The sequence below is a fragment of the Anomaloglossus baeobatrachus genome, chromosome 2 (assembly GCF_048569485.1).
Source record: "Anomaloglossus baeobatrachus isolate aAnoBae1 chromosome 2, aAnoBae1.hap1, whole genome shotgun sequence".
Taxonomy (NCBI): Eukaryota; Metazoa; Chordata; class Amphibia; order Anura; family Aromobatidae; genus Anomaloglossus; species Anomaloglossus baeobatrachus.
The window spans coordinates 218,884,359-219,020,160 of NC_134354.1; the positions used below are offsets into that span (position 1 = coordinate 218,884,359).

The 135,802-nt window shown below is 47.7% G+C and overlaps 1 protein-coding gene across 5 annotated transcripts; it reads right to left on the minus strand.

Moving 5' to 3' along the window:
• Window positions 1-1,730: 1,730 nt before the first annotated feature.
• On the minus strand, window positions 1,731-91,250 carry CSDE1 (cold shock domain containing E1). Of its 5 annotated transcripts, none has more exons than XM_075335618.1 (22): window positions 91,162-91,250; window positions 76,589-76,970; window positions 54,693-54,821; window positions 54,008-54,203; window positions 53,075-53,184; window positions 52,702-52,794; window positions 52,176-52,273; window positions 39,945-40,029; window positions 39,730-39,858; window positions 39,462-39,587; window positions 39,124-39,336; window positions 37,502-37,642; window positions 37,106-37,270; window positions 34,960-35,067; window positions 28,471-28,646; window positions 28,268-28,380; window positions 27,990-28,109; window positions 27,182-27,268; window positions 12,468-12,646; window positions 11,143-11,306; window positions 9,325-9,457; window positions 1,731-3,155 (listed from the first exon to the last, which is right to left on the minus strand). In XM_075335618.1, the coding sequence occupies exons 3-22, from the start codon at window positions 54,813-54,815 to the stop codon at window positions 3,108-3,110; spliced, it is 2,607 nt and encodes an 868-aa protein (XP_075191733.1). In that variant the 5' UTR covers window positions 54,816-54,821; window positions 76,589-76,970; window positions 91,162-91,250; the 3' UTR covers window positions 1,731-3,107. The 5 variants fall into 5 exon arrangements, with proteins under 5 accessions (XP_075191733.1, XP_075191734.1, XP_075191732.1 ...); XM_075335619.1 differs by lacking the exon at window positions 54,693-54,821 and adding an exon at window positions 62,616-62,775 and having other exon boundaries at window positions 27,182-27,265; XM_075335617.1 differs by lacking the exon at window positions 54,693-54,821 and adding an exon at window positions 62,616-62,775.
• Between the last annotated feature and the right edge of the window lie 44,552 nt (window positions 91,251-135,802).

Genomic DNA, 135,802 nt, shown 5'->3' on the forward strand with positions numbered 1-135,802 from the left:
AGAAAATATAATTAAGTTTACGTTCTTCTGACGTGTGTGACAAAGCAGTACATGAAATGGTTCAACTATTACTCTTTAACCCCTTCACTCCCAGCTGATTCTCAGGTTTTTTGCTCCCCTTCTGAGAGCTGTAACTAACTTTTTCTGTTAATCTTGCCATATAAGGGGTTGTTTTTGTGGGACGAGTTAAACTTTTAAATTAAACCAGGAGAGCAGGAGATCGTCACAGCAGGTAATGATCTCTTCTAACCTCCTGAAAGCAGCGCTAGTCATCCCCTGCAGTGACCTGGGCTGACCCATTGATGTTAGTTCAGGTCACTGCACTGCTCTCCCAGCCAATGGGAAACATTTTGTTCTTCATTGACTGGGACAGTGACTTTAGTATGGATCGTCGTGAGACCCCCTTATTGGATTACGCCGGACCCGGATTTGATTGTTCTTTTCAATAAATTGGTGGAGAGGGAATGTTTTTTCAAATAAAAAACTTTTTTTGTCTTTTTTTTTATTTACTGACTGGGTTTGTGATGTCAGGTATCTGATAGACGCATGACATCACTAACCCCAGGGCTTCATGCCAGGTGACATTACACATCTGGCATCAACCCCATATATTACCTCGTTTGCCACCGCACCAGGGCAATGGGATGAGTTAGGGCAAAGCGCCTGGATTGGCACGTCTAATGGATGCGCCACTTCTGGGGCGGCTGTGGCCTGCTATTTTTAGGCTGGGGAGTGTCCAATAACAGTGGACCTCTTTAGTCTGAATACCAGACCACAGCTGTCCGCTTTCCCTTAGCTGGTGATCCAATTTGGGGGGGACCCCACGATTTTTGTTTTAAATTATTTATTTAATGTAAAATAATAGCGTGGGGTGCCCTCTGTTTTGGATTACCATCCAAGGTAAAGCTGCCAGCTGGGGTTTGCAGGCTGCAGCAGTCTGCTTTACCCTAGCTGGCTACAAAAGCTAGGGGAAACCTCACGTCGTTTTTTTTTTTTTATTTATTTATTTTTTGGCTAAATACAAGGCTAAGCACCCTTTAGTGCCACATGAAAGTCACTAAAGTGTGCCAGCTTAGACTATACAGGGAGGTGGGATATTATATAGGTCTTTCTCATCGATTTATTCATCTTTCCCTCTATCCATTATCTGTCAGTCAATCTATCGATCTATCTATATTATTTATTGCAGTTACAGCATAAAAAAACGCAGGGACCAATCTGCGGAAAAACCGGCAAAAACGCACCAAAACCGCATGAGTTTTTCCCACGTTTTTTTACCGCAGATGCGGTAATCTTCAACTCCCAGAAGTTTCTCAAGAAATTTTCTTGAGAAAAATCACTTTTCTAGTGCGCACATAGCCTAAAGATTTACCGCGATCAACATTTAAAATGGTGTTGTCACATTTTGACAACGCCATTTAAAGGCTTTAAACATGTGCGCGGATCCTCACCGGCTGCCGGCAGGGATTGCACTATGGCCACTTAGGACGTAACTTTACTGCCGAAGTCGTTAAGGAATTAAGTCAGGTTTGACCTAAGATTTTTTTTTTTTTTTTTTTAAAATGTGGAATTTAGATCGGAGAAAAAAAAATACATTCAGCTTTATATATAAATTGTTGCATTCATCTGGCTGCACTTATACTATATAAATGGATAAACAGATAAGTTTTAAATTGAAAATTAGGTCAAGTCTCATTCTATTTTACCAAAAAGATGACATTACTTCAAAATTAATTGGTAAAACTTTATTCTATTTCATTTTTTTGCCATTAAACAGAAAAAAAAAAAATATCAGAGCCAAGTTTTGTTTTTACAAATGTAAGAAGTCTTCAACATAAGTTATCAGAAATCAAAAAGGGGGAACAAAAAAAAACAAAAACAAAAAACACAAAAGAAAAAAAGGTGTGGGAACAAAATGCCAATAAACTTCCATTAAGCCAGAAGAAAAGTTCTTGATCTTCCTGGTTAACACTTGGGAAATAAATTACCTAAACAGTAAGGTGAGGAGAAGAAAAAAAAAAAAAAAAAAAAAAAGGAAGAAGAAGAAGGACAGAAACAGACTACCCATTGTTGAATGAGCAGCCTTTTTCAGGTAGTGGCAAGTTTTAAAAAAAAAAAAAAAAAAAAAAAGAAGAGAAAAAAAGAAAATATCAAGTTTTTATTTACCTTGATGCATACAACAATGCAGTTAATAACCGTACGATGAACAGTTCCTGTAATCTCGTAGGAACAAAAAAAAAAAGAAAAAAAAAGAATAAACCACACAGTTCAGGCACATTTTATTCCTTTTGAATTTATACATTTCAAAGCTGCTATATCTTAGCAGCATGAAAAGGAAAAAAAAAAACTGCGTTTTCAAATCTTTTTTAAACTTCACACTGATGGCACATGTCACCTTTGTGGATATTTGCATTTCCAAAGTCACTTGCTTACGAAAAAAAAAGCAAATAAAATACTTTCAGATTCTAACAGCTTTCGTTCGTACATTTGAATTAAAATATTCAAATAGAGATATAAAAAAGAACAAACAAAAAAAACAACAAAAAAACGCAAGAGAGACATTTGGCTGTCATTAGATGAAGAAAAAGGAGTGGCTGAATAGAATATATTCCACCATTACTATGTGGTCCTCTGACAGATTGGAGGGGGGAAATAAAATCAAATGAAGTTTGAAACTATCGGAGGTAGAATATAAACTAAACAGTATCAAGTACAGAGTTTGGAAGGGTAAATGATTGGGGGCGGTGAAAAAAAAAATGATAATTTAAGATGCAAAACTCAAATCAAGCGTCTTAAAAAAGAAAAATCTAAGAACAAAAAAAAACAAAAAAAAAACAAACCACAAAAACAAAAAGGCTCCAACTTTACTCCTCACTTGCAAATGTGCAGAATTTAAAAAGGATTTGTTCAGGATTTCCCTGACGAGTGCAAGATGTTTTTTTTTTTTTTCTTCTTTTTAAAACTGATGTAACTCTTATAGAATACACTTTCTTGGGGATGCAAAGATTTTGCGCTTCAAAAATATCCCTCGATTTGATCATACTTGATTAGGTAATGTGCTTTACCAGATGGAAAAAAAAAAATCAAAGTAAAAAAAAACCAAAACTTTAGTCGATGACACCAGCTTGACGGATCTTTCGCTCTATGCCGAATCCCTGTGAAAGCAAAGAGAAAAAGCAATTGACTTAATGGGGGAAATAAAATAAATAAATAAAAAATAAATATATAAATATATAAGAATAAAAAAAAAAAAAAAAAAAAAAAACAAGATACAATATAAACCTTCATATTGTGTGAATAGTTTAGCTTCTCATATCAATAAATTACCATTTCGATATTTTTGCTGCTTTAAATGAGATCTCTTTGAAAATTGGCAAAGAAAAGAGAATTTTGTTTACTTACCGTAAATTCTTTTTCTTATAGTTCCGTATTGGGAGACCCAGACATTGGGTGTATAGCTTCTGCCTCCGGAGGACACACAAAGTACTACACTAAAAAGTGTAGCTCCTCCCTCTGAGCCTATACACCCCCTGGAGAACCAGATCTAGCCAGTTTAGTGCAAAAGCTGAAGGAGAATAGCCACCCACAAGTAAAAACAGAGCAAGAACCGGAACCACCGGAGACTCTGTCCACGACAACAGCCGGTGATAACACGCGGAACAAGAAACTGCCAACAGGCAACAGGGAGGGTGCTGGGTCTCCCAATACAGAACTATAAAAAAAAGAATTTACGGTAAGTAAACAAAATTCTCTTTTTCTTTATCGTTCCTATGGGAGACCCAGACATTGGGACGTCTCAAAGCAGTCCATGGGTGGGAATAAACAGAAAATCTAAGAAGTAGGCAGAACCTAACTTCACAAATGGGCGACAGCCGCCTGAAGGATGCGTCTGCCCAAGCTCGCATCTGCCGAAGCAGGAGCATGCACTTGGTAGTGCTTTGAAAAGGTATGCAGGCTAGTCCAAGTGGCAGCCTGACAGACTTGCTGAGCCGTAGCCTGGTGCCTGAAAGCCCAAGAGGCACCGACAGCTCTGGTCGAGCGTGCCTTGATCCCCGGCGGGGGAGGCACCTGAGAACACTGGTAGGCATCCGAAATGGTCGACCTAATCCAACGGGCTAAGGTCGGCTTAGAAGCAGAGAGGCCCTTACGCCGACCTGTGGTTAGCACAAAAAGAGAGGTGCACCGCCTAAGAGCAGCGGTGCGAGACACATAGATCCGGAGCGCCCGCACCAGATCCAGAGTATGCAACGCTTTTTCAAAGCGATGAACAGGAGCCGGACAAAAGGAAGGCAGGGTAATGTCCTGGTTAAGATGGAAAGGAGAAACCACCTTAGGGAGAAAGTCCGGAGTCGGACGGAGAACCACCTTGTCTTGATGAATAACCAAAAAAGGTGACTCCGAAGAGAGCACAGCCAAATCAGAGACTCTCCTGAGGGAAGTTATGGCCACTAGAAAGACCACTTTCTGTGAAAGACGAAACAAAGAAACCTCCCTAAGAGGCTCAAAGGGGGGTTTCTGCAAGGCCGTGAGGACCAAATTGAGGTCCCAGGGATCCAAGGGCCGCCGGTAAGGCGGAATGATGTGAGACGCGCCCTGCATGAAGGTGCGGACCTGAGCCAACCGGGCGATACGCCGCTGGAACAGCACTGACAGAGCCGAGACTTGTCCCTTGAGAGAATTGAGGGACAGTCCTAGCTGCAGACCGGACTGTAGAAAGGACAGAAGGGTCGGCAAGGAAAAAGGCCAAGGAGCATGGCCGGAAGAACGACACCAGGACAGGAACATTTTCCAAGTCCTGTGATAGATTTTGGCCGAGGAAGACTTCCGGGCCAGAGTCAGTGGAAATGACTTCAGGAGGAATACCAGAAGCCGTCAAGATCCAGGACTCAAGAGCCACGCCGTCAATCTGAGAGCCGCAGAATTCTGGCGGAAAAACGGACCTTGTGAGAGAAGGTCTGGACGGTCCGGAAGATGCCACGGCACCTCTACGGACAGATTGAGCAGGTCTGGGTACCAAGCTCGCCTGGGCCAGTCCGGAGCAATGAGGATGATCCGACGGCCCTCCATTCTGATCTTGCGCAGGACTCTGGGCAAGAGAGCTAGAGGGGGAAACACGTAGGACAGACGAAACTGGGACCAGTCTTGAACCAGAGCGTGCGCTGCGAAGGCCTGAGGATCGTGGGAGCGAGCCACGTAAATCGGAACCTTGTTGTTGTGACGTGATGCCATTAGGTCCACGTCCGGAGTGCCCCACTTGCGGCAGATTGACTGAAACACTGCCGAATGCAGGGACCACTCGCCACTGTCCACGGTTTGACGGCTGAGATAATCTGCCTCCCAGTTTTCCACGCCTGGGATGTGGACTGCGGATATGGTGGACTTGGAGTCCTCCGTCCATTGAAGGATACGTTGTACCTCCAACATTGTCAGGCGGCTGCGTGTCCCGCCTTGGTGATTGATGTATGTAGGCAACCGCAGTCGCGTTGTCTGACTGGACTCTGATGTGCTTGCCCGCCAATAGGTGGTGAAAAGCTAGGAGAGCCAGGAGCACGGCTCTGGTTTCCAGCACATTGATCGAAAGGGCTGACTCGGACGGAGTCCAAGTGCCCTGTGCTCGGTGGTGGAGACATACTGCTCCCTAGCCGGATAGACTGGCATCTGTGGTGAGGACCACCCAGGACGGAGCCAGGAAGGAGCGTCCCTGAGACAGAGAGAGGGGCCGAAGCCACCACTGAAGAGAGCTCCTGGTCTGTGGCGACAGAGCCACTAACCTGTGCAAGGAGGAAGGCCGCTTGTCCCAACAGCGGAGAATGTCCAGCTGCAGAGGACGCAGATGGAACTGGGCAAAGGGAACAGCCTCCATTGACGCCACCATCTGACCCAGCACCTGCATCAGGTGCCTGATGGAATAACGGCGGGGCCTCAGCAGAGAGCGCACCGCCAGTTGGAGGGACTGCTGTTTGCTCAAGGGCAACTTCACAAGTGCCGGCAGAGTCTCGAACTGCATCCCTAGGTACGTGAGCCTCTGGGTCGGAGCCAGAGTGGATTTGGGCAGATTGACCAGCCACCCGAATTGGGCTAGAGTGGCGAGAGTGAGCGAGACACTCCGCTGACAGTCTGCGCTGGATGAAGCCTTGACTAGAAGGTCGTCCAGGTAAGGAATCACTGCCAACCCCTGGAGGTGCAGAACCGCAATCACTGCTGCCATGACCTTGGTGAATACCCGAGGGGCCGTGGCTAACCCGAAGGGGAGAGCCACGAATTGGAAATGTTCCTCTCCGATTGCAAAACGTAGCCAACGCTGGTGAGAAACTGCAATTGGCACATGCAGATAGGCATCTCTGATGTCGATGGATGCCAGGAAATCCCCTTGGGTCATTGAGGCAATGACTGACCGCAGAAATTCCATGCGAAAATGCCGCACCTGAACAGGCTTGTTGAGAAGCTTGAGATTCAGGATGGGCCGGAAGGAACCATCCTTTTTGGGGACTAGGAAGAGATTTGAGTAGAAACCTCTGAACCGTTCCCGGGCGGTAACCGGTACAATTACTCCGTTGGCCTGCAAGGATGCCACAGCCTGAGAGAAGGCGGCGGCCTTGGAACAGGGGGGAGTTGACAAAAAAAATCTGTTTGGCGGGCTGGAAGAGAATTCTATCCTGTAGCCGTGGGAAATGACATCCCGCACCCACTGATCGGAGACGTGTTGAAACCACGCGTCGCCAAAGTGGGAGAGCCTGCCACCGACTAAGGACGGTGCTGGCGCGGACAGATAGTCAAGAGGAGGCTGCCTTAGTGGCAGCAGCTCCTGCGGTCTTCTGTGGACGCGCCTTTGTGCGCCAGTTGGATTTTTGGGCCTTGGCTGAGTTAGTGGACGAGGCCGAGGGCTTAGAGGACGACCAGTTGGACGAACGAAAGGAACGAAACCTCGACTGGTTCCTACCCTGGACAGGTTTCCTGGTTTTGGTTTGTGGCATGGAAGTACTCTTCCCGCCAGTAGCTTCCTTAATAATTTCATCCAGTTGTTCACCGAATAGCCTGGACCCAGCAAAAGGGAGCCCAGCAAGGTACTTCTTTGAAGAAGCATCTGCCTTCCACTCTCGAAGCCACAAGATCCTGCGGATAGCGAGGGAATTAGCCGAAGCCACCGCAGTGCGGTGAGAAGCCTCCAGCATGGCAGACATGGCATAGGATGAAAAAGCGGAAGCTTGGGAAGTTAAGGCAACCATTTCGGGCATAGATTCCCTGGCGAGGGAATGCATCTCCTCTAGAGAAGCAGAGATGGCTTTGAGAGCCCACACTGCTGCAAAAGATGGGGAGAACGAGGCCCCTGCCGCCTCATATACAGATTTGGCCAGAAGGTCGACCTGGCGGTCAGTGGAATCCTTAAGGGAGGTGCCATCAGCCACCGACAACGGTCCGGGCTGAGAATCTAGACACCGGGGGGTCTACCTTTGGTGAATGAGCCCACTCCTTGACCACCTCAGGTGGAAATGGAAACCGGTCATCAGAACTACGCTTTGGGAAGAGTTTGTCAGGACAGGCCCTAGGCTTGGTCACAGCGGCCTGAAAACTAGAGTGGTTAAAGAACACACTCTTTGTCCTCTTAGGAGAGGTAAACTGGTGCTTTTCTGCCAGAGAGGGTTGCTCCTCTGATACTGGCGGATTGAGGTCCAGTACGGATTTAATGGACGCAATCAAATCACTAACATCTGAGTCACTTTCGGACAGATCAATGGGGCACATGGAGGTAGCTTCCGAGCCCCCTGTAAAGGCATCCTCCTCGTCCCGCGAGTCAGCTTCTGAAACAGAGCCGCGGGACGAGGAAGGGGAGGGAGCCCTACGTCTCCTCTTAGGAGGACGGGGTCTGGGACCAGATGAAGAATCCTCTGTGAGCTCTGCTGAGAGAGCCCTAGCAGCAGAGGCACCCTGTGAAGGGGGCTGATGCATGTTCAGCAAAGTCCGGGACAGCTGTCCCATGGAGTCGGCAAAGGACTGGGTGATTGACCTAGATAGGGATTCTACCCAAGCCGGGGGTTCAGCCACAGGAGCCGGAGCAGCCGGAGAGACCACTGTGGGTGCGATTCCAGGCTGAGGCATTGTCAGGTTAGAGCAGGCATCACAATGTGGATATGTGCTCGGCTCAGGCAGTATGAGCTTACATGCAGTGCATACTGACTATAGCTTTGGAGCCTTGCTCCTCGTGTGAGACATGCTGCTGAAGGGGGGGCTCTGCCAGAGTGACCCCCAGAGAGTATATACAGAGGCCCACAACCAGAGGTTGTGGCTTACCAGACCGCTGGAGCGGTGTTGTGTGCCCTCCAGATCCCAAAGCCCGGACCCCCAAGCACCTCAGCAGGGATGCTGCAGCCAGTGCTGATCGCAGAGAAAACGCTGATAAAATGGCGCCGGAGCGAGGAGAGGGGGCGGGACCAACTCTGAGAGCGGGATCTGGAGGGCCAAAAAGACTTACAGGGGAGGAGACATGTACCCAGTGAGGAGTGTCTCTCCCCTGTGTAGAACGGCCGCTGGGCGGAGCCGCACTGTCCCTCTGCATGAATGACATGCGAGGGCAGTGAAACCGAAAGTAGGCCTCCGGCGAAGCCGGGGCCTAAATTTGAGCGGTGCGGCCGGCGCGCAGGCACCATCGGCGCGGTTCTCAGGCGACAGCCAGAGAACCGGCCGGAAATGTCAGAAAACTCACTCAGCACACTCTCCCACCATAATAAAGTACAGGGACCCCCAGAATATAAACGGCTCAGGTACTTAGCTTGCTGAGACGCAGGGTTCCAAGTCCCTGGGGATGAGTGCTCCGTCCAGCAGGATCCTGAAGGGCTGCGGATGGAGACCGGTCTCCTGCAAAGCATGGAGAACCGTGCTGGCTCCCACTTCAAGCCAGAGCCCGAGGGATGGTGAAGGAGCGCGGCATGTAAGGCTCCAGCCTTGGAATCAACCTTAACAGCACCGCCGACACAGTGGGGTGAGAAGGGACATGCCGGGGGTCCAGACTTGGACCCGCTTTTCTTCAAACTCTTTCCAAAAATTAAAAATCAGATGAGAATGCATGTGTGGATGTATGCCTCGAACACAAAGCAATGAACTGGCTAGATCTGGTTCTCCAGGGGGTGTATAGGCTCAGAAGGAGGAGCTACACTTTTTAGTGTAGTACTTTGTGTGTCCTCCGGAGGCAGAAGCTATACACCCAATGTCTGAGTCTCCCATAGGAACGATAAAGAAATTAAAAAGTTTAAATAGGTCTTTCAGATCTTAATTCATGAAAAACAAACAAAAATAAACCAAACAAGCAAAAAACCCTCTAGAACTTGCCTTTGTGTTATCTGGGCCTCTTGGCTGACGCACGACCATGAGACGGGGTGCACTGGCATCATCTAATGTTATGCTCTTCAGACGACTCACTAATCTATCTGGGCGAGGAGCTGCCACCAGTTCCGGGCCTTTACTGCAAGAGGATGACAAAATATTCAGGGGTTTAATTATGCGACTAGAGACCAAAAGTTTTAAAGTGACTGTCAAGCTGCGCGCACATCAGCGGTATTCTGCCGCAATGCCGGATCCGTAAGAAATGTGGTACAGTTGAATACAGTGGAATCGCGGCTGCCACATGTGACCTTCTCTTGCCGCGATTCCAGTGTATTGAACTGTACCGCAATTCTGACGGATCCGCCATTGCGGCAGAATACCACTGATGTGAAACCCGCCTTAGCAGGTTTTTGCTATGTAATCCAACAGCAACATGATGTAGGGTGAGAGACCTCTACTCCAGCAATACAATACTTTATTTACTGAGTGCAGCAGTGGGGAGACGCTCACTTTTCTTTGCTGCAGATTTAGTAGAGCTCAGAATGCTGAGCCCTGTAACCTCGCTGACCCCACCGATTGGCAGCTTTAGGCTATGCGCGCACGCTGCGGATTTACTGCAGAAAATATTAAACATTTTCTGCAGTCATTCACCAGCAAAACCTATGGGTATATATAAAAAAAAACAAAAAAAAAAACAAAAAAAAAACTGTGCGCACAATGCGTTTTTTTTATACCTGCGCATTTTCCGCTGCAGAATTAATGTGCATTTCACTTCTTTTCCGCAGGTACCTGTGCTTTTTGCCATAGATAATACCCGCAGGGATCAACCTGCGTAAAAAACGCGACAAATCCGCTTGTGGATTTCGTTGCGTTTTTTTACCGCAGGTGCGGGATTCTTTCAGAGGGTCCAGTTTTTGTTTAAGAAAAAGGTCAATTTCTAGTGCACATATGGCCTTAATGTGTACAATGTATTGTGACAGAGTTGCTAATCAGTGCTGGTGGTGTGGCTGGACCATGAGGCCAATTGTCATCTAATGATAACCTCCTGGTCATAAAACAACTGATTTTATTTAATCATCAAAACACAGCCCAGAAGGTAAAAGCAAAAACCTGCTGACATTGCCTATAAACCGTTAATGACACCCAAGCATACACTGAGAAATTCTAAAATTGCATGTAACTTTGTCCTTGCCATTTCATCCAGTGAACGCTAATATTGCTTCCACCAACTGTAAGATGTATACAGAAGACCCCCTGGATGACTTGTAGGTTAAAAGATCACCTTAAGGGGGTTACACTGGGCTGTAATGTCAGACCTTACACATGGGTTCCCAGGTCTAAAGAGGTAGTACTCGAGGATAATCATGAACGCCTTTCAGGATTATCTTGCCATGTAAACAGGCTGCCAATCACCCTATAATACAGAAAGACGCTTGTTCAGTGGATGAAGTGATCTTTTGTGCAGCATAGATAATAGTTCTTGGCAACGCATCATCCTGTGTAAACCGGACTCACACTACCGAGAATTATGGCAGTCCATGTGCACCGAGCGATCTAGTATCGATCATCCAGTGCACACCATTTACTTTGGTACAACTGTTCACACAGGCATAAGGCTAGGTTCGCACACTGCGTCTTTTTGACGCTGCGTTTGTGCGTTTTTGGCAGCTAAAAACGCACAAAAACGCACCTACGTCAAAAAAACGCATCAAAAAACGCACTGTGCGCACATAGCCTTACTGCTCAGCCGTCGTACTGCGCCGCCGGTCAGCTCATGGAATGGCCCTTTTCTTTAATAATCCTGTAGGACTTCTGAGAATTTACCTGATTAGTGTAACATTACAACCACTGCACTTCCCAGTCCTCTGATTTAGTATAACGGAGAACTCCACCTCGTCCCCCGCCTGCAGCTCCACTCCATCCTGGATCTCTTTTACATGGAAGAAGAGTTTCTTGCTGTCACCAATTTCATAATTAATGAACCCAAACTGGAAAAAAAGAAAAAAAAAAAAAAACGTCAAAACTGCATTAATGCCTCATTCCGGCGTTCAATAACATAGTTTATTGCTAGCATTTCTGTTCTCCTTCCTTTGTAAGCTACGGCTATGCGGGCAGGGTCCTCTGTCACTGATGTGTTTATACTGATTTTACATTATTGTTGGCCATAGTTCTGCATTATAAACACAGTATTCACATGTGCCCTGGTATTAAGGGCAGTATAAAATAATGATTCCAGAAAGCTCTATGTTAGGCCCTCTTCACATGTCTGTGATTCCAGTACATAGGACATCCATTTTCATACATACCGGAGACACGGACATACACAAACCCATTAAAATCAATGGGTCTGCGCATACATCAGTGTTTTTTCACAGACGTGTCTGTGTGGTGCACACGCGTGTCCGTGTGTTCTACATGTAGACAAGTCCGTTTTTTTGTTTTGTTTTTTTTTATACCGGCAGCACTGATGTCACACGGATCACATCAGTATGTGGTCAGTGTGACACGAACCGGACAAAACACATCTTTTTGAAATAAAAAGGATTTTCTATACTCGCCTGTCTCCAGCGCTGCTGTCACTTATGTCCAGGCCGCTCATTATGCTCATGAATATTCACTGCATCGCGGATCCAGAAGCAGCAGAGCCGGAGACATCAGCACAGAGGATTGCAGTGCCAGGGACAGGCGAGTAAAAAGTTCCTGATCTCCATGTGCCATCATGTATAGCACACAAAGAACACGTGTGCCAAAATCAGGACACATGGATGGCCATTCGCATCTTCAACACTGACCGTGAAGAACGTGTGTTTTTACTACGAATGTGTGAAGAAGGCCTTATGTCCCATATAACCAACATCAAAAACTCACAAACGCCTCCAAGCCATCAATCTGCAAAGCACTAAAAAGAGCCTTTGTGCTGTGGAACAGCAAGTGACAGCTGAAGGCAACTAATTAAACAGGCAAAGAGCCATGGCTACTAAATGGTAGATAATTCTTTATAACCCAGGAGTAAAATACAGTTCCTGTCCGTCTAAACAGCGAGTTTAACTAGTTAGTTAAAAACCCATTAATGTTATACACTACTGCAACTACATAGACTAAAAAGACTGGTGCCTAATGAGATTCTGGATGGAGAGAAAAGTCTTCACCTGATCTTTAACACACTCGACAGTGCCGCGGCGGAGTGGCTCGATGTTGCAGGCCATGGTCTGCCCATTCTGGCTTAGAACATAAAACTGGAACTTGACAGTTTCTCCTTTCTGCAGACAATCGGCTTTATTTACCATTCCCACGATGCCAAAGGGAAAAAGGCGTCCTTTCATGCTACCTGAGGCCAGAAGAAAAAGATGTGTGAAATCGGTAGAATAGTTTAGTAGGCAGCAAACCGCTGTTAAGACAACATTACAGTTCTGCTAAAAAGGAGCTTATCTCATGAGATGACCAGTCATTTTTTTGCTTCATTGATAGAAGAAATGTGTAATGGGCCTCGCAGGGGGCATGTCTGGAAATACAGTACAAGTAGGCCGATTTTTCTCCCCACAATGTTTTAACCCCTCTCCAGACAAGGAGAATTTCCATTTACGTTTTTTTCCTCTTCTTCCAAGGGCCATAAGTTCACATTTTCAGTAAACAGACATGTGGGTTTTTTTTTTTTTTTTTAAGAGTTTTTCAAAAAGGACATTACCACACAGCGTAATGGGGGAAAACATAAAAAATGCAAGTGTGGTAAAATTGGGGGGGGTACAGGAGAATATTTAATAAGTTGCCATTTTCTGAGACCCATATTTTTTTTTGTCAGGGTGAGCAAACATTTTTATTGATATTTTATTTTGGGATAAAATATGGCATTTTAATCACTTAAAAAAATTAATTGTAGCCATGATTTTTTTTGTTAAAGGGGTTATTTTTATATAATGAAAGATCAGACTCTTAAGGGCTCAGAGATATATAGATATACACACACACACACACACACACACACACACACACACACACACACACACACACATACATACATACATACATACATACATACACTAGAAAAAGAGAATTTTGTTTACTTACCGTAAATTCTTTTTCTTATAGTTCCGTCATGGGAGACCCAGACCATGGGTGTATAGCTACTGCCTCCGGAGGACACACAAAGTTACTACACTCAAAACGTGTAGCTCCTCCCTCCTAGCATATACACCCCCTGCTAGCCAGTCCTAGCCAGTTTAGTGCAAAAGCTGAAGGAGGACATCCACCCACAAGTAGAGATAGAGTAAAACCCGGAATAACCGGAGCCTCTGTCTACAACAACAGCCGGTGAAGACACACGGAACAAGAAACTTGCCAACAGGCAATAGGGAGGGTGCTGGGTCTCCCATGACGGAACTATAAGAAAAAGAATTTACGGTAAGTAAACAAAATTCTCTTTTTCTTTATCGTTCCTATGGGAGACCCAGACCATGGGACGTCCCAAAGCAGTCCATGGGTGGGAATAAACAGACAACTGAGAAGCAGGAAAACCCAACTTCACAAATGGGCGACAGACACCTGAAAGATGCGTCTGCCGAAGCCCGCGTCTGCCAAAGCAAGAGCATGCCTTGGATAGAGCTTCGAAAAAGTATGCAGACTAATTCGAGCTGCCGTCTGACAGACCTACTGAGCCGTAGCCTGAAAGCCGAAAAGGCACCGACAGGTCTGATCAAATGTGCTCTGATCCCCAGCGGGGAAGGCACTTGAGTACACTTTTAGGCCTCGGAAATGGCCGACCTAAGCTAACGAACAAGGGTCGGCTTAGATGCAGAGAGACCGCTATGCTGACTAGCAGTCAGTACTAGAGAGAGGTGCACCGCCTAATAACGGCGGTGCGAGACACCTAGATCCGGGGCGCCCGCACCAGATCCAGGATATGCAACGCTTTCTCAAGCGATGAAGAGGAGCCGGACAAAAGGAAGGCAGGAAAATTGCCCCGGATAAGGTGGAAGCAGTAACCACCTTAGGGAAAAAAGTCCAGAGTCGGACGGAGACCACCTTGTCTTGATGCAAAAGACCAAAAAAGGGGGTGACTCAGAGAGAGTGCAGCCAGAACTCCCTGGCAGGAAATTATAGCCACTAGAAAGACTACTTTCTGTGAAAGATGAAACAAAGAAACCTCCCTAAGAAGCGCAAAGGGGGGGTTCCGGGAACCAGGAGGACCGGATTAAGGTCCCAGGGCTCCATAGACCGCCGGAAAGGCGGAATGATGTGAGACGCGCCCTTAAAGGAGCGCACCGGAGCCAGCCGGACGATACGCCGCTGGCACATACAGACAGAACGGAGACCTGTCCCTTAATGAGGGATAGTCCTAGCTGTAGACCGGACTGTGGAAGGGACAGGAGGGTCGGCAAGGCTAAAAAGGTCCAAGGACACCTTGGAGCTCGAGTCATAGCGGAGATGACTTCAGGAAGGATACCAGAAGTCGCCAAGATCCAGGACTCAATAGCTACGCCGTCAATCCGAGAATCCAGAATTCTGACGGAAAAAAACGGACCTTCTGAGAAAAGGTCTGGACGGACAGGAAGATGCCATGGCAATCCAACGGACAGAAAGAGCAGGTCAGGATACGAAGCCTGCCTGGGTCAGTCTGTAAGAGAATGACCCGACGGCCCCCTTCCCTGATCTTGTGCAGGGCTCTGGGCAAGAGGTAGAGACGAAGCTGGGATCAAACATGAACCAGTGTGTCTACCGCAAAACCTGAGGATTGTGGACCACGGTTGGACAGCTGAAATAATCTGCCCGCAGTTTTGACATCTAGGATGTGGGCTGCGGATACGGTGGACTAGGAGTCCCTTGTCCAGTGAAGAATGTTGAGGCGCCAAGATTGCCAGGCGGCTGAGTGTCCCGATCTGGAAATTGATGTAGGAAAACGCTGTAACGTTATCCGACTGAACTCGAATGTGCCTAGCCGCCAACAAATGGTGAAGGCTTAGAGAGCTAGAATACAGCTCTGATTTCTAGCCCATTGATCTAGAGGGCTGATTCGGACAGAGTCCAAGCGCCCTGCGCTCCGCGGTGGAGATATAATGCTCCCAAGGCGGAAAGACCAGCACCCTGGTGAGAATCACCTGGGACGGGGCCAGGAAGGAGCGTCCCTGAGACAGAGTGGTCGAAACCACCCCTGAAAACGAGCCCCAGGTCAGTGGCAAAGCCACCACCCCGTGGAAGGAGGGAGTTCGCGTGTACAGCGGACAACATCCAGTCTCAGAGGGCACAGGAGAAACTGGGCAAGGAATCGCTTCCATTGACGCCGTCTGACCAGCACCTGTATTTGGTGTCTGATAGAACGACGTCGACCGCCAGCGGAGGGACTACTTATCGACTAAGAGCGGCTTCACAAGAGCCGACAGTCTCGAATTGCGTCCTTGAGAGCCTCTGGTTCGAAGTCAGAGTGGACTTGAACAGAATGACAAGCCACCCGAATAGGTTAGAGTGGCGAGAGTAAGCGAAATACTCTGCTAAGAGTCTGCACTGGATGAAGGCCTGAGAAGAAGGCCGTCTAGGGCAAACGATCACTGTCAATCCCTAGGGGTGCAGGACCCTAATCACAGCAGCCGCAATGAGAATACTCGAGGGGCCGTGGCCAACCCCAAGGGAAGAGCCACGAATTGGACCGCTCTGATGGCAAAACGCAGTCAACGCTGGTGTGAAACTGCGATTGACCGTTGCAGAAAAGCATCTCTGATGCCGAAGGCTGCGAGGGAATCTCCCTTGGGTTCTTGATTGATCCGGTGAAAAAAAAAACACACGGAACAAGACCGAGACTCCATGTGAAAACGCCACACCTGACCATGCTTGAAAAGCTAAAGATCCAGGTCGGAAGGCACCGCCCTCTTCGGGGACCAGAAATAGATTTAAACAAAAATCTCAGAACCGTTCCCAGTCGGGATTCGGTACAATTACTCCATTGGCCTGCAAGAAATGCCACGGCTTATGAGAAGGCGGCGGCCTTGGAGCCGGGAGGAGGTAACAGAAAAAAATCTGTTTGGCGGGTGGACAGAACTCCATCCTGTAGCCATGGGAGATATAATCCCGCCCCCACTGAACGGAGACGTGTTAGAACCATACGTCGCCAAGTGGAGAGAGCCTGCCATTGACTAGGAGGAGGTTGGCGTGGCTAGATAGCTCGGAGGAAGCTGACTAAGTGGCAGCATCTCCTGCGGTCTTCTGAAGACGCAGCTTCAAGCCAATTGGTTCTATGAACCTAGGCCGAGCTAGAGGACGATCAGATGGAGGAACGGAAACCACCGAAACCTCAACTGATTCCTGCCCTGGACAGGTTCCCTGGTTTACGTTTGTGGCAAGGAAGAACTCTCCCCGCCAAGAGCTTCCTAAATTTCATCCAGTCGGTTCCGAAGAGACTGGTCCCACCAAAGAGGAGCCCAGCAAGGAACCTCTATAGAGGCATCTGCCCTCCATTTCCGAAGCCACAGGAGCCTGCGGACAGCGAGGAAAGTAGCCAAGACCACCGCCGTGCGGTGTCCAGCATGGCAGACCTAGGCAGAGGATGAAAAGACTGAAGTCTGGAAGTTCAGGCAACCGTTTTGGGCATAGGGTCCCTGTGAGGGAATGCATCTCCTCTGAGGAGCCATCAGCCACTGACATAATGGTCCGGGCAGAGCCACCTGAGGTGAATGAGCCCACTTCTTGACCACTATTGGTGGACAGGGGAAACACAGTCCTCAGAATCACGCTTCATGGGAAGCGACTGTCAGAGCGGACCCTGGGCTGGTCACAGGGACCTGAAAACCGGAGTGGTTAAGGAACACACGTTGTGTTCACCTAGATAAGGTAACTCCGGCGGATTGAGGTCCAGTACAAAATTAATGTACCGTGGGATCCTTATAGAGGTGCCGTCAGCCACTGATACAACTATCCGGGCTGAAAGTCTAGACACCGGAGTGGCCACCCTTGGCGAATGAGTACACTCCTTGACCACCTCTGATGGGAGGGGGAGACAGGCAGCAGAACCCCGTTGTGGGATCTGCAGGACAGGCTGTGGGCTTGGACGCCTGAAAACTGGAGTGGTTAAGGAACACACTCCTCGTCTTGTTAAAGGTATACTGATGCCTTACTGCCAGCGGGGAATACTCCCCTGATACAGGCGGATGGAGGTCCAATACAAGTATAATGGACGCAATCCAATCAGTCGCATCCGCGTCACCTACGGACGGATCAAAGTACCTAAAGTAGCGTCCGTGACATCCTCCTCGTCCAATGAGTCAGCTCGTAATCGGAGCTGCGGGACGGGGAGGACAGGGGACCCTGCGTCTCCCTGTCAGGAGGACGGGGTCTGAGAGCTTTGCTGAGCGAGCAGAAAACGCCCTGAGAAGGGGGCTGCATGCTCAGCAGATGCCGGGACAGGCCGACCCCTGGAAAAAAGATTCCCCCAGGGGTCAGCCATCGACCGGAGCAGCTGGAGGGACCCTGAATGAGCCTCCAAGCTGAGGGGCCACAGTGGTTATGAGCTCGGTACAGCCGTACGAGACTACCAGCAGTGGATACCAAAAACAGCCTGCAGCCTCGCTCTGTGAGACATGCTGCAGAGGTGGGGGGCTATTTCTAGAATGTCTAGAATACCCAAGACAGGGGTCAGCCTGGGGAGACTCCAGGCAGAGGCACCACATAAGGACCATTACAGTGTGGGTCCGTGCCGGTTCAGGCAATATGAGTTTACATGCAGAACATGTAGTATACAGCCTTGGAGCTTTGCTCCTAGTGTGAGACATGCTGCTGAGGAGGTTCTATAATAAAGAATTAACTCCCTCAGAATGCCGTGATCGTGTATAAAAGTGCACAGCCAGAGGTTGTGACTTATCAGGCCGCTATTGTGAGTGCCCCCTCAGGTTCCAAGCCTGGACCCCCAGCCATATATCCACTCCCTCTGCTGCAGAGCAGCCAGCGCCGATCAGCGTACTAAGAACGCTGAGAAAATGGCGCCAGAGTGAGGGGGGGTGGGGGGGGGGGGCGGGGGTTAACCTAGGAGCGGGAATCGGAGGGCTAAGGCATGTACAGGGGAGGGAATCATCTCCTAAAACGGAGTGTCGTCCCCTGTGCAGAGCGGCCGGCGGGCAGCGCTGCAGTGTCCCCTTGCATGAGTAACATGCAGGGGAACAAAACGAAACTAGGCCGCGGCTGAAGCCGGGGCCTAGAGTTATACATGCGGCCGAAAATCAGGCATCATCGGCGCGGTACTCAGTAAAAACTGAGAAACCGGCCGGAAAAACTGTAAAAAGCAGCATTATCAACATAAATCACTGTCCCCTCAATAAATCCACATTGTAGAAGGACCCTTGAACAACGTCTCTATACTTAGCTTTGAGACGCAGGGTCCAATCCCTGGTGGGGTGGGGGTCCAGTGCTCCGTCCAGCAGGGTCCTGCCAAAGGGCTGCGGATGGAGGCCGGTCTCCTGCAAGGCAGTGAGAACCGTGTTGGCTCTAACTTCAAGCCAGAGCCCATAAGGGATGGTGAAGGAGCGAGGCATGAAGGGATTTCTGCCCTGAAGTCAACCTTAACAGCACTGCCGCCAGGGGAGTGTGAAGGGACATGCCGGGGGTCCAGTGGACCCGCTTTTCTTCCAAATCTTTAGAAAAGAAGGGAATTTTGTTACTTACCGTAAATTCCTTTTCTTCTAGCTCCTATTGGGAGACCCAGACGATTGGGTGTATAGCACTGCCTCCGGAGGCCACACAAAGCAATTACACTAAAAAGTGTAAGGCCCCTCCCCTTCTGGCTATACACCCCCAGTGGGATCACTGGCTCACCAGTTTTAGTGCAAAAGCAAGAAGGAGGAAAGCCAATAACTGGTTTAAACAAATTCACTCCGAAGTAACGTCGGAGAACTGAAAACCATTCAACATGAACAACAGGTGTACCCGAAAAACAACCAAAAATCCCGAAGGACAACAGGGCGGGTGCTGGGTCTCCCAATAGGAGCTAGAAGAAAAGGAATTTACGGTAAGTAACAAAATTCCCTTCTTCTTCGGCGCTCCATTGGGAGACCCAGACGATTGGGACGTCCAAAAGCTGTCCCTGGGTGGGTACAGAATACCTCATGTTAGAGCTGCGAAGACAGCCCTCCCCTACGGGGAGGCAACTGCCGCCTGCAGTACTCTTCTACCTAGGCTGGCGTCCGCCGAAGCATAGGTATGCACCTGATAATGTTTGGTGAAAGTGTGCAGACTCGACCAGGTAGCTGCCTGGCACACCTGTTGAGCCGTAGCCTGGTGTCGTAATGCCCAGGACGCACCCACGGCTCTGGTAGAATGGGCCTTCAGCCCTGATGGAAACGGAAGCCCAGCAGAACGGTAGGCTTCAAGAATTGGTTCTTTGATCCATCGAGCCAGGGTGGCCTTGGAAGCCTGCGACCCTTTGCGCTTACCAGCGACAAGGACAAAGAGTGCATCCGAACGGCGCAGGGGCGCCGTGCGGGAAATGTAGATTCTGAGTGCTCTCACCAGATCTAACAAATGTAAATCCTTCTCATACCGATGAACTGCATGAGGACAAAAAGGCAAAGAGATATCCTGATTAAGATGAAAAGAGGATACCACCTTCGGGAGAAACTCCTGAATGGGTCGCAGCACTACCTTGTCCTGGTGGAAGACCAGGAAGGGAGCCTTGGATGACAGCGCTGCTAGCTCAGACACTCTCCGAAGAGATGTGATCGCTACCAGAAAAGCCACTTTCTGTGATAGTCTAGAAAGTGAAACCTCCCTCAGAGGCTCGAAGGGCGGCTTCTGGAGGGCAACTAGTACCCTGTTCAGATCCCATGGATCTAACGGCCGCTTGTACGGGGGTACGATATGACAAACCCCCTGCAGGAACGTGCGTACCTTAGAAAGTCGTGCTAGACGCTTCTGAAAAAAGACGGATAGCGCCGAGACTTGCCCTTTAAGGGAGCCGAGCGACAAACCTTTTTCTAACCCAGATTGCAGGAAAGAAAGAAATGTAGGCAATGCAAATGGCCAGGGAGACACTCCCTGAGCAGAGCACCAGGATAAGAATATCCTCCACGTTCTGTGGTAGATCTTAGCGGACGTGGGCTTCCTAGCCTGTCTCATGGTGGCAACGACCCCTTGGGATAATCCTGAAGACGCTAGGATCCAGGACTCAATGGCCACACAGTCAGGTTCAGGGCCGCAGAATTCCGATGGAAAAACGGCCCTTGGGACAGCAAGTCTGGTCGGTCTGGTAGTGCCCACGGTTGGCCGACCGTGAGATGCCACAGATCCGGATACCACGCCCTCCTTGGCCAGTCTGGGGCGACGAGTATGACGCGGCTGCAGTCGGATCTGATCTTGCGTAGCACTCTGGGCAAGAGTGCCAGAGGTGGAAACACATAAGGGAGCCGGAACTGCGACCAATCTTGCACTAAGGCGTCTGCCGCCAGAGCTCTGTGATCGCGAGACCGTGCCATGAAGGTTGGGACCTTGTTGTTGTGCCGGGACGCCATTAGGTCGACGTCCGGCCTTCCCCAGCGGCGACAGATTTCCTGAAACACGTCCGGGTGAAGGGACCATTCCCCTGCGTCCATGCCCTGGCGACTGAGGAAGTCTGCTTCCCAGTTTTCTACGCCGGGGATGTGAACTGCGGATATGGTGGAGGCCGTGGCTTCCACCCACATCAGAATCCGCCGGACTTCCTGGAAGGCTTGCCGACTGCGTGTCCCACCTTGGTGGTTGATGTATGCCACCGTTGTGGAGTTGTCCGACTGAATTCGGATCTGCCTTCCTTCCAGCCACTGCTGGAAGGCTAGTAGGGCAAGATACACTGCTCTGATTTCCAGAACATTGATCTGAAGGGTGGACTCCTGCTGGGTCCACGTACCCTGAGCCCTGTGGTGGAGAAAAACTGCTCCCCACCCTGACAGACTCGCGTCTGTCGTGACCACCGCCCAGGACGGTGGTAGGAAGGATCTTCCCTGTGATAATGAGGTGGGAAGAAGCCACCACTGCAGAGAGTCCTTGGCCGTCTGGGAAAGGGAGACTTTCCTGTCCAGGGATGTTGACTTCCCGTCCCATTGGCGGAGAATGTCCCATTGAAGAGGGCGCAGATGAAACTGCGCAAACGGAACCGCCTCCATTGCCGCCACCATCTTCCCGAGGAAGTGCATGAGGCGTCTTAAGGAGTGCGACTGACTTTGAAGGAGAGCCTGCACCCCAGTCTGTAGTGACCGCTGCTTGTCCAGCGGAAGCTTCACTATCGCTGAGAGAGTATGAAACTCCATGCCAAGATACGTCAGTGATTGGGTCGGTAACAGAGTTGACTTTGAGAAGTTGATGATCCACCCGAACGTCTGGAGAGTCTCCAGTGCAACATCCAGGCTGAGTTGGCATGCCTCCTGAGAGGGTGCCTTGACAAGTAGATCGTCCAAGTAAGGGATCACAGAGTGTCCCTGAGAGTGCAAGACTGCTACCACTGCCGCCATGACCTTGGTGAACACCCGTGGGGCTGTCGCCAGACCAAATGGCAGAGCTACGAACTGAAGATGGTCGTCTCCTATCACGAAGCGTAGAAAGCGTTGGTGCTCTGTAGCAATCGGCACGTGGAGATAAGCATCTTTGATGTCTATTGATGCTAGGAAATCTCCTTGAGACATTGAGGCAATGACTGAGCGGAGGGATTCCATCCGGAACCGCCTGGCGTTCACATGCTTGTTGAGCAGTTTTAGGTCCAGAACAGGACGGAATGAGCCGTCCTTTTTTGGCACCACAAAGAGATTGGAGTAAAAACCTTGTCCTCGTTCCCGAAGAGGAACAGGGACCACCACTCCTTCTGCTCTTAGAGAATGCACCGCCTGCAGAAGGGCATCTGCTCGGTCGGGGTGTGGGGAAGTTCTGAAGAACCGAGGCGGAGGCCGAGAACTGAACTCTATCCTGTACCCGTGAGACAAAATGTCTGTTACCCACCGGTCTTTGACCTGTGGCAGCCAAATGTCGCAAAAGCGGGAGAGCCTGCCACCGACCGAGGATGCGGAGGGAGGCGGCCGAAAGTCATGAGGTAGCCGCCTTGGAAGCGGTACCTCCGGTTGCTTTCTTGGGGCGTGAGTGAGTCCGCCAGGAATCAGAGCTCCTTTGCTCTTTCTGAGTCCCTTTGGACGAGGAGAATTGGGGCTTGCCCGAGCCTCGAAAGGACCGAAACTTTGACTGCCACTTCCTCTGTTGAGGTTTGTTTGATCTGGGCTGGGGTAAGGAAGAGTCCTTACCTTTGGACTGTTTAATGATTTCCGCCAATTGCTCACCAAACAGTCTGTCTCCAGATAATGGCAAGCTGGTTAAACATTTTTTAGAAGCAGAATCTGCTTTCCATTCTTTTAACCACAAGGCTCTGCGCAAAACTACAGAGTTGGCGGATGCCATTGAGGTACGGCTTGTAGAGTCTAGTACCGCATTGATAGCGTAGGTCGCAAACGCAGTCATTTGCGTAGTTAAGGACGCCACTTGCGGCACTGCTGGACTTAAGAAAGAGTCCACCTGTGCCAGACCAGCTGAAATAGCTTGGAGCGCCCACACGGCCGCGAATGCTGGAGCAAATGACGCGCCAATAGCTTCATAGACAGATTTCAACCAAAGGTCCATCTGTCTGTCATTGGCATCTTTAAGTGAAGCCCCATCCTCCACTGCAACTATGGATCTGGCTGCAAGCCTGGATATTGGAGGGTCCACTTTCGGACACTGGGTCCAGCGCTTGACCACGTCAGGGGGAAAGGGATAACGTGTATCCTTCAGACGTTTGGAAAAACGCTTGTCCGGATAAGCATGGTGTTTCTGGATTGATTCTCTGAAGTCAGAGTGGTCCAGAAAAGTACTCATTTACGCTTGGGATACAGAAAATGGAATTTCTCCTGCTGGGCAGCTGCCTCCTCTGCTGAAGGGGCTGGGGGAGAAATATCCAACAGCCTATTGATGGCCGCTATAAGGTCATTTACCATGGCGTCACCATCTGGCGTATCCAAATTGAGTGCGGTGTCAGGACCAGACTCCTGATCACCCACCTCTGTCTCATCATATAGAGACCCTTCTCGCTGAGACCCTGACCCGCGTGATGACGTGGAGGGTCTCTCCCAGCGAGTTCGCTTAGGCGGCCTGGGACTGTCGTCAGAGTCAGAGCCCTCAGCCTGTGATGCCTGGGACCCCCTTGAAGTACGGATTAGTTCCAACTGAGGGGGACCGGGGAACATAGACACAGCAGTGTCCATGGTCTGAGCAACTGGCCTGGACTGCAAGGTCTCCAGGATTTTTGTCATGGTCACAGACATTTTTGTCAGCAAAGACTGCAAATTCTGTCCCCGTCACCGGGGCAGGGTTCACAGGCGTCTCTGCCTGGGCTACCACCACCATAGACGCTGGCTGCCGAAGTGCCACTGGGACTGAACATTGCACACAATGAGAGTCGTTGGAGCCTGCTGGTAGATTAGCCCCACATGCTGTACAAGCAGTGTATACAGCCCGTGCCTTGGCACCCTTGCGTTTTGTGGATGACATGTTGCTGTCTCCTCAGAGCAATATAGGGGTATACAGCCAAGAAGCGACCGTACAGTGCAGTATATATATATATATATATATATATATATATATATATATATATATATATATATATATATATATATATATATATATATATATATATATATATATATATATATATATATATATATCTGGTACAGGAAAAAGTACACCAATACAACACTGTGGCACTAGTGGGGCCAGCACTAATGTGCTGCTTACCGCCCGCTAAACGCGGGTGTGTGGTCGCCAGAAATCCCTAGTCTGGGTCTCCCAGAGCCTGTGTCCGTCCTCCAGCCAGACTGCATGCAGGAATGGCTGCCGGCGTCCTGTGGAGGGGGGGGCGGGCCCTGGGCGTGCTCAGACCAAAAGCGGGAAACATGCGTCCCACTGTGCCTAGTGAGAGGGCTGGAGCATGTAAATAAGGCTCCAGCCCTCGGCGCTGACGATTGCACAGCGTCTGTGCCATTCCCTGAGTGACAGGGAGGGGGCGGGAACGAAGCGGAGCTAGGCCGCAAAAGCCGGGGACTAAATTTATAAGCGCCGCCGCCGTAAAAGCGCGGTCGGCGCTAAGTCCCCGGCGCACTACAAGTCCCAGCCGCGCCGCCGCTCCGAGAGTGGCCGGCGCGGTAGTTCCCAGCACATGAAGTCACACAGCTAAGCTGCTGTGACTTAAACCCCAGCGTGCAGCGCTACTGTCCCCGGCGCACTAACACACCCAGCAAGTCTGGCGTGTGCGTGCCTGTCTGTACGGGGACACAGAGTACCTGAAAGTTGCAGGGCCTTGTCCCTGAACGGTACCCAGCTCCGTATCCAGCAGGTTCACTGGGTCTGTGGATGGAGCCCGGCCTCAGGGCTTGGGGGCCGGTAAGATCCCACTTCCTCAGAGCCCCTCAGGGGGATGGGGAAGGAAAACAGCATGTGGGCTCCAGCCTCTGTACCCGCAATGGGTACCTCAACCTTACAAACCACAAGTGGGGTAAGAAGGGAGCATGCTGGGGGCCCCATATGGGCCCTCTTTTCTTCCATCCGACATAGTCAGCAGCTACTGCTGACTAAACAGTGGAGCTATGCGTGGATGTCTGACCTCCTTCGCACAAAGCAGAAAACTGGTGAGCCAGTGATCCCACTGGGGGTGTATAGCCAGAAGGGGAGGGGCCTTACACTTTTTAGTGTAATTGCTTTGTGTGGCCTCCGGAGGCAGTGCTATACACCCAATCGTCTGGGTCTCCCAATGGAGCGCCGAAGAAAATGAAAAATCAAAAAAGGATGCATGTGTGTGTGTGATCCTCCTGACACAAAGCTTGAAAACTGGCTAGGACTGGCTAGCAGGGGGTGTATATGCTAGGAGGGAGGAGCTACACGTTTTGAGTGTAGTAACTGTGTGTCCTCCGGAGGCAGTAGCTATACACCCATGGTCTGGGTCTCCCATAGGAACGATAAAGAAATAGGCCTAATGCTATTGCATCAGGAGTGTGATGAAATGAACATCTGTCTATGCTTAGTGGTGCTGACAGGAGCAGTGTATGTGTCATTGTTTGCGCTTTCCAATATATCTGTTGTATGTCATCTCTCTGCATTTGTGTATTGAATGTGTTGCATCATTTGACCTATTTCACCCCTGTGCACTGTCTCTCTCTTGTTGTGTGCTGTATATTGGTATCTGGTGTTGTGTTTCTTCAGCTGTGTTCCCTATGTGGTGTGCCTCCTGTGTGTTTGCACTATATGGTCTCTTGTAAGCTGTTGTGACTATAAGGGCTAAGCCACACGGCGAGAAAATCGGTGCGAGTGGAGTGCGATAAAACATCGCATTCCCCTCGGACCAATTCTAGCCTGTGTGTCAGCACACATGGGCGATTATTTTCTCAGCCCTAATCGGACTGAGAAAACAATCGCAGCATGCTGCGATTGTAATCCGAGACTCTTTCTCTCGCACCCATTCAAGTGAATGGGGCGAGAGAAAAATCGCACTGCACTCGCGGTACACCGGTGTACTGCCAGTGCAATGCGAGAATGGCTATAGCTGACTACGCAGGAGAGAGGGAGAGAAATCCCTCCCTCCCCTCCTGAGTGCCGGCCCGCCCCCAGCAGCTGAGGTCTGCTCGCACGAACGGACCTCAGTTGCAAGGACACAAGCATGAGACTCGGCTCTGCTGTACTGCCAGCACGAGCCGAGTCTCATGCAAGGGGATCGCAGTAGTGCCCGTGTGGCCCCAGCCTTATTGGAGGTGGTACAGCATGTATCTTTTTTCTCTCTCGTCTGTGCCGCCATGTCGCGTTGCTCGCCGCAACATCACTCAAGGCATGGCGGAATACCAGTCCGTGCCTCCTTACTTCTCCGTGACATCGCAAATGTGTAATTTAAAACACCAACACCTCATTATACCTGGATGTAGTATGGGTAGCACAATGTTAGACTCGGAACAGAATTGTGCTTACTCAGCCCACAATTTGGGTTCCACCTGCACTGTTGTCCCTGGTTACCATGGCTATGATGTGGGTGCAAACTGCGGCTGTGCAACTGACAGTGCCGCAGTGCATTGTGGGATATGGTTACACCTGCAACGGGCAATTATGTACATACATACACATCTCTATCTCTATCTCTATCTCTATCTCTATCTCTATCTATATATATATATATATATATATAACATACACACACTTTACAGTATTTGTTGACTTGTCCCTGCAATAAACTGGACTTCAACAACGCTACATGATGCCAGACACTGGGGTTCTTTAAAAGATTCATAGCAACTCCGAGCCCTGCAATAATGCCATTATGCACACAGAATGTGATGCCCCAATGCTGGTACACTGTTAAAGATTTAAATTGGCATTTAGAAAGGTTTACAGTTGTGAGTAGAGCTCTGCTCCTCCAGGGGCTGGTGGATCCAGACTCTGACTCCGTGCTATTATCTGCTGGGTATGAGGCTGCTGCCGCCTGTGAGCTCACTCTACACCTGCTCCATCGCTGTGCATATATGTACAGTGGATGTCAGAAAGGGGTGAATGAAACCCATCTACACTCCCTATACTTGCTGAATGTTTCTCCAGCAAACATATGCTGGGTTTAGCAGCTACAAATCGCCAAAAAGAATTTAAAAAGATGCTGTCCCAGAGAACAATGTGTTCTCATTTACTTGAGTGGTACCGTTCATCCCAAAAACTCACCAGGGGTCAGTTTACTGTAACTTTCAGGCCAACCCCACTTTTCACGTGTGAAGCCTGAGGCTGGGTTCCCTTTGCCAGCAGGCTTATAGGGGAGCATTTTTATTATCCACTGCTGAGGCAGAAGAATGGCAAAAGTGGCATAAACGAGACTGACCTTGCTTTTCGGTTTCAGTGCTGGCTTCAGCCTCTGCATCCTCAGTTTGTTCTGGAGTCTCTTCTGCTATCTTTTGGTTGTCATCTACTATAATGAACAGAAATAAATAAATAGCTGAACCGGAATAACCAGAAACACTATGTAACCTTTATATTTTACTTCCAAACACTGAAAAATGAGACTTCATTCAGACTTTACTAATGAGCGAGGGAGTTATATATGGACATGAAATACTGATTTATTCTTTGTGCTGTGGAGTTCTCATGTGAATTTTTTTTTTTTCTGGGTTTTTAAGGCATGTTTGTGAAAAAAAGTCTTCATAAAGGGGCATTTGAAAGAGCTTGCCGCATACAATTTTATGCATTTCGAAAGACTACTCTACAGAAACAAGTATGAGAATAGTTAACAAAGGAAACTAATACGTTGCCTTTGTATTCAGGGCCAAGTAAATACAACTAAATCATCAGTATACAAGTGTGAAGGCCTCACTAAAAGTTTATTTTTATAGCGCCAACATATTCCGCAGCACTTCACAATCAAGGGGGCTTATACAGACAAAAATAAAAAACAGTCACATAGTTCAGTAGCTACAGCAGGAATGAGGGCCCTGCTGCAAGCTTACAGTCTATGCGGAAATAGGGGGGCACAAAAGGTAAAGAGTGCTTGTAATGTCTCGTCGGCCATTATGATAAGTTATTGAATTTGTATAAAGTTGCATGATCCAGATAGGAAACATATACACAAAAAACCCCCGCCAAAAAACAACCCAGGTAATCTCATACAAAGTGGAGCTGTAAAGGACACTTACCCTCTTCTAGAAGCTCTATCATACCCTGATATTCAGTCTGTGTTGGATCTACACTTCGTAAGGGTCGGATTACTTTACCCCAGTATACTGTTGGATTAACGTCATCATTTGACCCGTTAACTAGTGGTTAAAAAAAGAAGGCAAATATTAGTCAGACCACTTCTGGAGCACGTGAAAGCAAAGCTTTGTAGAATTTGTCATATCTATAGAACTATACAGGCATTTATACAGAATGGCAAATAGGAAGAGCAGCATGAAGAATCCAGATCCCGTCCTACCTTGGTGGACCTTTGTGACCCTCTCCGCACTGATCTTGTTTCCTTTCCCTTTGGACAAGCAGTACTCCACCCTATCTCCTAGCTCAAGTTTATCCACATCTCCAGAATACTCACTACAAAGAAGAAAAATAACAAAAAAAACTTAAGCTTCCTAATGTTCAGGTGGCCACATCAGAAGTGCAAGCCTTTAGGGTAAACAGTACCTGTAGTGAAAGAAAATCTCTTTGTCATGATTTGCAGTTTCAATGAATCCAAAGTTATCCTTTAGTGTGGCCACGTAACCATGAAACCTTTTACTGTTGGCGTTTCGGCCGAGAACTTTCATGGTAACCGCGCTCTGCTGACCAGTTCTTTTAGTTTCACAAATGCTGAACTCTACCTAAAGAAAGAAACACCAATGTGAAAAAAAACTAGTCCAGACGTTTCATACAACTTACACCCAATTTATGCGCACTTATATGGAGCCATAATATCTCATTGCTGTACACAGGGGCAAAGAAGGGAATTTTGTTTACTTACCGTAAATTCCTTTTCTTCTAGCTCCTATTGGGAGACCCAGACAATTGGGGTGTATAGCTTCTGCCTCCGGAGGCCACACAAAGTATTACACTTTAAAAAGTGTAACCCCTCCCCTCTGCCTATACACCCTCCCGTGGATCACGGGCTCCTCAGTTTTGGTGCAAAAGCAGGAAGGAGAAAACTTATAAATTGGTCTAGGGTAAATTCAATCCGAAGGATGTTCGGAGAACTGAAAACCATGAACCAAAAGAACAATTCAACATGAACAACATGTGTACACAAAAGAACAACCAGCCCGAAGGGAACAGGGGCGGGTGCTGGGTCTCCCAATAGGAGCTAGAAGAAAAGGAATTTACGGTAAGTAAACAAAATTCCCTTCTTCTTTGTTGCTCCATTGGGAGACCCAGACAATTGGGACGTCCAAAAGCAGTCCCTGGGTGGGTAAAAGAATACCTGAATAAAAAGAGCCGAAACGGCCCCCTCTTACAGGTGGGCAACCGCCGCCTGAAGGACTCGCCTACCTAGACTGGCGTCTGCCGAAGCATAGGTATGCACTTGATAGTGTTTCGTGAAAGTGTGCAGACTAGACCACGTAGCTACCTGACACACCTGCTGAGCCGTAGCCCGGTGCCGCAATGCCCAGGACGCACCCACGGCTCTGGTAGAATGGGCTTTCAGCCCTGAAGGAAGCGGAAGCCCAGAAGAACGGTAGGCTTCGAGAATCGGTTCCTTGATCCACCGAGCCAAGGTTGACTTGGAAGCCTGCGAACCCTTACGCTGGCCAGCGACAAGGACAAAGAGCGCATCTGAACGACGCAGGGGCGCCGTGCGAGACACGTAGAGCCGGAGTGCTCTCACCAGATCCAAAGAGTGCAAATCCTTTTCACATTGGTGAATTGGATTAGGGCAAAATGAAGGCAAGGAGATATCCTGATTGAGATGAAAAGGAGATACCACCTTAGGGAGAAATTCCGGGACCGGACGCAGAACCACCTTATCCTGGTGGAACACCAGGAAGGGGGCTTTGCATGACAGCGCTGCAAGCTCAGACACTCTCCGGAGTGATGTAACTGCCACTAGAAAGGCCACCTTCTGCGAAAGACGTGCTAAAGAGACATCCCGCAGCGGCTCGAAAGGTGGTTTCTGAAGAGCCGTTAGCACCCTGTTAAGATCCCAGGGTTCCAGCGGACGCTTGTAAGGTGGGACTATGTGGCAAACTCCCTGCAGGAACGTGCGGACCTGCGGAAGTCTGGCTAGACGCTTTTGAAAAAATACGGAGAGCGCCAATACTTGGCCCTTGAGAGAGCCAAGTGACAAACCCTTGTCCATTCCGGATTGAAGGAATGAAAGAAAAGTGGGTAAGGCAAACGGCCATGGAGGAAAACCATTATCAGAGCACCAGGATAAGAAGATTTGCCAAGACCTGTAATAGATCTTGGCGGACGTTGGCTTCCTGGCCTGTCTCATGGTGGCAATGACATCCTGAGATAACCCTGAAGACGCTAGGAGCCAGGACTCAATGGCCACACAGTCAGGTTGAGGGCCACAGAATTCAGATGGAAAAATGGGCCTTGTGACAGCAAGTCTGGGCGGTCTGGAAGTGCCCACGGTTGACCCACCGTGAGATGCCACAGATCCGGATACCACGACCGCCTCGGCCAGTCTGGAGCGATGAGAATGGCGCGACGGCAGTCGGACCTGATCTTGCGTAACACTCTGGGCAGCATCGCCAGAGGAGGAAACACATAAGGCAGTCGAAACTGCGACCAATCCTGAACTAACGCGTCCGCCGCCAGAGCTCTGTGATCCTGAGACCGTGCCATGAATGCCGGGACTTTGTTGTTGTGCCGTGACGCCATGAGATCAACGTCCGGCGTTCCCCAGCGGCGACAGATCTCTCGAAACACTTCTGGGTGCAGAGACCATTCCCCCGCATCCATGCCCTGACGACTGAGAAAATCTGCTTCCCAGTTTTCTACGCCCGGGATGTACACTGCGGAGATGGTGGAGGCTGTGGCTTCCACCCACTGCAGAATCCGCCGGACTTCCTGGAAGGCTTGACGACTGCGAGTGCCGCCTTGGTGGTTGATGTATGCGACGGCAGTGGCGTTGTCCGACTGGATACGGATCTGCCTGCCCTCCAGCCACCGATGGAAAGCCAATAGGGCTAGATACACTGCCCTTATCTCCAGAACATTGATCTGAAGGGAAGACTATCGGAGTCCAGGTTCCCTGAGCCCTGTGGTAGAGAAAAACCGCTCCCCACCCTGACAGGCTCGCGTCCGTGGTGACCACAGCCCAGGTTGGGGGTAGGAAGGATTTTCCCTGCGATAGAGAATTGGGAAGGAGCCACCACTGAAGTGACGTCTTGGTTGCAAGGGAAAGAGAGACGTTCCTGTCGAGGGAAGTCGACCTTCTGTCCCATTTGCGGAGAATGTCCCATTGGAGTGGCCGTAGATGTGAAGGGGAACGGGGGTCACAACTACTTCTGTCTTCAGAGCGTCCACTGCCTGAAAAAGTGCGTCGGCCTGAGCGGGGGGCGGAGAGGTTCTGAAGAAATGAGCCGCAGGACGAGAGCTGAACTCTATCCTGTAACCGTGAGACCGAATGTCTCTCACCCATCGGTCTTGAACATGTGGCCACCAGGCATCGCCAAATCGGGAGAGCCTGCCACCGACCGAGGATGCGGCTAGGGGATGCCGAGAGTCATGAGGAGGCCGCCTTGGAGGCAGTGCCTCCTGCGGCCTTTTGGGGGGCGTGACTTGGACCGCCACGCATAGGAGTTCCTCTGGCCTTTCTCCGGCCTGCTGGACGAAGAGGATTGGGGCTTGGCGGAGGGACGAAAGGACCGAAACCTCGATTGTATTTTCCGTTGCTGAGGTCTCTTAGGTTTGGACTGGGGTAAGGAGGAGTCCTTTCCCTTGGATTCCTTAATAATCTCATCCAATCGTTCGCCAAACAATCGTTCGCCAGAAAACGGCAAACCGGTTAAGAACCTCTTGGAGGCAGAGTCTGCCTTCCATTCGCGCAGCCACATGGCCCTGCGGACAGCCACAGAGTTAGCGGATGCCACAGCTGTACGGCTAGCAGAGTCTAGGACTGCGTTCATGGCGTAGGAAGAAAAAGCTGACGCTTGAGAAGTCAAAGACGCAACTTGCGGAGCAGAATTACGTGTGACAGCATTAATCTCAGCCAGACAAGCTGAGATAGCTTGGAGTGCCCACACGGCTGCAAAAGCCGGGGCAAAAGACGCGCCCGTGGCCTCATAGATGGACTTCACCAGGAGCTCTATCTGCCTGTCAGTGGCATCCTTTAGCGATGAGCCATCTGCAACCGATACCACAGATCTAGCCGCCAATCTAGAGACTGGAGGATCCACCTTGGGACATTGAGCCCAACCCTTAACGACTTCAGAGGGGAAGGGGTAACGCGTGTCAATGAGGCGCTTAGTAAAGCGCTTGTCCGGAACCGCTCTGGGCTTCTGGACAGCGTCTCTGAAGTTAGAGTGATCGAAAAACGCACTACGTGTACGTTTGGGGAACCGAAACTGGTGTTTCTCCTGCTGAGACGCCGACTCCTCTACAGTAGGAGGCGGGGGAGAGAGATCCAACACCTGGTTGATGGACGAGATAAGATCATTCACTAAGGCGTCCCCTTCAGGTGTATCAAGGTTAAGGGCGACGTCAGGGTCAGAGCCCTGAGCTGCAACGTCCGCCTCGTCCTCCAGAGAGTCCTCAAGCTGGGAACCCGAGCAGCGTGAAGAAGTCGGGGAAGATTCCCAGCGAGCCCGCTTAGCCGGTCTAGGACTGTGGTCCGGGCAGGAGTCCTCCACGTGGGACCTAGGGCCCGACCTGGGAGTGCACTGCGGCGCGGACCGAGAGGGGCCTGGAGGCGACGATCCAACAGGGGCCGGGGCCTGTGCAAGGACCGGTCTGGACTGCAAAGCTTCTAGCAGCTTGGCAGACCATTTGTCCATAGACTGAGCCATGGATTGTGAAAGTGACTCAGTTTCTCAGCAAAAGAGGCGAACTCTGTCCCTGCCGCCTGGACAGGCGGAGCAGGGGGGTCTACATGAGCCGAGGGGCCCACTAGTGACCGAGGCTCCGGCTGAGCAAGCGAAACAGGGGTCGAGCATTGCTCACAGTGAGGGTAGGTGGAACCCGCAGGTAACGTAGCCCCACAAGAGGTACAGGCCGCAAAAAAAACCCTGTGCCTTAACAGCTTTGCTCCTTGTGGACGACATGCTGTTGTCTCCTAGGAGAATGATCACTGAGGGTATATGGGCAAAAAAAGGGTATACAGCCCGACCGAACAGAAATATATATATATATATATATATATATAAATACGTATCTATTCCGGCACCCTAGGGGGGACCAGCACCGGGTGACCGGTGTGGCTTACCGACCGCTAACAAGCGGTGTGTGTGTCCTCCAGATTCCCTGCCTTAGGTCCCCCGGAGCTGCAGAGCTGTTCCTGAGAATCCTCCACCGGCAGAATGCCCAAAAAATGGCTGCCGGAGCTCTCAGGGGAGGAGTGGAGCCGTGGGCGGCGCCAGAAAAGTGCGGGAATCTGGGGTCCCCACAGTGATCAGTGAGGGGGGAGGAAACATGCAGGATGCTCCAGCCCTCACAGCCGACGTCAGGTCGGCAGTCCCGCCCTTACCCCTGACAGGCAGGCCCGGGGGCGGGATTTTTGCGACTAGGCCGCGATGAAGCCGGGGACTAAATTTGAGACCGCGCCCGACAAGCAGGCACGGTCGGCGCGGAAGTCCGCCGGCCTTCTCAATTCAGCAGCTGCCGCAGCGTCCGGGAAGAAGGTGCGCTCCTGCACAGACCCCAATGGGGACACAGAGTACCTTAGAGTTGCAGGGCCCGGTCCCTGAGGTTGAATAGACTCCGGTCCGGCAGATTCCCACAGGGGCTGCGGAGGGAGCACGGTCCCAGTAAATGGATGACCGCTCAGGATCCCACTTCTCCCAGAGCCACTAAGGGATGGTGAAGGAGACGGCATGAGGCTCCGGCCTTTGTACCCGCAATGGGTACCTCAACCTTAACAACACCGCCGACGTAGTGGGGTGAGAAGGGAACATGCCGGGGGCCCCGTGGGGGCCCTCTTTTCTTCCACCGATATAACTAATATGAGAATGCATGAGTGGTTGTGTGCCTCCTTCCACACAAAGCATAAAACTGAGGAGCCCGTGATCCACGGGAGGGTGTATAGGCAGAGGGGAGGGGTTACACTTTTTAAAGTGTAATACTTTGTGTGGCCTCCGGAGGCAGAAGCTATACACCCCAATTGTCTGGGTCTCCCAATGGAGCGACAAAGAAATCTAAAATTACCTATTGCCATGTCTCAAGTGTGGGAGGAAACCTTTGACATTTCAAGTACTGTTTGGGTTTAGTCAGATGGCTGTATAAAACTGAGGAGTTCTACTTTATAGATCCATTTTGATCCTGCTGTTGACTATAGCATTTAACGAATTTTAATGTCCAAAAGGGGTTTTCTTTACAATATGCGTGTCTGTGCCATCCTCTTGTAAGAGAAAGCCATAATAACTGTTACATTGATAAGGCCGCAGTCAAACGGCCGTATAAATTGCATCAAGATTGGAAGGCAAAGCCCAGACTGGCTACTGGCCCTCTTGACCACGGCGTGACAGCTGCATGAAGCCATCACGCCCAGGGTGGGAGAGCTGCAGGCCAGTCCATGCATTGCGTTCTGATCTTGGTCCAATTTATAGGACCATCTAGACTGCATCCTTATTAAAACTTTTTTTTGTTAGGATGTGGCGCAGACCCACATTGTAAAGCAACCCTCATCTTTCCACATTTAAGCATTAAATGACAAGATCAACAGCAACATTTAAAAGGGTCTACAGAGTTGAACTCCATACCGTTTTGGCATCTCTGCTGACTGAACTTTCTAAAGCAATCAGCACCTTAGGATCAGTTTACTTGCGAAAATCACTGTCACAAGAGCCAAAACTAGTGTTTAGGGGGTAAATTCATACGTCATGCATGATCGGTCATTCTTCCACCTGCACGATGAGATCCATTACTTTTCCAGAAAAGGTCACAGGCTTTGCCTCATTATGAAGAAGCATGGGGAGCTTTGCACGCCACTATTAAACAGCTGTATGATGCAACAAGAAAATGCTTTAAGAAACTTACCTTGTCTCCAACTTGTGGAGCAGGGGACCCTTCCAGATCTTTCAGGTGGTAAGACACAGTAAGTCTTATACCACAATCTTCATACGAGATGATCCCTTCTTCACCTTCCTATGGAAATAGTTTTTCAAGATATACTATGAATTGAGTTTCACAAAAAGTAAAAAAAAAAACAAACAAAAAAAAACAACAAACTTTATATTTCCCATAAGGGCAGATTCAGAGAGCCATATTTTCAGTCTGACATCAGATAGGGCTCAGACCAACGTTAACCTATGGGGCTATGCATGGCAGAGTTTTGTCTGACAGTGTCCGAGGGAAGAAAAAAAAAAAAAAGATAATCTCTCTATAGCTGTGTCAGTTTGATCCGATATTTGGATCACATTCAGCCATGCAAATAAAAAACGACTAAAGAATGACAAGTCTGCAGTTACTCTATTGACTGTAGAATTGTGAATCCTCAATGCACAGACTGCGAGCTGTGAGGCTTCTCTGGTGTCAGTTGGGAATGGTGGTGGGGGGTTCGGGCGTCACATGACGATAGGCGACAAGCATATTCCAGGCAAGAATCTGACTAAAGGGGCACTACCTCGCTCAATACACTTTCATAGAGCAAGGTCAAACCCATCTAGTCTGATTCAGGCTGGCAGTATGCAAACCACATCCTTGTGGCGGCATGACCACCATTCACGGCTCTGACACCAGATAAGCCACACTGCACAGTGTGTGTACAGTGTGAGCATTCACAAGTATACCGTCATTTTAGACCGGACAACCCCTTTAATGGAAAGGAGCATGCCAACCCATAGCTTTTAATGACAGACTTCAAAAGGTGAAGTGGTTAAGCAGCTCAGTGGGGGAAGGGCCAGATCTTGAGACCTCCACCTATTACTGACAGCTTACATGACAAGAGCAATGAAGCGTATGCTTCCTATTGAATTCTATGTGTATCCAAAGCTGTGCACCTCCGAGGGGAAATCAGAGTGATCATAGGGAGTCTCCAAATCTAGACCCTCACGATAGGGAAAAAAAAAAAAAAAAAAAAAAAAAAAAAAGCGGGCCAAGTATTTCTTGACCTTCAGGCATTCCAGACTATTTGCAGTACTGACAGTCATCTGTGAACAGGTCGGTACGGTGCAGACTGGTCAAAGGGGTGGCTCTGTTCTCAGAGTGCGGCACCTCCTTTTTCGGTCATGCACACGAGCTGGCATTGAGGTCCTGTGTAGGCGCACTTTGATCTGCCCTGAGCAAGGCAGATCAAAGAATTGTAGTGCGCCTGCACAGAACCTCAATGCCAGCACGTGTGCATGACGTAGGACACATCATGCACCCAGGCTTCAGAAGGAGGACAAAGATGGCCAAAAGAGGCGGCGCCGACACCAGAGAACGGAGACGCCCATATGACCCAACTCCACCGCAGCGACCGTTTAAGTATTATAAAAGTGATTTTTACGTTCTACACAGCGGCCTGGGCTCTTATATACAGCATGTTAGAATGCTGTATATAAGAGCCCACTGGTGGTTTGCTTATAAGCACCAAATCTGGTGACAGGTTCCCTTTAAAAATAAAAGCGATGATCATCTTGTCATTTCAAAAGGGAACTTGGCAGCCGAATCCTACCTGCCTTAAATCGCAGGCAGTATGAATCAGAGCCAGACTGCATGATCGCAGCCAGGTATATTTTGCTCTGAAACGCTGGGGTGGTTCGGAGAGAATAATGTTAGGAAATGCAGCCAGGACCCATAGCTGGAAATAAGATGTCCAGTGCACTGCCCCTAGCTGTCTTTTCCCAGCACTACTAGAGGCGACTGACTCGTATCCCATATGCAAAGTAAAGGGAGCTACCATTACTTGGCCAAACCTGATACAAAATCAAAGTTTTAGATCACAACACAAATGTTACTTAAGAACGCAGCTCACACCATGCTGATTACCTTACCTTTTCTTTTTTCTATGGCAAAAAAATAACAAAAGGACTTTATTAGCTAAAAACTTCGTGTGCCATTAAAGAACTATTGCTTTCAAGCTCATTGATTACTCGAGCGATCAAAGCACATAGGGGTTGATTAAAAGGGTGTCCAATTCTCCCAAAGGTCACCAACCACAGCTTACTACTGAATTGAGAAAAGGGCAAGCCAAACAAGTTACCTTTTCCTTTCCTTTGTTTGGGCTGCTGGACTTGGCAGAGGCAGCAGTGGCTTCTTTTTCCACAATGCCAACAAAGCGATGATCGGACTGGGTGTGGAATGAAACGGTTCCTTTGGGGAGCTTTTTAATTCTGATGGCATGATTTCTCTGGGCAGAAAGCATGTCCTGCAATACACCAACTCATTGGTTAGAATCAGTAACATTTTCACAAAGCAATGTATATGTTCCAACAGAGAAACCGCTGTACAGGGTTTATAAATTAAAGCAGTAATATTCATGTCCAACAAAAAGATTAAAAAAAAAAAAAAAGGACAAAAAAAAAATAAAAATAATAATCTATTCAAGTGCAGAACACTAGAGGATAAAGAGGATTGGGGGGAAAAAAAAACTACTTACAGGGACAACAGTAAACTCCACTTCATCTGAAATATGAAGCTGGTTTCCATCCAGGACTTCACTGAAGTGAAAGAACATTCTGGCATCCCGATCAACGCATTTTATAAAACCAAACCCATCCCTCATTGCCGCAATCACACCCTGTGAAAGGGAAACGGCGACATCAATGCAAGTCACCAGGTTCTCAGTCTCTACAGCCTCACATCCCACCTAGCCCTAATGCCCATGGGGTGAGGGAAAGGAAAAACACTAGCATGCCAACAGCGCCTCTGCAGACCAACAGTTTCAAGGGGAAAAAACCCTGACACATTTCTGCTTGTCAATCAAGATTTACTAACGTCCATTTAGTAAGCTAGCAAGACCTTGCTGAGTGGTGGATGGGAAAATGACTGCAAAATCAGAAAACACAGGGTGCGTGTACAGCTGGCTCCTTGGTGTGCGACAAAGTATTTTAGAAAAATCTCATTAAAATGCATGTGAACAAATAAGTATTGCAGAGGTGGACAGACTAGAGATTAAGTGAAAAGCCAGAAACCGTAAACCCAGAAACTGTTATCAAAAGGAATTGGCCACTATTTTTCCAAGTGTGCAGCAAGCAGCAGTATAATCCACAGTTAAGAGGAGGTTTCGTGTTATCCTCCGAGGGGCATAGTTCCATCACCCCCCTGCTGCCTGTGTGGTGCTCTGGGCCACAACATGGCTGCTAAAAGAGGTGGCATACAAATCCGTCCCCTTCGGGGAGAAACACTGTACACAACTAGGGAAACTAGTGTGGTGCACAGTACTACCGACTGGAGGCCAGTGATTGAGGGCATGTCTCTGCCACCAGTCAGTGACCTGCCGTCAATAAGGTGCTCAACATGGGAGCCAAGTGCTGTGCCCAGTGTTATTTACTGGAGGTGATTGATGCAGTTTACCATATGCCCCAACTTCAGCGGCCTTGTTGTGCACAGGAGATAAGGCTATTAAATAAAAAAGTGGAAATTCTCAAAAGGCTGACAGTAGTAATGAATCTGTAGTAAGTAACCATATATTAAAAAGGAGAACCTGGTCACATCCAAAACATTAAGATAAAAAGGGTTAATCTGCAGGTAAATCATGTTTAAATGTCATGTAGCCAGCAGCTGCAGCTACAAGTAGAAAATGTTTTATTCTCCCTGCAGCTGCAGGGAGCTGTTGCAGTGATTGATCACTTACACAGCACACTGTAGTCACTCCCCAACTCTGATTGTCAGCCTGCTCTGCACAGCTGACTGTCAATATGCTGGGAAAGATTAATGTGAGCTGTGTAATGCACAGTTACGAACTACCTTCATGATTGAAAGCCTATAGCTGCAGGGAGAATATAACGTCATCTTCTCCCTGTAACTACTGATCCAGTAAGCCGGCTAGTTAGGATTTAAAACACCATTTAACTGCAGATTACCACTTTATCTGCAGGTATATAGTTGTTTTTTTGAAGGTGACAGGTTCTCCAAGTGGTTTATAATGCAAAAAGAAAAAATAAGTGGCCAACCCCTTTTAAAGCTTTTTCTAACGGATTAGTGAAACAAATCATAGTCACTTTATTTTAAACAACCAAAATAGGATAATTGTACAGACAGCTTATAACTAGTACTAACCATTTCTCTGGACTCATCTGTAAACTCGAAGGTATCTAGAAGAACTTCAATATTTGTGGCACGTTCCAATTTGTCCCGACGATCTGTAGAAATGTTAAATCGCACATGGTCGCCTTCCAGTAGGGTCACCTTGGATTTTGTATCTTTGTCTCCAAAAGGAAGCTCTTTAGGAATCACAAAGTCAACTTTTATACGTCCTTGTAAAGGATCATTCTATGAAATTAAGAATGTAGAAAATAAAGCACTGATGTTAGAGCACAACTGCACACAAGGGTGCAAAGAGGAAGGAGAATGGCAGGAATTTGGCATCAAGCCATTTCCAAAACGCCTACCCTCACCTGGTTTTTATTGGGTACTTTAGGGATAACTTTGGTAACCACACCTTCAAAATGTTCTATGCTGATATCTTCAAAAATAACAGTTCCCGGTGGTAGGAGCCTCACATCAGTTGCAACCTCCTTACCCTGTAAGGTAAAGTAAAGCGAAAGAAAAAAAAACAAAAAAAAAACTTGTGTTTGTAAAAAATTATAATGTAAAAACCATGGAGGTGGACAGAAAAAACACAAAACCCAAACCACCCCAAGAACAAAAATACTATACACGTACATTTCGGTCCTTAATTGTAAATTCCACATCATCTCCCGCTTGTAAGGCTTCAAGGTTTCCCTTAAATTCACTGTAGTGAAAGAATATCTCCTTAACAACATCACCTCTTTCAATGAAACCAAAGGCTTCCTGTGGACAACAAGATTGTAACATGGTCAAATATGAATCTAGATTGAAATAAAAAAAACAAACAATATATATGATGAAAAACTTACCTTCATGGCACAGACAACACCCTGACAACGCATTTGCTTCCTTTTCATAAGCAGCATGATGTTACGAGCACTTACTGTACCAGTGCTGAAAACAAAGGAAAGAAGGAAAAAAAAAAAAAAAAAAAAAAGAAGAATTGCTGTCAAGAGTGCTCAGGACATTTGTCTATAGGAAATATTCACTGCCCCCAAGTATCACCTCAAGTCAATATTTCAGGGATATCAATTGGTCCAGTAGAAAAGAAAGAGTGATGATTTAATTTCAACTGCTTAAGTGAATTGAATATAATATATATATTAAATAAATAAAATTCTGAATGAGGGCCCACAGCTCGGCACTATTCAGCTCAGGTCTGCTAATGGGGGAGGGGGGGGGGTGGTGTTTCTCTTCACCGCTGAAAGAGGGTTCACATTGAGTACGCCCAAGATGTCAAAGATCTGTAAAATGTCATGGTGAAAGTTATGCTGCCTACATCATCCACCATGACTGGTTTGATGATGGGCTAATGACGATCTTAGGAGGCATATCTCTAGGGAGTTGCAAAAACCTCAGCATGATAGGGACTGACAGCAGTCATGGTAGCATTGGCTAAGGAGTTCATCCTAGCACCAGTAAAGCCTTCCGGTGGTGCAGTGGGCCCTGGGTTCCTTCTGTGCATGAAAATGCCCAGCCCCATGTTGCCAAAGTGTGTTGGCAATTCCTGGATGAGGAGTACATTGATGTTCTTGATTGGGTGGCACATTCCCCAGAGATGACCCCAATTAAAGACATTATGTATCAGTGCATCCAAATAAGTAGATTTTTGGTACTCACCATAGAGAAAGTAGAAACATCAAATACATGAACAATGGGAGGCAGCTGTGACCCCAATGAAGACTAAGGCTACATGCACATGCGGAGTTTTTGCAAAGTCTATGAAAAGTCAGATTTGCTGTGCGCACATTGCAGTTTGTCAGCGTTTGTCAAAAGTTTGTGGCAAAAATAATTCCGCATGTTCATTCTTCCTGCGTTTTTGTCAACATTTGTCACAAAAACGCACCGAAAACGCACCTACAATTAAAAACATTTTGTGTGACATTTCCAGGCTCTGTGACAATGTGCAGTTTGTGAACACAAAAAGATGCAGCGTGCACATGTAGCCAAAGGAAACAGATTTTATGGCGGGTATCAAAAAAGTACTTTTATAGGTCCCATTCATAGGGGGGTGGATGTCACAGAACCCTGGGACGTCCTAAGCTGTCCACTGAGTGGGAAGAGACACCAGATAGATATTCTGTTGAAATCGTAGAACTTACTATAGAAGCTTGAGTGACTGCTACCTGTAAAATCTTACTGCCCAAGGTTGCATGAGACGAAGAAAAATAAATATGATATGGACCCTGTAAAGTTATGAAAAGTGTGTACAGATGCCCAGGTTCCTGGCTTACAGAGCTGTAGAGTTGAGGCATGACGACTATTCGCTCAAGAAGCCCCCACCGCTCACATAGAATACCTTGCCCCTAAATGGGGGAGCATCGTTTTTCAGTTTATAAGCCTGAAGAATGGTTGCTATAATCCAGTGAGCTAGTTGCTTTTGGGGTGGCCAGACTCCTCTGAGGCCCATTTGGCAGGACAGACAAGGAATCTGACCACCTTTAAGGGGAGGTAGTCTAAATAACGCACAGCCCTAACCAAATCTAGACTGTGCAATCTCTTTTCCATTGGCTGAGACTGAGAGCAGGGCTGCCGAGTCTGTATAAAATGGACCGACTGTACCCAAATATATAATAAATTGGGTACAGCATTTTGGGAAAGTTATGAAATTTCCTATAAAGGTGTCCGTTCTAGGCTTTTAGTGGAGATGAACTTGTGCTGTACATTATGTACATAAGTAGTGAAGCTTCTCTACAAATCATAGAAGAGCACTGGGAAGGAAAGAACGGCTGCACTCCTCAAAACTGCTAGAGTGAACAGGATTAAGGCAAGTTCTTCTTAAAGCATATCTTTCATACCACTGTGCATAAGTCAATAGACCCGTGTATGTTCTCTCTGTATGCTTGGCGTTTTAGCTTACTTTTCCTCAGAGCTCATGTTTGGCGAGGTCAGCTGCTCTGATGGTTTTTATACACCGAAAGAAGGGAATTTTGTTTACTTACCGTAAATTCCTTTTCTTCTAGCTCCAATTGGGAGACCCAGACAATTGGGTGTATAGCTACTGCCTCCGGAGGCCACACAAAGCACTACACTTAAAAGTGTAAGGCCCCTCCCCTTCTGCCTATACACCCCCCGTGGGATCACGGGCTCCTCAGTTTTAGTGCAAAAGCAAGAAGGAGGAAAGCCAATAACTGGTTTAAAAACAAATTCGATCCGAAGAAACATCGGAGAACTGAAACCATTCAACATGAACAACATGTGTACCCGAAAAAACAAAAATCCCTAAGAAAACAGGGCGGGTGCTGGGTCTCCCAATTGGAGCTAGAAGAAAAGGAATTTACGGTAAGTAAACAAAATTCCCTTCTTCTTTGTCGCTCCTAATTGGGAGACCCAGACAATTGGGACATCCAAAAGCAGTCCCTGGGTGGGTAAAATAACACCTCATGATAGGGCCGAAAAAACAGCCCTTTCCTACAGGTGGGCAACCGCCGCCTGAAGGACTTGTCTACCTAGGCTGGCGTCCGCCGAAGCGTAGGTATGCACCTGATAATGCTTGGTAAAAGTGTGCAGACTCGACCAGGTAGCCGCCTGGCACACCTGCTGAGCCGTAGCCTGGTGCCGTAATGCCCAGGACGCACCCACGGCTCTGGTAGAATGGGCCTTCAGCCCTGAGGGAACCGGAATCCCAGCAGAACGGTAGGCTTCAAGAATTGGTTCCTTGATCCACCGAGCCAGGGTGGATTTGGAAGCTTGCGACCCTTTACGCTGACCAGCGACAAGGATAAAAAGTGCATCCGAGCGGCGCAGAGGCGCCGTGCGGGAAATGTAGATTCTGAGTGCTCTCACCAGATCCAACAAATGCAAATCCTTTTCACATTGATGAACTGGATGAGGACACAAAGAAGGTAAGACGATATCCTGATTGAGATGAAAGGGGGATACCACCTTAGGGAGAAACTCCGGAATCGGGCGCAGAACCACCTTGTCCTGGTGAAACACCAGAAAGGGAGATTTGCATGACAGCGCTGCTAGCTCGGACACTCTCCGAAGAGACGTGACCGCTACTAGAAAGGCCACTTTCTGTGAAAGGCGAGAAAGGGAAACATCCCTTATAGGCTCGAAAGGCGGCTTCTGGAGAGCAATTAGAACCCTGTTCAGATCCCATGGCTCTAACGGCCGCTTGTAAGGAGGGACGATATGACAAACCCCTTGCAGGAACGTGCGTACCTGAGGAAGTCGTGCTAGGCGTTTCTGAAAAAATACAGATAGCGCTGAGACTTGTCCTTTAAGGGAGCCGAGCGACAAACCTTTATCCAAACCGGATTGTAGGAAAGAAAGAAGAGTAGGCAATGCAAATGGCCAGGGAGAAACTCCCTGAGCAGAGCACCAAGATAAGAATATCTTCCACGTCCTGTGGTAGATCTTGGCGGAGGATGGTTTTCTAGCCTGTCTCATGGTGGCAATGACCTCTTGAGATAATCCTGAAGACGCTAGGATCCAGGACTCAATGGCCACACAGTCAGGTTCAGGGCCGCAGAATTCTGATGGAAAAACGGCCCTTGGGACAACAAGTCTGGTCGGTCTGGTAGTGCCCACGGTTGGCCTACCGTGAGGTGCCACAGATCCGGGTACCACGACCTCCTCGGCCAGTCTGGAGCGACGAGGATGGCGCGGCGGCAGTCGGACCTGATCTTGCGCAGCACTCTGGGCAACAGTGCCAGAGGTGGAAACACATAAGGTAGCCGGAACAGCGACCAATCTTGAACTAAGGCGTCCGCCGCCAGAGCTCGGTGATCGTGAGACCGTGCCATGAAAGCCGGGACCTTGTTGTTGTGCCGGGACGCCATTAGGTCGACGTCCGGCATCCCCCAGCGGCGACAGATCTCCTGAAACACGTCCGGGTGAAGAGACCATTCCCCTGCGTCCATACCCTGGCGACTGAGGAAGTCCGCTTCCCAGTTTTCCACGCCTGGGATGTGAACTGCGGATATGGTGGATGCCATGTCTTCCACCCACGTCAGAATCCGCCGGACCTCCTGGAAGGCTTGCCGACTGCGTGTTCCTCCTTGGTGGTTGATGTATGCCACCGTTGTGGAGTTGTCCGACTGAATTCGGATCTGCTTGCCTTCCAGCCACTGCTGGAAGGCTTGTAGGGCAAGATACACTGCTCTGATTTCCAGAACATTGATCTGAAGGGTGGACTCTTGCTGAGTCCACGTACCTTGAGCCCTGTGGTGGAGAAAAACTGCTCCCCACCCTGAAAGACTCGCGTCTGTCGTAACCACCGCCCAGGATGGGGGTAGAAAGGACTTTCCTTTTGACAATGAAGTGGGAAGAAGCCACCACCGAAGAGATTCCTTGGCCGCCTGAGAAAGGGAGACGTTCCTGTCGAGGGACGTCGACTTCCCGTCCCATTGGCGGAGAATGTCCCATTGTAGTGGACGCAGATGAAACTGCGCGAAAGGGACTGCCTCCATTGTTGCTACCATCTTCCCTAGGAAGTGCATGAGGCGTCTCAAGGGGTGTGACTGGCCTTGAAGGAGAGATTGCACCCCTGTCTGTAGTGAACGCTGTTTGTCCAGCGGAAGCTTCACTATCGCTGGGAGAGTATGAAACTCCATGCCAAGATATGTTAGCGATTGGGTCGGAGTCAGATTTGACTTTGAAAAGTTGATGATCCACCCGAAACTCTGGAGAGTCTCCAGCGCAACGTTCAGGCTGTGTTGGCATGCCTCTTGAGAGGGTGCCTTGACCAGTAGATCGTCCAAATACGGGATCACAGAGTGACCTTGAGAGTGCAGGACTGCTACTACTGCTGCCATGACCTTGGTGAAGACCCGTGGGGCTGTCGCCAGCCCGAAAGGCAGAGCTACGAACTGAAGGTGTTCGTCTCCTATAACGAAGCGTAGAAAACGCTGATGCTCTGGAGCAATCGGCACGTGGAGATAAGCATCCTTGATGTCTATTGATGCTAGGAAATCTCCTTGAGACATTGAGGCGATGACGGAGCGGAGGGATTCCATCCGGAACCGCCTGGTTTTCACGTGCTTGTTGAGCAGTTTTAAATCCAGAACGGGACGGAAAGACCCGTCCTTTTTTGGCACCACAAACAAATTGGAGTAAAAACCGTGACCTTGCTCCTGAAGAGGAACAGGGGTCACCACTCCTTCTGCCTTTAGCGTGCACACCGCTTGCAGAAGAGCATCGGCTCGGTCGGGAGGTGGAGAAGTTCTGAAGAATCGAGTTGGAGGACGAGAACTGAACTCTATCCTGTACCCGTGAGACAGAATGTCTCTCACCCAACGGTCTTTGACCTGTGGCAGCCAAATGTCGCCAAAGCGGGAGAGCCTGCCACCGACCGAGGATGCGGAGAGAGGAGGCCGAAAGTGATGAGGAAGCCGCCTTGGTAGCGGGTCTTCCGGCTGTCTTTTTTGGGCGTGACTGAGTTCGCCAAGAATCTGAGCTCCTCTGATCCTTTTGAGTCCTTTTGGACGAGGAGAATCGGGACCTGCCCGAGCCTCGAAAGGACCGAAACCCCGACTGTCCCCTCCTGTTGGGGTTTGTTTTGTCTGGGCTGAGGTAAGGATGAATCCTTACCCTTGGACTGTTTAATGATTTCATCCAGACGCTCACCAAACAGTCGGTCACCAGAAAATGGCAAACTGGTTAAGCACTTTTTGGAAGCAGAATCTGCCTTCCATTCCCTTAACCACAAGGCTCTGCGTAAAACCACGGAGTTGGTGGACGCCACTGCCGTACGGCTCGTAGAGTCCAGGACAGCATTAATCGCGTAAGACGCAAATGCAGACATTTGAGAGGTTAAGGATGCCACCTGCGGAACAGATGTACGTGTGACCGTGTCAATCTGTGTAAGACCAGCTGAAATAGCTTGGAGTGCCCATACGGCTGCGAATGCTGGAGCAAACGACGCGCCGATAGCTTCATAGATGGATTTCAACCAGAGCTCCATCTGTCTGTCAGTGGCATCTTTAAGTGCAGCCCCATCTTCCACTGCAACTATGGATCTAGCCGCAAGCCTGGAGATTGGAGGATCCACCTTGGGACACTGGGTCCAGCCCTTGACCACGTCAGGGGGAAAGGGATAACGTGTATCCTTAAGTCGTTTGGAGAAACGCTTATCTGGATAAGCGTGGTGTTTCTGGACTGACTCTCTAAAGTCAGAGTGGTCCAGAAAAGTACTTAATTTACGCTTGGGATACCTGAAATGGAATTTCTCCTGCTGTGAAGCTGACTCCTCCACTGGAGGAGCTGGGGGAGAAATATCCAACATTCTATTGATGGACGCTATAAGATCATTCACTATGGCGTCACCATCAGGAGTATCCAGATTGAGAGCGGTCTCAGGATCAGAATCCTGATCAGCTACCTCCGCCTCATCATACAGCGAGTCCTCCTGCTGGGACCCTGACCAGTGTGATGAAGTCGAGGGCCGCTCATAGCGAGCTCGCTTAGGCTGTCTGGGACTGTCGTCCGTGTCAGAGCCTTCACCCTGGGATGCATGGGACACCCCCGGAGCCCGGAGCTGTTCCAACTGAGGGGGAGCAGGGAGCAATGATTCAACAGTGCCCATGGTCTGAGTTACTGGTCTAGACTGCAAAGTTTCTAGAATTTTAGTCATAGTCACAGACAGACAATCTATCCGCAAAAACTGCAAACTCCGTCCCCGTCACCTGGACAGTATTCACAGGTGGTTCTCCCTGGGTCACCTCTAGCAGAGGCCCCGGCCGAGCAAGTGCCACAGGGGCCGAGCACTGCACACAATGGGAATCAGTGGAACCTGCCGGTAGAGTAGCCTCACATGCGGTACAAGCAGCATAGAAAGCCTGTGCCTTGGCACCCTTGCTTTTTGCGGATGACATGCTGTTGTCTCCTCTGAGCAATCTAGGAGGGTATATAGCCAAGAATCACCAGCGACCGTACAGTGCAATGTATAGCATGCAAGCATAAAAATACAAATGTACACTTCGGCACTAGTGGGGACAGCACCAGAGGTGCCGCTTACCGCCCGCTCAAACGCGGGTGTGTGTTCGCCAGAATCCCGTGTCTGGGTCTCCCAGAACTTGTCTCCCCTCTCCAGCTCAGACTGCACACAGGAATGGCTGCCGGCGTTCTGTGAAGAGGGGCGGACCGTGGGCGTGCCTCAGACAAAGTGCGGGAAACTGGCATCCCACTGTGTCCAGTGTGAGGGCTGGAGTATGTAAAGTAGACTCCAGCCCTCTGCGCTGATGTTCTGTACAGCGTCCCGCCCTTCCCCTGACTGGCAGGCCTGGGGGCGGGAACGAAGCGAAACTAGGCCGCAAAAGCCGGGGACTCGAGTAATAAGCGCGGCCGTCATATATGCACGGCCAGCGCGGAAGTCCCCGGCGCACCACAAGTCCCAGCCGCGCCGCAGCGTAAACTGACAGCAGCGGCCGGCGCGGCAGTTCCCAATACATTAACTCACTCAGCAGAGCTGTAGTGAGTAGTGGCACAAGCGCGCAGCGCTGTTGTCCCCGGCGCACTAACACACCCAGCAATGCTGCAGTGTGTCTGCGCGCGGTCTGTACGGGGACACAGAGTACCTTGACGTAGCAGGGCCATGTCCCTGACGATACTCAGCTCCATATCCAGCAGATTCCCCAGCGGCTGTGGATGGAGCACGGTCTCAGTGCCTGGAGACCGGTAAAATCCCACTTCACCCAGAGCCCTAAGGGGGATGGGGAAGGAAGCAGCATGTGGGCTCCAGCCTCCGTACCCGCAATGGGTACCTCAACCTTAACAAACACCGCCGACAAAAGTGGGGTGAGAAGGGAGCATGCTGGGGGCCCTAGTATGGGCCCTCTTTTCTTCCATCCGACATAGTCAGCAGCTGCTGCTGACTAAACAGTGGAGCTATGCGTGGATGTCTGACCTCCTTCGCACAAAGCATGAAAACTGAGGAGCCCGTGATCCCACGGGGGGGTGTATAGGCAGAAGGGGAGGGGCTTTACACTTTTAAGTGTAGTGCTTTGTGTGGCCTCCGGAGGCTATACACCCAATTGTCTGGGTCTCCCAATTAGGAGCGACAAAGAAACTATTTTTTCCTTTAATATTTTAACATTTCAATTTGAAAATGCAGCAAAAGGATCGATGAGAACTTATGAGAAAAACACACTAACATAAAGGCAGAGATCCTGATTCCAGCGGTATGTCACTTACTACTTAGTGTAGTTTTGATAAAATCAGCAGTACATTATCATTAGAGGACTACTTGGCGTGCTGCCAGGTAATCCGCATATTCATGAGCTCTGTATAACTGCTACATCTGCAGCAGAGAAAACATTGCTGTCATTTTGATTTTATCAAATAGCTCAGCAGGTGACATCGCTGGAATCAGGGTCTCTGTCTCTATATTATGCTGCTCTCAGATAGGTGAAGGGGGGGGGAAGGGGGGGGGGGAATAAACCTGGTGGCAGATTGCCTTTAACACCTTATCTTGATGAAGAACAAGGTAGGGAGTATAGCATGAAAGCGCCACTAATTCTGAAACCCTTTTAATGGAGGTGATTGCTATAAGAAAAGTCAACTTTTGGAGACAATACAAGCATCAGAAACTTACGGATAGGATCGAAGGGAGGAAACTTGAGAACCTACAAAACTAGATTAAAAAGGGAACCTGTCACCAGGTTTTTCCATATAAACTGTGGCCACTACCAGTTACCCCTTACATACAGCATTCTAGAATACTGTACATTACTCACCAAGCTACTCTGCATAAACACTAAAAATAGCTTTTGTTATACTTCTATACAGGTAGGTGCCGCTTGTCTTTATCCGATGCCTTTATTGCAATCACCATTCTTTTCCCTGCTTCGTGTGGATGACACGTCCTATATTTACACAGTGTCTTCCATTGCACTTCTACGCAGTTCTTTCAACCCTGCCGAGAGCAGAGCAAATTATTGTAGTACACATGCGCTCTTTCACCGTACCTGCGCATTACAGTACTTTGCCCTGCCCTGCCCTCAGTAGGGTAGAGAAGTGCACGTGCACAGGACGATACTGTGGAAACAAAGCGGGAAAAATAACGGCGATCGCAAGTAGGGGTCAAGATCAGAGACGTCGATCAGACCGGACACGCACCTCGCAGGCAAGTATAATAAAAAGCTGTTTTTAATGTTATACAGATCTGCTTGCGCACATATAGTATTCTAGAAGACTGTATATAATAGGTCTCACTGGTGGTGGGTGCACTTTAAAATGGTAAAAGCCTGGTGACAGGTTCCCTTTAAAATCCCAGGAGTCTAGGGGGTAGAACGGATACAGACAAAAGATCTGCGCATACCAGAAAAGGCCATGGAGCATCACCTAGTAAGTGGATGATGTCCAAATACCAGGCCCTCCAAAGCCAATCTGGACCACCAGGTATACTGGAATGCCCTGTACGCTAATTTTTTTTTAAGAAGCCTGGGAAGAGGAAGAGGTGGGAAGAGATATGGAAGCAAAAATCCGCAACCAAGGAACTGACAGATTCAACCTTGATAGCCTGAAGGTCCTCAGATCTTGCAACGAACTTTGTCACTAAGTGGTTTAGCCTGGAAGCATTTAGCTCGAGTGCCCACCCAATTGTCTACTTTGGGAATGTAAAACTCAAAGATAAGAGGAACTCTGCTTACTGGCCACCTCAGAATTCTTGCGATTTCCAACATGGAACGACTTGTGCCCCTCTTCAATACAAGCCACTGATGTGGCATGGTCTGACTGAATCCTGACTGGTAGCCCTTCAAGACGCGCTCAATGGATCACCCTGAGGTCTGGAAAGTTGCCAGGAAAAGCTTCTCCTTAGGAGTTCCTTGTTTCTTGCGCTGAGAAGTTATGAAAAAAAAAACTGCCATCCCATCCTGAGAGATTAGCATAAGTGAAGAGAATCTGCCACTGAACAGGGGTGAAAGGATTGACCCCTAGACAAAAGGAGGGGGGAGTCAACCATTACCTGAGGGACCAGTGGCATCGAAGTGAAGGCAAAGACCGATCCATGGTAAGTAATGACCTGTCCCAAAGTGCTAGAAGAGTTCTACAATTCTCTTGAATGGAACTGACCAAAATGGGACAGCTTCGAGAGCTGCCACTATCTGATAGTGAATGCTTTCCTGGAGAACTCAAGAGCCCAGATGGACGACTGCAAAACCACCCTCTTGCTTCAGAAGGCGCAAAACTCTGCACCGCCTAGACAGCCGGCTGGCACTTGTTTGAGACAGAAAAGTCCTCCTACCACCTGTAGCATCAGCAACAATCTAATCCAGCTTGGTACAAAAAAAAAAAAAAAGGAAAGACCTCTGAAAAGGAAGTCCCAAGAGAGACTTTTTTGAAGCTAGATAGACCCTTCAAACTCAGCCACAACATGTGGTGACTAGCCAAACAATTGCTTGCAGCCTGAGTGCAACATTCTGCCACATCCAAAAGATGCAGAACATAAATACTTAGTAGCCTGCATGATCTGATCTGTTAATTCAGTCAATTCTAACCAGCTAAGAGGCTACAAAGTAGGTGCGCTGAAAAAGCCTTAGCAACCCAAGTGGCAGCAAAGGCCGGACAAAAAGGTAGAACCTGCCACCTTAAAGGTGGACTTAGCCACAAACTGAATACATTTGTAGGATCCTTCAATGCAGTCAACCTCACCAAAGGGCAAGGTAGTGGTTCTAAAGAGAAGGGATACAGGAGTGTTAACCACCAGTGTAGGGGATCAAGAGGTCACCAATTCTGCTGGGAAAGGGTGCAATACTTTTATGCGACTAGGTTTATGGAAACTTTTGTCTGGGTGCTCAAAGGCCTTCTGTAATGGTTATGTAAAATACTCATTGTCCACAAAGGATTTCAGCACCCACTTGCCTCTACTTCATTAAATGGACAAAGGTCTGCTGGTCTGACTGCTAGGGTAGAATCAACAGCAGTAATTAGACGCAACCATCTCTCTCAACCTTCCCACTCGATATGGGTCTAGCACCGACTCTACACTAGAGCTAGAGAGTCAGACATCTGGAAAGAAAAGTGTTTATAAAAGCAGACGAGACCTAAGATATTGATAAGTCAGTCAAGGCTCCCAGGGCGGTGGAAGTCACAGAAAGACCATTGAAAGAAGCAACCAAGGTATTTGCCTGTTGCTGAACCTACTACGGTATCAGATCAAAATCTTGAGCCAAGAGATGGGAAGACCTACTCTCTTCTGACATCACTGAGATCCGCAGCGCAGGCATAGACAAGAGAGGAGGCGTACAGGCAGCCCAATAGGATAAACTGACTATAAGAAACTTACCACAAACAGCACATGCATAAGTGATTAGTGCAGGCTGGAGCGCAGGGCGAGCACCACCCTCTCTAGACTCAGACAGATATTCTTAAGTCAGTCAGAAGGAGCAGGAGAGAAGTAAAGAAATGCTGCTGGGGAGCTGCAGTGTCAGCCACCAAGCAGAAACAGTCCTGCCCAGATCGCCAGCCACCAAACCTGGTGTAGAAGGGGAGACTTCAAAAGCAGCCCCACCATCAATGTCAAATCTGAGTCAACCGAAGAAGAGTGTGCCGAAAAAAAAAAAAAAAAAAAAAGGCACCTCTGCCAGAAGGCGTGGGGGTGGAAGCAGAAGGGGTGGGGCGAACAGCACAGCCAGCCGAGCATCAGAAGCACTGATTGGCAGGCAGACTGTCAGAAATCAGGCCTCCGCACAGGAACGCAGCCAATCTGGAGGGGAGCGAAGCCTGTGCATGACAAGTCACTGTACGACTCCACTCACACACCTCACACCCAGCTTCTTCCCCCATGAAAGACAACACACATAGGAAATGTGAGGAGTGAGGGAGAGAAGATTGAGTAGTAGTTAGTAGTAAGATTGATGGAGGGGACTCACTTGACAACATGACTAATGTAGCAATAAAAATTGGAAGAGGGGGGAGGGGAAAAAAAAACAAAACAAAAAAAAAAAAAAAAACAACACACACACACACGAGAATTTCATTACTAGCTTATCCTGCTTACGGGAGAGAAGATAAATGTTGTGATTGGTTTTTTTTGGGGGGGGGTGGGGGGTGGAAGAAAAAAAACCCCAAAACAACAGTCGTAACTGACTTACTGTTTGTTAGTTTCAATGATAAAATTAATTTTGTCTCCAGTTTCAAGTTGAATATTTCCATCCACATCTTCAAGGGTATAGGTTAAATAGAATACTTCCTGCAATAGACGGAAGAAAAATAAATAGAATCAGCTGATGGAAGCAATTTTTTGGAGAAATCCCCCTCCCTCCTCTTAGAAGGAAGAAACAGGGATTACATAACCTCAGGCACAGATTGCTGCACCCACAATGGACTAATAGGCCACTGCAGATGCCTAGCCATAACAGAACAGTTGTATCATGAGACCTGACAGAGTAAAAATGCTTCAGCTGCCAGGTACACGTGTCCGGTATGGCAGTGAAGACGGCTGCTCTGCAGTCATGGCTACCAAGAGTTGAACCCTCACCAAACATGCTGGAACCCTACCAATAAAATCCGCTTCAATCCTGGACATATGTGCTAAAGCTTGAGTTTAGCTAAAAGAAGCACAATGACCGATGTGTGGCGCTGTACCATTCCACAAATCTTCAAAAACACAGGACTTACTCCGTTCCGTTCATAGCATACACTCCCTGAGGGGCTCTGGCCTGGGGCAGCTGGGGATTTACTTTCCAAATTATGAGGCACTGCGCAGACGACCTGGAATGATACAAAAGAGTGGATTTGAAAAAAAAACACACACATGGTTTATTGGCCGCACAACTGACCTGCAACTAAGAAGCAGAGTAAAAGCTACAAAAATGTTAAAATTTGAAACAACATTTGCTATAAAAAGGCCAAGTGTTTGTTTTTTCCTTTGGTATGTGTAGTTATAAAAATTATAGTATATTACACTATATATTAGTTTTGGCAGGTGGGCATGGCTCTCAATTTAGAGCATACAATAAGGCATCTTGATATTCCGTTATAAGACACTCACATTTCCATTAATTCTCTCTTCTGGCATAATTTCAGTTTTGATCTTTAACAATTTAACTGCTATAGGTTTACCGGTCCGTCTGTCTGAGGACACTTCGAACTCCACGTCATCTGCAGAATAAAAAGGAAGGGATTATCAAGGCTGTGAAAAGAGTAAAGTGGAGGTCTAACTACATAAAAACAGTGTTAGGCTATGTGCCCACGGGACTCTGTACCCGCAGGTACGTCCGCAGGTTTCCCGCAGCAGCTCCCTGGATTCCGCAGCTATACATGGCGCCAGGATTCCAGCGAAATATCTGCAGAAAACCTGCGGAGGTCCTGGCCTCTATCTCCATATTGGAGGGCCGGGATTTCCGCAGGAATTTCCACAGGAATAGTTGACATGCAGTTACATGTGGCTGCAGGACATCAGCAGCATATTCCGCAGCCGCATATACCACAGCATGGACACAACACTCCCCATGTCCAATAGGATAACACGTGGAGTGTCTGTACATGCCAAAACCTGCGGATTTATCTAGAAACTCGAGATAGTCCCGTGGGCACATAGTCCCGTGGGCTGCTCTCACATCAGCAGTATTCTGCCGCAATGCTGGATCCGTCAGAAATGCGGTACAGTTCAATAGAGTGGAATCGCGGCAAGGTAAGGTTACGTGCGGGCGCGGCCACATGTGACCTTATCTAGCCGGGATTCCACTTAACTGTATTGAACTGTACCGCATTTCTGATGGATCCGGTATTGCGGCAGAATACTGCTGATGTGAAGCCCGCCTTAATTTTACATCATTACAAAATAAGCTGCCTTGGTAGTTAACTGATCAATGCAAACTGTTGAAAGCCACAGGGACAACATGGTGTTACCTTATCAATATAGAGCAAATGGAAATTAATTTATAAAGGTGGGAAAGGGACGTAGACAACACTCAATAGTTACCTCCCACTTTCAGCTCTTGCAAGTTTCCATTGTATTGTGAGCAATGGAAGAATAGTCTAGCTTGACGCTCTGAACACTGTATAAATCCGTAAGATGTTAGCAGTTTCTCAATCATGCCCGTTTCACGCAGTACAGAAGTACCATTGGGGTAGCCATTGTGGCCATTGTTGTGGAGAAGGTTTGGGTCAAAGCTCATCTAATATAAAAACAGACATTATTAGATTCAATCACAACGAAAAATAACTATTTAAAAAGCAAGTTAAATTTTAATAAAATCCTTAGCCATAAAAAAGCAAAAACAAATTGTAATCACTTATACAAAATAAAATGCAGAAATTAAGAAGCATCGTTAAAACAGAAACATGGAAAACATGATGTGAATGAGGGACTGCAGTTAAGGGGAGAAAAAAATAAAAAAAAAAAAATACAATTTTTCTCCCTAGTAGGTCAAAATGACAATAGCCTTCATACTATAGGTTAAGCTGGTCAGACATTGGCCAAAATAGATCTAGCAGAGGCACATCAAAGCCATTCATGCAACGATAGCAAGTGTCTAAACTGACGAGACATCACACGAGATGCCCAGACTTGGCCAAACCTTACAGTTTCACAGAAGCCCAAATATATTTAGTAGGTTAATGAAAACCTGGTGCTGGAAAGCGCTCATGCTACGGCCCTGACTTACAGATCTCTGATACAGTGGGGTCCTCTTCTGCTTTTTAGGCCCACATGAGGCGGAGGTAGGACTTACAGGGAGTGCAGCAGATGGGGCGAGGGGCTCTGATACAGTATACAGCTTCTCCATCATATACAGCTGGGATAGACAATGTAAAAAATCAGAAGATATACTACCTTAAAAAGGGATGGTCCACTACTAGGACAAAACCTTCTGGATTCCACATTTCCCCCAGGTAAAATAAAAAAAGCCTATACTCTCCTCTGAGACTGGCGCAGTGCCCACGGTGCCAGGGCTTGTGCAACGTGGTGATCTCACACGAGCCCCACTGCCAATCAGCACCGGCTTCTTGCTTTCAGTTGCAGACACTAAAGCAATTAACAGGAAGTGAGTGGCGGCCACAGCACTTCCTTCCTGTTAATAACCTCGTTTGTCTGAAAGCGGGGAGACAGAAGCCGGTGCAGATTTGATGTGGGACTGGCATGGCCTCAAAATGTCACGTGAGCCCCGGGAATACGCTGGCCAAGGAGGGGAGGATAGGCTTTTTTTTTATTTTACCTTGGGGTAATATGTGAAATCAGAACAGGGTTGTCCTAGTGGTGGACAATCCCTTTAAGAAGTTAAAGTTGTCCCCATCTATGGACAATTAATTTTGCTTTAAGTGTATATATTTAGGGTTACAAATCATTTTTGCAATTCGGTTTGCTGAAACAAGAAAAACCTACAAAACACCACAGTTAAAAACGTTAGAAGCTCAAATTGTATTGTCAGTATTCGCTCAGATTGATTCTCATTTAGTCCATTCTGCAGCCCACAATAGCCAGGGCAACAAAAGACAAAACGTTCAATTAATCCCAGTTACAAAGATGATTTTTTTCTTTTTCAGCCAATTAAGTTAAAAAAAAAAAAAAGGAGTAACCATGGTTTTCATTTCTTTCATACATACGATATTACAAAGTTACTTATTTTCATGTGTACTAGTGATGAGAAAAAGAAAAAAAAAATGAAATCATTGTTACTTTAAGGAAAATATGGACAGCTCTTTAAGACTTTGGGGCTAAAAAACAATTGTAGAAAAACACTAAGCTAAGGTTTTGGAACAGTTAAGAGATTCATCGCCTTAATGCATTTAAAAGACAGCTTGAAATGGTAAATAGGGTGGCTTTTGCTAGCGCAACACAAGGCCTTTCAATGGCAATGTCAGACAGCACACCCGCAGTAACCTGCACGCAGACACAAGGACATATCCTTACACTAGGCCAGCAATAGTACCAAACAGATCCATAACTACAAATGGCCTACACTAGGGTGAATGGTGCGGGGTTGCGCAACTATTTTTGCGCAATACTCTAAGGCTATGTGTCCACAAAGCGTTTAGCCCTACATTCAGTAGCTTAGCTAGGTTTACATCTAGACAAAAATGGGATTTGCCCATTGAATAAAACGTTGCATAGATTCTATTCTGTTATTTATCATTTTCAGCCATGAACCTTATGTCTTGTGGAGGTTTGCATTAAGAAGTAGTTGACTAAATCTTAGTCGAAAATGATGCAAGACAGAACACAGACTCCGTCTAGAACAGACAGTGGCCCAGTCAGCAGATGTGCCCAAATCTCCCGCTTTGCGGAGGTCCTGCTGTAAGACCTACCGGAACCACTGAACTGATGTGACCCCTGCCTAAGGGTACGTTCCCATGATGAGCACTTGTGAGAAATTCATGCACTAAGCTCACATTACGGTAGTTTGTGTGTGTTTTGTTACATGTGTATGTCTCAAAGTTGGTTGAAACACAGGCAGAAGAGCAAATAGGAAGTTGCCCAAAGCAAAGAAGAAAGTTTATCACAGATTATAGTGGTACAAAATCATGTACAATTATAACCGTCCCCATCTCATAAGAAACACTAACAGCCAACATACAAATATACAAAACAAATATATAGCTAGATACATGACAGACATTAGAGGGGGAGAGATCCTGCAGCTATATAAAGGTCACAACCCCCCCCCCCTATAGATTATACACTTGCACCCTTTACTGCCTTTCATATGGCGTTATAGGGGGAGGGAGTTAGCCTGGTTTCACCTAAATAATTGCCATATTTTGCTACCTAGTAAAAAGGTACAACAGACAGTGCAGGCTGATATTCTGGGAAGGTGGTTTGTTATTGGGCCCTTCCCAGTCTAAAAGTACCAGTCCTCAGGCGCCCCAGAAAGTGGCACATCACAATTTATGTGCCAATTCTGGCGCTTCACCCTCCGCTCTTTCTGGAAGTCGGGATAATGGTAGGTGGGGGTTGATAACAGCTGTGTAGTGACAGACACCTCTCCATTACCAACACCTGGGCTTGTGCCATCTGTCAGAAACCCTTATTTCTAACCCAGTGAGGGAAACAGTTTATTGTGAAAAAAAAAGAAAAAAAAAACCCACACAACCCTTGCAGGTCCGCCATAGTCCAGGGAAACAAGAGACTAGTCCTCAGTTAACAACTTATTAGAAAGGAAAATTCCGAGGTCCAGCATAGTCTGGCAGTTCACACGACGTTCCTCAACTACATAAATCAAGAGGCTAAGGAGCCTCAAAACAAGGCTCCATAAACTATGACCAGCAGCCACTCCCACCTCACTGATGATCAGGATCATCATATGGGAAGCCCTGGACAACGTTGGATCAGCATGGGAACTTTGTTTTCTAATAAACTGGTGAACGAGGGACACTTGTATTTTTCATGTTTCCATTTGTGGACCAAAGGTGGAATCCCTGCAAAAGGGCAGAACTGCATGATTCTTTTTTTAAATAAAATTGGTTAACCCGGAAAAGTGTGTGGTGTGGGAAGTATTTTTTTTTTTTTCAAGTATACTGTGTTTATCTTTTATATTACTGGCTTAGTAATGGGGGTGGCAGACACCTCTACATTACTGACCCCTGGGCTTTATATAATCCCCAACCACCTTTACCCAGATTGCCACCACACCAAGGCAAGAATCGGGTAGAGCCAGAATTCACACATTTAACGTTATGTGTCACTTCTGGGGGGCTGGGGGTATTTTTAGGCTGGGAATGGCCCAATAAGCTTCCCAGCCTGATAATACCAGCCCACAGCTCTCTGCTTTGCCTTTTCTTGTTATCCAAAATAGGGGGACCGCCCTTTTTTTTTTTTTTTTTTTAAAAAATAGATAAAAGTGAACCTGTCAGGTGCAATATGCACCCAGATCACGATCAGTTCTGGGTGCATATTAGTAATCCCTGCCTAACCGTCCATGTACACACTAGCATAGATAAAGAGATCTTTACAAAACGTATTCCTAATGATCTTTTATCCTATGCTAATGAGGCCAGAAATTGGTCGTGAGGGCGATATATCTCCCGAATAGTCCGCCCTCTCCGCATTGTAGTACACCCACAGGGGTGTACTATCATGCTATTCAGCATCACCAGTGGTGACCCGTGTACCTGTATTCGCTGTGACCGCTCTTCTGAATGCCGGGCACATCCGATCATGCGCAGTATGAAGCCTTGTGTACGTGTCCCAGCTTCAGAGAGGCCTTCTGCGCAAGACTGGAAGTGTGGGGCATACAGAAGAGCGAACACAGGTGCACGTGTCACCGCTGGTGATGCTGCATTTAACATCATGTTAGTACACCCATGTGGACATGCTGAGAGGGCGGCTAGTCGGGGGAAGTAACACCCTTGGGACTATTCCCCGTGCTCATTAGCATAAGATAAAAGATCTTTAGAAATACTTTTTCTAAAAATCCCTTTATCTATGCTAGTGTATACAGGGACAGTTATGCAGGGATTAGCAATATGCACCCAGAACTGCTCTGGGTTCTGGGTGCATATTACACCTGACAGGTTCCCTTTAAACGCTCTTAAGTGCCACATGAAAGACACTAAAGGGCGCAAGTGTTTAACCCCTTCAGACCCAGCGCGTTTTCAGTTGTATTTTGCTCCCCTTCTGAGAGCCGAAACTTTATTTTTCCGTCAATCTTGCCATATGAGGGCTTGTTTTTTGCGGGACGAGTTGTACTTTTAAATGAAACCATAAGTTTTACAGTATGGTGTACTGGAAAAACTGCAAAAAAAAGTTTGATTGCACAATAGTTTTTGGGATGTTTTATTCACAGTGTTCACTATATGGTAAAATTGATGTGCCGTTGTGATGCCTGAGGTCAGTGCGAGTTTGTAGACCCCAAACATGAATAGGTTTACTTGTATCTAAGGGGTTAAACAAAGTCACAAGCTTGTCCAATAAAGTGACGTACGTTTTGCGCCATTTTCCATGACCCGTAGCGCTCTCATTTTTCGGGATCTGTGTCGCAGTGATGGCTTATTTTTTGCGTCTCGAGCTGACATTTTTAATGGTAGCATTTTTGCGCAGATGCTACGATTTGATCGCCTGTTATGGCATTTTGCGTTAAACTTGCGTTGACCAAAAAACATAATTTTGGCGTTGGGAATTTTTTTGCCGCTACGCCATTTACCAATCAGATTAATGGACTTTATATTTTGATAGATCGGGCGCTTCTGAACGCGGCGATACGAAATGTGTATATTTTTTATTTTAACTCTTTATTTTTCATTAGGGGTGAAAGGGGGGTGATTTAAACTTTTAGGGGGTTTATTTTTTTAACTTTTTTTCACTTTCTAGTCCCCCTAGGGGGCTATATGGATGAACAATGCGATCGCTCTGCCCTATCTGCTGATCACAGCTACACAGCTGTAAACCGCAGATATGATCACTTTCTGATTCACTCGGCTCCAGCCCGAGTGAAACCGAAAGTGACTCATGATAGCTACAGGCGTCATCACATGACCCTGTTCTACCATGGCAACCACCGAAAGTCACGTGAACATGTACATGACTTCTTGTGGGGGCGGCGGTAAGTAAAAATAATGGCCGTGTGCATATACATCTCGCTGCCAGACTTTGGCAGCGAGATGTAAGGGGTTAAATATTGCGGGAGGAATGCGATTCCACTCGTAACATGCAAGCACACGTCAGCTGTTGAAAACAGGTGATATGTGTTCGGATCGCTGCTTTTGCCCACGGCAGGGGGCGGGGATTAATCTCACGATCCATAACGACATTAGTCGTGAAGGGGTTAATATGCAGGGGTTGGGAAATTATATAACTGCAGGAACTCTCTCCATCTAATATATGTCTGTCATCTAGCTAGTTCTATCTTTATATTTTTGTTGTCTGTATATGCGAGTGTGTGCATTAGGACGTTGAACTCTGATTTGGGCAAGTTCCTGTTCTGCTGCCTGTGTTTAACGCAACATGGATACCTGATATGTGTGTAGAGGCGTTTCTGTATTACCTGCATTTACCCTGCGTAAAACGCACAGCAAAAAAAATTAAAAAAACAAAATACACGTTTTTAAATGCAGATTTTCCCGCATCTAATGATAGTCTAGAGGAAATTCCACATTGAAAACTCAGTGGCTTGTTGGGGTGGGGGGGGGGGGAAAGTGACAAACAAATCCTGAAAAAAACCCTCAAAATCTAAAAAAAAAATATATACTCAAAAGAAGTCAAACATGCACAGCATACAGTGAAGCATTATTCACATGTCTTGATGAATTTGGCCGTCATCGAACCTCACCAAGCAACAGACAGGGGCATAAATACAATGGGTGCAGGGGCTGCACTCACACCCGGGTGCTGGAGCCTAGCCTATGTAAAAAGGCCAATGCCATTAAAGACTGGCAATATTTGGGGGCAGAGTTGGAGCTTTTGCATTGGGGCCCATGAGCGTCAAGTTACTGGCAACAGAAAACTAGATCAGGCAAAGATCAGAGGAGCTCGCGATTAAGACCATGCAAGATGCTCTACCTCTAGTATAATCATTCCTAAATGATACATTGCAAAATATAATAAAAATTACATGCAACCAAAACCAGACAACCCTATAAGGCAAGAATGCAGAAATCAGCATTGTGCCTTTACTAGGTTATTCCCCAGGGAAATTTAGAAATAGATTGAACAGGGGCTATGTCTTTACACCATGCAACATTGTATGAATCAGTGCTACCAAATGTCAAGGAAAAACAGGAACACCGCCCCTTCGTTTTTAATTTTATTTCCCCTTCTCAGAGCAATAATTTTTTTTGTTTCCTGTTGATATACCTTTATGAGGGTTTTGTTATTTTTATATTGCAGGCGTTATACTCTTAAATGGCACCATAAAGTGTAATGCAAAATGGGAGAAAAGAGGGGGGGGGGGGGGGAATTTTTTTTTTTTGTTTAAATTGGGAAATTACACATGCAATTCCAATCTTTATTTTTGGGTTTTACTTTTACTGCGTTCTTGGGGGGGGGGGTTGGTTGATAATATTGACCTGATTGCACTGATTTAAAGAATCATGCTATTCTGGCAATAACAAACTAGTCCAGTTTTTATTACTTTAGTCATGGGGTGGGGGTGAATTCAGAGACCCGTAACCTGTTCCCCCTCCCATCAACCGTTCCGTCACGGATTTTTCTTTGTTGTGGTGGAGGATTTTATTGATTGGCCAATCATGGAGAGATGCAGGAACAAAAACTGTATAAAGTTAGATTCAGACCTGCCTGTTGGCGTGACGTCCACATAATTTCTAATTAAAGCGAAGCATCTAAGCGCTACACTAAATGACACTATTCTTGCATGACTCCATACCAGCTTATTCTGTGGTATGGATCCCATGGGGTGCATACCTGTAAGGCCTAAGCCACACAGAGGAAAACACTGCGAGTGGAGTGCGATAAAACATCACATTCCACTTGGACCAATATTAGCCTGTGTGTCAGCGCACATGAGTGATTGTTTTCTCGGTCTTTCTCTCGCACCCATTCAAATGAATGGGGTGAGGGAAGGAGAAAAAAAAACAAAAAAAAACAAAACGCACTGCACTCGCGGTACACCGGTGTACCGCGCATGCAGAGTGAGAAACGCAATAGCCAGCAATGGAGGAGGGAGATAAATCCCTCCCTCCCCCCGCAGTCGCAGTAACACTTGCATGACAGCTCTGCTGCCAGCGAGAGCAGAGTGTCATGCGAGGATCGCACTAATGCCCCATGTGGCCCCGGCCTAAGGCCCGCTATCTGAATGAGGCCTCTACTATAAAGGCAGGTGGTTGGAGAAAAGCAGTGCCAAATGGAGAGGTCAGGAAGTAAGCCAAATCTGCAATTACTATATGGACAACCCCTTTACAACAAATTGGCCCACTAAAATAAGAGTCACAGCTGCAGAGCTTAGGTGGCATAATGTCACACGAGGTTTGGTCAGGCTGAAATGGAGCCGGAGGAGAGTATCTTCTTGATATTTGATGAGGAGGCTACATTTAAATAATGGACCATCCGTTTAACTCACTTTATAACAACAACTAGTAATTTAAAACCGCAGTGGCTAGTGGCCCTGGCCACTTCTAGGTAGCTCTGCTAAGTCAAATCCTTACAAAAGTCGTGAACCTGGCAGTCGAGGCTTCTGTCAATTTGTGGAGACCAAGGGCAAGATCAGTGTACATATGTTGAGCAAAGTACATGCCCACAGTGGTGGTACATGAGCAAAACATTAAAATGGCAAATTATCTAGAATAACCCAGTATTCCACATTATTTTCCAAACTACACAATATATGCAGTCACAAGCTACATTTGGAAGAAAAACGAAAAACATATGCATGTGACAGGATTTGAGGAGTAATGATTGGAAATTAGTAAACTTTTGCACAAAAAAAAAAAAAAAAAAAAAAAAAAAAAAAATTACATGGGGAAATAAAATTGTCAAGTGAACTAAAGAAGCAGAATACAGAACAAAAATGTGAATAATAATGGAAACAAATGAGAAGATGGGCGGGAAGAATCAAAAGCCACTGTGAAAGGCACGTGCCCCAAATCTGCATGGCCTACAGCGAGTGGTTAAATATTAGAACTGGTGAAAAAAAACTTACTGATCGGCCATAAGGTGATAAAGTCAGTCCGACTGGAGATGCATTGCCCAGGGTGGCACTAACGTATGCAGTAGGGGGAGAAGACGGCATGGAAAATTCAACAAATTCTTTCCAGGTGCTTGCCATATTCCTACTCCTGATTCAACTTAATTTTACAATGCTGCATATAACAAAATCAAACAAGACAACCTTATCAATTCCAGTGAGGCTGTAAATGAGAAACAGCTCATTGCAAGATGCCAGCCCTAAGGAGGTGAAAACAGGTTAGAGGTCTAGACTACGATGGACAGCAATAAACGGCAAATCATTGACTTAGGTTATGGAAGGATGCAGGTTGACTGACAGCAAGACACAAAGGATAAAACAGTTACAAGTTCTCTAAAAGAAGTTCTCCAGTGACAGCACATACGATGCACGGCGTGGAGAGCGCACACACCGAGCCAGAAGACCAGCCCAGACGAAGGCCATCTCGGAGGATTACTTTGATTCTCTCCCATTGGAAAACACTAGGAAACTTTCTACATAACTTGGCATTACATGCACCTGGCAGAGATGGTAAATACTAGAAGACACATCACTCATTGCTCCTCTGACAGATGTCACATTAAAGAGTAAGCAGAGAGCCAAGCCAACGGATCCGTTATGTGATGATTGGACAGGTTGTCCAAGCTTGGGACAAAAGCCTGTGACTGCAGAATCGCGACAGACGACCGGGCACACAGTCACGATACCGAGCGTTGCCTTTGTGAGTGGTCATATGACAGCATGAGTGCCATTTCATTACTTGAGGTCATATGCCAACTAAACAAGTTCAGAGAGAATTGAGATAAGTCGTGCAAGCCGAGACCGCTTGTAGGCAAATGGCGCACAAGAGGTCACATAACCGACCACTCACCATCACGATTTAGCAGTCGCTGATCGTATACATTTGTCCTGAGCCAGCACAACCTCAAATTATGGCACATAAGGAGAGGGGAAAGAGGGGAAAACTAAACAAAAACACCCCACAAACAAAAGACCCACACCCTTTAAAAAGAATATTGAACTTGAACAAACTAAGTAGTTACACACTTTAGATGGTGGAAATGTGGTTCTCCCGAATGCAGTTTTTTGTGCCTCAGACATTGAGACATGAAGGGTACCTTCAGTGTATGTAAATATAGTCCTGTTAGCTAAATGGGTTTGATCAAAAACTATTCTCTACTGGGTCTCCAAGGTCTACACCCAGTTGGCCAACAAAGCTAGAGTGGTGCACAAAAAATAAACCTGCCATATTCAGAAGAGTGGCATTAATACCAAGTTTAAAAGGACAATTTTGTCACTGGTCCTCTTTCAGAGGAATTTTAACATTACTCAGCAAAGGTGCTGTGCACATCCGGACCCTGTGCACAGTACATTTACACCACAATCAAATGATGAGGTGGCAAACAAGCACAAAATTGGAGGAGCATTATGTAGGGGTTTTCCGTGGGGTAACAGGGTACCCTAGGGTTACTTCTGTGCTGATCTACAGTTAGGGGAGCTAGTAGGCTTTAAGTTTAGGGCAATCAGAGAGCTGTAGTCCAACAAGCTGGAGCACCACGATTACACAATGATCACCTACATGTTGAGGCATGCTGTTGTGTGGTGCCACCGACTGACAGCCGGCATTAATGCCAGTACTATCCACATGACTGAACACTCGAGCGCTGCTGGGTGGGAAGCTTCAGAATGCCGTTAACCTGCAGGTTAACAGTTAAGTTTTGGGCTTTTTTAGGCTAGTTTCACACTTGCGTTGTTTTCCTTCAGTCGCAATCCGCCGTTTTGGAGAACTGCGGAATCAGTTAACGGATTCCGCTGCTTCCCATAGACGTTTATGGACGACGGATTGCGACTGATGGACCTGCGTTGCTTCCACTGGCCGACACTGAGCGGAAGGAACGCGGCATGTAACTTTTTTTGAGCAGCGGAATCCTTAGGATTTTGCTGCGCATGCTCTGACTCCCTGCACACGTAACCAGGGTACACATCGGGTTACTAAGCAAAGCGCTTTGCTTAGTTACCTGATATTCACCCTGGCTACGTGTGCAGAGAGCCTGACACTTCCCTGCTCGGCTCCGCTCCCGCTCCCTTCCGCACTCCACATATGTGTGTGTACACACACACACACACCAGCCATGCAGTCCCTGACGCCCTCAGCACCATGGCACCGCTCGGCTCCACCCACCCCGCACTCCGCCCCCCGCACACATTCTCGGCAGCCGGGTGATCAGCTGATCGCTCACAATAGTCTGCCGCTAGTAAAACTGTAAAAAAAATAAAAAAAAAAAAATAAATAAATAAATTCCGTTGTTTTGTACGATCCGTTGTGCCATTATATGCAACACATCCGTCACACAACGCAACGGATGCTGTTCAACGCAAGTGTGAAACTAGCCTGACAGGTATATTTTGAGACTGTTCTAAACTGGATTAGTTTGTCCTGCCAGCCTTAGCTTTGGTTTCTTCAGCCATTTTAATAGAAAGTAAACTCCACAAATGATACCATTAGAATAGTAGGTAGTGGAGCAGCAGACTATCCAGAAACAAGGTCACGTTTCACAGTATGTTAAAGACTAATTTCATGCGAATGTCCTCAATTCTTCAAGACGGATGTTGTTCGGTGACAAATTCCCTTTAACAGGGAGTAAATCAGCTGCCAACTCAACCGTCTGGACCCCCTGAAATTCAAGAGAAGGCCTTCCTCAACATGTATATGTGGGAAGGGAAGGGGGGGGGTGGGGGTGTTAGGCTCACTAGAGGCTTAAAAAAAAAAAAAAAAAAAAAAGAAAAAAAGGGTAAATCAAGTAGACCACACAAGAATGAAGCAGAGGCCAATGCACTGGCTGGGCTCACTGCACAAGCGCCCGATGCCACTGGAGCTGGACAGGAGTGCCAGGAATTTTATGCCCTAAGGCTACATGTTCTGTTATGATCATCCAGTTCAATACTTTAGAACTGACTCATGGACAATATATATTTTATGACAAAGGTTCTCATTACAGAGGTTATCTATCCTCCTCTTTGTAGAAAAAAAAAATAGTCTCAAATAAAATGGTTAGTAAGTTGTCATTTGTAGATCATGATCGTGTACGAGAGGGCATTCATCAAAAGCAATAGCATGTTGTATTACAGACAATATGCTGGGTCATCTGGAGCAAAAAGACTTTCTTCATAGCCATCTCCCCACTATGGGTTCTAAACAGAGGAAGCCTTATCTCAACCCTGATGCAGGCCACATTTTTTTGTTATATGGCCAAAGTTGGCTTATCCCCTTAACGACCGCGGGCAGTAAAGTTATGTCCTAGCGGTCATAGTGTTAATCTCCTCGGCTGTTGCCGGCAGCCGGGGAGAGATCGGCGCACATCTCAGTGGATTTATACAGCTGACATGTGCACGGAATAGCTATTCGCCCGTGCCCCTTAAACCACTTAAATGGTGCTTTCAAGATGTGACAGCGCCATATTGACGGCGATAGCGGTAGTTCCGTACTCACTGCCCGATACCGGAGGTCACGTGACGTGATCACGTGGATCTGGGGATTGTCATGGTAGCACAGGGTCATGTGATTACACCCGTGCTCACATAACTCAGATCCTGTAAAAAACAGCCAAGGGCTGCTTGTTACAAGAGATTATCATTTCTCCTGGCCTGAGCGGTGCTGCTCTGATCGGGAGAAAAGAATGAGTGATCGTTTTAGTCCCCTGGGGGACCTAGTTTTATTAATAATAATAATAATAATAATAATAATAATAATAATAATAATAATAATAATAATAAAGAAAAAAAGAGAAAAAAGAAAAAAAGGGCATAGTGGCAAATAAAATTCCAGATGCCAAAATTACGTTCTTTGGTCGCAACAAATTTTGCGCTAAATGCAATAACAGGCGATCGTAATATAGCATTTGTGCAAAAATGGTACCGTTAAAAACTCAGCTCGAGACAAAATAAGCAATCACTGAGCCATATATCGCGAAAAATGAGAACACTACGGGTAGTGGAAAATGGCGCAAAACTTATGCCACATTTTTTGGATAAACTTTTTTTTTTTTAACCCTACGAACTCGTACCGACTTCAGGCATCACACCAACACATCAGTTTTAACATATAGTGAACACAGTAAAATCTCAAAACAATAGTGGAATCGCACTTTTTTTTGCAATTTTTCCTCGGCATTTGGAATTTTTTTTGCTGTTTTCCAGTAAACTATATGGTAAAACTCATGGTTTCGTTTAAAACTACAGCTCTTTTCGCAAAAATCAAGCCCTCACATGACCATATTGACTGAGAAATGAAGGGAATTTTGTTTACTTACCGTAAATTCCTTTTCTTCTAGCTCCAATTGGGAGACCCAGACAATTGGGTGTATAGCTTCTGCCTCCGGAGGCCACACAAAGTATTACACTTAAGTGTAAAGCCCCTCCCCTTCTGCCTATACACCCCCCCGTGCATCACGGGCTCCTCAGTTTTGGTGCAAAAGCAGGAAGGAGGAAACTTATAAATTGGTCTAAAGTAAATTCAATCCGAAGGAAGTTCGGAAAACTGAAAACCATTCAACATGAACAACATGTGTACACAAAGAACAACAGCCCGATGGGAACAGGGGCGGGTGCTGGGTCTCCCAATTGGAGCTAGAAGAAAAGGAATTTACGGTAAGTAAACAAAATTCCCTTCTTTGTCGCTCCATTGGGAGACCCAGACAATTGGGACGTCCAAAAGCAGTCCCTGGGTGGGTAAAATAATACCTCGTAATAGAGACGTAAAACGGCCCCTTCCTACAGGTGGGCAACCGCCGCCTGAAGGACTCGCCTACCTAGGCTGGCATCTGCCGAGGCATAGGTATGCACCTGATAGTGTTTCGTGAAAGTGTGCAGGCTCGACCAGGTAGCCGCCTGACACACCTGCTGAGCCGTAGCCTGGTGCCGCAAAGCCCAGGACGCACCCACGGCTCTGGTAGAATGGGCCTTCAGCCCTGAGGGAACCGGAAGCCCAGAAGAACGGTAGGCTTCGAGAATTGGTTCCTTGATCCACCGAGCCAGGGTTGATTTGGAAGCCTGTGACCCTTTACGCTGGCCAGCGACAAGGACAAAGAGTGCATCCGAGCGGCGCAGGGGCGCCGTACGAGAAATGTAGAGTCTGAGTGCTCTCACGAGATCTAACAAGTGCAAATCCTTTTCACATTGGTGAACTGGATGTGGACAAAAAGAAGGTAAGGAGACATCCTGATTGAGATGAAAGGGGGATACCACCTTAGGGAGAAATTCCGGAACCGGACGCAGAACCACCTTGTCCTGGTGAAACACCAGGAAAGGAGCTTTGCATGACAGCGCTGCTAGCTCAGACACTCTCCGAAGTGATGTGACTGCTACTAGGAAGACCACTTTCTGCGAAAGGCGTGAAAGAGAAATATCCTTCATTGGCTCGAAGGGTGGTTTCTGAAGAGCCATCAGCACCCTGTTCAGATCCCAGGGTTCTAACGGACGCTTGTAAGGAGGGACTATGTGACAAACCCCCTGCAGGAACGTGCGTACCTTTGGAAGTCTGGCTAGGCGCTTCTGAATAAACACAGAGAGCGCTGAGACTTGTCCCTTAAGGGAGCCGAGCGACAAACCCTTTTCCAATCCGGATTGAAGGAAGGAAAGAAAAGTGGGCAAGGCAAATGGCCAGGGAGTTAAACCCTGATCAGAGCACCAGGATAAGAATATCCTCCACGTCCTGTGGTAGATCTTGGCGGACGTTGGTTTCCTGGCCTGTCTCATAGTGGCAATGACCTCTTGAGATAACCCTGAGGACGCTAGGAGCCAGGACTCAATGGCCACACAGTCAGGTTGAGGGCCGCAGAATTCAGATGGAAAAACGGCCCTTGAGACAGCAAGTCTGGTCGGTCTGGTAGTGCCCACGGTTGGCCCACCGTGAGAGATGCCACAGATCCGGGTACCACGACCTCCTCGGCCAGTCTGGAGCGACGAGGATGGCGCGGCGGCAGTCGGACCTGATCTTGCGTAACACTCTGGGCAACAGTGCCAGAGGAGGAAACACATAAGGCAGTTGAAACTGCGACCAATCCTGAACTAATGCGTCTGCCGCCAGAGCTCTGTGATCTTGAGACCGTGCCATGAATGCCGGGACCTTGTGGTTGTGCCGGGACGCCATTAGGTCGACGTCCGGCATCCCCCAGCGGCAACAGATCTCTTGAAACACGTCCGGGTGAAGGGACCATTCCCCTGCGTCCATGCCCTGGCGACTGAGAAAGTCTGCTTGACAGTTTTCTACGCCCGGGATGTAAACTGCGGATATGGTGGATGCTATGGCTTCCACCCACAGCAGAATCCGCCGGACTTCCTGGAAGGCTTGAAGACTGCGTGTTCCGCCTTGGTGGTTGATGTATGCCACCGCTGTGGAGTTGTCCGACTGAATTCGGATCTGCTTGCCTTCCAGCCACGGCTGGAACGCCTTTAGGGCAAGATACACTGCCTTTATCTCCAGAACATTGATCTGAAGGGAGGACTCTGGCTGAGTCCAGGTACCCTGGGCCCTGTGGTGGAGAAAAACCGCTCCCCACCCTGACAGACTCGCGTCCGTCGTGACCACCGCCCAGGATGGGGGTAGGAAGGATTTCCCCTTCGACAATGAAGTGGGAAGAAGCCACCACCGAAGGGAGGCTTTGGCTGCCTGAGAAAGGGAGACGTTCCTGTCGAGGGACGTCGACTTCCTGTCCCACTTGCGGAGAATGTCCCATTGAAGTGGACGCAGATGAAACTGCGCAAAAGGAACTGCCTCCATTGCTGCCACCATCTTCCCTAGGAAGTGCATGAGGCGCCTCAAGGGGTGTGACTGGCCTTGAAGGAGAGATTGCACCCCTGTCTGTAGTGAACGCTGTTTGTCCAGCGGAAGCTTCACTATCGCTGAGAGAGTATGAAACTCCATGCCGAGATATGTCAGTGATTGGGCCGGTGTCAGATTTCACTTTGGGAAATTGATGATCCACCCGAATCTCTGGAGAGTCTCCAGAGCAATGTCCAGGCTGTGTTGGCATGCCACTCGAGAGGGTGCCTTGACAAGCAGATCGTCTAAGTAAGGGATCACCGAGTGTCCCTGAGAGAGTGTAGGACTGCTACCACTGTTGCCATGACCTTGGTGAAGACCCGTGGTGCTGTCGCCAGGCCGAAAGGCAGTGCCACGAACTGAAGGTGTTCGTCCCCTATGGCGAAGCGCAGGAAGCGCTGATGCTCTGGTGCAATCGGTACGTGGAGATAAGCATCTTTGATGTCGATTGATGCTAGGAAATCTCCTTGGGACATTGAGGCGATGACGGAGCGGAGCGATTCCATCCGGAACCGCCTGGTTTTTACGTGTTTGTTGAGCAGTTTTAGGTCCAGAACAGGACGGAAAGATCCGTCCTTTTTTGGCACCACAAACAAGTTGGAGTAAAAACCGTGACCCTGTTGCTGAAGAGTAACAGGGATCACCACTCCTTCTGCCTTCAGAGTGCACACCGCCTGAAGAAGAGCATCGGCTCGCTCGGGGGGCGGAGATGTTCTGAAGAATCGAGTCAGAGGACGAGAGCTGAACTCTATCCTGTAACCGTGAGACAGAATGTCTCTCACCCAACGGTCTTGTACCTGTGGCAGCCAGGCGTCGCAAAAGCGGGAGAGCCTGCCACCGACCGAGGATGCGGTGTGAAGAGGCCGAAAGTCATGAGGAGGCCGCTTTGGGAGCGGTTCCTCCGGCGGTCTTTTTAGGACGTGACTTAGACCGCCATGAATCGGAGTTCGTCTGACCCTTCTGTGGCCTGTTGGACGAGGAGAATTGAGACCTGCCCGCGGGCCGAAAGGACCGAAACCTCGATTGTACCTTCAGTTGTTGAGGTCTATTTGGTTTGGACTGGGGTAAGGATGAGTCCTTTCCCTTGGATTGTTTAATGATTTCATCCAATCGCTCACCAAACAGGCGGTCGCCAGAAAATGGCAGACCGGTTAAGAACTTTTTGGAAGCAGAGTCTGCCTTCCATTCAGAGGCACGTGTGACTGCATTAATCTGCGAGTGACAAGCCGAGATAGCTTGGAGTGCCCATACGGCTGCGAATGCCGGAGCAAAGGACGCGCCGATAGCCTCATAGATGGATTTCAACCAGAGCTCCATCTGTCTGTCAGTGGCATCTTTGAGTGAAGCCCCATCTTCCACTGCAACTATGGATCTAGCCGCCAGTCTGGAGACTGGAGGATCCACCTTGGGACACTGAGCCCAACCCTTGACAACGTCAGGGGGGAAGGGATAACGTGTGTCCTTAAGGCGCTTAGAAAAGCGCTTATCTGGACAAGCTCGGTGTTTCTGGACTGCCTCTCTGAAGTCGGAGTGATCCAGAAACGTACTCATTGTACGCTTGGGAAACCTAAAACGGAATTTCTCCTGCTGAGAAGCTGACTCCTCAATTGGAGGAGCTGGGGGAGAAAGATCCAACACCTGATTGATGGACGCTATAAGGTCATTCACTATGGCGTCTCCTTCTGGTGTATCTAGGTTGAGAGCGGCTTCAGGATCAGAATCCTGATCTGCCACCTCCGCTTCATCCTCTAGAGAGTCCTCCTGCTGAGACCCTGAGCAGTGTGATGAAGTCGAGGGAAGCTCCCAGCGAGCCCGCTTAGGCGGTCTGGGACTGCGGTCCGTGTCAGAGACCTCACCTTGGGACCTATGAGTCACCCCAGGAGCACTTTGCTGCTCCAACCGAGGGGGGCCTGGGGTCAATGATTCAACAGTGCCCGGGGCCTGTGTTACCGGCCTGGACTGCAAGGCTTCTAGTATCTTAGCAGACCATTTATCCATAGTCTCACAAAGTTTGTCAGCGAATACTGCAAACTCCGTCCCTGTCACCTGGACAGTGGTAGCAGGTGGTTCCACTTGGGCCACCAGTGGCAGAGGCTCCGGCTGAGTAAGTGCCACAGGGGCCGAGCATTGCACACAATGAGGGTAGGTGGAACCTGCCGGTAGTATAGCCGCACATGAGGTACAGGTTGCAAAGTAAGCCTGTGCTTTGGCACCCTTGCTTTTTGCGGACGACATGCTGTTGTCTCCTCTGAGTACAATCCGGGAGGGTATATAGCCAAAAACCAACAGTGCGACCGTACAGAGTAACTAATATATATATATATATATATATCCAAAGCGGTTGTGTGACCACCAGATTCCCTGCCTGGGCCTCCCAGAGCCGTGTTGTCTCTCCTCTCCAGCTTCAGAAGTGCTGACAGGAATGGCTGCCGGCGTTCTGTGAGGAGGAGGGGGCCGTGGGCGTGCCCTAGAAAGTGCGGGAATCTGGTGCCCCACGGTGCTCAGTGAGGGGGGAGGAGGATACAAAGTATGCTCCAGCCCTCAGCGCTGACGTCCAGTGCAGCGTCCCTCCCTTCCCCTGACTGGCAGGCCCGGGGGCGGGAATATGCGGTACTAGGCCGCAGAAGCCGGGGGACTAAAGTTATAAGCGCGGCCGGCAAACAAGCGCGGTCAGCGCGGTAGTCCCGGCGCACTAACACACCCAGCAGTGCTGCAGCGTGTATGACACAAGCGCTCCATGCGCCGTCCCCAAGGGGACACAGAGTACCTCACAGTAGCAGGGCCTTGTCCCCGACGATACCCAGCTCCTGTCCGGCAGATTCCCCAGGGGCTGCGGAGGGAGCACGGTCCCAGTGCCTGGAGACCGATTAGGATCCCACTTCACCCAGAGCCCTTAAGGGATGGGGAAGGAAAACGGCATGTGGCTCCTGCCTATGTACCCGCAATGGGTACCTCAACCTTAACAGCACCGCCGACCAGAGTGGGGTGAGAAGGGAGCATGCCGGGGGCCCTGTTATGGGCCCTCTTTTCTTCCATCCGATATAGTCAGCAGCTGCTGCTGACTAAATTGTGGAGCTATGCGTGCATGTGTGCCTCCTTCGCACAAAGCATAAAAACTGAGGAGCCCGTGATGCACGGGGGGGGGGTGTATAGGCAGAAGGGGAGGGGCTTTACACTTTTAAGTGTAATACTTTGTGTGGCCTCTGGAGGCAGAAGCTATACACCCAATTGTCTGGGTCTCCCAATGGAGCGACAAAGAAAAACAAGTCTCTTGGAAGAATGGCTGAAAAAAAAAAAAAAAAAAAAAAAAAAAAAAAAAAAAAAAAAAAAATCGGCTGGTTGTGAAGGGATTATTTTATATCTAGCAACCCAGCTCCAAAGAGTAAAAGATAACTAAATGCAAGTTCGTTGTTTCTAAGCACACATTAAGGCCTCTTTCACACGTCAGTGATTCTGGTACGTTTGTGCTTTTTTTTTCTACGTACCAGAATCACTGACATACGCAGACCCATTATAATCAATGGGTCTGCTCACACAGTGATTTTTCACTGACCTTGTCTCTGTGCGGCGTACCCACGTGTCCGTGATTGCCGTACGGAGACATGTCCATTTTTTTCTGGCATCACTGATGTCCCACGGACCACGCAGTGGTGTGATCCGTGAAACACGTGCCAGAAAAAAAACGTGCTTTTAAAATAAAAATAATTTTTACTCACCCGGCTTCAGTGGCGCTCTGTGCAGCCTCTGCTGTCTGCTGCTTCTGAGCCGGCTCATTACTGTCGTGCATATTCATTATGCACGACACAGCCGACCCGGAAGCAGCTGCTGCGGGGGTCAGCGTCGGCCGGATGCTGCACCGCGGGAGCGTTCAGAACCAAGGAGAGCGGGAGCGGGCACAGGTGAGTTTATCTCTATGTGCAATCACGGACCCCGGATTGCACTTAGACAACCCACGTGTGCCGTGAATCACGGCACACGGAGGGACTTGTGCGTGTTTTACACGTCAGTGAAGAACGTCTGTGTTTCACTGACGTGTGAAACGGGCCTAAGACCGCAACGATCAGCTTGTCGTCACTCGCAAACTGTTTACATCTTAATTGCCTTAGAGCATTACATTTATATTAAAAAAGATAATATATTAAACATACAGTGGTATATATTTACTATATCAATGCTGAGTATTTATATTACAAGTTTTTCTAGTTATATTAACACCTTAACGACCGTGGGCAGTAATATTACATGCTAGCAGTCATAGGGTTAATCCCCGCCAGCTGCTGCAGGCAGCCTGTGGTGATCCGCACATGTCAGCTGATTTGTATAGCTGACGTGTGCCTAGCTCGAGTAGATCTGCGATCTGCCCATGCCTGTTAACCTCTTAAATGTCGCTGTAAAATATGTGACAGCACAATTTTAAACGCAGTTGCGCCAAAACTTTACTCATCGGCCTCCACCAGAAGTCACGTGACGTGATCACGTGGATCCGATGGTTGTCATGGTAGCACAGGGTCATGTGATGACTCCGGTCCTGTAACAAGCAGCCGAATACTGCAGGTTACAAGAGATGACCATTTCTCCCTATCTAAGCGGTGCTGCTCTGATCGGGAGAAAAGAACGAGCGATCAGACTGCTGATCCTTATAGTCCCCTAAGGGAACTAAGATTGAAAAAAACCCCAGAAAATCTGCCTGGGGTGAAAGGGTTCCGTCACACTGATCTAGACAAATAACAAGAAAAGGAATATGGAGAGGCTGGAGTATCCACTTTTTCATCACTGGGGTCTGCTCTGTCCTGCAGGACATCAGTATTGTGACCAGGTATTGGTAAGTGCAGCTGCTTTTAAAACTTGATGTTTGTTTTAAGATGTAATAAACCAATCTAGATATGTACACTGGGGCAGTAAGCCTTGGAAAGGCGTATCCAAGTGGAGTAAGATTCGTGGCGAGGCGCACGCAACTTGTCATATATGCCTGCTCATCAGGAGCGACACACTGCTGCAAGCCTGCTCATCAGGAGCGACACACTGCTGCAAGCCTGCTCATCAGGAGCAGAGGCTGGAGGAGGTTTTGTTTTTTAAGCAGAAATTGGAAGATTTGGAGGAAACATTGGAGTGTTCAGTTTCTGCTACGAAAACTTAAAGTGTGCACATACCCTGGCAGTAGATTATTTTTTTTGAGCAGGTTGGCTCCTGTGTGGAATTAACCTTAGGATAAAGTTCACACATGGAGGATATTTTTCAAGTCATATTTTACAGTGAATCCATAACAAATGAAAATACAATCGGTACACATTGAAAAAGTTAGAATTTTCTGGACCCCTGAGGTTAAACAGTTGCAAAGTCTCAAAGATGACATCTTTACCATGCAACTAGTGTTGGTCATTAACAAATACACCGAGTCTGGCTGTCCATCTTCGGAGCATTCTAGTCCTTGCGCTTGTAATGGGGAAGTGTGCTGCTGAGGTCTGACAGTTCGGACCAGCGAAATTATTGTGTCACAGGCCCGAACTGCGCGCTAACCGATACCGCCAACAGTAGCAGCTTAGCCTCTGCTTGTTTGCAGGAGCGCAGCAGCATTGAACAGGCCAATTCCAGGCAGCTTCAGAGTGCTACTGGAAAGCCAGCTGCTACTGACGCTGCAGAGGTGGCCGGTAACCTAAGCAATGCGTCTTACATTATAGGATTAAAAATTCCTCACTTCCCGTAGAAAATTTTTAAGAGGCAAATTGCTGTATTTTACAAGCACTTAGCAATATTAAACATTTATGAGAAAACCTCCCCTTAAAGTTGGCTTGTCTAGTGAGTGCAAGAATACATCCACTTCCAGAATGAACATTAAATACGTGGTTCACCCATATTTATTATTGGCCACAATGACACGTTGAGAAATAAGGTTTCTCTCCAATACCTTGCTGGGTAATAGTGCCTGTGAGCGGTGCTGTTGCAGTCCGCTCTTGCCCATTGTGAGACCCCCGGGTTCCGTGACCTTGGGGATCCGGTGAGGTCACGTCATCTTCCTGTTCACCTGACATCACTGCGGCCGGTCCCGGTCTGAGTGACTGGGCTGTGTGCGGTGTTTCACCTCGTCACAGCCCAGGATCCCACCTGCTTGCGGCTCTCTGCAGTGAAGGAGGAGGGATCAGGGAGGTGCTGCGTTGTGACGCTGTGCTGTAATGAGCGGGTAATCTCCGCCCATAGCTCAGTCACTCACTGAGACTGGGGCCGGCCACGGTGGTGTAAGGTGAACAGGAACTTGATGTGACATCACTGGATCCCCAAGGTCACGGAGTCCGAGGGTCAAGCGATGGGGAAGAGTAGTCTGCAATAGTGTCGCTCACAGGCACTATGGGCAACGCAAGATATTTGAGAGACACCTTGTTTCTCAACATAATATTGTTGTGGCCAATAATGAATATGGGTGAAGCACCCCTTTAAGTAGTAAAGATAATGGCACCTTTGCAGCCACAACTTAAAAGGGTAATGAATAAAGACAACTCATTTGTTTAAAATAAATAAATATAAAAATAAAAATTGGAGGGTAACCTGGCAACCTGCTGATCGCTACGGGTTTCTGAAGCCAGACCCGCTGTAATCATATGCCAACACTAGCTAGGGAAGACTGATGGACAGGGATATGATGTGCAACCATGTGAAACAAGCAGTGGGGTACCATAGAAAAGATCTTATTGAACAAATATCCATCTTTACTAATGGTTAAGAAACTCCTATGATCATAGTCTACAGAGCATATGGCATTGCGGACCCTTTATAATTTGAAGATTAGTAACTTGGGGGTTCACAAAATCCATGCAAAACTTAGGGTTTCCAAAATAGAGAAAACAGCAATGAAGCCTTTTTGGAGGACAGTTTATTGAAATTCAGAGACAGCTGCAAAGAGGAGCAACACAAGCTTAAGCCTCATTCAGACGGCCATGTACGGATCAGGATGCAGGAACATGCGAGGCTGACAAGTACGGGGCAGGAGATCTGCAACCAGTCTGTCCATGCATCATCAGCCGTACATGGATATTCGAATGAGGCTGTACTTCTCACAAAAAAAAAAACGAAAAAAAAAAAAACACCACACTTTTTTTTTTTTTTTTTTTAACGTTAACGCCAATAAAGTACTCACCTTGCTGAGATATTCAGGTATTGCACTCAGTAGTATTACCGATTTGTGTAGACAGCAGATGGTACAGAAGGTTGTCGGTTGCTAGTTTAAAAAGAGATAGTGAGAAAATGATCTACTGAGCTAAGAAAGACGACTCCCGCCACACAATGCGAGTGCAGAGTGCGGCGCTGAGAATAAAACAAAGACTAATAGCAGCGTTGGGAAGTGCTCTTGTGTAGCTGTTGAGTAGGCACAAACTTCTTGTTTCAGATCAAGTGTTGTGTCTTCAGCGCAAGTTCTCTTCTTTGGTCTTGTAGGTTACTATTGTAGCGGATGTTCCTTGACTGATCTGAACTTGAAGCAGCAGTTTCAGGTGGTAGTTTCTGTTCTGTTACACTTCATACTGAAAAACAACAGCGCTATGAATGAATTACAGGGAAAAACCTCAGTCATCGGCAAAGAGCAGACTATTGTGCCTGCTCATGGTTTAACATATCTGATCACACTGCAGCAGAGTAGTGAAAAAGTTATTGTTTCCCATAATTCAAAGCGATTATGCAGGCAAAGCACAGGCCATTGGGTATAGTGCTTATACATTAGAAACCCATGGGTCACATTTAGTATGGGGGTAGATTAAATCTCTGATCACCTTAAAGTGGTTGTCTACTACCTCAAAACCCTCCTTAATTCATTGTTCCATAGGAAGTAAAAACTGGCTGCAGCGGTCACATGACGCCATATCGCACCACCCACCACGAACCAAAGCACTGCCATCACTGAAACGCAGCAGGACAAGTAATTCCCCCCCCCCCCCCTTCCAACTGATTAAGCAGGGGTTATGTAGCAGTGGACAATTCCTTTAAACAGACAAAATGTGAATAGGCACCAGACGAGGGGACCATGAACCAAACAAACTGGACAGACTGTAAACAACGGATGCTTTTATTAGCTCCATATAAGAAGTTGTTTGGTTTCGGCTATTAAGTGCTCAGTATAATGTGTAATTTATGTAAAGTTACTATATATGCAATTTCATTTTTACAAGTCTTGTAACTAGACAAACACCACACCTTACTTATTCCCAACGCTAGTCAGAGGCGACGTGTTCTCTATACTATGTAAGGCCCTCCTATAGCTCAGGGGGTCTGCAGGTTTGGCCACCACTCATGTATAGTGGGTGTCAGATGGTCTGGACAGATGTGATAGAGAAGAAAATAATGTGACATGGTAACCTACAACAAGCTAATTGTGTAGCCGACACACACATTCTTGGTGGAACCACGAGTATGCGTACTGGATGGAAGAGCGCTCCAGGCAGGGCACAGTCCGGCCCTCTGGCTGTACTAGTCTGGCCTGTGATCAGAAACAGCCGAAAGCCTGAAAACATTGGGCCGCGGACAGCACCATCCCCTTCCACGCCCCTCCTCCGCTAGCTTTCTGAGGTCACCTTTATTTGTATTCTCATGATGCAAACAGCGATGAACACATTAATTGCCCGCCCCTGGTGTAAGGTATAGCAGCATCTTTAGACTAAGGTTACCTAAATATTATTGATCGTGATAACACAATCTAAATATTAAAAGGTTAGGCTACATTCACACATCAGTTTTTTTCCCCCCATCAGGGACAATCCGGAAAAAAAACAGATAAAACTGATCCGGCGCCGGATCCGTTTGATCCCCATTGATTTGTATTAGCGGCGAATTGTGCCCGATAGCCTTACGTTGCATGTGGCTTTTGACGGATCTGGCGTAATTACTCAATGCGGCAGCCGGATGGAACGTCTCATTGAACCTTTAATAGAACAAGGAGAAAAGGGTATGCCAACACGGGATCACACCATGAAATAATTAAGAGATGAATTTTATTAAATTAACTTGTAGCCAGAAAAAACACGAGACACATGTCTCCACACTTAAAGGTTAGACGCACAGTGACACAGGATAAAAACACTTAAAAAGCCATAGGCATAGTCCGTGATTACTCGAAATTGTTCTATCTACAAAAGGGTTAATACATCACTTCTCTCCCCCTTTGTCTAATGCATGCGCATAGCACCGACTGGGCTGCTGAGCCTATTAGTATATTGCGATACGGATCCGCCTATAATTATAATGCTAAGACCTTATGTATAAATCTCGCTATTAAATAACGAGTCTACGCGCCGTTTATAAGTATATTTTGATGTGTAACTAAGTTTTGTTGGTCTTGCGCATGCGCAGTAAAAGATAGGGGAGGATGTTCCCCATATCATGTGACCAAGCAAGATGGCGGCCGTCATCGGAGCTTTACCTCCAGCGTCTAGGATCTTGCAGCTGCAAACACTGGTGAGTGTTGATTATACTCCCTTAAATAGGACACCCATTGCCACTGCACATTGCCTTCTTTTTCCCCTGAGGAAGCCACTGTATACATGGCGATACGCGTGGGGCGTCCATGCCAGGAACCCCCTTGGTCACTCCTCTTATCTACCCCACCTGCTTGGTTGCTATCCATCTTGTAGGGTAGTAAGTATAGGTCCGCTCCTGTGCCACTCCTAGCCTGGTTACTGCTTTACCTGCCCCATACGTTTTTACTAATGGGCATCCCTTTAAGCACCCAGGATACTGGCTATGTGTGGTGAAATATTGGTATATATACTGTGCAGATAGAAACATTGGCTATCAATATTGATATGTATTGTGTGGGTCCTTATAGATACATTTATGCTGGGACACTATGCCTGTAGATTTATTTTGCACACAGAGACCTGTACGTATTTTGTAGATAGATCTATACTGGGATACGGCTTATATCATATTCCGTGCACTATCAGAGATTCTCTGTATCCATGCAGCTTATGGTCTATCCACTGGTCTACATATACTGCATTCTGTGCATTATCAGTCTCGATTGTATCTATATAGTGATCTATCATACTATATTATCCATGTTCATCTGAGTATTCTATCGCACAAATTTATTTAGTCCGATTATCATGCCAGATGTTTAAATCTTAGGAACGGGCCTTGTGCAATATTTATTAGAGTGTCCTTGTCATATTTGTACTGTTTATCATACATTACTGGTTCCTGGTGGACATGTTTTCTATGCCTATGGCTTTTTAAGTGTTTTTATCCTGTGTCACTGTGCGTCTAACCTTTAAGCGTGGAGACATGTGTCTCGTGTTTTTTCTGGCTACAAGTTAATTTAATAAAGTTCATCTCTCAATTATTTCATGGTGTGGTGATCCCGTGTTGGTATACCTTTTTCTCCTTGTTCTATTATCAATTGTTTTGCATACCAGGAGATCCCACCGGGTGGTGCCCTTCCCATTTGTTTGTTAGTCTCATTGAACCTTTGTCTCTGAAAAAAAAACCATTTTGCGCGATTTACAACGGAACCCTATGGACGCCGGATCCGGCAAAAAACGGATGCTGCCACCGGATCAGTTTTTTGTTTTTTTGTTTTTTTTAAAACTGAGCATGCTCCAATTTGTTGGAAAAAAAAACAAAAAACTGATCCAGCAAAAAAAAAAAAAAAAGGATCAGGCGCATCCGTTTTTTGCATATTCTGCGCCGGATCCGTTGCATCAGGCACACGCCGGATTGTGCCTGATGCAAAAAAAAAAAAAAAAAAAAAAACTGGTGTGAACGTAGCCTTAGGGTGTCACGGTTTTTCATTTTTGTATTAAAAATAGTGATTATGAAATCATGTATTTTTAATGCAAAATTAAAAATCACTGCTTATTTAGTTTTTATTTAATTCTAACTTTACTGAAGCACTGGGGGCTGCCATGCTGGATTTGCTGTGTGTGTAAAGACAGTTACTCACTCCTTTATGGCTGCCCCTGTGCATAAAGAACAGTGGTCGGGATACGACCCCATTTAGTAACATTAGAGAAGGCGTCTGCTGTGACCAGGACACGCCCCCTGGGCTGTCCAGATCACAGCAGAGGGAGGAGATCGGCGCCATCATTGTGGAGCTCACAGTGTATGCTGTTTACTCCACTTTACCCCTGTCAACCGCCGGGATGTGTGAGGACGGGGCACCAGGCCGCCGCCTCCCCTCCCCCCGCCGTTACCGTCTCCAAGGACACCACTTCCCTCCGCTCTACCCCCCCGCTGCTGCCGCCCCACCCCCTGCCCTGCCGTTACCGTCTGTCTCAAAAGACACCCCCTGACCACGCCACCTCCCCTTCCCCCGCAGTTACCGTCTCCAATAACACCCCCTTCCTCCACTCTACCTCCCGCTGCCGTGTGTTTGTGTGCCTCTGCATGCGAGTACCGGCGCCCCTCTCCCCACCACCGCTGCTACCGTTTCCAATAACACCCCCCGCCCTTCCGCCTGCCACGTGTCGGCCTGTGTGTGTACCGGTGATACTGTCTGCTGAGCCATGTATCTAATCCTATCCTGTGTGATACTGTGCTGAGCATCTTAAGGGGGGCTTTACACGCTGCGACATCGCTAGCGCTCGCACCCGCCCCCGTCGTTTGTGCGTCACGGGCAAGTTGCCCGTGGCAGACAAAAAAATAAAAAAAATCACTAGTACCCGTCACACACCTTCCTAACGACGTTTCTGTGGCCGGCAAAACTGCCTCTTTTCTAAGGGGGCGGTTCGTGTGGCGTCACAGCAACGTCACATTGCAGTCAGCCAATAGAAGCGGAGGGGCGGAGAGCAGCCGCATGAAAGTCACGCCCACCTCGTTGCCGGAGGACGCAGGTACGGTGTTGTTCGTTGTTCCTGGGGTGTCACACGTAGCGATGTGTGCTGCCGCAGGAAAATAACCTGCGTCCAAAATCAGCAACGATATTTGGGAAATGGACGACATGTCAACAATCAACGATTTGGTGAGTATTTTGTATCATTGGCGGTCTCTCGTACGTGTCACACGCAACGACGTCGCTAACGAGGACGGATGTGTGTCAGGAATTCCATGACCCCAACGACATCTCGTTAGCGATGTTGTGTGTAAAGCGGTCTTAACCCTATCCTGTGTGATACGGTCTACTGAACCGTGTATCTAATCCTAGCCTGTGTGATACTGTCTGCTGTACTTGGTGACACTTTAGACATTTCTGGTCACCAACAAAATGGCTCCGTACTGTGATCCTAAATTTCATTCCCTTTTATCCCTTGGAAACCCCCACATTGGGGGTGTTGACATCACACAGGAGAGCAGATTCTGCCCACTTTTACTGCAGCTGTAATCCAGGCTTTTTCTACAGTAGGATTTCAGCAGCTGCTCCCCCTTTGATATTTTCCACTGTTTTACACAAACTTTTTTTTTTTTATATTTTGGTCAATTAAAAACAAATAATATTTAAACAAAACATTAATACTTGACATTTTTTCAGTTATTGAATTATTTTTTTCGGACAACAACTTCCCTTTAAATTATATTTGAGTTTGGACATACTTTACCCCTCAGAAAATCTGATACCAGGTGTCTGGCAGTACCAAACCCAAGTAATTTGTCTCCTACAGATCTCTGAATGTAACCCTCCACACCACTTTCTGCCCATGTAGATGTACACAGCTGCCAATCAGTGGTGGGGCAGTATTATATAGAGCTCATAAATATGCTTGACCACAGGGCAGCAGGTTTACTAGTCCTCTATTGATTAAATCCCTATTAAACAGCATGAGATTATCAGAACTACACTAAGCAGCTCAGTAAGTGACATTAATGGAATCAGGGTCTCTTGTTACCTCTACAATGTGCACTCAGACAGGGTGACATAAGCCTGATATACTCCCTTTTCACACCTTACCGACATGATGTTTGTCATATGCCGGCTCCCGGACTTGTGCGTGCTCAGGAACGAGATTGATCTTTTTTTTTTGCTATTCAGCCAAATATGGAATTTTTCCCAGCTGTCCAGTACAATATGTAAAAAAATAAATTAAATTAAAAGAATAACTTTCCTCACGATACGGTAGGAAAAAAAAAAAAAGGGGGGGGCAATTGTGCGATTATGTCCAACAAGTTCTCTCGTTATTGGAAATGTAGAATTTTTAGAAAAAAAAAAAAAAAAAACACCGTTTTTGCCACGGTTTTTACCTGCGTTTTAATTTTTTTTTTTTTTTTTTTTTACCATTATCGATGGCTAAAAACGGAGGTACCTGCGGAAAAGAAGTGACATGGTCATTCTTTTTGCTGAAGAAATTCTGCAGCAAAAACCTAGAGGAAAATAAAAAAAAAAAACAAAACACGCAGTGTACGTACAGCATTTTTTCTCCCATAGGTTTTTGCTGGGGAAGGACTGCAGCAAGGTTACGATCAAAAAAAAAAAAAGAAAAAAACAAAAACACCCCACAGCTTTCCACGATATGGCTGCAGTTCGCACAAATTATAGTCACAAAGACACTTCTCCCCAGAATTTATATCATATATGATGTCAGACAATGTATACAATACTTGAAGCCATACTGTACTGAAATTCAAGGCCTCTCCTTTGGAGGTCACCGAGACCTTTATCAGACAATGAGCGCTAAATGCTGCAGTGGAGAGGAGAAACTTGAGAAGTTACTAAAAATGCCCCGGATAAGTAGGAGCAGCTTCAAACTTTGTATGCCACCATCGAAGGTTTATCAGCCATCACCAAGAGAAAGGGGAGGGAGGGGAACAAGAACAAGTAAGAACTCTTCAGGGCACCTGTCCCATGCAGTAATACAAGAGGCTGGCTGACTGGGCCATGCATGTATCTGGTATTATTCTCCAAGATTACAAGATTATCGTAAGGAAACAATGGACTTTCTACTAAGTTCAAAAGCAGAGTTAAAAAAGAAAAGAGGGGGGGGGGGGGGGGGGGTCTGAACTTTTTAAAAGTCTCCCAGTCCTGCAGTTATCGTCCGACAGCCTAATGTTTATCTGAGCCTCCCAACTCTACCCCGATGTCGTAGGGCAAGAAGGATTTCCAATGGCTGATCCTTCATCTTCAGGAGATGAGTGAACGCAGGAGCATTCAGCCAATTGTTTGTGTATGGCTCCGTTTACACAGATTTTCTCTGAGAAAATGATCAAATTATGATGATCAGCACTTAAGAAAAAAAAACCCCATACAATGTGAACAGCCTCATCGCAAATGTGACCAAATGTTTGTACTGATAGACCGAAAACAAAGTGCTCCGCACAAGCCCTACGGGTGTTTGGCCAACATCTACCTAATATGTATGGGGGGCCTTAAGCGTATGCTCCCAAAGTCTCACAGACATGGAAACAAACCTGCCAAGAACAGTCCCAGAATACGGGCCTGCAACGTCACAACAAAACAAATGAGTGAAATACAATTACTGGACTAGTGCTTACGGCCAAAAAGCTCAGACTTCAGCTCTAAGTGCTCCCTACGAGCTGAAGAGGAGAGTCAAAGAACAAAGGCTGAAAGTGGCCACACCATGAAATGGCCCCCAGTGATGTGTGCCTCTTGTGTAAATACGCCTTTAACAGCTGCTCGACCATCTGAAAGATTCCTGGCCAGTTGTTCCATGGCCCAACTAGGAACTATTAATAGGTCGTCAATTCGGAGTATTGTGCACCCGAGAGTACCAGCCGCTTTATTCTGGGCATGTGGCTACAGCTACGCACATGCTAGTGGTCTGTTAGATACTGTCAAGATCACCATTTAATCTTTAAAATATCTAATCATCACCCGAGTGCTTTGTTATAGGGGTGGCTTAGTCCATGGAATTCTCTTCTTCAGGTCCCATTAATCAGACACTTGTGGCCCGCTCACTGCTGGATCACATGGGGACTGGCACGCCTATATAGCTTTTGGAGGCCACCAGAAGATACATTGTCGTTGCTGTTTGGTAAGATTGCTGCAGCTGATCAGTCCCTTCATTCTTTTCTTCATATGTGAAATAACACTGATGGGAAAAGCTGAATCGGATTCCACACACCTCCAAAAAACTGCCCCTTTTATGAACAAAACAGGAAAATAAAAAACAAAAAAAAAAAAAAGGGAACATCTGAATAAGGCCCAAGACTGAGGCTCCCCGTTACCTACTCTTTAATTGTCAGTACATATAAGATATGTGAATCTTAAAAAAAGGGGTTTACCCAAGTACAAAGTTAATTTTAATCAATAGATCTTAGAATAATAATAACAACTTCCACAATTGGATTTATTAAAAACCAATTATGTTATGGGAGTGCAAATGAACATTTTACCTCACAGAATTAAAAAAAAGCCATGCAAATGCTTTACCTCACAGAAAGAATCAGCTCTATCTGTAAAGTGTTTATACTCTTGCTTCCTCCCCTGTCAAGCAGATGTAATATGATCAGGCCATGTCCCTGTTTGGTCAGACACTGCCATTACACAGTACATAGCAGTGGCACATTTCTAACATCTCAGCACAGGAATTTGTCTAACACATCCAAATAGTGGAAATTATTCTAAGATCTATTGATCAAAATCAACTTTGTTGGAAAACCCCTTTAAGTTTATATGTGAGCTTATTAAACTAGTGGATCTACTACACCGTTCCCAAATACGCATTCATTAGGGAGGGGGATGACCTTTTCGACCAGGCAATTGCATTGATTTTTACAGCATTATAAACCAAAGCAGCTGACTACAGACTGCTGTATAAAGTAGTGACCACTAATACCCAATTGGTGTGTGTTGTATGTAGTTCACACTTTGCTGCAGTTTATTGTACTCACAACCATAAAAAAAAAAAACATGCTGTGCAGCTTTATCCTCCAGAAAATGTATACATTAGCATTAATAAGGCGTGTCCACAGTCAGCATCAATATGTCAGTGTAAGGGGAGGCTCATACATTACATAAAGGTCGGCTAAATACACTGAACATCTGGGGTGTCCGACAACAGCCGATTTGGTGAGGATGAAAGAAGCAAGCATATCAGATTCCATCAGACACCATTCTCTGCCGCTCCTACTGACTAAGCCGCTTATTGCCAGATGCCTCTTTAAGAGGAACCCGAACAGACTTAGAAAAATGTCCTTTCCAAGAAATAAGCCTGGACCTTTCCAGATAAAGCAGTGGTGCCTGTGTTCCCATTCCCTCAGCTCTAGCTCGTCAGTCTGTGCAGATGTTCCCAACTGATGATGTATTAGGTTCCCATAAAGATGAACAAGGGACGGCACAACAAGAGCCAGCAGAGCAGGCAGGTCCACGGAGAAGGCCAGACGCTTCATCCACTACTATTAGTTTAAAAATGGGCAGTAGTACAGAAAAAAAACAAAACTGATTTTGTTAGATTATTTTCTTCATTAAGATACACATAAGCCATATAACAGCAGAGAAAGTGCTCTCTGAATTACATGTCATGCGCTCAGCCCTTAGTGTCACTATGAGTAAAGGCAGAAACAAGTCATTCAGAGTACTCTCTCTGCTATTTAATATGGCTTGCGTATATCTTAAAGGGAACCTGTCACCATGTTTTTCCCTTATGAGCTGCAGCCACCACCAGTCATCTCTTATATACAGAGTATTCCAGAATCCTGTATATAAGAGCCCAGGACGCTGTGTATAACGTAAAAGTCACCTTTATAATACTCTCTAGGGTGCGGTCTGATGGGCATTGCTGCTCTCGGTCTGGCACCTCCTCCATCTTGTGTGATCACCATCCTCCTGCTGAGGCCCCTGTGGATGACACTTCTACGTCATCCACACAGACCAGCATTACGGTCCTGTACAGGCGCAAACTACTATAATGTGCAGGCGCGAGGATGGTCAAAGACCACCCACGCATGCGCACTACAATGCTTTGATCTGCCCTGAGCAATGCTGGACTGTGTGTTTGGCATAGGACGTGTCATCCACAAGGGACTCACGAGGACGGAGTTTGCGCAACATGGAGGAGGCGCTGGACCAAGAGCAGCGACGCCCATTGGACCAGACCGCCCCTTAGGTATTATAAAGCTGTTTTTTCCGTTATTTAGAGCGGTCCAAACTCATATACAGCATTCTGGAATACGCTGTATATAAGAGCCCACTGGTGGTGGCTGCAGCTTATAGGGGAAAAACCTGGTGACGGTTCCCTTTAATGAGGAAAGAAACGGTGAGCCGGTGATCCTGCCTTTCTCTGGCTGCCGTGCCCCCTAGCCCTCTTTCGAGTGACTGCTGCTGATATTCAGAGGCCATGCTCTGTCCGACCTGTAAAATTAAGAGAGAAAAAAAAAAAAAAAAAAAAAAGGCGCGAGGAGCGTTCCATTTCAGGTGAATGAGACGGGCAGCCAGGAGAACCGTGGTTGAGTTTATGTTGGGTCACAATGGACTCATTTTTAGGCCCGTTTCACACGTCAGTGAAAAACACTGACGTTTTTCACTGGCGTGTAAAACACGCACATGTCCCTCCGTGTGCCGTGAATCACGGCACACGTGGGTTGTCTAAGTGCAATCCGGGCTCCGTTTTCCGTGGCCCGTGATTGCACTTAGAGATTAACTCACCTGTGCCCGCTCCCGCTCTCCATGGTGCTGAATGCTCCCGCGGTGCAGCATCCGACCGGCGCTGACCCCCGCAGCAGCTGCTTCCGGGTCGGCTGTGTCGTGCATCATGAATATTCGTGACAGTAATCAGCCGGCTCAGAAGCAGCAGAGGACATCGCTGGAGCCGGGTGAGTAAAAATGATTTTTATTTTAAAAGCACGTTTTTTTCTGGCACGTGTTTCACAGACCACACCACTGCGTGGTCCGTGGGACATCAGTGATGCCAGAAAAAAATGGACATGTCTCCGTGCGGCAATCACGCACACGCGGGTACGCCGCACGGAGACACGTGCAGTGAAAAATCACTGACGTGTGAGCAGACCCATTCATTATAATGGGTCTGCGTATGTCAGTGATTCTGGTACGTTTAAAAAAAAGCACAAACGTACCAGAATCACTGACGTATGAAAGGGGCCTTAACCTAATTGTAGGTCATCCCTTTAAATAAAAGCTAATCCAACATTCCCACAAGCAGTCAAGAAGGTTAAATAACTAAGGATCAGGTTTTTCATGTCTCCCCATTTTGTGCTAGGAGATTCCCAGTAGCAGTTTTGGGTTTTTGTTGAGGGGGCTGGGCTGCTTACCATATACAGTGGTGTTCATAAGTCCTGCATAGGCATAAAGAAAACTGTATATTTCATACTTCTGCATCTCTACAGTGAAACTGGTGGAACATATGTTTTGGTAATCCCTCATTGTATGCCATACTCATTTTTGAATGTCCCAAGTGTATAGATTGTTATGATATGTGCATTTTTGATATTTTCTTTACAGCATAACCATACCTACACCAGTGCAGTGTGTAGAATGGTGAACAGGTTTCTAAGTTCATTACCTTCCAATGCATGTTCACACAGACTTAAATTTTACTTTTTAAGATTTATTATTTTTATGTAGTTCAGAGTCCTGATTCGGGCCTTTTGAGCGCATCTTTAGCTTCTAATACTTTATTGGCCGGCCTTTGCATCTCTGTGGCATGGAGTGCACAAGCTTCTGCAGATGGTCACGAGTGAGGATGTGGTTCCAGGCCTGTATCGGAGCCTCAATCAACTCTCTCTTGGTCCTTGGCTGTTTTTTAGATCTCTATTGATACCTTGTGCCACAAATTTTCAGTTGGATTGAGGTCCGGGGCCTGGGCTGGCCAGTCAGTAGTAGCCACCTTGTTCATTTTTTTCCATTCCGCTACTGTCTTAGCTCTGTGACAAGGAGCATTATCATCCTGGAAGATAGAATCCCCTGAAAACAGGTGTTGAGCAGAAGACTGCATTTTCTTAAGGAAGTCTATGTATTTTTTTGCATTAACCATACCCTCCACAATATGAAGCCTTCAAACACCATTGGCTGCCATACAGCCCCAGACCATTACTTTCATCGGATGTTTCACAGAGAAGCTCAAACACTCTGGCTTGTACTCTTCATGTGGAAACCTTCTCACATAAGACTTGCCATCATTTCCTAAAATGCAAAAAGTGCTTTCATCACTAAATAGCACTTTTTCCCACTCCTCCTTCCTCCATTTTGAATATTTAAATGCCCACAGTGTTCACCTTTGTCTTTGTATGGCTGTCATCAATGGCTTCTTTCGGGCCTTGCACCCTCTTAATCCTACTTCCAAACATCTCTTCCTAACAGTTGATGTTGCTACCTCAATATTGCACTTTTCTTGCCTTTCTCGCAGAAGCTGAGGTGAGCTTTCGATTGGCAAGGGATGTTCTTATCAGTACTCTATCCTCCCTTTTAGTTGACTTTCTGGGCCGACCAGATCTGGGCCTGTCCTGGGTAATTCCAAGCTGCTTAGGTTTCTGCAAAATTCTTACAACTGTCCTCTGATTACAGCCAACCTTCCTTGCGATCTGGGGGCCAGTATAACCCTCTTCGTGTAGCACCACAACTCGCACACGATCATCCGCTGACCAAAATCTGAAGGCTCCCATCATAAAGCTCTACAGTATGATTCACTAGATAGACCTACAGATAAAACAAAAACTAAGCAGCAGATGTAATGCAATGTGATTGGCTACCATATCCAGGTTATGATTGTCACAAGAACCTCATCTGTGATTGGCTAATTTTGGATCTGAAGCTGTACAATATTTAGTTGTGCTTTCAATTCCCAAATTGTTGCCATAATTTCAGGCAAAACTGCTTCAAAAGCTAAAAATATTACAGGGAGAGAATGCAAAATTGTTTTCTGAACAAAACCATATGTAATATGTCATATTAGTATTGAAGCTATTCGACAGAAAACGTTTAAAACTTGAAAAATCAATTTATCCTATGCAGGACTATGAACACCACTGTACATGTCACAAGAACCTGCCACAATGTTACTGCTGGACAGAAATCTCTATACAGTCAGGGTCTATAGATATCACTGGCACAGATCAAGTCGTTCAGGACGGTCTGCTCTGGGTATACGGCCGGTGTGCTCGGTGAAGACGAGGACGTAATCATGTAACGCTCTGGCATAGCGGTCACAAAGAAAGGACCTCAAGAAAAAATAAGAATATCCCGGGCTATAACCAGATATTAGTGTGAGGACCGGCCCCCGCTCTCACATTACTGTAATGTCTCATTGTATGTTTCCCCTCTGAATAATACAATGCTACAGAATATGTTTGCGCTATACAAGTTACGCTTAGTCTCTATAGGACACACTGCCCGTCATTTCCATAGGAAGGCACCTCGAATCTTCCCCTGTATTTGGGCCCCTGCCTCCAGTAGGCACGCAGGAGTGGGGCAATCCCTGACCATCATGTCCATAGGGAGGCACCTCGAATCTTCCCCTGTATTTGCGCCCCTGCCTCCAGTAGGCACGCAGGAGTGGGGCAATCCCTGACCATCATGTCCATAGGGAGGCACCTCGAATCTTCCCCTGTATTTGGGCCCCTGCCTCCAGTAGGCACGCAGGAGTGGGGCAATCCCTGACCATCATGTCCATAGGGAGGCACCTCGAATCTTCCCCTGTATTTGCGCCCCTGCCTCCAGTAGGCACGCAGTAGGGCAATCCCTGACCATCATGTCCATAGGGAGGCACCTCGAATCTTCCCCTGTATTTGGGCCCCTGCCTCCAGTAGGCACGCAGGAGTGGGGCAATCCCTGACCATCATGTCCATAGGGAGGCACCTCGAATCTTCCCCTGTATTTGCGCCCCTGCCTCCAGTAGGCACGCAGTAGGGCAATCCCTGACCATCATGTCCATAGGGAGGCAGCTTGAATCTTCCCTGTATTTGGGCCCCTGCCTCCAGTCTATACCCAGCCTGTGCCTCCTATAGGCACGCGGGAGTGGGGCAATCCCTGACCATCATGTCCATAGGGAGGCAGCTTGTATCTTCCCTGTATTTGGGCCCCTGCCTCCAGTCTATACCCAGCCTGTGCCTCCTATAGGCACGTATAGGCACGCGGGAGTGGGGCAATCCCTGACCATCATGTCCATAGGGAGGCAGCTTGAATCTTCCCTGTATTTGGGCCCCTGCATCCAGTCTATACCCAGCCTGTGCCGCCTATAAACAAGCAGGCAGATCGCCCTTGTAAACAGCCACATCACGAATTCCTCCAGGCCTGGCGATTGCGACACTCGGCTGAGGGAAACAAGCACACCGCATTTCACAAACCACGTTCCTCATCACCCGCGCAGTGCATTCTGGGACACGTAGTCCCGAGGTGCGGTCTATGAAAAGCAGGAGCCCGCTGAGGACTCCAGCTCCCATGTCCCCCTGCGGCGATCTCCAGGAGACGGTCGGTTCGCACCCTGCCTGCCAGCTGCGGACTAGCAGCTCCACCCGCCGCCTGATTGGCCGCCCAAACACCCGGTCCCCGCCCCCACCCTGCATTGTGAGGCTCTTTGTCCGCCCGCTACACGCATCACTGGCAGATTCCGTACGGGCGCTGCCCAAGACTCGGGTGATACCGTCCAGTCACTAAGTCCAGTTCTGTGTAGAGGACGCGCTCAGTAGATTAGCCCCAGCCGGTACACACACGAGACTAGCCCAGTAATGTCCCGCTGACGGGGCAAGCCATGACAAAGCAGCTCTCGCCGCGTTAAACGGTGACCCTCGCCGCCAACGAGCGCTTCTGCCACCCGCCCGTCCGTTACAGAGGAGAAACTAGCCATTCCCTGCCCCAAAACCCCGTCAGAAGAGCAAACTCACCCCAACAGCTCACAGCACTATCACCAGCGCCGCCATAAGCAGCACGGCACATTACGTAGGAATAAAACACTGACTTCTCGCGAGAACTTGTATTCCCATAGGGGGAGGTGGGAAGAGTGCACATGCGCAGTGTCACCCAGACAATGCGGAGCTGGCCGCGGCCCCACGCATGCGCCCTGGGCGCTTTCTAGGCGCGCTGGGATGATGTCATTTCATTGCCTGGACCCAGTACTGTCTCCCTATGTCCGCACTGAAGCAGGATATGGCAGAGGAGCGGAGCTCACGGCGGGAGCCTGCTGCTTTATTGGATTAGTGACCTTCTCAGCCCCAGATGGGTGAAGGCGGCACCCTATAGCATTTCCGAGTCCTCACTTTCTTTGTCCTTTGGTGCCGCCATCATTTACATCCATGACTAATCCCTCACTTGCCAATTTTGAAAATGGTCTCCTGGAAAATGGGGAAGTTCTCCCGGTAACGTGTGCAGTCGGTTTACATAACCACGCCCCCTCACATCAACACGTTTCACCCTCGGTTTAAGGACAGCTCTGCGACTGCATGGGGGGCAGATGTGCGAGAGCTCTGCAAAGCAGATGGGGGGGGGGGCATCTGTAGGGCAGAGGTTGAGTGGTCTCTGCGAGTCAGATGGGTGGTCTCTGTGGGGCGGCCGTGCGGGGAAGATGTTGGGTGGTCTCTGTAGAGTGGCTGTGTGGGGCAGATGTTGGGTGGTCTCTGTAGAGCGGCTGTGTGGGGCAGATGTTGGATGGTCTCTGTAGGGTGGCTGTGTGGAGCAGATGTTGGGTGGTCTCTGTAGGGTGGCCGTGTGGGGCAGATGTTGGGTGGTCTCTGTAGGGTGGCTGTGTGGGGCTAATGTTGGGTGGTCTCTGTAGAGCGGCTGTGTGGGGCAGATGTTGGGTGGTCTCTGTAGGGTGGCTGTGTGGGGCTAATGTTGGGTGGTCTCTGTAGAGCGGCTGTGTGGGGCAGATGTTGGGTGGTCTCTGTAGGGTGGCTGTGTGGGGCTGATGTTGGGTGGTCTCTAGAGCGGCTGTGTGGGGCAGATGTTGGGTGGTCTCTGTAGGGTGGCTGTGTGGGGCAGATGCGTGGTCTTTGTAGAGCAGCTGTGTGGAGCAGATGTTGGGTGGTCTCTGTAGGGTGGCTGTGTGGGGCAGATGGGTGGTCTTTGTAGAGCAGCTGTGTGGAGCAGATGTTGGGTGGTCTCTGTAGGGTGGCTGTGTGGGGCAGATGGGTGGTCTTTGTAGAGCAGCTGTGTGGAGCAGATGTTGGGTGGTCTCTGTAGGGTGGCTGTGTGGGGCTGATGTTGGGTGGTCTCTAGAGCGGCTGTGTGGGGCAGATGTTGGGTGGTCTCTAGGGTGGCTGTGTGGGGCAGATGTTGGGCGGTCTCTGTAGAGTGGCTGTGTGGGGCAGATGGGTGGTCTCTGTAGAGCAGCTGTGTGGAGCAGATGTTGGGTGGTCTCTGTAGGGACATAGAAAACACCAAAAAGAGGAATAAAAACCTCCAAAAGTTAAACAAAAACTCACAGACTAATGGCAGAAGATGTAAACTGCCCAGGCCAAAAAGACTAATGCACTACCAGGATGCAGCAAGACCTCCATTAAATGGAGACATCACAGGTGCAAAGGGAGATGGTAGTAAAATTGCACACTTGTGGCTTGCATAGGTCACTGTTCACACATGCAGGCACACAGTATCTGGTATGCAGCCTATTGGTCACGCCCATCACAATCGATGCAAGCGGGCTACGCCAGTACTAAATATGTGTACCATGCAGGGACAGTGAGTATAATATGCAAGGCCTCACATTAAGATGCCTGGCTGCATCCTGTATAAAATATTCTGTGCAAAAGAATATATAAATATATGAGGTATTGGTAGGTAATATGGCCATAGTACGGTAAGCCCACAATCCGCGTCACGGATCCTCATGTTTGTGGGTCCCTACACTAATATATCATATGTACAAACATAAAAAACACCAAATGTCTCCATTTAATGGAGGTCTTGCTGCATCCTGGCAGTTCATTAGTCTTTTTGGCCTGGGCAGTTTACATCTTCTGCCATTAGTCTTTGTGGTCTCTGTAGGGTGCTGTGTGGGGCTGATGTTGGGTAGTCTCTGTAGGGTGGCTGTGTGGGGCTGATGTTGGGTGGTCTCTGTAGGGTGTCTGTGTGGGGCTGATGTTGGGTAGTCTCTGTAGGGTGGCTGTGTGGGGCTGATGTTGGGTGGTCTCGAGCGGCTGTGTGGGTCAGATGTTGGGTGGTCTCTGTAGGGTGGCTGTGTGGGGCTGATGTTGGGTGGTCTCTGTAGAGCGGCTGTGTGGGGCAGATGTTGGGTGGTCTCTGCGAGTCAGGTGTTGGCCGGTCTTTGTTGGGCAGCTGTGCGGGGCAGATGGAGGGGTTTTGCAGGGCAGATGTGAGAGGGCTCTGTAATCAGATGGGGGGCATCTGTAGGGCAGACGTGGGGGGGCTCTGTAGAGTAGACGTAAGGGGGCTCAGTGGGGCAAATGTCGGGTGGTCTCTGCCAGGCCGACATGGGGGGGTCTCTGCCGGGCCGACGTGGGGGGGGCTCTGCAAGGCCAAAGTGGGGGGGCTCTGCCAGGCCGGCGTTCGGGGGCTCTGTAGGGCAGATATGGGGGAGGCTCTGCTCTCAGAGGTCTTCTCTGGCAACCAGAAGAATTGACAATTCTCTCTAGAGTCCACATGGACCCCCTGTTTTCTGAAAGACTCCCAAATTGAGAGGTGTCAGTTATGGAATATCTGCAGTGTATGCTATAAATGTGTGATTGGTGGAGCTAATGGAGAGCTGGTCAGAACGTTCCCCATATGTCAAGTTGATAGTGGAAGTACAGCTCTTAAGTGGTGTCACAAACCACCGGGGGGGTCACTCAGCAATCCCCCGCGCTGGCTACCAGTACGTCACAATCGGGGGGTAACAAGTGGGGGTCACCCCTCCTTTATACCTCCCGACCGACAGACAGAGCACGTGACGCGCTCTCTAGCGCCCCTCTTATAGTCAGGCCAATTATGGAATTGCCCGACCATAAGCAAGGAGGCCGCTATACTACTTATGCCGATTATTGAAGGGTCCCCGGTGAGAGTAGGGTATATATTCCCCCGACCTCCGCGGGCGGAATATATAAAATCTCCCCGAATCTCACTGGCCTCCCCACAATAATCCTTGGCACAACTCGCTGCCACCAACCGCTTCACGGTAACTATTAGCCGAACACACAGACGTGGGATTCAAGATCGAGATAACAGAACAGCCCAAGATTAATTATATAATTTAATCAGCCTAAAGCACACTAGAAACTACAATATATACAATAGGGAATCTACAGAATATACATATGTCAGAGTACAGTTACAATCAAAGCATGGGTTACAAACAGGCATACACAGTTCCAGCAGTTACCTTGTTGCGTCTGGCCACAGGGGGGCGCTGTACCCAGGTTTCTAGGATCCTTCCCACAGATGTTTCCTACACGTGCCCCCAGCGAAAAGAACACTGGAAAATGGCCGAAGTAGGGTTATCAACCTGGGCAACTCCAGGTCCCCTCCTACCTTAGTGACCTCAGAGGGAGCACTGCTCCACCCCTGGCTTGAGTTATGGACAATCCACAACATGGAATATGGGCCATAACTTTGCCTGGGAGCGTCGTAGGCGGACGCCAATGCTCTCATTGTGACAGTTATGAATTTAGCTACAGAACGAGGGGACTCATGACCTGTCTGCCAGTTCCCCATTGGCTGATATCACGCCTGGGGCATTTCCCAATGTCCTGCTCCCATAAAAAGGGTGTGCCGGCATCGTCCGCATGCGGAGACACCATTTTTATGGTTGCCATATTTATCGGAAATATGGCTTGCGAGATATGAACCATTTTTTACTGGAGTCGTTCTGTCTGGCTATTTCCATAGCCTTGCTAACTAGCTAGCAGCCCCCACTACAGGGTCACGGCAGGGAGTCATCCTGTGTCCATTGTCCCCAAGCCACCTAATTTCCATATCACAGGACATGGCCATGGAGGTGTAAGTGGAACACTGAGAACAAGAAGGGAGGGGGCACTGCCAGGGAGTGATGAGGGATTATGACTGGAGTCATAATTCATCTTCATATCCCGGGATTTGCCTCACACCTCCCCCCTTTTGAGGGCGCTAGGGGGCAGCACACTCCGGTGTTCCCCCGTGCGCCCGTCCGCGACCTCTCCTTGTCGGGACAGCCCGTCTGCGTTACCGTGGTCACGGCCCCTTTTGTGGCGAATGGTGAAGTTGTATTGCTGGAGCGCAAGGCTCCATCGCAACAATCGCCCATTCGTCCCAGAGACGGTGTGCAACCAGCTGAGGGGATTGTGGTCCGTCTCCACGATGAAGTGGCGCCCGTATAGATAGGGTTGCAGACGCTGCAGGGCCCACACTATGGCCAGGCACTCCTTCTCCATCGTGGAATAGGCAACTTCCCTTGGTAACAGCTTCCTGCTCAGGTACAAGACTGGGTGCTCTTGGCTCGCAGAGTCCACCTGGCTGAGCACCGCACCGAGGCCGAAGTCACTGGCGTCGGTCTGTACTACAAACGGCCGCGTGAAGTCGGCTGCCTGTAGCACGGGCGGGCTGGACAGGGCGTCCTTTAGGGCCCGGAAGGGGTGTAGGGTGGCCCACAGCTGGGACCGTTGGTCCTCCAAGAGCTGGTGGCCAACCTCCACATCCTCAATGGATCCGCCTGCCCTAACCTGGGCTAGCATATCCAAGAGGGTTTCCGCTTCTCCCTCCTCGGGCAGGTTGCACACGGGGAGCGCACTTGCCTCCCGCTCATGATGTGCCTTCATCATGTTCACATGGAAGGGCTTCCGCCTTCCACGGGCAGGGTCCAGGGTGACCAGGTACGTTACAGGGTTGAGCTGCTGGTACACGAGGTATGGGCCTTCCCAGGCTGCCTGAAGCTTGTCCTGTGGTACGGGGACCAGTACCCACACCTTTTGACCCACTTGGTAGGTCCTCTCACAAGCGTTCTGGTCGTACCAACGCTTCTGATCGGCCTGGGCTTGAGCGATATTGTCGTGTACCAGTTGCGTCAAGGCCTGCATTTTGTCCCGGAAGCGCATGACATACTCGATAACCGACACTCCAGGGGTGGCCAAATCCCCTTCCCAAGCCTCTTTCACCAGAGCCAGGGGGCCCCGCACACGTCGCCCGTACAGGAGCTCAAACGGTGAGAATCCTGTTGAGGCCTGTGGAACCTCCCGGTAAGCAAATAACAGGTGTGGGAGATACCGCTCCCAGTCACGCCCATGGGAGTCGACCAACATCTTAAGCATCTGCTTTAAGGTGCCATTGAACCGCTCGCACAGGCCATTAGTCTGTGGATGGTACGGGCTGGCCACCAGATGTCGCACCTGGACTTGCTTACAGAGGGCCTCCATCAGCTGGGACATGAATTGGGTCCCCCGGTCAGTGAGCATTTCCTGGGGAAAACCCACTCGGGAGAAAATCTCCAGCAATGCGGTGGCCACCTTGTCAGCCCGAATGGACGACAAGGCCACTGCTTCTGGGTACCGGGTGGCATAGTCCACTACCGTCAGTATGAAGCGTTTCCCGGAGCTGCTGGGGATGGCCAGCGGGCCGACCAGATCCACAGCCACCCTCCTGAAAGGCTCATCGATGATGGGCAGAGATACCAGTGGGGCTTTGGGGCGTGGCCCCGCCTTCCCCACTCTCTGACAGGTTTCACACGAACGGCAGTAGGCAGTCACATCGGCCCCCATTTTTGGCCAGTAGAAATGCTGGTTTAACCTGGCCTTGGTCTTAGCGATCCCTAGGTGTCCGGCCATCGGAATCTCATGTGCGATCCGCAACAACTCCGTCCGGAACGGATAGGGTACCACCAACTGTCGGTCCCTGGGCCACGCCTCCGGTGAACCCTGCTGGACCGTGGCCCGGTACAGCCGTCCTTGGTCCCAGACCACTCGCTCCGGGTCCGAGTCCGAGGGAGGCTGTGCCGCCTGCTCCTTAAGAGCTTTCAGGCTGTCGTCAGCTTCTAACGCTGCCTGAAACCCCTGACTAGATGTGGCCAGAATCGACGAGACTGTCACATCTTCAGTCAGTACCCCGGGACCTGTGTCCTGGCCTCCACCTGACTCGGCTGCCACTTGGTCAGAAGGGGAAGAGCTATCGGACCTCCGGGAGGCCTCTTGGCTTCCAGCACTCCCACTGCGGGTGACAGCGGCCACAGCCGCTGCGACCGTGGGTCGTGCCTGCTCCTCCTCCGTTCCTGACCAAGTCGCCGGTTCAGGCAGACCTACCTGGCTTCCTGACACCCCGGTTGTGGGGGAACCATGCACCGAGATCTTACCTGGGAGCACTTCCGCTCCTGGACCGGCCCCAATCTCACCTGCCTGTTCCCCTCCTGCAGCAACAGAACCCCGCTGTGAAATCTCTGGGGACCCCACATTTGCTGTGGTAGCCCCCACCCCACACACTGGTCCCCCCCCTGCAGCACCCTGCTCTCTGCTTATCCCTGCAGAGGGCAACAGATCCCAGCTCACAGGCTGATTACTTGTAGAGGCATTGTCACACCTTTCTCTGACCCCCTCCCCTGTCACAGCTGCAGCTGTGTGTGTGTCTATGGTGTCTATGCAAGCAGAAATATCAGAGTTCACTCCCTCCTCCCTTACATCATTCATAGATAACACATTAACATTGTCCGGAGGCATGTCAGTACTGGCTGAAGGTTCAGCCCTTGGTTGGGGCCCAAACTGGGAGGTTATCTGCCCCAAATCTGTCCCAAGTAGCACGTTTGCAGGGATCCGATCAGTTACCCCCACCTCCCTCACCCCCCGCCCTGCGCCCCAGTCCACATAAATGTCAGCAACAGGCAGCGCCGGGTCAATGCCTCCAATCCCGGAGACAGCGAGGGTTTTTCCAGGGATCAAGTCTTGGGGGGACACCATCTCAGGCCGCACCAGAGTCACCTCCGAGGCGCTGTCTCGCAGTCCTATGGTCACAGACCGGCCGACGGTGACAGGTTGGAAGCTGTCCAGGGACCTACCACCACCCCCACCCACACAATACACCTTGGGCGGCCCTTGGGACGGGGACGGAGCCGGGGCCTTGGGACGCTGAGGGCACATGGCCTTGAAGTGTCCAGGTAGGTTGCACTGGTGGCACCGTCTTGGTTCCGCCACGGGCCTGGAGAGGGGAGTTGAGGGGGACACCCCCTGCAGTCTAGGGGCAGGTGGGGCAGTCGCAGAATTCATCTTACCCCCTCTCCAGGTGCTGCTGGTGGCCGCTCTCCTGGCCTCAGGGGCCCGGTTGTTGGTGTAGTCATCGGCAAGGGCAGCTGTAGCCGTGGACCCCTTTGGCTTCTGGTCTCGGATGAACTGGCGGAGATCCTCAGGGCAGTTCCACAAGAGTTGCTCCGTGATGAACAAGTCCAGGATCTCCGGTCCGGTGGAAAGCTGCAGGCCTTGGGTCCAGTGGTCGGCAGCTCGGGCAAGTGCCCGCCGGTGGTCAGCCCAGGAGTCCTTTGGTCCCTTCTGTAGGCTCCGGAACTTCTTGCGGTAGGACTCTGGAGTGAGGTTGTACTGTTGGATCAGGGCCCGCTTGATGGTGTCGTAGCCCTGATCTGCCTCAGCAGGCAAGTCCCCAAGGATATCCAGGGCCTTACCCCTTAAACGGGGGGTCAGGTATTTGGCCCACTGGTCCTTGTCCAGGTGGTGCTGCAAGCAAGTCCGTTCAAAAGCAGTCAAGAAAGAGTCCAAGTCTCCATCCTTCTCCAGCACTGGGAAGTCCTCAACATGGACCTTTGGAAGTTTGGTGTCTCGAAGGTCACATGTGGCTGATGAGGGCCGGAGCTGAGCTAGCTGCAGCTGGTAGTCACGGTCTGCCTGTCGCTCTCGCTCTTCACGCGCTGCCTGCCGCTCTCGCTCCGCAGCCTCACGCTCTGCGTGCCGCTCCGCAGCCTCAGCGTCACGCGCTGCCTGCCGCACTGCCCTGCGCTCTGCCAGGAGTTCCTTGTAGCCCTTCTGGTCTCCAGCCTGGAGAAGGGCCATAGCCATTTGAAGAAGGCTATCCGAGCCTCCCAGGCTCGGTGGAATGGCACGTGGTGAACTGCGGCACGCTGCAGAGCTAGGCGATTCACTGTCCCTTTCAGAGCGGAGGGCTGGCATCTGGCTCGTTGAGGAACCTTGGGTGAGCTCCTCCTCATCTTGTCCAGCAGTGCCAGGTTGCGCAATGTCCTCGGCAGAACGGTTTTCTGGCGTCGAGCTCCTGGAGGACTCGTGGGCAACCTCCTCATTGCTGTCCACAGCACCGTCCTCCCTCTCTTCGGCTCCTGCCTTAGCATTGGCCAGTTGCATAGCTCTGCTCCTGGTGCCATCAGCCATTCTTGCAGACTTTTGGTCACTGACACAGAACTGACACCTGATGCCTCCACACACCTTACAGTATCTGCACTCTGACACTCTAGTGTTGAGCTAGTCTGAAGACCCCAGCAGCCACAGCTGCTGCAGGCAGTCTTTAGTGTCTGGGAGTATGGGTCTCACACTCACACACACTATTATCTCGATCCCACCGCTATGCCACCAATATGTCACAAACCACCGGGGGGGTCACTCAGCAATCCCCCGCGCTGGCTACCAGTACGTCACAATCGGGGGGTAACAAGTGGGGGTCACCCCTCCTTTATACCTCCCGACCGACAGACAGAGCACGTGACGCGCTCTCTAGCGCCCCTCTTATAGTCAGGCCAATTATGGAATTGCCCGACCATAAGCAAGGAGGCCGCTATACTACTTATGCCGATTATTGAAGGGTCCCCGGTGAGAGTAGGGTATATATTCCCCCGACCTCCGCGGGCGGAATATATAAAATCTCCCCGAATCTCACTGGCCTCCCCACAATAATCCTTGGCACAACTCGCTGCCACCAACCGCTTCACGGTAACTATTAGCCGAACACACAGACGTGGGATTCAAGATCGAGATAACAGAACAGCCCAAGATTAATTATATAATTTAATCAGCCTAAAGCACACTAGAAACTACAATATATACAATAGGGAATCTACAGAATATACATATGTCAGAGTACAGTTACAATCAAAGCATGGGTTACAAACAGGCATACACAGTTCCAGCAGTTACCTTGTTGCGTCTGGCCACAGGGGGGCGCTGTACCCAGGTTTCTAGGATCCTTCCCACAGATGTTTCCTACACGTGCCCCCAGCGAAAAGAACACTGGAAAATGGCCGAAGTAGGGTTATCAACCTGGGCAACTCCAGGTCCCCTCCTACCTTAGTGACCTCAGAGGGAGCACTGCTCCACCCCTGGCTTGAGTTATGGACAATCCACAACATGGAATATGGGCCATAACTTTGCCTGGGAGCGTCGTAGGCGGACGCCAATGCTCTCATTGTGACAGTTATGAATTTAGCTACAGAACGAGGGGACTCATGACCTGTCTGCCAGTTCCCCATTGGCTGATATCACGCCTGGGGCATTTCCCAATGTCCTGCTCCCATAAAAAGGGTGTGCCGGCATCGTCCGCATGCGGAGACACCATTTTTATGGTTGCCATATTTATCGGAAATATGGCTTGCGAGATATGAACCATTTTTTACTGGAGTCGTTCTGTCTGGCTATTTCCATAGCCTTGCTAACTAGCTAGCAGCCCCCACTACAGGGTCACGGCAGGGAGTCATCCTGTGTCCATTGTCCCCAAGCCACCTAATTTCCATATCACAGGACATGGCCATGGAGGTGTAAGTGGAACACTGAGAACAAGAAGGGAGGGGGCACTGCCAGGGAGTGATGAGGGATTATGACTGGAGTCATAATTCATCTTCATATCCCGGGATTTGCCTCACAAGTGGGCTTTACACGCTACGATATTGCTAGCAATTTGTAGCGATAGCGAGCGTGTAAGTACCCGCCCCCATCGCACATGCTATATCGTGTGATCGCTGCCGCAGCGAACATTATCGCTACGGCAGCGTCACACGCACTTACCTGGTCGGCGGCGTCGCTGTGACTGCCGAACAATCCCTCCCTCAAGGGGGAGGGACGTTCGGCGTCACCGCAACGTCACTAAGTGGCCGGCCAATCAAAGCGGAGATGAGCGGGACGTAACATCCCGCCCACCTCCTTCCTTCCGCATTGCGGCCGGCGGCAGGTAAGGAGACGGTCCTCGCTCCTGCAGTGTCACACACAGCGATGTGTGCTGCTGCATGAGCGATGGACAACCTGGATAAACAACCCTTACCGATTTTTGAGTTTGGGACGACCTCTCCATGGTGAACGATTTTCACCATTTTTGAGGTTGCTTAAGGTCGCTGGTCAGTGTCACACGCTGCGATATCGTTAATGACGCCGGATGTGCGTCACTAACAACGTGACCCCGACGATAAAACATTAATGATATTGTAGCGTGTAAAGCCCCCTTTACTCCAGCCCTTTACATCCAGTTATATATGAGGTATGGAAAGAGGCACACAGGGCTGGAGAGATCAGCAACCGTTGATTCGGCTGCTGTGCTGAAACGACAACTCACAACATTCACTGACAGCCAAGTGGGCTATACTAACGTTTTAGTACATGCAAGAGGCCCAATTGTGGCTTCAGAAGAGATGTTACAGTTTGCAAAATCCACTGTTCCTTGGCTGCAGTTTGTATTAAAAACAAACGGTGCTTTACTCACCCTCCCCAGGTCCATCTCAGAGTCTCCACTGCTTTTTCACGAGTCTTATTGTTTGCAGCGTTGACATCACATTGACAGTGCTGCAGACAATCAGGTGATCTCAGCACTGCAGACAATAACTGACACCAGGATCAGTGGTGGGGGAGAGTGGTTTCGAAACAAACGTCAGCCATGGATATGGGGGTTTTCCGAAATGAGTAAATCCATTTTAGGGGGCCCAATAACAGCTTCATACATAATTGAGAGAGGCAAAGTGGGTAATTTTATGTACAGGGAAACAATGAGGGTTTCATATATATTTTGTGGCATAGTGACTGATCATTTATTGAGGGGTACAATATGGGGCACTTTTTATTTGGGGTCTATTTGTAGTCAGGAGACACGATGAAATGATTTCTCCTAATTAGGAGCATATTGCAGGACACGTTTTTGCTCACTGATTGGCTGTAGCAGTTTTGACTTGTGACGTCAGCCCTGGAGCTAATGCAGAGACTGAAGCAGCGACCGAGACACAGTGCTGGACCTGAGAGTTAGGGCTCGCTCACACTAACATGTAAATAAGAGGGCAGTGTGCTAAAAAATCAGATTACATTAGCATCAATGTTATTCAATGAGTCAGTGGCTGATGTGCAATGTTTCTCCTCGGCTGTATTCGGCTTGAAGATATAAAATCGCTGTATGGTTGCGTAAAATGGCCGCGACCCGCCAATGCAATTCAGTGGGTGAAAGAGAAAAAACAGCACACCAACTATCAGTATGTCATCCGATTTTTACAGATCTGTCACCATTCTGTAGCATAGCACACTGTAAGGCCACGTGCACACGGTGAGTATGTGGTGAGTTTTCACCTCAGTATTTGTAGCCAAAACCAGGAGTGGTACAATCAGAGGAAAGTATAATAGAGACACGAGCACCACATCTTCATTAATTACCCCCTCCTGGTTTTGGCTTATAAATATTGAGGTAAAAAATTCACTAAGTACTCAATGTGTGCACGAGGCCTTCATGTTATTGTAGATGTTCCTTAAAGGGAACCTGTCAGCAGAAATTTCGCCCAAAACCTAAAAGATTCCCCCTCTGCAGCTCCTGGGCTGCATTCTAGAAAGGTCCCTGATATTATTGTGCCCCCTTTCTGACCAAAATAAAGACTTTATAAAGTGGTACCTTTTTGTATTCAGATTCTGTAAATGTGACACGGGGCGGGCTGCCTGATGGCCGTTAGTCTACCTCCTGCTGCTTTAGGCCGTCCCCCATCGGTGATTTCCATAGCTGTGGACGCCGCCCAGTGCTCCACAGGTCCCCGCGCATGCCCAGTGCCTATCTCTCGTGGATGAGCACTGTGCCCAGTGTCACCGCTGGTGACGTGCGCGCAGGCTTTAGATTATGGGCGGTGCTGTGATGTTTATTACCAAGCAACCGCCCATAATCGCGGGACTGCGCTTTCCCCCTCGGCGTCCTTCGTTCTGCGCAAGCGCGGTGCTGCTGACCCCACGTCACCTCCTTCCCATCTATTTCCTGCCTCAGGGCAAGATGGGAAGGAGGTGACGTGGGGTCAGCAGCACCGTGCTTGCGTAGAACGAAGGAGGCCGAGGGGGAAAGCGCGGTCCCGCGATTATGGGCGGTTGCTTGGTAATAAACATCACAGCACCGCCCAGACCAGGGATTTTTTGAGAAATCTTGTCACTACTCTGATGCAATGTAGGAAGAAGATTACTACTAATATTTATGGAAGAGTATGGAGAAAATGTTTAGGTTTTTCCGGGTTAAATCCTCCTGAAAATAATCCGGTTCCCTGCCCAGTCATTCTGGAATTCCTACAGAGAGGTCTGTAAATGGGTCTAAGTTTAAATACTCTTAAAGTCCACATATCAGCTCTAGGGGTTCTCTTCGATTGTAAAGTAGCAGATAAGATTCATTAAGGCAGTGGGTCAGCCTACACCGTGTGCAGACTTATTAGGCAAGTTGTATTTTAGAGGATTTTTTTTATTATTGATCAACAACTATGTTCTCAATCAACCCAAAAGACTCATAAATATCAAAGCTTAATATTTTTGGAAGTTAGAGTGTTTTTTTTTTAGATTTGGATATCTTAGGAGGATATCTGTTTTTTCAGGTAACTATTACTGTGCAGACTTATTAGGCAACTTAAAAACCAAATACAGTATATTCCCATCTGACTTGTTTATTTTCACCAGGTAAACCAATATAACTGCACAAAATTTAGAAATAAACATTTCTGACATGCAAAAATAAAACCCCAAAAATTAGTGACCAATATAGCCACCTTTCTTTATGATGACACTCAACAGCCTACCATCCATAGATTCTGTCAGTTGCTTGATCTGTTTACAATCAACATTGCGTGCAGCAGCCACCACAGCCTCCCAGACACAGTTCCAAGAGGTATACTGTTTTCCCTCCCTGTAGATCTTACATTTTATGAGGGACCACAGGTTATCTATGGGGTTCAGATCAGGTGAACAAGGGGGCCACGTCATTATTTTTTCATCTTTTAGACCTTTACTGGCCAGCCACGCTGTGGATTAGTTGGATGCATGTGATGGAGCATTGTCCTGCATGAAAATCATGTTTTTTTTAACGATACCGACTTCTTCCTGTACCACTGCTTGAAGCAGTTGTCTTCCAGAAACTAGCAGTAGGTCTGGGAGTTGAGCTTCACTCCATCCTCAACCCGAAAAGGTCCCACAAGTTTATCTTTGATGATACCAGCCCATACCAGTACCCCACCTCCACCTTGCTGGCGTCTGAGTCGGAGTGGAGCTCTCTGCCCTTTACTGATCCAGCCTCTGGCCCATCCATCTGGCCCATCAAGAGTTATGCGGGCGTCACACGAGACGATCTATCGTGCAATGTGTCGTCGGGGTCACGTTTTTTGTGACGCACATCCGGCATCGTTCACGACGTCGTCTCGTGTGACACCTACGTGCGACTCCAAATCGGTTATAAATTGTGGATCGTGTACTCGTCGCTCATTTTTAAAAAATTGTTTAATCTTATTTGCGCAGGTTGTTCATCGTTCCCGGGGCAGCACACGTTGCTCCGTGTGACACCGCGGGAACGATGAACACAGCTTACCTGCGTCCCGCAGCACCCGCCGGCTATGAGGAAGGAAGAAGGTGAGCGGGATATTTACGTCCCGCTCATCTCCGCCCCTCCGCTTCTATTGGCCGGCGGCTGTGTGACGTCGCTGTGACGCCGAACGTCCCTCCCCCTTCAGGAAGAGGATGTTCGCCGCCCACAGTGAGGTCACTCTGCAGGTAAGTACGTGTGGCGGCGGTTTAACGACTTTGTGCGACATTGGCAGCAATTTGCCCGTGACGCACAAACGACGGGGGCGGGTACGATCGCTCGTGCAATTGCACGATAGATCGTACCGTGTGAAGCTCGTATAACTCTCATTTCATCAGTCCATAAAACCTTTGAAAAATCATTCTTAAGATATTTCTTGGCCCAGTCTTGACGTTTGATCTTATGTTTCTTTTTCAAAGGTGGTCGTTTTTCAGCCTTCCTTACCATGGCCATGTCCCTGAGTATGGCACACCTTGTGCTTTTTGATACTCCAGTATTGTTGCAGCTCTGAAATATGGCCAAACTGGTGGCAAATGGCATCTTGACAGCTTCACGCTTGATTTTCCTCAATTCATGGGCAGTTATTTTGCGCCTTTTTTGCCCAACACGCTTCTTGCGACACTGTTGGCTATTTGCCATGAAACATTTGATTGTTCGGTGATCACGCTTCAAAAGGTTGGCAATTTCAAGACTGCTGCATTCCTCTGCAAGACATCTCACAATTTTGGACTTTTCAGAGCCCGTCAAATCTCTCTTCTGACCCATTTTGCCAAAGGAAAGAAAGTTGCCTAATAAGTATGCACCCCTCATATAGGGTGTTGATGTCATTACACCGCACCCCTCCTCATTACAGAGATGCACATCACCTGATTTACTTAATTGGTAGTTGGCTCTCACGCTTATACAGCTTGGAGTAGGACAACATGTATAAAAATTATCATGTGATCAAAATACTCATTTGCCTAATAAGTCTGCACGCAGACTACCTCAACCTCGTACCCCTCCTTTGGATCTTAACCTAGTTTTGAAGGCATTGACTAGAGCCACGTTTGAACCCTTGTTAGAATGTACAGTCAGGGTAATGACCTTAAAGACTGCTCTGTTAGTAGCCCTCACATAGGCTAGAAGGATAGGGGAATTACAGGCTCTCTTGGTAAACCAGCCCTTTACAGAAATACTCTCAGATAGGGTCATACTTGGGCCCAACCCAGTCTTTCTTTTTAATGTGGTCTTGGAATTTCTTAAGTCCCAGGAGATTGTGCTTCCCTCCTTCTGTGATGAACCCCAGGAACGATAAAGAAAGGGAATTTAACACACTAGATGTTAGGAGATGTCTTCTTCAATATCTAGAGTCAACTAAGTGTTTTAGAAGATCTACCCCCTCCATATATTTTTTTTAGGGTCCCGTAGAGACCAGGCAGCATTGAGGGGATCTCTGTCCAGATGGGTCAAGTCAGGGATCTCACTGGCATACACAGCAGGGGGTAGGATTCTTCTTCTGATTTGAAGGCACACTCCACCAGGGCTATATCTACCTCTGGGCATAGAGGGCTGACACCTCACTTACACAAATCTGCAGGCCAGCTACATGTTCTTCACCTTCCACCCTTTTTAAACACCATAGGCTGGATTTGGGTGCTCATGACCTTAACATTTTGACAAAAGCTTTACAAGCTGTGATCTCTCCCTATGGAATTCCTCTGTAATCTATCCTGAGAGCTGTCGTGGAGAAGGGAAAATTATTATTACTTACAATTAATTGGATTTTCCAGACCCACAATAGCGCCCTTTATTTTCCCTTCCCTCTTTTCAGTTTGTTCTTTTGTTCCTTGGTGATGGTGTGTACACTGTTTTTCTCACAAAGGGTCGCAAATAAAAAAGAAAAAAAGGTTGAGATATATATAGATATATGCATATGGAAGTGATATATGCAAGAAAATGTCTATATTGCTAAAATATGTATGAGGTTGTGTCATACTAACTAATTGGAGTACCTCTCAAATTCTGTAAACCACTTAAGCTAGCGAGGCTCTGCCCTTGGGGGTGGATCCTCTCTCTCCTGGGTGCTGTTGTGGGTATGGAAAATCCAGTTACCGGTAAGTAATTATCATTTTCTTGATGAAAATTGGACCAATATATACTGTATTTTTCGGTTTATAAGACGCACCAGATTATAAAACGCACTCCAAATATAGTGATAAAAAAAAAAATGGGAGCCATGTTATTCTCCAGTGGTGTCTTACCATAGGGGGTGACAGCAGTGGTGGAGCGGGGAGCACAGGACGCAGAGGGCAATGCTGGAGTAGGGCAATGCTGGCTGCAGTGTAGCCAGCTGTGCTGGCTGCAGTGTGGCCGGCTGTGCTGGCTGAATTGTGGCCGGCTGTGCTGGCTGAATTGTGGCCGGCTGTGCTGGCTGCAGTGTGGCCGGCTGTGCTGGCTGCAGTGTGGCCGGCTGTGCTGGCTGCATTGTGGTCGGCTGTGCTGGCTGCAATGTGGACGGCTGTGCTGGCTGCATTGTGGTCGGCTGTGCTGGCTGCAGTGTAGCTGGCTGAGGTGGATGTGGTCGGCCGTGCTGGCTGTTGTGTGGATGTGGTCGGCTGTGCTGGCTGTTGTGTGGATGTGGTCGGCAGCGCTGGCTGTTGTGTGGATGTCGTCGGCCGTGCTGGCTGTTGTGCGGATGTGGCCGGCCGTGCTGACTGTTGTGTGTGGATGTGGCCGGCAGTGCTGGCTGTTGTGTGGATGTGGCCGACCGTGCTGGCTGTTGTGTGGCTGTGGCCTGCCGTGCTGGCTGTTCTGTGGCTGTGGCAGGCCGTGCTGGCTGTTGTGTGGCTGTGGCCGGCTGTGCTGGCTGTTGTGTGGCTGTGGCTGGCCATGCTGGCTGTTGTGTGGCTGTGGCCGGCCGTGCTGGCTGCTGTGTGGCTGTGGCCGGCCGTGCTGGCTGCTGTGTGGCTGGGGTCGGCCGTGTTGGAACTGTGTGGCTGGGGCCGGCCGTGTTGGCTGTGTGGAGCAATGCAGTGCGGGGTTGAGATGCTCTGTCGGCTGTGCAATCTTCAAATAATTCCGCCAGGAGTCGGCACCTGCGCAGATGGAGCTCTCACCTCAATGACAATTGGAGAGCTCCATCTGCGCACACACTGACTCCTGGCCGCATTATTTGAAGATTGCACCGCCGACAGAGCATGTTGCCTCTGCACTGCCCTGCTCCACAAAGCGCCCACTGCAGCCAGCATAGCGCCTATTCTCCACCTCCCTGTAAGCTACATTCGGATTTTAAGATGCACCCCTTATTTTCCTTCCAAATTTTTGGAAGGAAAAGTGTGTCTTATAATGCGAAAAATACGGTATACATTTTTTGGCATTGTGCTGCTTGTGGTAGTTTTGACTAGAGGCTCAGGAAAATGAGAAAAACTCAACTTATTTAACATGGCTGATTTAATGAAAAAATTTACAAATCTTAGGTCAGTTCTGGATTATTGCTATAACTTTTTTTTCCATTATGTTTCATATAATTATTTTGTGATTGCATCCTATCTGAATAATTTTTCTTCATTTGGCTATAACAATACTGAGCGCTTTTCTGGACTTGTAAATTGTAATCAAATGTTCATTCTTTAGCATCTCTGTGCGCCAGTGCGAAGGATATGAAATACAGTTAAGCAAAACGTTTTGTAGTACGCTTTGTAAACTTTCGACTTACATCCACACTAATTCGAATCTCCCACTCCCGGCTCCAAGACATAAGCGGGCTTTACACGCTACGATTTCGCTACAGCGATCTCGTTGGGATCACGGATTTTGTGACGCACATCTGGCCGCTGTAGCGATGTCGTAGCGTGTGACTCCTATGAGCGATTTTGGGTCGTTGCAAAAGCGTCCAAAATCGCTCCTCCTTGACATGGGGGTCCGCTACCAGTTATCGCTGCTGTCGCAGGGGCGAAGTTGTTCCTCGTTCCTGCGGCAGTGCACATCGCTACATGTGACGCCGCAGGAACGATGATCATCTCCTTACCTGCCTCCGGCCACAATGCGGAAGGAAGGAGGTGGGCGGGATGTTACGTCCCGCTCATCTCCACCCCTCCGCTTTCATTGGGCGGCCGCTTAGTGACGTCACTGTGACGCCGAACGGACCGCCCCCTTAGAAAGGAGGCGGTACGCCGGTCACAGCGACGTCCCTATGCAGGTAAGTATGTGTGACGGGGGTGCCAGATTTTGTGCGTGACGGGCAGCGATATGCCCGTTTCGCACAAACGATGGGGGTGGGTCGCATGCTAGCGATATCGGGCCGGATATCGCAGCATGTAAAGCCACCCTTAGCCCGAGCTGCACCAATCCTCTGTGGAATGCTCTACCTTAAGAAACTAGGACTATCCACAACTTGCCTAGCTTCAGAAGTTCCTTAAAAACACATCTTTGTGAGGTGGCCTACCACCCTTCCTAATCAAAGTCAATAAATATATATCCACTCCACTATTTCTCAGAAAATTAATTCTCCCTCAAACTCCATTGTGCCCAAAGTATTGTGAAGATTGGCTGATGACTGTTTCATGCAGCCTTTATCCCCCCCATTTTTTGGAGATGGCTGGATCGTTGTCGTAAATAAGTACTTGAACCACCTCACTCCATTGTATATTCTAATCTCTTACGAGCAGGGTTGTCTTTATTATTGCTTGAAGTATTATTTGTTCTATAACTCTTATGTGTGTTTGTATATGAACCTCTGAGTTGTAAAGTGCTGCTGAATATGTTGGCGCTATAGAAATAAAGATTATTATTATTACCCTGGTCTGGTTTTCCTGTCGGCAGTCTGTAGCAGCCGGAGCAGGTTCATGTGAGGTTCCTTGGCCACCACCCAATTGCTGGTATCCTGGGCGTAGACATCGTTTACAAGGTGTTTTGCCCTAACTTGATATAAAATAGAAAAACTTTGAAACTAATGACAACTTATTGTGTGTTTGGACCTAGGGATAAAATAATGAAGGCAGCACATATATATTCACAACGCACAATGGTGGGCCTCATACTTAAGCTCCTGTGTTCTTTATTTGAGATTTGCTGCTAGACATCTCTGGTGGTGGTTTATCTAAAGTCCCAGTCACACTAAACAACTTACCAGCGATCCTAACAATGATACAACTTGATAGGGATCGCTGGTAAGTTGCTAGGAGGTTGCTGGTGAGATGTCACACTAAGCGACGCTCCAGCGATCCCACCAGCAACCTGACCTGGCAGGGATCGCTGGAGCGTCGCTACACGGGTTGCTGGTGAGCTTGTCACACAGGCAGATCTCACCAGCAAACCCGTGACCAGCCCCCAGTGCTCCGTGGAAGTGATGCTGCGCTTGGTAACTAAGGTAAATATCGGTTAACAACCCGATATTTACCTTGGTTACCAGCGCACACCGGTTAATTACCCGATGTGTAGTCTGGCTATGTGTGCAGAGAACAGGAGCCGACACTGACAGCGGCGAACGCTGGTAACGAAGGTAAACAACGACTCCGCATTAGCGATGTCGCAGCGTGTAAAGCCCGCTTTAGTCTAATGTTTATGAAGACTTGTATTCAGTGAGAAGTAGCCTTATTGGTAAGTGCCACCAATTCCCATCTTGTGGTGGGCTCTCAGAAACAATAGGGTTTGTTCCTCACAATGGTAGGAGAGGAGACAGGTGTGTTCTGCCACCCAGCACATGTGTTATCGAGCTTATTTATATAAACTGATATGCTGAAATCAGCTGCAAATGTAGGTCGATGTCTTGAGGAAGTGTTCCACTTGCTGTAGGTTACAGGAAGTGTCTGCTACTAGATACTGGTGTGTAAATACGCACTCTGACTGTGCTCAGTATAGAACTGCTGGGATATAATAATAATAATCTTTATTTCTATAGCGCCAACATATTATAGAAATGCAATATTTAGAGGAAAAAAAAAATAGATAAAAAACACAACCCTGCTCGTGAGAGCTTACAATCTACAATGAGATGGGGGGAGGGGCAAAGTACAAGTGCTTATTTACAATGACAATCCAGCCATCTCACGGAAATGGGGGCTAGATAGTGGTTTCCTCGACCAGTGGGCCCGAGCCTTGAGATGCCTTGGGTGGCATGGAGTTTGATGTGGAGTTATGTTGTGAGAAGTTGTAGAGGGACTATGTGAATCGAATCTGATTAGGGAGTGTGATAGGCCGCCCTAAAAAGATGCATCTTTAGGGTGCGTCTGAAGCTGAGTAAGTTGTGATTTGTCCTAACTTCTTGGGGTAGAGCGTTCCAGAGGGTTGGTGCAGCTCAGAAGAAGTCTTGGATCCGGGAGTGGGAGGTTCGAATTAGTGTGGATGTTAGTCGAAAGTCGCTTGCAGAGCGTAGAGAACGGGTGGGGTGATAGACAGAGAGGACGGTGGAGATGTAGGGGGGGTGCCGCACTGTGGAGAGCTTTGTGGGTGAGAACAAGCAGTTTGAATTGGATCCTGTGATATATGGGCAGCCAGTGCAATGACTGGCAGAGAGCAGAGGCATCCGAGTAGCGGTTAACCAGATAGGTGACCCTGGCTGCTGCATTAAGGATGGACTGTAGAGGAGAGAGTCTAGTTAGGGGGAGACCAATTAATAGAGAGTTATAGTAGTCAAGGCGAGAGTGGATCAGGGCCACGGTGAGGGTTTTTGTCGTTTCCATAGTGAGAAAGGGGCGGATTCTAGAGATGTTCTTGAGGTGCAAGCGGCAGGAGAGGGCAAGAGATTGTATGTGGGAGGTGAAGGAGAGATCAGTGTCAAGTATAACACCCAGACAGCGGGCCTGCGGCCTAGGACTTATCGTTGTGCCACACACAGAGACGGAGATGTCAGCTTTAGGAAGGTTGGAAGACTGAGGAAAAAGAAGAAGTTCAGTTTTGGAAAGGTTAAGTTTCAGATAGAGAGCAGACATGATGTTGCAAACTGCAGTCAGGCAGTCACTTGTGTTCTGTAGTACAGCGGGGGTGAGCTCAGGGGATGAGGTGTATAGCTGTGTGTCATCAGCATAAAGATGGTTCTGAAAGCCAAAACTGCTGATGGTCTGTCCAATTGGGGCAGTGTAGAGGGAGAAAAGAAGAGGGCCGAGGACTGAACCTTGAGGGACTCCAACGGTGAGAGGGAGAGGAGAAGATGTGGAGCCAGCAAATGATACACTGAATGAACGGCCAGAAAGATAGGAAGCGAACCAGGAGAGCACAGTGTCCTTTAGGTCGATAGAATGGAGCATAGAGAGAAGGAGACTGTGGTCAACAGTGTCGAAGGCAGCAGAAAGGTCAAGAAGAATAAGCAGAGAGTGGTCACCGTTACGTTTTGCTGTCAATAGGTCATTGGTCACTTTGACAACAGCAGTTTCTGTTGAGTGGAAAGGGCGGAAGCCAGACTGTAAAGGAACTAGAAGAGAGTGAGTGGAAAGGGAGCTGGTGTATATGTGTGTGTATGTGGACCATAAAGTCTTATGTTAAGCAGCATTTAATTGTTCTGATTTTCTTTAGCACAAAGGCATAAAATGTGCCTTATGCTGAGTTTGCTCAGGTGTCAAAAACCATTCTTCGTTCATTACTTGTCCATTTAGATCATAAGCCGTTACAGGATATGAAACGACAAGACTGGCTATTTGTAAGCTAGTGACGTATGTTAGGCTACTTTCACACATCAGGTTTTTGCCATCAGGTACAATCCGGAAAAAAACGGGTAAATCGGATCCGGTACCGCATCCTTTTTATCCCCATAGACTTGCATTGTAACCGGATTGTACCTGATGGCTTTGCGTTGCATCCGGTTTTTTCCGGATGCGGCAAAATTTATCAAAGCGGCGGCCGGAGGCAACGTATCTTGCAACGTTTTTTTGTCCGGCAAAAAAAACCGCATCGCGCCGGATCCGGCGCGATACGGCGTGTTTTACAATGAAAGCCTATGGACGCCGGATCCAGCGCAATGCGGTAAAAAATGGATGCGGCTACCGGATCCGTTTTTGTAAACTGCGCATGCACCAAATTAATTAAAAAAGCTGATCCTTCAAAAAAAAGGACAAACCGGATGCAAAAACGGATGCAAACCGTATCCACCGGATCCGGTTTTGTACGCATCCGGCATAACGGATCCGTTAAAAACCGGATCCGGTGGATACAGTTTGCATCCGTTTTTGCCGGATCCTTTGCATCAGGAAAAAAAAGGATTGTGCCTGAATGCAGAAAACTGATGTGTGAAAGTAGCCTTATCTGATTGGCCAATAAAGCCAGTAATACAGTGATGGGTACAGAATGATCGCTAATACAATAGTTCTGTCCCTTATACAGTATTACGTTATCTGCATTTCTGAGGCTACTTTCACACATCAGTTTTCTGTATTCAGGCACAGTCCTTTTTTTTCCTGATCCAACGGATCCTGAAAAAAAAGTGAAAACCGTATCCACCGGATCCGTTTTTTAACGGATCCGTTATGCCGGATCCGTTAAAAAACGGATCCGGTGGATACGGTTTGCATCCGTTTTTGCATCCTTTTTGTCCGTTTTTTGGCTGGATCCGTTTTGTTAATTACATTGGAGCATGCTCAGTTTAGAAAAACGGATCCGGCGGCCGCATCCGTTTTTTACCGCATTACGCCGGATCCGGCGTCCATAGGCTTCTATTGTAAAACACGCCGTATCGCGCCGGATCCGGCGCGATGCGTTTTTTTTGCCGGACAAAAAAACGTTGCAAGCTACGTTGCCTCCGGCCGCCGCTTTAACTAATTTTGCCGCATCCGGAAAAAAACGGATGCAACGCAAAGCCATCCGGTACAATCCGGTACCAATGCAAGTCTATGGGGAAAAAACGGATGCGGTACCGGATCCGTTTTACCCGTTTTTTTCCGGATTGTACCTGATGGCAAAAAACTGATGTGTGAAAGTAGCCTTAGTGAGATATTGCTAATGGACAGTTCGTTTGTGTGAATCATTTACCAGTTATCCATTTAATTTAATTTAGGTTTACGAGTGTTTCCACATATTCTGTTATTTTTTTGGGGCTTCTTTTATTACGGTACTTCATTCTTGTACAACTGTTTGCACCAGGCTGTGGCATCGGTAAGGCTAAGTTCACATTTCCGCTAAAATCTATCAGTCACAATCCGCTGCTCTTGTAAACAGCGGAATCCGTTTAGCGGATTCCGCTGCTCCCATAGACTTGTATGAGCAGCGGATTGTGACTGATGATGCTGCGTTGCACCCTCCGCCCGACTGATCAGTCGTGGAACGACTGACCGCCGGGCGGGAGGAACGCAGCATGTAACGTTTTTTGAGCAGCGAGATCCGTCGGATTTCGCTGCGCATGCTCTCTGGCTCCCTGCACACGTCACCAGCTTTGGTTGGTTACCCGATATTTACCCTGGTTACGGTGCAAGGAGCCAGCGCTAAGCGGTGTAGGCCCGTAACCAAGGTAAATATCGGGTAACCAAGGTAAACATCGGGTGCTTTGCTGTTACCCGATATTTAGGCTGGTTACGTGTGCAGGGAGGCCGACACCTCCCCGCTCGGCCCCGCCCCCTCCCGCACTCCGCACATGTATGTACACACACACACACACACACACACCTGTCCCCAGCCATGCAGACAAGCACTGACACCCTCGTCTGGCCCCGCCCCCTGCTCGGCTCCGCCCCCTCCCGCACTTTGCATGTGCACACACACACATACATACATACATACATACATACATACACTCACTCACTCACACATACACTCACCTGTCCCCAGCCATGCAGACCGCAGCACTTCTACTGACATCCTCAGCGCCTGGCCCCGCCCCCCGCTCGGCTCCGCCCCCTCCCGCACTTTGCATGTGCACACACATACATACATACATACATACATACATACATGCACATACACACACTCACTCACTCACAGATACACTCACCTGTCCCCAGCCATGCAGACCGCAGCACTTCCACTGACATCCTCAGCGCCTGGCCCCCGCCCCCCGCTCGGCTCTGCCCCAGAACTCCGCCCCCCGCACACAACGGAATCCGACAAAGAATTCTGTTCTTTGTCATCCGTTGTACAGCGTTGAACAGCGCATCAGTCACATGCGTCAAGCGACGCATGTGACTGATACAAATCAACGGAAATGTGAACTTAGCCTAAGCCAAACCTCTGACTCCGACTCCTCAATTTCACTGATTCCAACTCTCTCATACATGACTCATGTTTGTGATAAATTTACTGTGGTAATATGGTAACATCAGGCTTTTAATCATTATTATGATACTACAGTCAAGCTGTTTAGATGGAACATAATATATTTATTACAAGTTTAGAACACAAAAAAGTTAATAAATTGTAAATATGCAATACTCTGTGCAGTAAGTGGGGGAAAAAACAATTTTCTGCAAAAAATGTATGGAATAACAATTGTGCAGTCTATGAATTTGTTCAGAGAAATAGTATCTCCTCCATCAGATCCTCCTTCATCGATGACCTCAAATGTGACCTAATTATTTTAAGGCTAGGGAACAACCTTTGTACACTAACTTGCATTTGTGGCAAAGCGATAACCACATGGGTAACATCTTTAACAATTTCAGGGTATAAAGGAATTTCCTCCTGCACAGTCAGAGATCACTGCACTGTTTTGCCCCTTCAATTAACATGCCACACATATGCTATGTTGACTGAATTTAAATCAAGGCCATGCATTTCTACACTCAGGCTATGTGCCCACGTGTGCGCTCTGCACCGCAGCGTACAAGGTTCGCTTCAGAGCACAGCTGAAAAGCTCCGTTCTGAAGCGCCTGGTGCCTGCAGAATTTGTGCGCTCTGAATGCTGCCTCTCCTGAAAGACAGCATGCAAAGTGCACGAAAGAAGTGACATGTCACTTCTTAGAACGCAGCGATTTGGCAGCAGCCGAATCGCTGCGTTCTAATACGCCACGTGGGCATGGGTTAGGCACAATCTTCATAGATTGTGCTGGGGATGCAGGACGCATGCAGTTACGCTGCGGTGCAGATCGCAGCGTAACTGTATGAAAATACGCTACGTGGGCACATAGCCTAACACTGCAAGAGCCAAAAAGCACATACAGACAGTGTCAGTGCAGGCAGACACTCATCTTCATCTCTCATACTTGCCTCTCATACTGGCATCCTTCTAACAATGCTAGGGATCACAGTGTCGGGATGCACATGGGGTTGTGACATCACATGAGCACCGCGTACAAACAGTGCCAGCTTTTGTCTCCCCGCCTTCGGATCAAATGAGTTAATCAACCGGAAGTGAACACTGCGGCTGCGCTCACTTCCTGCCCAGCCCTGTGTGCATGACGCACCCTGAGTCATTCACAGAGAGGCCTTCATTGCGCTCCTGAACATGCACATCTGCCCGGCTGAGGGAGGGTGGTTTTTGACCTTTTCTTGTGCCTGTGTGCCGCCCCAGCAGCGGATCGAACCGCTCGGATCCGGGGGTGGTGTTCATTCGTGGCTCGAGGGTCTCTGGACCCGGGGGCTTAGGGGCCACACTCAAATGTAAAAGGGGGTATTTACAGGGGATGTGGTGTAGTTCGTGATGCCACCCGTGGTGTACGGTAATTAGGAGTACTGCCGCTGCCGTTGGGAGTACCCGGGGTGATGGAGTGGGGCAGCTAGGTGACGTTGCCCTCCACAGGTAAGGACAGGCCCCGGGACTCTGTTTGGGGGTGTTGGGACGCAGTGCAGGGGTCAGTCGGGTACTCACTCAGCAATGAAGCAGACGCTGACAACAGGGTAAACCAAGTCTCTGAACGCCGTTGCCTCTTGAAGGGAGCTCGTCCGGGTCCTGTCCCCTACAGTACTGCTGGTGGTCTGTAACCTGCCTCCTGGCACTAAGCTTTAGATTATCTGTTGTGGTCTGTTAGCTTGGAGCTATCCGAGCCCCGCTCCCCACTGTGGCTAAGTGGAGGAGCCTGCTCTCAGGAGCTCACGCTTGGGATTTCAGTGGGCTGCTTGCTAGGAAAGCCCTATCCCCCTCGTTGTGCTAGTGCCCCCGATCTCTGAGCTGGTGGGAACAGTCCATAAAGGCCCCGTTCTCCTCAGGTCAATTGCTGGGTTGCCTGAAGCTTCTCCCCGACCTAGGGTCTGTGTACCCCGTCGTGCCTTCGGTACCAGACCGGTAATAGGACCAGGCTGCTGTCCGTCCTCCTCGACGGGTTCCAGGCACCTAGCCTCAATCCCCTGCAACCGGGGGTCCGACTGATTTAGGTCCAGACCACCGTCTGCGACCTAGTTTTCCTCTCCCCTGGGAGCTCCAACTCCCAGCTTCCTCAGAGCTCCTCACAGCTCGAGGGTCACTACTCAACTGACCGACTTTGACACCTCCCACCTCCCTGTCTGACCCCTAGGTGGGCGGCCCTATTCCTGCTTAAGCAGCCCACTGGTGTGCCTGACAGGTGTGGTGCAAAGTGTATCTAGGATTTGTGAATGCTGATGGAGGCAGCACTGCAGGATAGAGACCCAGAACCATGGGGGGTTGAATACTGCACGGGGAGGGCAGTTTGTGTAGTACCATGTGACGACCTGAATAGTCCAGGGGCGTCACACCTGTGCATTACAGTACTTTGTTCTTCCCAATGGAGGCATCTATGTGAATGACACAGGATGCATCATGTACACGGGACTGGGCAGGAGGACAGCGATTGCATAAGATGAAGGAAGTGCCAGACCTAGACCAGTGACACCCATCCAACCGGACCGCCCCCTAGGTGAGTATAATAAAGGTGATTTTTACATTCTGGAATGTACTATATAAGAGCTCACTGGTGGTTGCCGCAGCTCATAAGGAACAAATCTGGTGGCAGGTTCCCTTTAATAAAAAGTACAATGTGTCATTAAAAAAACAATCTCAGGACCAAGGAAAATTTGTTAGTCTTCCACAGTCATTGCTACATAACTTGATACATGCTAGATTTGAACTTTCTGGTGTAAAATGAGGGTTTTTTTTGTTTCTCTTTTGTTGATGATTTTTTTAAATAAAATTATGTAAAATATAGACATAAGCAATGGCGGACTGGAGTACCTGGGGCCCACCAGGAAAAATCAATCTTGGGGCCCACCAGCACCATGCAGTTACGGTACTGTATATAGCAGGGGTGGGATTCAAATTTTTAACAGGTTCTCTGTAAACCCCGCCCATTTGAAAACCACACCCATTCTGTAACCACACCCATTCTGTTAGCCACACCCATTTTCACGCAATTTCCTCAACCAAAAAATACAAGTAATTTAAAGTAAAATCTCCTTCCCTTCCTGTACCGTCACTGTCCTGTCCAGCACCAGTTGTTCCAGTCACTGTCAGTCTTATTGTATTAAATGATTTTTATACAGTTTTTAAAAATTATTACTAAAGGAGCCCTGCTAAAATTGGAATGGACACCTTCCCGATACAGATCTCATCCCATTATGGCCTCTTTCCCCTGCAGATCCCATCCCATTATGGCCTCTTTCCCCTGCAGATCCCATCCCATTATGGCCTCTTTCCCCTGCAGATCCCATCCCATTATGGCCTCTTTCCCCTGCAGATCCCATCCCATTATGGCCTCTTTCCCCAGCACATCCCATCCCATCTGCTCCTTTTCCCATATAGCTCCCATATTATGTGGCCCCTCTCCCCATATAGCTGCCATCTTAATGCGGCTCCTCTCCCCATATAGCCACATATAGCTGCCATCTTAATGCGGCTCCTCTCCCCATATAGCCACATATAGCTGCCATCTTATGTGGCCCCTCTCCCCATATAGCCACATATAGCTGCCATCTTAATGTGGCCCCTCTCCCCATATAGCCACATATAGCTGCCATCTTAATGTGGCCCCTCTCCCCATATAGCTACCATCTCATGTGGCCTCTCCCCATATAGCCACATATAGCTGCCATCTTAATGTGGCCCCTCTCGCCATATAGCTCCCATCTCATGTGGCCTCTCCCCATATAGCCACATATAGCTGCCATCTTAATGTGGCCCCTCTCCCCATATAGCCACATATAGCTGTCATCTTAATGTGGCCCCTCTCCCCATATGGCCACATATAGCTGCCATCTTATGTGGCCTCTCCCCATAGTCACATATAGCTGCCATCTTAATGTGGCCCCTCTCCCCATATAGGCACATATAGCTGCCATCTTATGTGGCCCCTCTCCCTGCATCTTCGGCTCACTGAGCGCTTACCTGCTCCAAGAACCGGTGGCCTCTTCTGTGTCTTCCGTCCTCCGCGGCTCTCTGCACACTAAGGGTATGTGCGCACTAGGTGTTTTTTTCACACCGCATTTTTTGTGCGTTTTTGGCCGCAAAAAAGGCACAAAAACGCACCCGCGGAAAAAACGCGATGCGTTTTTACCGCGTTTTTGACTGCGTTTTTGCTCACTGCTTTTTTATGCGTTTTTTTTATCAGTGAACAATGCCATTAAAGATTGTTGAAAAAAAGGTCTGATGTCATTTCCTTCTGCAATATGTTCTTCATTCTCCACTAGTGTATGCAGGAGAGCAGACAGCAGCTGCAGAACCAGAAAGCTCAGCATGCTCCAGTGCAGGGTGCCCAAGATTTCTGGGCACCCCCTCTGCAAATTGCAGTCCGCAGCCACCCCAGAAAATGGCGCTTTCATAGAAGCGCCATCTTCTGGCGCTGTATCCAACTCTTCCAGCTGCCCTGATGTCGGGTGGCTCGCTGGGTAATAATGGGGTTAGGGCTAGCTGTATATTATCAAGTGACCCTAAGCCCGAAATTCATGGTGTCACGCCAATATTAGACATGGCCACCATGAATTTCTAGTAAAGATAAAAAAAAAACACAACACATAGAAAAATATTTTTATTAGAAATAAAACACAACACAATTAGTGACTCCATCTTTATTGAAATAAAGAACCCCCCTCCTCCGCAGTAATCCTGGGTCAAGGGTCCCGCGCCGTCCAATCCGGATCCAATATCCTCTGATCGGTTTTCTGGAAGGCAAAGCGATCTGATGATGTGTCAGGATCAAGGATGTGAATTCCATCACACAGCAGCTGATTGTATTAAAGCCGTTTATACAATCAGCTGATGCATCAGTGCAAAAAAAACCAAAAAACAAACTACACACTTCAGTGCAGACTCCTGTCAGACCGATCAATGCAGGACCCGGCGGTAATCAGCTGATAAAGTCTCCTGACGGCATCAGCTGATAGTTTAGCCGGCCGGGTAGTAAAAAGCCGGCGTCACCACTGTCACTGTCAGCTGATTCCGCCAGGTGACCGCATCAGGTGATCAGCGCCAGGTCCTGCAGCTATCGGAGGTGTCCCGGGGCCCCTGCTCGCTTCTCGGGCCCCCGCACCCCCCCAGGCCCCTGCTTGCCCCCCTGGGCCCCTGCTTGCCCCCCTGGGCCCCCGTACACCCTCCCTGGGCCCCCTCCCCCCCTGCTCGCTTCTCGGGCCCCCGCACCCCCCCCGGGGCCCCCGCCTTCTATACTCACGTGCTGCTGCTCCTGCAGCCTGGCCTGGGGCGACGCCGGGTCCGTCCTGTGCAGCGCGATGCTACCAGCACCTGAACAGGTAGGAAGCAGTCATCGCTCTGAGACTGCTTCCTCCTGCAGTGTCGCTGCGCAGATGAGTCAGAGCCGCGCGGCACTGACAGTGATAGCAGGCAGAGCTGGAGATCGCTCTCCCTGCTTGCCGCTGCAGAGGCAATGGGATTGTCACTAATCATATCGGCAATGTGCCGATATGATTAGTGAAATTACCGGCCGGGGGAGGTGGGGGGCCTATCACACATATCCATAGGGGCCCAAGGGGGGTAGGGGGCGTGGCCATCAATAGGGGCCCACCGGGGGTTCTCCTGGCCTCCTGGTGGGCCAGTCCGCCCCTGGATATAAGACTTACTGGCATTTAAGGACTCTGCATGTGTTAAACTTTTATTTAAAGGGCGTGTGGTGTAGCTAGTTTTCTGTTTGGGTATTTTTGATGTTTTTGTAATGTATATATATATTTTTTTTTTACAAAAAATTCACTTTGTTTAAAATTGTATGAAAGTGCCTGTATGTATAAAGCTCTGTGTGGCATTTTGACAATGTGCTAGGATTCTTCTTTTGGAAAACATAAAGGTAATGGAGGCGGCTAATAGCAATTTGTTGTTTGTAATTTAGGTTTCATTTGTACGTGTCAAAAAATGTACAAATTGTCCTGGCTACCAGAGATCTACGGGTATGTGTGCACGCTGCGTTCTTGGTTTGACCAAAAACGGCACCCTCTGGCAGACTTTGTCAACTGAAAACACTACATTTGACAAAAAATGCAGTAAAAGCGCATGAGTTTTTACTGTGTTTTTGTTAGTGCATTTTTAAAAGGAGAAAAAAATATGATAAGATATTATATACAGTAGAATAGATAGATAGAAAATTAGATAGAAAGAATAGATAGAAAATTAGAAAGAAATAACATATAAAGTAGAATATATAATACGAAAGATACATTAGATAGAAAGAAATAACAGAATAGCTCCATAAAGCAAAAGCTAACTTGGCCAGCTTATTATAATTTTTTGGGTAAAAAAATTATATAGGGTCCCCCCCGTTTTTCATATCCAGCACAGGAACAGCAGCAGCTGCAGACGGCAACCCTCAGCTCTGTGCTGTACTTTGGATGGTTATGAAAAATAGAGGGTATCCCATGCTTTTTTTTTTTTAATGATTTGATTAATTTAAAAAAAAAAGAAAAAAAAAAGGATGTGGGGTCCCGCCACCTGTGGCTGCTGCTGTTATTGTGCCAATTCTGGCTCTGGGCTTGGCTCTTCCTGTTGCCCTGGTGTGGTGGCAATCAGGGTAATAAGGAGTTAATAACAGCCCACAACTGCTGCTAATCCTTAGCTTAGTGATGGCAGGCATCTATGAGACACCCCCATCACTAATCTGTAAGTGAAAGTAGATAAACACAAACTCCCCAAAAATCCTTTATTTGAAATAAAAGACAAAAAAGCATCCTCTTTCACCACTTTATTAATCCCCCAAACACCTCTCCAGGTCCGGCGTAATCCACATGAGGTCCCACGATACTTCCAGCATGGCTATATCTGATGCTCACATTGAGCGCCATAGAACAAGACTGCCCACTGTGAGTTCCATGCAGCAACTGAAGTGAGTCACGCTATCAGCGGTGTCGTCAATCAGGTTAGTTTCCACCTGTGACGGCAAATCACCCGAGTGACTGAAGTAAGCTGTGTGATCAGCAGTACCGTCACTCAGGTGATTTCCGGTCCTCCACCTGTGACCGTAAATCAGACCATGACTGAAGTGAGTCGCAGATGGATGACTCACCTGAGTGACGTCACCGCTAATGGCACGGCTCACTTCAGTCGCAGCCTGAACCTCACAGCGGAGAATCCGTGACGTCACTGCCGCGACACATGCTGTCCTGTTGAGCCTGCAGCTGTGATGTCAGGGATTCACCAAAGTTCATTCTGATCGCGAGGCTCTGTATGCACGCAGTCTTGTTCTATGGTGCTCGCTGTGACAGGACAGAGATGTAGCAGAGCTGAATCGCCGTGGAACCTTGTGTGGATTACTTCAGACCTGGAGGAGTGTTTGGGGGTTAATAAAGTGGTGAAAGAGGGTGGATTTTTATTTTATTTCAAATAAAGGATTTTTTGGCTTTTTGTGGTTATTTACTTTCACTTACAGATTAGTAATATGGGGTGTCTCATAATGACATCACTAACCTAGGGCTTAGTGGCATCTGTGGGCTGCCATTAACCCCTTATTACCACGATTGCCACTGAACCAGGGTAATCGGGAAGAGCCGGGTTAAGTCCGGGGACTGTCACATCTAATGGATGTGGCAATTCCGGGAGGATGCTGGCAGATATTTTTAGACTGGGGGCTCCCAATAACGTGGGTCTCCCCAGCTTGAGAATACTAGCCTTCAACTGTGAGGCTTTCTCTTGGCTGGGTATCAAAATTGGGAGGTAACCGCACACCGTTTTTTTAAATTATTTATTTATTTTCCTATACGATATAGACCTGCCCACTAGCAGCTCTGATTGGTTGCACTCAGGCAGCTGTCACTCAGCGTGGGGGCGTGTCTGACTGCAACCAATCACAGATGGAGGAAGCAGTGAATATGTATGCACCTAATGAGTGAGTGCAGTGAATATGTAATGAGGCTAATGAGTGGATCGGGAAGAAGAATGAGAGGCTGTGGGAGCAGTTTGACAGCCACACTGGTGATTGGTGAGTATGAAGTGGAGAGAGACAGAGAGAGAGATTTTCACTACTGCAATGTTTTTTTTTATCCTGGAACAAAGTGGGTGACCAGTGTTTTTTGTGACAAGAATGCAAGTACATTGCATACAAAACGCAACCCATTTGTTACCATGCGTTTTACAATCCATTTTTTATCCCCTCATTGAGTTCTATGGGTGACAAAACATGACAAAAACGCAAAAAGATTTGACCTGCTGCTTTTTTTGGTCAAAGAGTTTGACAAATATTTGACAAATAAAAAGCTGACAAAAAAACTGCAACTAGCGCATGGAAATTCTGATTTCTCATAGACTTTTCTGGGGAAGCAAAAGCATGCAGTTTGTCATTGACACGGTGCAGTTTTAAAATGCATCAAAAATGCGAAAAATCAAACGCAACGTGCGCACATGGCTTAGGAGCAGAAAGAGGTCTGGGGACCGCACATCCAGTGGTGGATTTCACGATACAACTAAAAAATTGAGAAAACAAGTGATGCATCTTCCAGGAAGATCTCATTTGCACTAATAAAAATGACAGTGAATGTTTCCTAGTAACTCTCTAAACACTGACAACTGCCCGGGCTTTCCACATAGTAAACACGGTCATGTGAAGCCGCTCTAAAAGTAGACTGCAGCCGTCCTGTGACTATTACACCCATTCTGTGCTGTTAGACTATTACAAAACAAGACTTCCTTGCTGTAAGTATAAATAGTACAAAGCAGAACAAACAATATATAGAAAAAAAATAAATTACAGCCGTAGAGAATATTACGCTTGATTTTCATAAAGCAAGATATGGGTAAACAGCTGCATATATATGGTTTGTTTGTTTTTTAAAGTATTTTACAGCATTTGTGGTCTATTATACTGTTATCCTGAAAATAGACAATCACTTTAGGATTCTATTATTTTACCTATGAATGCCAAATTTACAAAATTGTACAGCACAAAAAAATAGATTTGTCCATTTGGGAATCGTGGGAAGCCAAACCCCCCTAAGGATGAACAATGCAGTTATATTGGTCCTCACTAGTGATGAGCGAGCACTGCCATGCTTCGTAACGAGCAGTTGGACGCTCAAATGGACTCAACTTGTGTACCGAGTATAATGGAAGTCAATGGGGGACTCGACCATCTTTATGGAAGGTCATCCGGAAAAATGCTTCAGTTTCACATTGACTTCTGTTATACTTGATACATGAGTCTCACCCATCCGAGCGTCCAACCGCTTGTTACGATTACCGAGCAGCCGAGCATGGTAGTATGGTAGAGCTCACTCATCACTTGTTATCACTCAACTTTCCTGAAAAAGGGCTGAAACCATCTTGATAAAAAGAATTTGAGGAGTTACATGTTTGTTTTTTTTCAAAAAACTTTGGTGCAGGCAGTGAATACTTTAACTTCTTGATGACCACCAATATGCCTTTATACTGACCTGAAATATAAGAGAATAGCCTCCCCCCATGAGTGACAATGCAGCAGCTGTACACCATTGCTGACACCCTGCTGTATCAGCCACGATCACTGTCGGCACCGACCATGGTTGTTTAACCCCATTAATGCTGATGTCAATAGTGACAGCGGCATCTACATGGTTAACAGAGTGTGGGGGGCCCCCTCTTTAACCCTATCGTCACCCTGAGATCGCGATTGCGTGGTCCTGATGGTTGCCATGGGCTTAGAGTCTGCCAGGTATAGTGGCCCATTCACAAGTTAGCAACAATTTAGTGCGAAAAATATAATTCCTGTCATTCCACTTTGCGTTCCTGAATAGCACCTGAAGGGTTAACAAATTACCAGACAGCAGTTTGGAATATGTTGAGGGGTGCGCCTTTTAAAATGGTATAGCTTTTTTGCTTTATTTTTTTTTCCAATAGATAGGTCATTTAAAATCTCTTTACAACTGAAATAGGGCTTTAAATAAAAAGTTTTGTAAATTTCATTTAAAAAATGAAAAGTTGCTGCTAAATTTTAAATCAAACATCTTAGCAAAATAAAAGGACGTGACAAATGGTGTTGATGGTAAGGTATACATAAGGTAAATGGTAGTGATAGGCGGACTCATAGATATCCGGGATCGGCGGGTCTATCCAGATTTTAAAAAAAATAAAATAAAAAATAAAAATCGGTTTCAGCCAAGAATTGATCCTGGATATCTGGATAGATGCTGGTCCCCATATAAGTCTATGGGGATCAGAATCCGGCACTTAAAAATGGTGGTAGACGGAATAGGGGTATTAGAGCAAGCGCACTACTCTTAAAGAGTCTCCGGCATGGCTGTAACTGCATCTGGGCCGCTCACCATCATGCATATTGACTGCTTTCCTCGCCCACCGGTAGTCCTTGTGTTTGTGATTGTAGTCAGACAGTGCCCCCAGGCTGTGTAACAGTGTGGTACTGCTTGCAATCACAGACTGTGTCTGCTGGTCACTGTTGATTGGTGTAATAATAAATAAAAACAATTGGCATAGGGTTCCCCCGTATTATAATACCCAGCACAGAAAAAGTATATGGCTACCGGCTACAGCCCCCAGCCATTCACTTTTCTTGGCTGTGTATCAAAATAAGAGGAACCGCATGAGACCTTTTTTTTAAAAAAAAAACTATTTAAATACATTTTTAAAAATGGCATGTGGTCCCCCACAATTTTGATACCCAACCATGGTAAAGCCAGACAGCTGGGGGCTGGTATTGTCAGGCTGGGGAGACCCATGCTTATTGGGCCCATCCAGCCTAAAAATAGCAGCCTGCAGCCACCCAGGATTGTCACATTCATTAGATGTGACAATCCCAGAACTTTACCCAGCTCATCCAAATTGCCCTGGTGTGGCGGCAATTGGGGTAATAAGGCGTTAATAACACCTCTCACAGCTGTGAAAAGAAATAAACACATACACTGAAAAAATCCTTTATTTGAAATACAATACGAAAACCCCCAGTCTTCTTCACCAATTTATTAACCCCCAAAACACCCAGGTACAACATAATCCACACATGGTCCCACAACAATTCCAGCTCTGTTACATCTGAAGTGACAGGGTGTGGCCAGAGAACATGATCACCTGCTGTGTGCTTCAGGCAGAGAATGAGTGGTGACATCACTCAGGTTATTTGCAGTCACAGCTGGAGGTTCCCATGGTCCTCCATTGTCCTTTTCATAAATGCAAAACATATCAGAAAAAAATAAGTTAGGGCTCTTGGAAGAAGGAGAGGAAAAACAAACAAGGAAAAACAGAAATTGGTTATGTTGGAAGGGGTTGAAATGACAAAATAAGCATTACCCACTGGAGCCTCGCCACTTCAGTGCCATCTTCTTGCGGCTCCCTGTTGGTTTTGGCTTACAGGGCTGCAGTGATGTCGTCTTAGGTATAATTAGCTTTTTTCAGGATCTCTGCTTGCGTCAGTGAATGTAAATATTAAAGGGAACCTGTCACCAGGTTTTCCCCTAATGAGTTGCGGCCACCACCAGCAAGCCCTTATATACAGTATTCCAGAATGCTATATATAAGAGCCCAGTCACTCTGTAGAACATAATAAACATCTTTCACCTTACACTCACCTAGGGTGTGGTCCAGTCCAATGGGTGTTGCTGCTCTTGGTCCAGCGCCTCTTCCATTAGGTGCAATCGCCGTCCTCCTGTCCAGCCCCGTGTGCATCACACATCGTATGTCATAGACACAGAGGCCGCCATTGCGCTCCTGCGCATGCACATTTTGATCTGCCTAGCTGAGGGCAGATAAAAGTACTGTTTTCTGCATGTGTCGGCAGTCATTGAGCTTTTCTTGTGACTGCGCATTACAATACTTTGCTCTGCCCTTAGAAGGGGCAGATCAAAGTGCGCATGTGCAGTAGCACAATGGTGGCCTTGTGTAGATGACGCAGGATGCGTCATGCACATGGGGCTGGGCAAGAGGATGGCAATCACACGAAATGGAGGAGGTGCTAGGCCAAGAGCAGCGACACCCATTGGACCGGACCACCCCCTAGCTGAGTATTAGAAAAGAGTTTTTTATGTTCTACTGAGCGGCCTGGGCTCTTATATACAGTATTCTGGAATGTAGTATATAAGGGCTCACTGGTGGTGGCTGCAGCTCATAAGGGAAAAACCTGGTGACAGGTTCCCTTTAAAGACTTTTTCCTCTGAAGATCCAGCACTAACGTTCTCCTCATGCATGTTTATGAGGCTGTGGCCACTACAGCCAATCATAACCTCAATGGTCACGTGCCATAAAACGGTAGTTATCGCCCCAATCACTGAGTGCTGATGCCAGTAACGTGTGACAGGTGCAGGCACTTTCCACTTATGTTCAGGTTTTTCTGATAGACTGGTAGTATATGCAGAAAATCCGCAGGTAAAAAAATCACCGTGTGTTTTTAGTGCATTTCCGCTGCTGAATTGTATAAAAAAAAACTGCATGTAATCCTGTAATCCGCACATAACTGTATCAATGAGTTTTCTCAAAGCCGAATACCAAGAAGTATAAAAGCAAAGCAACTTTGTTTAAAACATAACATCAAAAAGAGTCTAAAATACGATAAATACACATGTAAAAAAACACACACAAAACTATAATAAAAGAGGTAACCTAATTAACATAATGGGTGCAGGAATTCTGCAACATCAATAATTTGGGGCGGAGATGAGAGGGACGAACATCCCGCCCACCTCCTTCCTTCCTCATTGTGGGTGGCCGCAGGTAAGGTGAAGTTCCTCGTTCCTGTTGTGTCACACATAGCGATGTGTGCTGCCGCAGGAACGACGAACAACATCGTACCTGCAGCAGCAATGATAATGGGGAATAGGGGGGCATGTCACCGATTAGCGATTTTGCATGTTTTTGCGACAATTCAAAATCGCTCATAGGTGTCACATGCAACATCGCTAACGCGGCCGGATGTGCGTCACAAATTCCGTGACCCCAACGACATCGCTTTAGCGATGTCGTAGCGTGTAAAGCGGCCTTAAGGAGCTGAGCCTCGTCCATGCACGTGCCACATTTGTATTACAGAATACATGTAACAGTTTAACCCCTCAGATTCCACAGTCATCATTGACTACAGCATCTGAAAGGTTTCACCATGCAAAGGGGCTTCTTCTCCCACCCCATCCACATCCTTGTAACATTACTGAACGGTGCTCCTAAATGTCTATGGCAGCCAGGGCCTAATGAAGACCTAAATATTAAGGATAAGTTCCCACGTAGTGTAAACACTGCATTTTTTCCACTGCGTTTTTTTGTGCAGAAAATCTACTGCAATTAACAGTTGAAGTAAAGTGGATGTGATTTAATAAAGACTCATGCCCCTTGTGGCATAGAGATGCTATTGAACTGTGCATTTTTTCAATTTCTTTTTCCTGCAGGTGTCTATGAGAAAACGTAAAGAAACAATGTTACGTTTTTAAGCACAGAACCCTAGCGTACAAGTGCATCTCAATAAATTAGAATATCATCAATAAGTTAATTTATTTCAGTAATTCATTACAAAAAGAGAAATATATTAGTCATTACAGAGTGATCTATTTCAAGTGTTTATTTCTGTTAATGTTGATGATTATGGCTTACAGCCAATGAAAACCCAAAAGTCATTATCTCAAAAAATTAGAATAATTACCACAAAACACCTGCAAAGGCTTCCTAAGCATTTAAAAATGGTCCCTTAATCTGGTTCAGTAGGCTACACAATCATGGGGAAGACTGCTGACTTAACACATGTCCAGAAGGCTGTCATTGACACACTGCTCAAGGAGGGAAGGCCACAAAAGGTTATTGGTAAAGAAGTTGGCTGTTCATAAAGTGCTGTATCCAAGCATATTATTGGAAAGTTCAGTGGAAGGAAAAAGTGTGGTAGAAAAAGGTACACAAGCAACCAGGATAATTGCAGCCTTGATAGGATTGTTAAGAAAAGGCCATTCAAAAATTTGAGAGATGCACAAGGAGTGGACTGCTGCTGGAGTCAGTGCTTCAAGAGCCACCACACACAGACGTATCCAGGACATGGGCTACAACTGTCGCATTCCTTGTGTAAAGCCACTAATGACCAATAGACAATGCCAGAAGTGCCTTACCATGTGAGGTAATAGCTGCAAGGCATTATGAGGAAGGCTGTGCTTGATTTCATTTGAGCTTGGTCTTTGATGTAATCTTCGACAATATGTGAGATGCTGCTTGGCAATTTTTTAGAGATCCGTGCGAATCAAATCGCAAGTTGTTCAAAGTTGCCAGGCCCTGCAAATTCCATGAAATTCAATTAAATGTCGATTTGCAGAGGATTTGTCCGTTCATCTCTACCATTATACTTTTGTAGGTGTTTTTTGTCCACCAAAGATTATCTTCTTATACAAATGTAAAAAGACAAAGTTTAAACTTTGTTTATGTGCATTATTAAAAATTCTAAATTTTCAATTATATGAAAGCGAAAGGTTTACTAAATTGTTAAAAAAAATTGTAAAAATCAAAAATAAAATAATCTATCCACTTCCCCCTACAAAACAGAATGAAGAAAATAAACTTAAAGGTAAACTGTCAGCTGATACATGCTGCCCAATCGGTAGATAGCATGTATCAGCCATTGGTTGTATTATCTCAGCCAGGTATATTTGAAAAGCATAGTTTAATAGCTAGCCAGGAACCGAGCCACGCAGTAGCATAGTCAGACAAGGAGGTCCATGGCAAATTGTCCCTGCCGGCTCCCTTGGGCTCCCATGTGTTTGGTTATGCGCACATGTAGAAAGAGACCTGTCTAGGGTAGCGGGTGGGGACAAGTCGCAGGGGAACTCACCTGTTTCAATGTTTTTCTCTGATTCATTGCAAAGTTTCTGAATCAAACATACATGCTACCCATGGATTGGGCAGTATGTATTAGTTGATAGGTTCCCCTTAACACTAGAAGTCCCAGAGAGGGGTCATTTAACATTTCTACCAATGGAACCCTATGGAGCTCGAAATGTCTGGGACTTCTAGTGTTAAAGGCAAGCTATAACTGCTGATTTTTTTTAATGGCAACCTACCTCTTGTGCCAATATAAAATGCATAAAAACTACAGCTTGCCCTGCAAAACAAAAACCCCTCATATACAACTCTTAAAAAGTTAGGAATATTTAGCTTTGAATGAAATTTAAGAATGCTCCTAAAATGCACTCTAACCTTTCTAGGTGAACTTAAGGTAACCTTCTCCAAATGTTTGACTGTACATGTCCAACTGTTCAATGTTTCAGTAGTCCATGCACAACTTACTGTTCTCTAACATGGAGCTAAATGGCAAAATTCACAATAAGGATTTGATCCATGCATCACCCAATAAATTTTGTGGTTCAATTATAATAGGTATTTAAACGGTCCTCCTTATCAGGCTGCTCACATTTGGACATCATAACACCAAGACAACACCTAAAACTTGATCAACAGCACCTCACCATTGCGAGGCTTTAAGCAGGATTTTCTCAGACATAAGTGGTTACTGAAAAGGGAGTTAGGCTCGGTTCTACTGCTGAGTAGGTGTTCAGAAGTAACAAAAGTCCTGGTTGATAAGTGGCCACTGAGCTCAGAGTATCACACAGTGTTATCAGCAGGTTGCAACAGAGATACCAAGAGACTGGAAGAGTCACAGGCATGGAAGTGGAAGTCCTTTGGCCAATTTCCACACTGATGACTACTGCATTGAGAACTATGCCTTCCAGAACCAGATGAATGCCACACAAGTCCTGGCACATTTAAGGGAGGTGAGAGACACCCAAGTGTCACATCAGAACATTCGAAACCATTTACATCTGCGTTCTAGACGACCTGCAAGGGTACCTGACCACTCTTGCATGGGCCAGACAGCGTCTATGCTGGCCGAAAATTACTTCATGCTGAGCACAAATGATGGCCGCCAACGATTTTGGAGATGTCAAGGAGAGTGCTATGCATCAGCCAATGTTGTCACCAGACGAGCCTTTGGCGCTGCTTGTGTTAAAAGTGTGGGCAGGTGTGTCTAGAACAGTGATGGCTAACCTATGACATGCGTGTCAGAGGTGACATGCCAAGCCATTGTTGCTCATATGCTCGGCAGGGGCAGGCGGCTGCATTATTATCTTTAAGAGAAGCTGCGGCTGCCAATGATTTAACTAGAACTGCATGTGCGGCCCTACACTGTTCCAAAATGCACATGCAGCTCTAGTTAAATCACCAGCGGCCGCAGCTTGTCTTCTAGATCAGGATGTGGTTGCCGGTGATTTAACTAATGTGTTTTGTACCTTTTAATGAGGGTCCTGAGTGAGGTGTGCTTGCGTACCATGCAGTACATAAACACGCCTCTCTCTAATCCTCTGAAGCAGAGTATGAAGACAGGCACCATTGCATCCGGGTGCCGAGTGGCATTACATTGCACCATTGTGGCTGGCTGCTGTAGTATGTTCACACATCAGCACACTTATAGAGCGCTGCTGTTGCCAGTCAGAATCTGGTTCAGCAGCGCTCAGGATATGTTATAAAAAAATTTTTTGGGGGGAACTGGGAAGGAAGGAAGAGGAGATAATGACAGCTGGGGGGGTAGAGGAAGAGGACATGACTGCTATGTGGATCACCCCTGTACTGTGACATCATTGTATCACCCCTGTACTGTGACATCACAGTATTATCTCTGTACTCTGACATCACTGTGTATATTACCCCTGTACTGTGAGATCACGGTGTGCATTTCCTCTGTACTGTGCCATCACTGTGTGCATTATCCCTGTACTGTGACATCACTTTGTGTAGTACCCCGTAATGACATCACTGTGTATACTACCCCTGTACTGCGACATCACTGTGTGTATTAGCCACATGCCGATAACTATAGGCCGCTCATCATAGGCCACTGCTTATGCTTGGCTCCTAGGCCAAGCTTTACCAGCCAGCCCCTACTGTCAGGTAGTGAAGGCACTAGTTACTAAGCAAATAAGGTAAAGATTTTTTTTTTTGTTGCTTTATTATTAAATATAGTATATATTAAAATTATAACTTTTTATTATAGCTACAAATATCACAAAATTATAGATTTGTTTTAGAAGTGACACACCACCTGAGTTATGCTTGTTTTTTTTGTTATTTTTTATTAATTTTGACACACCAAGCTCAAAAGGATGGCCATCAATGGTCTAGGTAAAAAGGAGCTTCCCTATAGTAACAGCCCTTACTACTTCAATATTATTAATCCAGTCATTGTGCCTCTACATGAACATCACTGGCCTAATTTCATCTTCATGGACAACAATGCTCCAGCTCATTAAGATTGCATCATTAGGGAATAGCTGCTAGAGCCGGGAGTACCTCACATGGAGTGGCCTGCACTTTCTCCAGACCTGAATCCCATAGAGATCTTCTGGGATCAGCTGATTCACCATTTAGAGGTTCGTATCTCTGTACCCCACAACCTCCATAACCTGACGACCGCCCTTCAAGAAGAGTGGGATGCCATGCGTTTCCAAATTCAAAACAGTGGCATACTTAAATGGTAGATCGGGAGTTTAAAAAAATAAATAAAATAAAATAAAAAAAATGACTAAGCACTAACAGGCAGCTAATTGCTATCTACCTGCCTGTTGGGCCCGACGTAGTTCTTTGCCGGCACAGAGTGGTCACAGACCCCTCCTGCCGGTGATTCAGCAGCTTCCGCTGACATCGCATTAACAGAATGGCGGCTTCTTATCTGCTCTAAATAAGGAGGGACATTATGGTGATTGACAGCCGACTCCCCCAGTTAGGCACTGGGGAATCGGAAGTCAATCAGCATGATGTCAGCTGTCCCTCCCCATTTACATAGCAGAGGACAAAAGCCGCCACTCTATTGACAAAACCACTGTATAACCGGCAAGAGCAGTCTTTGACCGCTCTGTTCTGGCAAAGAACGGAAGCGGGCACAACAGGCGGGTAGGTAGCAACTACCTACATGTTAGTATTAAGGGGAACATTTTTTTATTTTCATTTTAAAGTCCAAGATATACATTTAAATAGTTAAACGATCAACGGTCAAAGGCATTAGAATTGACCGCTAAGAGCCTAGAGATTACAAAATGTTTGCACTCATGACAAAAATACATTTTATTTTTCAATTCACCATATGAAACATCGGATTGCAGTAACCTTGGTTTCATCAATATTACATATGTCGCTCTACAGCGTTTACTAAATGCATTTTTGTCTGGATTCACGTCTGTTGGTAATTCCTAGCCTTAGGTTGGCATCATCTGGTTGGATTATTTATTCATATTGTCCTGGGAATTTCCATATGTCAGCTATGCTGTGGATACCCTCCAACGCCACAGGAAGCAGCAAAAATAAATGTCTCTTGCTAAATGGATTCACGAAGGAAAAGAAAATACACAATGCAGCTAGTAGAAAAATAATCAGCAAATTAAGACTCAGTCCAGAACCTCAGTTGGCGTATTTGATGGAAGCAATAGCAGTTACCTGCAATTTCACAGCTTTGGGATCTATAAAATCAAGGTGGAGCTTGGACTAAGGACGGTTAATACCAGTGCAATATGAATTAATTTGTTTTGGCTTTTTTTTTTTTACATAAGTTCCTGTTTTTATATAATTTAAAGGGAATCTCTCAGTAGGATCAACCCTCCTAATCCATGTATATGGACACCTAGGTTCTAGGGAGCTGAATAAAATGTTACATTGATAGCCAATGTTTTATTCCATAGTAATCCACATTTTTCTTAATATGTAAACAAGCTGTTGGGCTCTATGGACCGGACACAGATCTCCCTGAGAATCTGCCTCCAGATCTTATTTTAAATGAAACAGTGTGCTACCAGTGTGAGACATGTAATGACTGACAGTCTTCTCTCCTGATCTACAAGTCTCACACTGGTAACCTCCAATTTATATAAAATAAGTTCTCAAGACAGATATTCAAGGAGATCTATGTCCCTCTATAAATCTTAACCGCTGATTTTCATATTAAGCTATATCTGGATTTCTCATGGACCATTCATCAGATAACAGATATCGAGGTATTATTTTATTCAACCTTCTATGCCCTGCATGCCAATATATACGGCTTGGGAGGGCTGATCCTGACAGATTCCCCTTAATATATGGTATTTTTTGGCAAATGAAAATGATTCTCTTAGTGTTAGCTCAGGATTTGAAAATGACAACTACCTGTGTAGCACTACCGGGAAATCTAGCAACTCATAACTACACTTTAAACACTTCCCATCATCCAATTTTTCCTGAAACGCTTTTTTTTTTTTTGTAAAGAGTTTTTTTATTGGTCATTACCTGAATAGTATTTTTTCATTTTTGGCTGTGGATGTTTTTTTCTTTACCTATATTCAAAAAGTAAAGAAACCACAAGTGGTTTAACAAGCAAAACTGCTCAAAGAGACTCCTGGGGTTTTATAATGCATTGACTTGCATTGTAAAATATAAAGCGTCTTCCAAGAAGAAAACCGAATGGTCAAGTCACTGCTTTTAACCGTTTGGCCTGTTTGGAAACCTGAAGAGGTTAAGAGACGGAACAGCAGGTCGTTTTCACATAGAAATACATATATTTATTCTTCTGAGTCTATTTACTGCTTTTTCTGGAGCATTTCAGAGTAGACCCCCTAGAGAAAAAAATACTGTGTGCACACTCGCTAGCAGATTGTCTCTTATCAATTTTTTTTTTTTGGTAAAGTACGAGATGAACTCCTGAATTTCTGTGAAAAAGTCAATGGGAAGCACAGATTGATATTGCATGAAATGGCCACTGGGCTCATAGTCCATCAAAAGATTTAAGGCCGCTTTAAACGCAGCGATTTATTGTGCGATCGCACCCGCCCCCATCGTTTGTGCAACACGGGCAATTTGTTGCCCGTGTCGCACATAGTCGTTAACCCCCCGTCACATGTACTTAGGGGGAGGGATGTTCGGTGTCACAGCGACGTCACACAGCGGCCGCCCAATAGAAGCGGAGGGGCGATGAGCAGGACGTAACATCCCGCCCACCTCCTTCCTTCCGCATTGCCGGTGGGACGCAGGTAAGCTGCAGTTCATCGTTCCTGGGGTGTCACACGGAGCGATGTGTGCTGCCTCGGGAACAACGAACAACCGGCGCGCAGAAGGACGTTCGATTTTGTAAAAATGAGCGACGTGTCAATGAGCAACGGTAAGGTGAGTATTTTTACTCGTTCACAGTCGCTCGTCGCTGTCACATGCTACGATATGTCAAACGATGCCGGATGTGCGTCACTAACGACGTGAGCCCGACGACATATCGTTAGATATATCGTACCATGTAACAGGCCCTTTACTTGACTATGTGTTGAATGTTGCCTCTTGCCCATTTAGGATTCATTCTGCTTTTTATGACATTATGCTGTTCTACAAATTCCAAGATGGCTTAGCACATGAGCAACTGGATCATGTACCAGCTCTGCGGAATGGTAACTTCTAGATAAAGTTACATGACGTTAAAGGGAACAAAACATCAGAATTTTGGTATATAAGGTAAAGCCAGTGCAGTACTGGCACTATCAGGCACAGGCTGTACAAGTGGGCAGCTCAGATGTTTAGGCTGTGAAATCCAAGTTTATGAAGTTTGAAAATTCATCCACTTTTTGATTGACGTGTGCACTTCTCCAGATAATATCCGGGCGGGTTATGCACATGATTCC

Bases quoted from the DNA above. Each gene is read 5' to 3' on its own strand.
- CSDE1 (XM_075335617.1), bottom strand. From the start codon at position 62,741: ATGGCAAGCACCTGGAAAGAATTTGTTGAATTTTCCATGCCGTCTTCT. The intron at 39,337-39,461 runs GTGAGGGTAGGC...TTAATTTCATAG, and splicing joins AAGTACCCAATAAAAACCAG to AATGATCCTTTACAAGGACG. The intron at 28,647-34,959 runs GTAAGTTTCTTA...TTCTTTCTTTAG, and splicing joins CTCCACAAGTTGGAGACAAG to GTAGAGTTCAGCATTTGTGA.